This window comes from Rattus rattus, chromosome 2 (assembly GCF_011064425.1).
Source record: "Rattus rattus isolate New Zealand chromosome 2, Rrattus_CSIRO_v1, whole genome shotgun sequence".
In the NCBI taxonomy this organism is placed as follows: Eukaryota; Metazoa; Chordata; class Mammalia; order Rodentia; family Muridae; genus Rattus; species Rattus rattus.
In genome coordinates this window covers 43,253,872-43,368,251 of record NC_046155.1, presented here as the reverse complement: position 1 = coordinate 43,368,251, position 114,380 = coordinate 43,253,872, and the positions used below count along the sequence as shown (strand labels likewise).

The following is a 114,380-nucleotide window of genomic DNA, read 5'->3' as shown; positions in this document are numbered from 1 at the left end:
GCAGAGTCGGGGAAGGGGACGTCTTCCTTAAGTCAACAGTTTGATATCTACTTCACTTTGTTCATTCAGGTGCTGGAAACCCGAACACTGGGATCTACTCTTGACAAACTTTTAGAGGGCAGGGGAGACTTATGATTCGGATAACCGATGAAACTGGGAACCGCCAGGGCAAAGGAGATGGGAAATACTTTAGCTGTATACCCGACCTCTGAAACTATGGAGTCTTCATATTAAAGTCAAGTCTTCAGAATTACCTCCCCTAGTGGAAGAACACAACGGTCCTCCAGAACAATCCAAAAAAGGGCTGTGAGGTTGGCACAAAGGCAGTGAGGCTTCCAAACCACGAAAGCTTAAAGGCTTCCTCCGTCAATAATACAGGACACCAACTAAGACATAAAGCCAAGATGAACCCACACAGACTCCTCTGATAACCCTGAGTCTTGAAACAGCTCCTCTTGAAATGGCCAGGTAAATGAGGAACATAGAGTTCAGGAGTCAAGAACAGCCACGAAGCCCATGCCCAGCGCCATCTTACTCTTTAAGCGAGGACTCTCCCTGAGACTTGAAATCACAAACCAGGTCTTAGACGATTGTGCTCTGAGGCTGCCTTAACTGTCTGGTTTGGACTCTTATTGGAGAATTTAGCCCCAAGAGGTCTAGGTGATGTCCCAGGGAGCTAGCAGAGGCCTCCAACAGTTCTCTTTGGAAGAATTTAACTCCAACCTCAAAGAACAATCTCAGATCAAATTGTAAAGGAAATAAAAAAACTCATAGCAAAACTTGAGACATCAAAGAAATATGACACCACAAATAATACAGAGGGGGAGAAATGGCACCAAGGTTAAGAACACTGCTGCTCTCACAGAGGACTCAAGTTCGGTTCTAGTACCCACAGGTGGCTCACGACTGTCTGTAATTCCAGTTCCAGGGAGATCTAAAGCTCTCTTCTGACTTCTGATGCACATGCTACACATATGCGCATGCAAGTAAAACATTTATACAATAAAATAAATAAATCTTTAAAAATGAAAATAGCTAAATTATTAAAAAATAATTAAACAAAATTAAAAATAATTAATAATTAAAATAAATCAACAAGTAAAACTTAACATTAAAAAGGCAATACGTGAGAAAGAACCCAGATGCTGAAACCATGAGATACAACATTTTAAAAACTGTAATAAACTCAGATGCTACGGAGACACACAGGATACTGACCCTCCACAGAAGCCGGGACACACACAGTGAACCCAAAATCAGATCTTAGTTAATGCTCATTGCTTAAACTGGAGCTGCTCAGGATAACCCTGCATACCCCCCATTTACAAACACAGTATCCCAGGATGTTCATGGCACTGATGTATCAGAGGAGAAACCCAATGCTCGCTCAAAATACGATCTGTTTGCTACTGGGGGGGGGGGGAGGGTGGGGGAGTGGGGAGAGAGAGAGAGAGAGAGAGAGAGAGAGAGAGAGAGAGAGAGAGAGGGGAGCGCCTGCCATGTGCATCAGTGTAGACAGAACTGCAAATGCATTGTTAGCAAAGGTGTAGCCACAGGGAACAAGCTGTGCACGTCCATTTACATCAGCTAAGACAGCATACACGGCCTGGACACACGAAGGTGGTGAACACTAAACTAGGGGAAGAATTAGGAAATTTAGGAATAACAGTTATTTCTGGGAATGGGGGGTGGAGGGGTATAGCAAGAAATCATGATCAAGGCAGGGCAATGAGGATTCTTTTTTGAGGTGTGTATGCAGGTGTTGGTGTGTGTTGAGGCCTTTGGCTCTGTCCATCTTCGGGTTTTGTTGTTGTTGGTTTGATTTTTTTGAGACAGGCTCTCTTCCTGACCTGGGATTTCCCAAGCAGGCTGGCTCTGCTGGCTGGCCGGTTACTGGGCCCCAGGACCTGACGAACTCTGGCTCTCCAGCTCTTGTTCTATTACCCTGTCCAACTATGCTTGTTCTTTAAAAAAAAAAAAAAAAAAAAAAAAAAAAAAAAAAGCAAGGCGGCAGGGGGGGTGGGAGAAGGGAGAAGGGAGGGTTCCAGGGACCAAATCAGGTCCTCATGCTTTCAACGCAAGCACCCTAACAACGGAGCTATCTCCCCAGCTCAGTTGTGGATTTTCTAAGGTACTTAATACTATTTATTTAAATATTTATTCATGATAATCTTTGAAGTGTCTATTTTTACAGGTCTCTGGCTGAGACCAGAGATTGCTGGAACCTTAGAGTTTGAGGCCAACCTGAGCAACGGGAACAAAATATATGTCTTTTCACCTAGAGCACAGTCACAAAAACCAAAGCAAATAATAGAAACTGTTCGTATAGTCCGCCAGCTAGAGCTCTGTGTGGTTCACATTTTCAATGCCGGCTTCCTTGGCCATCAGATAGAAGGAACCTCTGCTGGACAGCAGTTCTTCAGGACTGTCGTACTCGACAATCTTCCCGTTGTCTAGGACCATTATCCTAAAATAAAGAGGAAAGAGACGCTTTAGAAAGTCGCGCGTCAAAGCTCACCGTTTGTAAGAACTACCCGGAAGGACTAAGGTGTAGTCAATAGATCAGTGACAAGGACTGAATCTCGGCAGTGAGCAGGGGCCGACAGCCATGGCTCTGTGTCTGACACTCAACAAGGGGCCAGTGCAGTAGGATACAATGTTGCTACAAAGTACTCCTTACCTAAAGATGCTTGGAATAGACCGGGATCCTCCCTCTCCAAACAGTTGGGCTAAAGTAGGAACGGTTGAAGCTATGGTGGCTGGGAAGGTCCATGTCCCCATCTGTCATCTGTGTAAGACTGACTAGGCTTCCACCTTCCCACAGTCCGTCACTACTGTTTCTTATTTTATCCTTGGCCCCATTAGCTTTTATTAGCCTGATGTACAATTTGGCTAAATGTATTAAAACTGTAAGGCCTCGGGGTTCCAAATGACATCATTCAGCCTCCTGCCGTGAAGAACCTCCCGGCTTCTAGCTGACACTGTGACTGTTGCTCTGGGTTATGTTCTGCCCCCATAATGTCCATGTGGTGCGCACACACGCAGCCTGTGGGGAGTGGTGACGCCACCTGCCCCCCCCCCCCCGCACACTCACTTGTCACTGTCCATGATGGTGTGCAGCCTGTGAGCGATGGTGATGACCGTGCACTGGGAGAACTCCTTTCGGATGGTCGTCTGAATGAGGCTATCCGTCTCGAGATCCACTGCAGCCGTGGCTTCATCCAGGACCAGAATTTTGGATTTTCGAAGCACAGCTCTGCCCAGGCATAGGAGCTGCCTCTGCCCTATGCTGTGGACAACAGAAGAAGCCGCATGTAAGTCCCAAAGACCAGGGGAAATGCTGCGGCTTGGGGTCAGTTTCACGATTTGGTCTCGTCCAGATTTCCAAAACTACTTCAAAATCTCCCCGTGGTCTCCGTTGTAGGCAATGTTTTCCTAACCTCAGTAAGGAGACTTACCATGGATACTTGATAAGAAAAAAAGTTTGTTTCTGGGTCTCTTTTTATACAGATTGGGGAACAGCCTAGAGTTGTACGTTTTTAATAAGCACTCTGGATACTTTCATGTTAAAGCAAGTTTGAAAGGCACTGGCCCAGAAACAGTGCTTTGTTGTTGGCAACAGTGATCGCCACAATTGCCAATAACGCAAGCCTACTGCAGCGGTATCGGCCCTGACACCGCTGACATAGGGTGGCACTTCCTAAGGATGTCCCAGTGCCATTTCTTTGTGGCCTTAGCAAATGCATTCATTATTTTAATGTGCAATTCTAGTCTCGGGCTAATTATTTGTTCAAGGCTTTCTGCCTTGATTAGAGACAAAGCCATCTAATGAGCCTGATGTCTTGGTGTGAGAGGCAATGTGTGTGGAATTCAAATATACTTGTAAAATGCAAATGGCTTTAATTTGGTAAAAGCCCGTAATGAAAGCTGGACCTCTTGCTTACAGAAGGGAGCTTTGGGGCTTTGGGGAATGATGTGAAGGGGAAATCTGGGGATTTGCTGATTCCTCTCCCCTGCTGTGGTCATTAGGGATCGTAATAAACGGGTAGTTAGACTAACGTCCTGTAATTCCTCTGTAGGAACATTTCTGCAGGAGATAGGAAGCCGAGAAAAATGAACCTCCAGTGTTTGCTTGTAGTGTGCCCGGGGTCAACTGTACTTTATAATAGCAGGTTCCACTTCAGCTTTCAACGGCCCTCTCCCGCTCATCGAGCCATCACTTACCATAGATATTTTCATCTGTTTTGTTCCTCCCCAGATATATGCAAGTTCTAATTCCCTAAACCAAGCCTGAAACACAGGTCTGGAGTAAAGGCACTAATAAGAGAGTGAAGTGTCTCTCGGCACGGACAAGGCAAGGATGCCACAATCTCGAGTGTCCCCCATGTCCCCTCATGTCCTCCCCGTCCCCCCTGTCCCCCTGAAGTATTAACAGCCTGGCATTTATCCCACAAGCCTGTCTCTCCCACTATGTTTTATATGCTTGGAAATCAAGAGTTGTATCTGTGTTGTGTGCCTCTGTGTATCAGTGCCTGGCACATAGTAGGTGTTAATACATATCTCCCAACTGTATAGTTGAATGGTCTTTTATAGGAGGCTAAACAGCTACTTAAGCCTTGCAGGCCCCTGTATCTGTTGCAAGGAAAAGCAAGACAAGATGACATTCACTACCAAGCCATGCAAGGGCCCCCTGGGTGAAGTCACCTTCGTCCTGGGTTCAGTTGGCTTTGAGGGACAGCCTGAACACTGGAACTTAAGTTCTCTGGGGGAGTCCCTCAGCCTACTCTAGGGCTTTACACAGGCTTCTCAGGTTGCAGCACGCACACAAGCCACCTGGGAGTCTTGCTAAAGTGTAGGTTGGGATTAGAAGGCACACGTTCTGGGATTCTGAGTTCATCTGAAGCTACTGTGTTGACCCACAGCTTCCAGACCACTGTTTGCCTGGCTGACTTTCCCCTTCCTGTACTCTAATTACCGCTGGCCTGTGCCCTGCCTTCCACTGCCTAGGTACCTGTCTGCAAGCCGCAGGCTCTGTCTAAGGGCTGGGCTTCAGTGAAGGGAAACCCCAAGCTCTCCTAGGGAGAATGCCAGCACCACACATTAATAGATGTACAGTGAAGACCACAAGTGAAGTGTCAGGATATAAAAAAATATATTTTAAGGTTAAAAACTACAAACTCGGGCTGTAGAGATGGCTCAGCGGTTAAGAGCACTGACTGCTCTTCCAGAGGTCCTGAGTTCAATTCCCAGCAACCACATGGTGGCTCACAACCATCTGTAGTGGGATCTGATGCCCTCTTCTGGTGTGTCTGAAGACAGCTACAGTGTACTTACATATAAATAAATAAATCTTTAAAAAAAAAAAACCAAACTACAAACTCAAAGAGTCACTGTTAACAATTTAAGGTGTTTCTGCAATGCCCAAGAGCTTTTCAGTCAGTAAATCTCATCCACATCCCTTTTAGGTTGGTGGTTCTCCAACTGAGATGCCTTTTATAGCCCGAGGGGTTCTTCACACTCCCATGCCCAGACTGTGTTTCATAACAAGTAGATCAGGTTGGCCCAGGAATCTGGCTGTTGCTGCTGAGACTTGAGACTCTGTTTCTGTGATTCTCCACTACAGTGGCATTTGAGGGTTCATGTGACATAATGCCACACGAAGGGCACATTTACTAACAAAGGCTTTCAAGCGTCCCTACGCGTTTTAGCACATTTTATCTTATTTTTTTACACATTAGGGATTTGGTCAATACGGTGTAAAGCCCACAATGCCAGACCGTATCTAATACCAGAACAGTTCCCTCACACCCTCCCCCGGCCATGGAAAAAGTCGCTTACCTCAGGTTGTCACCACCCTCTGTCACTTCGTATAACAACCCAAGCTGTAGGCCAGCCACAAAGGATCTGAGGTGAGCCAACTCCAGGGCCCTCCAAACCTCCTCATCTGAATATTTGTTGAAAGGGTCGAGATTCATCCTCAGACTCCCCGAGAACAAAATGGGGTCCTGCGAGTCAGAGAATGGGGAGCCATTAGGGCTCATGTCAGCAAAGGGCTCAGTCATTCTTTGTGGCCAGGAGAACATGGGTAGGAGTGGTCTGGCGTGAACTCTGGGCAGGAAGCTGGTTCATGATTGAGGTTTTGGAGGCTTCCGAAGGCCTGGAATATCTGCAACAGGAAACTGAGCGGGGTGGGGTGGCCCTTGGTTAGCGCGGCTTCCTTCCGTCCTGGGATCTCTCTGTAGACATGCAGATTTGCTGCCTAATCTCTTTAGAAGATGAGAAGGCCATCCTTTCCTGAAACAAAACCTCCGGACTTAGGACAAGGGAGACCAAAAGAGGTAGAAAAAGATCGTATAGTCATCTGAGAAGCTCTTGCATTTTGAGGAGGTCATAGAAAAGAACATGCTAAGCTGAGAAAATATGGGGACTGTGGAGTCGTTTCATGTACGACCCCGTGAGGCCCTGAATTTGAGTCCCCAGCATCCAGTAGAAAGTCGTGCTCACGCAGGGAGGGAGAGAGAAGCAGAGACTCCAGATTGTCCGCAGTTACTGACCACTGGCCTAGCCAAAACAGAAACAAGAGACCAAAGACAAAATTCCTCCAGAGGTGGCTTGTAGTTCAAAGCACTGACTACTTACTCCTCCAGTATCCAGATCCAGTTCCCATCACCCACACGACAGCCTACTGCTCTCCTTAACCCCTGATCTTAATGCCAGGCCTCTGTGAGAACCAGGTCCAAATGCAGCACATGTAGATACACAGAGGCAAAATACTCATAGCACATGAAATAAAACAACAACAACAACAAAAAAGTCCCCAAAGGGCCAGCTGCAGGTTCCTCGAGAGAACCCGTCGCAATGGAACAGAGGAGAGAGTGACAGAGAGGGCATCACACTGTCCTAAGCAGCATCAAACCCTCCACAGGCACCTGGCCACGGTGCAGAGGGAGCAATGGTTCTACGCCTACTGTGAGAGGAGAGGCCTCTGTGGCAATCCTTGCTTGGTAGGGTCCATAGAGCAAACCAAAGGGAGGTCTTTCTTGCTGATTCGATGCATGTTCCGCTTGCTGGCAAAAACCCGCAGCAAATTCCCTTCTCTGTCTTTTAGCCACATCAAATGAGGAGCATAAGGCTTAATGGCTTCAAGCTTCGGCAGCAAAATTGCTACTGCTAATTACAATGATCTCAGCAAACCCTGATGGGCTTACAGAAACGCCAAGTAATCATCTGCTCTATCCGACTGCTGGCGCGTTGCTGCCACCTACTGGTCACGTCTAGCAGCCGCACGTCACATGCAAAATACAGAACTTTTAGTCAAGACACAGACTCTGCGGGGGGCGGGGGGCGGGGGGGCGGGGGCGGGAATTGGTCTGGAATCCTGGTGTGAAGATGAATCTTGATAGTCAACTTGACAGGACCTAGAACCGTCAAGGAGACAGATCTCTGGGACATTTTGGGAGAGAGTATCTAGACTGGGTACTTGGAGAGTGCAGATGCAATCTGACCAGCCGTCCCACGCGCCTGCCTTCCACCAAGAACTGCGCCCCTTCTCAGCGGACCAAACTAGACCTTCCTCCTTCAAGTGGCTTCTTTTCAGGTTCAAGGACAAGAAAACTAAGCAATTCACCTGCCAGAGTTGTATTTGTAATCGGATACACGTCAGCGTCTCCCCACTGCGTGTGCCCAAGTAGGTCCTTGAGAACTAACCTGGGGAATGATGGTCAGCCTCTCTCGAAGGTCGTGCAATCCAATGGAGGCAACATCTATGCCATCAATGATGATCTGGCCCCCCGCAGACTCTAAGATTCTGAAGAGGCAGTTTGTGAGGGATGATTTCCCAGCCCCAGTCCTGCCCACCACGCCGACCTGTGAATACAGTTCATTTAAATCTACTTCAACGGGCGATTCTTGGAGAAAAAAAAATTATTTAGCCAGCACATTCACAATCCCATGTGATAAAAAGAACCCCATACCAAATACATGAAGTGGCTTTTAGTATTTGTCTCAGTCGATCTTGGCAGTCATAGCTTATCACTTTTTAAAAGCTTTTTTTATTTAAAAAGTTGACAGAAAGGACTTTTGGGGTGACGCGGTAGGTAGCGGCATTTGCTGCTAAGCTAGGTGACCCGAGTTCAACCCCTGGAACCCGCATGGTGGGATCTGCTGTTCTCTGACCTTCACTCGTGCACATGCATACCAACAAAATAAATGAAAATTATAATAATTTAATTTTTATTACTTCTCTTGTCTTCTGAGACTATAATTGTGTTTCTCCCTGTCCTTTCTCCCCTCCAAATCTCCCACATACTCTACCTTACACCCTGTCTTAAATTCATTGCCTCTTTTCCCATTAACTGCTGCTATGTGCATATATGCAATGCCTATATTCATAATGAATACACATCCATACATTCCTAAATGTAAGCTGCGTGCTCTGTGTAATGTCGCTTATATGTGTGTTTTTAGGGACGAGTATCTGCTGTACTCTTCCTTGGGATGACTATCTCTCCATTCTCAGCGTCCCTTGGCTGCCTGTAGTTCTAAACTAAGGAGCACTTCACAGGTTTTCCCGTCCCCTTGCTCAGGGGCAATGCTAATCTTCCTGTGCTGCTCTAATTAGGACTGAGTTGTTTGTTTTGTTTTTTAGTACAGAGAAGGAAAGGCTTGTCACCAAATAAGCCTTGGTCACTCTGGTTGTCAGCCCCCTTGCCTAGGTGAATTGATTGACAGATTTGCTACACTGGACGTGTAAGAGGGTCCTCAACTTTGAAGACCAGGAGAAACACTAGATTATCTCCTGCTTAGGGTCAGCCATTAATACACTGGTCACAACAGTCCTTCACCCAGGTCTGAGGCTTCCTCGTTTCTTCCCTGAATTCTTCCCCACACTTTGAACCAGCACCGGAAACGGAAATGAGCCCCAGGGGGCGACTGGGGGGCGGGATCAAGCCCTCCAAGTTCTCCTTCTGCGCCTGACTATTCTCTGATTACAAGTCCTCACAAGCAGAGTTGACTTTATCACCCACCTTCTCTCCGCTCTTGATGTTACAAGTGATCCCTTTCAGTACCAGATCCAGCTCCGGCCGATACCGCACTTGATAGTTGTTAAACTGGATCTCACCGTGTCTGGGCCAGTCTGCTGGAGGCCTCTTGTCAGTCACCCAGGGCGCCTAGCAAGGGGAAAGGATGATGTTGCTGGCTGTGGTAGCAGCTCAGCCAACAGCTGCCCTGGGACTCGCAGCATTTGACAGAAGGGTAGCAGAGCCCGTTTTACCTGAGGGGACTGGGCTTTTCTGACTTTATTCAATAAAGAAACCCTACAAGGTTGCTCTATGGAGTTCTAGAAGGACACCACCTTTTATGTAGACCGTTTTCCTCATCTTACATTTGAAGAAATTAAGTCCTTTAGGTTAGGGCATGCAAGACTTGAAAATTGTTCTTTAAAGCTGAAGATGGCCTCTCGATAGCATGCCACGGACCTCCTCCCCAGTTCCGATGACTCACCTCATTCTCTACATTTATGTATTCACTTATTCGCTCAACAGCCACAATGTTGGTCTCTGCTTCTGACGTCATCCTCACTAGCCAGTTCAAGGTTTGTGTGATCTACAGAAGAAAAAAAATTATATCAAGCATGCACGCGCGCGCGCGCACACACACACACACACACACACACACACACACACACACACACACACATACACACACACCCTCAGGCTCAGAAACCACCTCAATTAGTTAGCTATACCACAAGGTTAACTGAGAGTTACTTTATATTCAGTACTGGGGTGGCAAAAAAAAAAAAAAGATAATTCTTATTTAATTCTTATTTTCTTAGCATAGAAATAAGACCAGTCCACTGATTGGCTGGGTAGCCATTGAATGCTAAGCTGTGTGGTCCTCACATGAAGGGCAATATGAACTTTGAATAGTTCAGGGGGAAAGCTTGGGTTGAAGAGATTGGTTCTTGGTGAAGTGGTACCAGAGTTCAGGTCTCCTACGGGAAACCTAAAACTATTCGTGGAACCGTAGATGGTTCTCTACGAATGGGGGACAGCATGAGAAAAGACTTGGGGAAGGACCAGACATGGAAAAAAGCTGCCTTCTCTCTCTGATCTCACTTCCTCTTAGCCATCAAGGTTGGGTATCCTATGGACCCTTGTCCTTGACACACACAAACCCTAGATGTCTTCCCTGCCACCCCATGGATGTATTTTATCACTAATAAAAGAATTGTCACGGTGCAGGCCAGACTGCAATACTGGGATTACTTGGATGTGAGCCTTTTCAAGAAGATGAGTTTACACACATCACAGGATGTTTGTGGAGTGAATGACAGGTGAGAGAGAAAGCCACACAACCCCAGGCCAGGACGTGAAGACTAAGTGCGATAACTTTGTGCAGGTTGAACCATGTATAATTACTGATACTTGAATATTTAATTTTGTCTCAATCTAAGGTGTCCTACTCTGCCTTGACTGTCCTGGGGGATAAAGGAAAGTGGCAGAAAGAGACAAGTGACTCTGGACGACGACTCTTTCGCAGTGCCCTCTCATAAGCCTCCTTGAGCTTCATTAGTCTCTTTTTTTTTTTGTTTGCTTTTTGTTTTTGTTTTCTGAGACAGGGTTTCTCTGTGTAGCCCTGGCTGTCCTGAAATTCACTCTGTAGACCAGGCTGGACTCAACCCCACAGAGATCCGCCTCTACCTCCTGAGTGCTGGGATTAAAGGCGTGTGCCATCACTGCCTGCCGAGTCTCACTGATTTCTAATAAAGACCGTGCTATATAAAGCACACGTATGACCATGCAAACCTCTGGGGCAGTAGTTGGAAGAGCTGCGCAGCAAGATGGCCTAATGTCCAAAGTAGCCACCACGGTGCGAGCCACAGCTTCAAATGCTGGGCTGTAAAATGTCAGCATTTATCCCCCGGTTGGGCTGGGGTGCTTTAGTGAGATTTGTTTTATGTTTCTGTCAGAGTCCTTATGATAATTTTGTTTTACTTGCTCTGTGACATAAGAAAAGCAAATTCAGGAGTTGTTTGCCCAAAGGATTTTTCTGATTGCTCCTATATTCTGGAGAGTAAATATATCATCTCCATTGACTGGGACCAATGAAGGAGGCAAAGCGATTAGGAAACTATTAACATATAAACGTGTGGTTTTAAGTCATTAGGGCAGTAAGAGCTGGGCCTGCTTTGGCAGACAGAATCTCTGCCTACATAAACAAGGTAAGCAGTGTGTTCTCGGGTGAGCCAGGGCTTGAACCAGTCTTCCTAGCCCCTCTGGACCAGAAAAGAATTAAAAGCCCTGGGCTCGGGGTTGGGGATTTAGCTCAGTGGTAGAGCGCTTGCCTAGCAAGCGCAAGGCCCTGGGTTCAGTCCCCAGCTCCGGAAAAAAAAAAAAAAAAAAGCCCTGGGCTCCTCAGGACACTTCAGACTTAGTTTCAGATTGATCTACTTAGCCAAACTTTCAGTCTCCAGACTCACATTGAGGGCGTTGGACAGAACAAAGCCCACAACGTCCCCAGTTAAGGTTTTTCTATAAATAACCAGCAGCAGGGCGGAACAGAAAACGACCAAGTTTCCAACCAGCTCCAGCCGGATTGCAAGCCACCTGTACAGTCACAGAAGCAGAAGGAGAGGGGTCGTTAGTCTCTTCCTCTCAAGCCACTGAAGAATTTCCGTTCCCCGGATCTTTCTCTTTCAAAGGCATCCCTAACTGCTTGTCACGGTCCCGAGACCTTCTCATTTCTTGTCATTTGCACCTTTGCTAAACTGCCTAACTCTTCTCCCTGTGGCCTCTGCTTCTTCGTGACTTTCGAGCGCTGTGCCTATGGCGTGTCTTGTCTCCCGTCTCAGGGGACCAAACACAACAAGATGTTTAATTTACCCAGCAGTTGAACGGGACTTGAGTTTCCAAATACTCACAAATGTCATGTGACTTTTACTGTAAGTGTAAGGAAGACATTGATATTTCAGTGGAGAGGGCAAGGCCACTTGGTCAATGCAGGCCTGGGATAGAGAAACCAGTCTCTAACTTCAAAGTCCATACTTTCTTCTTTCTACTTACATAGCATGACCAGGCTGTGTGTGCGTGTGTGGTCAGGATGAACTTTATACCACTGCCTATGCCTGCTCTCCCGTGCCAGATGCCAAACACGCAGGGCCCTGAGACAATCATTTAAGTAAATCCTTAAGGGAGGCCTCACCTGTTGGAGGTAATCCAGGAAAAGACACATTTCTGGTTGGTGTCAATCTGCTTCTCATTCCAAGCTAGAAATCGCTGCTGGTGCTCAAAGGCACGGATAACGGGCAAACCTGTGACAGTCTCACTGAAGTGAGAATAGATCGGAGATTTGGTGACAGAATCCAACCGTCTCAGCTGGCGGGAAGTAGCCACATAAAAAACCTGAACACAAAAAAACCAAGAGTCAGTTAGTGACAGGAAACTATACCCTCCTCCTCTTCTTCTTCTTCCTCTTCTTCCTCCTCCTTCTCCTCCTCCTCCTTTCTTCCTCCTCTTCCTCTTCCTCTCCTCCCCCTCTTCTTCTTCCTTCCTCTCTCCCCTTCCCCCTCCTCCTCTTCTTTCTTTCTCCTCCCTCCTCCTCCCCCTTTCCACTCCTCTCTTTTCCCCCTCTTCCCCCCCTCTTCCCCTTTTCCCCACCTCCTCTTCTTCCCCCTCTTCTGCCTCTTCTTCTTCCTTCCCCCTTCTGAGATATTCGTTTAAGTAAATACTTAAGGGGGTCCTCACCTAATGGAGGTAATCCAGGGAAAAGACATATTTCTGGCTGGTGTCAATCTGCTTCTCATTTGCATGCTTTCCCCCTCCCCCTTTTCCTTCCTCCTCTTCCCCCTCCTCCCCCTCTCCCCTTCCTCTTCTTTCTTCCCCCTCCTCCTTTTCCCTCTCCTTTCTCTCCCCCCATGGCCCCCTCTTTGTTTTTCTGCCTCGATCCAACATTTGTCCCTTGATGGCTGTGGCTCACGTCTGAACAGAAAGAAAGCCTGGAATACGAGGTCCGGCTAGAAGAATAAGGAGGTAGACGGAAGGGAGCAGTAAGAAGACCGCAGCAGAGGGGAGCAGAGGGAGGCAAAACTGAGGAGACTGCTGCAGCCTTGGAGACTCGAGTTTCTAAAGCACAGAGTTTTGTTGTTGGAGCCAAGGTATCCACATGTTATCCAAACGGCAGTTCCTGTACTAGCTAGAGAAACGATTACCAAGAGATTTTGTACAAAAAAAAAAAAAAATGCTAGGCCCCAGGGGGTGTGTAAAGTAGGAAGGAGATGACTCAGTGCTTTTGCAGAGGTCCTGGGTTCTGTTCCCAGCACCTACCTGGTGGCTCACGGCCATCTGTAACTCTCGTGCTGTGGGCAGCAGACATGCACACGGCACCTAGGCATACGCTGCAGGCAAAATGCTCACCCACAGGAAATAAAATCAATGCCACGTCTCTTAAAAATAATTGGGAATGCAGTTTGATTAAAATGAAGATTGGCCAGTGGAGTGACCAGAGCTGCTCCTCCATGGTATGCTGGGAAACATCGTTGGGAAGGTATCTGAGCAGGTAAGCGGAACTGACACTGAGAAAATATAGGCAAACTGTCCACAGACGAAAGGCAGGGTGGAGAGGTTCGAAGTGTTGCTGGAACCTGTCAGGATTTGCTGGAGCACGAACAAAAACTGAGCATTTGAGAATGAAAGTGCAAAGGACGATGGCTCAGAGTCTCCTCGAATAACCCTGCCTGACTTGTAGATTTGCTAGGACTAGTTAAAAGGCTGCTTGGACATGGATGTGTACCCGCAGAATTCCACACGGGCACGAGGTACTACTATCTTACCACAGGATTCGAGGCAATGCAACCATGTTGAGTGCCCTGATAACTGTAAGCAGAAATAAACCCTCTCCCTCCCCAACTTGTTTTGATCATGGCGTTTCATCACAGCAACAGAACCCTAAGACAGGGAGCTTTATGAAGCTGTGAAAATGTACCCCAAATAATCAATCTCCCTCCCTCGACCCCTCCCTCCTCCTTTCACCTTCCCTCCCTCTCATGCTAGGCAAATGCTCTGCCACCAAGCTATACTCCTACTCCTCAAAATAGGAGCGATGGCTCAGTGGTTAAGAGCACTGGCTGCTCTTCCAAAGGACCTAGGTTCAATTCCCAGCTCACAACGGTCTATAATTCCAGGGTATCTGACATCCTCATACAGACACACATGGAGGCAGAATACCAATGTACATCAAAAAGCAAGCAAACAAACACCCCCTGTCATTTAAGAACATCATCAGCAACTACAGAACGTTACATAAAAGAATAAACAGCATCAACAAAATGTTTTGAATCCAAACATGTTTCCTATCTAAGCTCTCTGGGGGAGATGTAGGGTGACACATGCTGTGACCCACACACTAATGCTGACAACTGAGCCTTGGATGAGCCCTGTGCTTTGCTGGGCATATCAGAGACACTGGAGTGGAGCAGCTCACGGTAAACACGGAGGCAGCGCCTCAAGGATTTCAGAAGCGGAGAGGAAGGGAGACCCAGCCTTTCTTTCCCAAACCTACCTGCACCGAGATATAAAGAATGCTGAGAGGAATGATGATGATAGCGAAGACTGGGGTGGCCATGCAGATCATGACAAGAGTGCCAACAATGCCAAAGAAACACATCGTCCAGCTTCGAAAAGTCTGGGGGAGCAAGTCGTCCACAGTAGAAATATCCTAGGGATAGGAATGAGAAGACACAATGATCAGTGAACTTGTAAGATGTTGTCCGTCTTCCCGATTCCAGCCTGGAACGCTCAACTAGTTTTATTTAGTTCCTTAGGACTTTCTCCTTTGTCATTTCATCTCCTCAAGCCGTCTGTCTGTAACAGATCATATTGGTCACCCACAATTGATCAAATTTCTGTGGTTCCCTTACTTTTCCAAATTCTTCCAAAGACACAGGGCGATAATCTTCAGATTTTCCAATAGATTTGGTAGATTTTTCACTCTCTCGTTCATCAACTTCATTGAACCTTACATTGCAAACTCTTAGAGCCTTTCAGGGAAATCCTCAGTTTAAGGGTTCTCATTCTATTAAGTACCCAGTAGAGAGTCTGGTGCACAATAGACATCCAATCGGCACTTAGGGAAAGGAAAGGGGACTGGGTCAATCTCCCGGTGGCTCAGCATCCCGAGCAAGGAACCCGGAAGTGAAAGATGGGGTTAACTGCCACATTGTCTTATGTCATGCCAGATAAATGAGAAAACTAACAGAAGGATAGATAGTTTGGAACAAACTCGGAGAGCCCATTTTATATCTTGGGTTGCCCTTGCCTGGCTCTCCTAGAGGATCCCGCTACTCCTATATATCTGTTTTATATGTGAACAGTAAGACAAGTCCGGATGCTTTCTGGGATTTCCCAAATCCAGCCTGGGACACCAGTTGGCAAGAGAGTTCTGTATTGGGGCACTTCTGAGTCTGTACCTGACCCACGCTATGCCAGCACACACACATGTTAGCCATGTTAAGGGCTGGCAGAAATGACAAATCCTCACCAGCTGTACTTCTTAGAGGATTATTTTAACCCTTACCTATCATAGATTCTCCACCCTTTTTTCTTCTACTCTCTCTTTTCTTAAGGACTCGGTCCTTGCTTCTTGAAGAGCCCATATCAAACGTGCTCATAGCCCAGGACCACCTCTGCAACATAACTTATCATATGATTTTGAGTTTTCTTTTCCAAGTAGGACTGGTCAACAAATCTGATTGTAGTCTAACCAGCTCACAGGAAGTTCCCTGCATCCATTCCCAGAAGATAGGCCATGCATATAAAGGACACTAGAAAGACCGCAGAGGCTGTAGAATTCTTCTGAGAAATATCTGCATCCAAAAGTATGTGCTCTTTACTGACTAACTAGCAGGCAGCCTATTTAAGCGGTCTCCAATGTCAACCTCACTCTTTCTACAGGAAGAGGAGAAATGGGAAGTTACCCGTCTACTATCAAAGCGATTGCTATGTCCTCCGATCCTGACTGTAGGCTATGATCCGCCCACAGTGCAGGGCTATTCATACATCTTATAAAATGCGTTTTCCCTTTCATAAGCACAGAGCTAAGACTTGTGCTGACGATGCTTCACAATCATTCAAAGTTGCCTGGTTTCTACCTCTAATCCTGAAGCTTCCATTTCAGAGGCGCCATTGAACAATTAGGTCTAGTCCATGGAAGGAGGCCGTCTTCACATCTCATAGTACTAGGCTCGTTGGAAATACTCAACTAACGGTAGGAAAGGAATGCCCAAGTGGCCACGGGTCTGTGCACATGGAAGCAGCATTTGAGATCCTCTTACCGCACAGATGTCCCGATCCAAAATTCAGACCTAACTTACTGGTTCTCGAAGCATCAAAAGTTTTAAGAATGGAGACACAAATCAAGGAAAACAGTAATCCTACGATCCCTTCTGTTAGCCATCCTGAGCAGTGAGTGTGATTTTTCTGGAGCGTCCTTCCCCTCCCCCCTGCTCTGTTGCCCACTCCTCACCACTACAATACTCACTGTTTCTCTTGCCTTAATGATTTAATATCAGTTTTTCTGATATTTCCCATCCTTGCCATCTGGTTAGAGCTCTTTTTCTATCATTCCTTTGTGCCCCCAGAACACCTCTGCACGTGCTATTGTTGCTTTTTTTTTTTTAAAGATTTATTCACTTATTGTATATAGGTACACTGTAGCTGTCTTCAGATACACCAAAAGAGGGCATCGGATCTCTTTACAGATGGTTGTGAGCCACCATGTGGTTGCTGGGACTTGAACTCAGGACCTCTGGAAGAGTAGTTGGGTGCTCTTAACCGCAGAGCCATCTCTCCAGCCCACTACTGTTGCTTTTAATCACACCACAAGTCTTCCTGTCTTTCATTTTTCTCCTTCACTAGATAATAAGCTACTGAAAGGCCTGAGGCGTCCATCTCTAGGATTCTTGAGATTTCACAGGTAGTACCCCAGAAATGCATGCACGCTGGGTAGACAAAGAACCCAAGCCGCAGAGTTGGTTTGGGCGAGGGGGCTCTCTCTCTCTCTCTTCGAAATTAGAAAGGTCCTCAGTATCTAAGCACCGCGGTGTGTAAAGATACTTACACCAGAAAATCTGTTCACAATCCGGCCTGTGGGAGTTGTGTCAAAAAACCTCATGGGTGCCCGGAGGATGTTGGTTAACAGCTGCTCGTGCAAAGCTTTTGATGCATTTCTGCAAGCATATATGCTCCGCAGAGTTGAAATAAGCAAACATATACCTAGAAATAGAACCACTATTGTTAATGCCTTGCTGTAGGTTGATGTCATTATACTGAAGCCTGTGATTGGACGAGAAGGAAGGGAGGCGGGAACAGAAGTTTTAGAAGGGCGGGAGAAGGAGCCTGAGTGAGGAGTGGAGCTGGGAGAACATGGCGGCAGATGTTGAGTCTTCTCTGCGCATAGATACAGGTTGTTGTGACTGTTTTTAAGGGATGAGTGTGTACAGGGTTTTGTGCCGTCTAGACCGGCAAGTTATAGCTCATCAATTGGATCAGAGGTTATTGTGTGGTGTGTTCTTTCATGTCGCAACTTAATTGAGTTCAAGAGATGGCGCGGTGGCCTGATGCACCAAGCCCGCCATGGAATTGGGACGTGTTTTTCCTGGCGTGGTAACAACCCGCTGAGGGAACTGTGAATGAAAACAAAGCAAGGCGCCATGCTGGAACGGCTTGTGGACTGCCCCGGTAGCAGAAAGCCGCTGCCGGGAGAGATACTAATTAGAGATAGTTAAATGGTTAGTTCCATTTGGTCCCACGGGTGCTGGAACTAACTCTAGGGAGCAGCATGGCAAGGTGCCACTCTGGAATGGCCCGCAGACCGCCTGGGTCAGAGAGTACTTGGGGGCAGCATGGAGCTGCTGAGACAAATTAGCCCACCAGAGCCGGAACTAGTGAGAGTGCGACTGCCTGGGTACACGCGGGAACCAGTCACTCCTTTTAAATATTTACCTCAACACCTTGCACACAGGCTCCTGAAGATCTCTGCCTGGGACACAATAGCAAATGCTTTTCTGGGTCGTAGGAAATGTACAGGGTCTGGACAAATCCCACAAAGACATCGATCAACGTCATTAGTCATACCTTGTGCTAATCCCAGAGCTCCAAAGACCCCAATTCTCATGTCCCTATGAGAAGACGAATTGTTGGTCCCATTCAAGTTGTCAGAGTCACTGGTCCAAGCACTCAGCCAGAGGTTAGAGCCGATAAAAGCAACATTATTCAATCCGTAGAAAAGGATGATGAAAAGTATGGACCACCACCCTACTGCCTGTAGATACTTCAGGTAGATGGAGAACTTGACCTGCAAAGATTCAACATTATCCCTGAGAGCTTTGGGTAAGGAATTAAAGAAAACTAACTGTTGGGATAGGGTGGGGGTGGGGGTGTTGTGCTGGATAGTTTTGTGTGTGTGTGTGTGTGTGTGTGTGTGTGTGTGTGTGTGTGTGTGTGTGTGTGTTTACCTTCCCGGTTTCCACAAATTCTTTCTTAATTAGTTTTTGTCCTTCCACTTCTTTTTCCTTCTCCTTCAAGACGTTCACATTTTTAATCTTCAAGGAGTTTTTGAGGGACTTCCCACGTCGGCTGCTGGACCTAGAGCTGGTGTAGAGAAGGGAAAACACACTCGAGCGTGTAGACGCTTCGCAGGGGTCTTCGCACAAGCAGGCGTCATAACCTCTCCTGCTGGCCTCAGAGTGCATTCAGAGCTGAGGGCTGGTGAACTGCCACAGCCCTTCCTCCCCACACCCTCCCTTCCCCGCCACCCAGGGAAACAAAGGCAGAGCTGACTCTTCAAGAAATCTATTCTCTCGGGGAAAGTCCACATAGGAAAAGAAAGAGCGAGTAGAATTAAGGAAGCGATAAGAATTGTCAGCTGAATACACCAGCTACCTGCGGCTCAGTGTACGGCGAAGACTATTTTCTCTTCTCATGGCCAAGGAAGCTGCGTCCTCAGGGATTTCCTCCACGGTGGGAATCAGCCCATCATCGTCGTCTTCCGCCTCACTGTCATTATTGACTAAGGAGACAGACGTGTTAAAGTTAGGGAATAGCACAGGACTCATAACACCACGAGAAAGGAGAGAGGAGCCCCTTGTACGCTGTTCACCAAGGGAGTTCTGGTAGATCAACAGTCTAGACTATTTATAATTCAAAGGTCTCTTTTTAACGATGGGATCTTGGTCATTGAACACCTTATAGTCATTTAATGTGCCTCGTTTCCATCTCTCTTTTCTCAGCTAATAATAATAAAATATCATACCGTAAACATCACTGTAGACTTGATACCTAGCGGTCAAACAGCCATAGGGAGAGTTGCCTGAGAACTGGCTTTCATGGTACCGGAAGGTACATGCAAGCTTCCAAGGGAGGGAAGCAACCAATAGTCCTATCCAGCTCGGCACAGCGGCGACAGACATAGCATGACACCCCTGAGGCGAAGCAGTGGCTGGGAAACCTCGGCAGTAACCAGAAGCGCTCTAGTTGGCCTTAACTCTCACCCACTCAGCAAGAAAGAAACTACGGCTGGTGCTAAAGGGTTGGAGGGAGGAAAGGGAGTTGGGAGGGGGAAATGGTGTATGTGAGTACGCATGTGTGCGCACGTGTGTGTGAGTGTGTATGTGTATGTGTGTGTGTGTTTTCTTCTTTAGCCCCTTAAGGATTCTGCTGTCACCTTGATAGTGCCTGTATAGCTTCTAGAAGTACAGACAACAAATTCGTTTTTGTTTAAACTCTCTAGTTTATGTTACTTTGTTATAGCAGCTTATAGGAATTTAATATACATTGTCAATATCAATACAACTTACTTTCCCCTCCCCTCATTCCAATTAAATTCCAAGTCCCAGAACCAACAAAATCACATGCTATATGCTCAGGGCCTTACATAATTGCTCAGAAATGACCTCCCAACAATTTCTGGAATACTTTTCCAAGCCTCCCCCTGTCTCCAAATCCTGACCTCTCATTTGTGACCACTACCTGATGCTGTACCCGGTACAACTGTTGTAAGACCCTTGGAAAGAGTCACAGTAAACAGGCTCAGATGCTAACCATGGCTAATGAGTGAGCCATGGTGATGGTGGAGCACAATGGTGGTAGTGGGAGCACAATGGTGGTGTGGTGGTGGGAGCACAATGGTGGTGGGAGCACAATGGTGGTAGGAATTGTTTCTATGGTTCAAACACACAGTAATATTTAATGTATTAATCAATATTCCTTTGTTAAAGATTTTCAAAATTTTACCATCCTGTTAAGCTGTCCAGGATTTATGAATTGGAAGCAGTTTGGGTAGGGTGTTTAATTTGAGTAAAAGGGAGCTTGTCATCCCTCTAGGTGGATGCCCTATATTATTGCTCCCTCCCTCCCCTCAGCCAATAGGGGCCCACAAATTCAAACATTCCGTTGTACATGCTGAAGGGTTTTTTTTTTTTCTTTTGATTGCATGTCAGAGGCAGCAAAGTAGAAAGTCCCACTCATTTGACCCAGACACAGAGTTTTACTTTCTGTGTTTCTTTTTTTAAAGATATATATATATATATATATATATATATATATATATATATGTATATGGGTATATTATAGCTTCAGACACACCAAAAGAGGGCATCAGATCCTATTACAGATGGGCCACCATGTGGTTGCTGGGGATTGAACTCAGGACCTCTGGAAGAGCAGTCAGTGCTCTTAACCTCTGAGCCATCTCTCCAGCCCTCTATGTTTCTTTATAGAGACCCAGAGCACAGAGGAATGGAGTTTGAATCTCTGGGGCATTTAGTTCCAAATGTAATTCACTGGACACTAAATAACTCTGGATATAGATACTGGTTTACTGCCCCACTAAGACCCCAAGTTCCATCCTGTTCCAACCCTGCTTATATACCTGTGGCCTCTCCTTCAGGCCCTGAATGCTTCATAAATGTCTTCCAGTTCTTAGCAAACACTCCCTTCTTGTCCAACAGGTCACGATAGGATCCTTTCTCTAAGATGGTGCCTTTCCCCAGAACTACAATCTCATCCACTTGGGGAAGGAAGTGAATGCCATGAGTAACAAAGATTCTCGTCTGTAAACACAAAATCAAGTTGCTTTGAGGATTCCAGGCTCACCAATATCCCTGGATTGCTCTAAAAAGAGAGAAAGAGCTTGTCAATCCGTAGTGGGAGCTTTGCTTTAGAACGCGGGCCTCGACCACTTGACCCATTTCACTTTACATTCTGTTCCCAGCATAAAACATTACCCTGTGGGCGAAAGGAGACACCTAGAGTCATGGATCTATGCGTAATTATTTTCCTATAGCGTCATGAGGTTTACTGACGTATGCTTTCTTCCGTGTTCCTGAATAACAACACCGAGCTGAGAGACTCCCTTAGACCAACGCCTATCCTTATAGAAAGATTACTGGTTAATTATTCCTTTTCACTTACTAGACTTTCCCTTACCTAGATAGCTAGTCAACCGTATGGGAAAGAACTGCCCAGACCTTTTAGTAAGTTAGGGATACCATGAGGAAAGAGACGTCATTTTTACCCAGACCTTCCTGGTGTTGGAGAGTTGACACACTTTGTAATCCTATGTTGATTGAGACAGGAACTCAACTCCCAGAAAGACGGGTCAGTCAATGAGGAAGTCGAATGAGAGCATGCAGGGTTGTAATGGGCTTCTGAGAGATTACCTGGGCCCACTGCACTAGCCCTCTGCCTCACCGTGCAACGGCAACTAGAGTCTTCTTAACTGAAATATCTAGAAGATTCTATCCCTCATGTCTCTGTCCCTTCCCCAAGTTCCTTGGTAAAACATGGGGATTCCTCCGAAGTTTCCAATGCTGGTTGTGTAGAGTGTCATTGAGACAGCTTTTGTTTCTTTGTTTTGTTTTTCCAACAAACTTGCCACAGGGTAGATGTCAGTTCATGAGTGAATGAAACCTAGAAAGTCTTAGGGACAGAAGACTGGACTACGACCAGGAAGGGGAGGGAATACCTGCAGACCTACGGAGCTTAACACAGAGGCAGAGAGCCTCGGTAGGACAGCAGGCTGCCCCGTCAGCCCTGTCACCCTCTGCCTAGCAGCATTCAAGAAATCTTGAAGGGAGTAAGCCAAATACGGTTAGACTCTCCCTGCTTATTGCTACGGAAAATGCTACCATCAACAGAGGGGCAAAGATAGATATTTCTTGTTCTAACCACAGGTCTAACTCCCTCCCCACTCCCCCAGTATCAGAACAAGAGAGAAAGCCTGTTAGAATCAGTTTCAGTCTAGGCCATGAATTCATAATGGGAGCCTTCAAGGGACAGACGTTAACTCGGACTAGTCTGACAGGAAGAAGATAGGCAAGAACATCTTCTTCAGAACAATGCTACTCCTCCAGATGTGTCTGACTCACCCCAAGCCCTCCCCTCCTGCCCTCATCACTGAACACCTCCTCACCTTGCCAGCCAACAGGCCATTGGGGCCCACAACGTTGTTGAAAATGTGTTTTCCCACATGAGCATCCACAGCCGACAGGGGGTCGTCCAGAATATAGATGTCCGCATCTTGATAGGCAGCTCTGGCCAGGCTGACTCGCTGCTTCTGACCACCACTGAGATTTATCCCCTGAGGAGGAAAGGGATTGTATTAACCAACGCTCTGAGACCTACTTCACCCGTCTGCTCGGGAGGGGTGAAAAGAAGACATTTGCTCAATAAGGTGTTAAGGCTTGAACGTGTTCTGTTTCTTTATATAAACATGTCACTTCTATTCAAATAACTTTAGCCCAAATAATTAGTCCTGTCCGACTTTTCATGCATGCAGTTTGGTTATTTAATACTCTGACACTTTCCGCCCTGTGGTCAAGTGGCTCTAATGTAAGGCAGGGGACCTGTCACTAAATAATTGTTCAGTCAGCCGAGTCTGGCTGAAAGGAAAAGACAACTCTGGAGCTGTTTCTTCACTCATCTCTACTAGCAAGAGTTTGAGGCTAGCCTAGACTAGCAAGCTCCAGGTCAGTCAAGGCTACATAGTTAGACCACGACTCAAAACACATACAAAAAAAAACCAGTTATTTATATAAAGTATGCAGCCATACAGACATGTTTTGCTTGTTTGTAACTATCGTGATTTATCAACACGTGTTTTCACTACTGTCCTCACTGCCTGTACTGGCTGGTTTCCTGTGTCAACACAAGCTGGAGTTATCACAGAGAAAGGAGCCTCCTTTGAGGAAATGCCTCCATGAGATCCAGCTGTAAGGCATTTTCTCAATTAGTGATCAAGAGGGAAGGGCTCATTGTGGGTGGTGCCATCCCTGGGCTGGTGTCTTGGGTTTTGTAAGAAAGCAGGCTGAGCAAGCCAGGGGGAGCAAGCCAGTAAGCAGCGCCCCTCCATGCCCACTGCACCAGCTCCTGCCTCCAGGTTCCTGCCCTGTGTGAGTTCCTGTCCTGACTTCCTTTGGTGATGAACAGCAATGTGAAGTGTAAGCTGAATAAACTCTTTCCTCCCCAACTTGCTCCTGGATCATGATGTTTTGTGCAGGAATAGAAACCCTGACTAAGACACTGTTTTTCTTCAATGATTTCTGTGCCCTTCAAGGTTCCTTGCCCCAAGTACCTTCTCTCCGATCTCAGCCATGTCTCCTCCAGGCAACATTTCCAAGTCTGGGAGGAGAGCGCATGCTTTGAGAACTTGCTGGTACTTCTTTTCATTGTATTCGGACCCAAACAAGATGTTGTCTTTGATGGTTCCATTCTGAATCCAGGACTGCTGAGGGACATAGGCTGTGGATCCCTAAATGGAAAGGAGCAGACCATCTGACAGTCACTCTTACAGAAATGGACGTTGGACAGTGGCAAGGAACAAGCAACGCTTAGGTTTGAAGGGCTATATTCTAGGCTCCCTAAATATCTGGTGTTTATTAATTTCGCTGACTGGAAAGTAAGACCAACCTCCTACCATTAAACATCCTCTTCCCCGCATGTCCTTTTATACGATCGTTATCTTGCCATGGTTTTGAAAACCAAAAGGCATGTACATGCTGCTAGGAATAAGGGTTTAGTCTAATCCAATGACTTGATTAGAACTAATAGAATGTTAGTTCTTTCAAATGGCATAGATGACACCCTGGGGAGAAAAATCCAAGAGATTGAAATTAACACAGTAAAAGGATAGAGACTGGTAAAGGACTGCTTTTGAGAAATGACTGAATTGAAAGTTAGCGATAAAAGGTCTCCTAAAAGGAGTTAGGAGACAGTTATTCTACACTCCTGTCCGCTACAGCATGCTTTCTAAATGCATATGGCCCCCTGGAGACTGATAAACACTGGCATGATCTCTGCATACTGTGAAAGAAGAAATGTTTGATTTCCCAAGCAGGTTAAGGTGAAGCATCTCGTGCGAGCTTTCTCATAATTAAAAGGTAAGCCCTAGAAGGTGCTAAAAAGATCTCTCGGGTCCAAATAGTGGCTGGTTTAATGATTGAAAATTACTTATGACTTCCTGTAAATCTAACTCTCGAGACGCTCAGAGAGTCCATGAAAATGCCACGACATCACTTCCTTCTGTTTTCAAACAGACACGCGAAACTTAACGTTGTGTCTTAGGACTTCTACTTAAAGATGTCGCTCTTGAAGAAGAAGGTGTGCTGGGCACTGTGCCACAAGCCTGAAGTGAAAGCCACTCAGGAGGCTGAGGGAGGACACCACAGATTCAAGGCTAGCTTGCACTGCAGAGGAAGGCAGGCTCCAACGTGTTTTAAAACAAAATGCAAGAAAAGGGGGCTGGTAGAAATGGTTAGTTCCAAAACCCATGAAAAGCTGGACACAGTAGTATGTGTCAGTGACACCAGTGCTCCTCAGGGGACTTGGGAAGCAGACACAGTAGAACCCGTTCTGGAAGCTTGTGGGTCAGCTAACGTGTACGCAGTAGTGAACAACAACAGAGACATCTGACGTTGTCTTCTGACCTTGACGTGCACACTGAGGTACAAGTATACACACACACACACACACACACACACACACACACACACACACACAGGGGTGGGAGGTATCAAAGCAAGGAGACAGTTGGGATATAGCTCAGAGGGAGAGCATTTGCCTTAGAGGGAGAGCATTTGCCTCGTCTCTACAAGGCTTTGGGTTCAGTTCCCATCACTGGGAGGGTGAGAGACTCAAGATTAACTATGTTGGGTACAAACGCCAGTGTTGACTTTACTGTTGTTGCTGGTTTTATTACTGCTTATTATCGGGACTCTGGTTACAAAGTAAAGCTTTTTGACTTTTTTTTTTTTTTTTTTTTTTTTTTTTTTTTTTTTTATTCTTTTTTTGAGCTGGGACTGAACCCAGGGCCTTGCGCTTGCTAGGCAAGTGCTCTACCACTGAGCCAAATCCCCAACCCCGCTTTTGACGTTTGAAGTCTTATTTTATTTCTAAGTGTTTTAAGTGTTTTTGCCTGTGTGTGCGTTTGTGTATCACACGCATGTCTTGTGTCCGGAGAGGCCAGAACAAAGTATTAGGTCCTCTGAAAGGGGAGTCACCGAAGGTGGTGAGCCACCATGTGGATGCTGGGAACCAAACCCCGTCCTCTGTGAGGGCAGCGAGCGCTCGTAACCGTTGAGCCATCTCTCCTGCCCCACAAAGTTAAGTTTTTAGTAATCTGTTACCACTTTTTCCTAGGCCCTTTTACGTTTATTGCATAGTTTTACAGATGTGAGGTTTTCAAACACACACACACACACACACACACACATTTACAATAGAAATGCTGTTCTGTGAAGGAAGACACGTCTAGTCAACGGTTTAAATAACCCGGTATGCATGTACAATTCACATTGACAGCTCATGAAAACCACAGAGTCTCAGAGTCTTGGGTTCTTTCTCCAGAGTCTGACTGTATAAGGCTGGAGAGAGGCAGAGAATCTACAGTTTAGAATTGCGTCAGATGCCTCTAAGACCCAACTGAGGTAACCACACTAAGGCTTGATTTGGGGTCTGAGGTCTTCTCCATTCCACTTCCACTCACCTGGATGGTGATGTGCCCGTGAACGTTTTCCATTTCTCCCAGCATGGCTGATACCAAAGAGGATTTCCCAGAGCCTACAGTGCCCACCACAGCCACCAGTTGGCCTGGCTTTATGTCCAGGTTCACACTGAAAGAGAGAAATGTTTTTGAAGGACATGGGTGGGTGGGGGCAGTCATACAAGGCGTTTCTCTGACTCTTTGTGAAATCTCATTTTAGATGGCTTTCCCATCAAGACTAGAAACTTTGCCGTGGATGTATGGGATCTCGAAGTCCTTCTTTATTACTGCTAAGTCCTCAGACACTGAAGAATGAGTTCTACTTATCGAACTCACCAAATAAGTTCCCATCAAAGGTGCATTTGCAACAGTAAATGTTCTCCTAGGGGGAGAAAGTTCTCTTAGATCTGACTCCTCTACACTGACTGGGTTAGAATCCTGGGAACTCTTTGTGCCATGACTATTTGAGTTCCTAAAGCACTTGGGACATCAGGAAACTGCCACATCGCCTTTCCCAACCTCCTCTGGGCTGCAGCAGTGAAGCAGGAACGGTGTCTGGTTTTCTCTCTACAAAGGAAAGCTTTGGGCTGGGAAGGTTAGACCAGTGACTGCTGCTCTGACCAATCCTGGTGCTGACCCCAGAGTGCACTTCAAGGCTATAGGGATAGGAGAGAGGGTGGGAAGTCATGGAGTTGGTTCCTTGGGGTGAAAGAACATACAGGTTCTGAACTGGAAGGCATCTATAGCCACAGGACTGAATCTAGGTTCCATCGTCTAGACTGGGGAGAAAAGCTAGATTCTAAAGTTGAGGAAGTGCGTGCCCTTTCTCCAGCCAGTATCTGGAGGAATGACTACTTCATGAAATTTTAACTGCAGACACACGGACTTGCAGCATGAAAGCAGATAGGAAATAGAACCACGGGGAGAGGCTCGGGATATTTAACTCAGCTCACTCCTCCAGGGGATAGCCTAAACTAGTATCCAAATGAATACAACATACAGTCTTTTCTGGTGTCCCACTGAATAGAGTCTTCTGAGAACAGGGTAGGGCAGGAGGACCCTGAGGAAGAGCTGGAAAGCAAGGGGGGGATGAACTCACTCTTGGATTGTGGCTTCCAAGTCCGGGTCCCAAGTAAAAGAGGCCTCTGAAAACTTCACAGCTTTATCTATTGAGAGGAGGGAAAAGGCCCTCTCTTTTAGTTACGTGGAGGTACTCGTGACTGTCCGTCTTTCCTTAGCCCACGTGTTTCTGATTTATCCGTCAGCCCCTGAAATCAGGTGTTGAGCGTATACTAGCAGGGGACAATGAACCAAAACTTGGGGACTCAAATTCCTTGGACCTCTAGATGCCCTGACCACCCCCCACCCCATGCCCAATACGGCCACAGCACCACTCCCACCCTACCCCAGTCCTCTAACACCTAGTCGTCTACGTGAGTTCTATGGTTTTATTTGACCCCTCCCCATATTGGACTCCAGTGGGCGCCTTCTGATTCAGAACCCACCTCAAGCTACCTTCCCAACCCCCGCACTTGGCTTCAGTCTTGAGTTCTGTTTCCTGGGTCCCATGCAGGACTCCCTGCTTATCTCAAAAATAGCTGTTTTGCTTTGAAGTCTGGCTAAGCGCTTTTCTTTAAGTGAGAACACAGTTTGTACTGTTTATTATACAAGACAAGTGCAGTTCAAAGTGGGTTCCCTAGCTCTTTCTTTCCATTCGTTGCTGTGCTTAAGCCCTGCCTACAGTCTGGTGCCAGTACTATGAATAATCTGTGGGAATAACTTCCACATTTGTTTACCAAAGTTGCTGACGTGGCGAATGGCAGATGTGTCTAAATCGTCTCCTCCCAAATACCTCTCCAGCCGGTCCACAGAAACACTGGCCTAGAGAAGGGCACACAAGACGATCAGGAGTGAGAAAACCCAGTAACACAGCCAACACAAGTTGGACTCCATGGGCTTTGTACTTGCTTTGGTTTGATTTGGTTTTTCGTGAAGTTGGGTGGGTAGGGAGATGGGAGAGACTCTGGAAGGAGTTGGGGGAGGGGGAAGAATAAACTCAAGATCTATTATATGAAAAATTCAAAGACTAAATAAAAGCATCATTTAATGATAAAGAGTTGGCCCTATGGAAACAAAGCTAAGGGGTAAGAAAGGACTTTGAGTTTGTTATTAGCCACGACTTTGCTAGAATTGGAACCTCCTGACCACTACCACAGACTCAGCCACACTTCAGCCCTGCAAGCTGTCCCACACTAGACAGAAGTATGTAAAGACAGCATGTCAGCTCTCAGAGACTCGGGTAATTCAACTCTGTCACTCTTTGGATCCAAATTTTGGACTTATTTCCAAAAGCTGTCTACCACCTTCTTCTGTGACAGAACCCTAACTTATACCTACTTCTGGTAACTGGGCCTCAGTCTTACCCCTATTTGATTGAGTCTGTCTTGATGAACCATCCAGTACTGTAGCTGATCTGCTGCAGTATTCTCTATAGCAAGGCTGGCCAAATATTAAACCTTAGCTGGTCTAAGTACTGGCATAACACTCTGAGGTTGCTAGACCATGAAGACTTGGGAGGCTTTCAAGGAGCACCCACACTGCTGGGAGGCTTTCAAGGTGCATTGTCCTTCCTACTTTCTAGTATTGTTTCCCACAGATATCTAGGCTCTGCTGAAGTATGAAACCTTAACTAGTCAGCTGCTTCATGGATCAGCACCTGAGAGGCAGATTGCCCTACTGCCGATATTACCACACCATCTTTTCTTTTGCCTTTCTTTCTCTCTTTCTTCCTTCCTTCCTTTCTCTCTCTCTTTCTTCCTTCCTTCCTTCCTTTCTCTCTCTCTTTCTTCCTTCCTTCCTTCCTTCCTTCCTTCCTTCCTTCCTCCTTCCTTCCTTCCTTCCTTCCTTTCTTCCTTTCAGTTTATTTATTTATACAGTGTAGCTGTCTTCAGACACACTAAGAGGGCATCAGATCCCATTACAGATGTTTGTGAGCCACCATGTGGTTGCTGGGAATTGAACTCAGGACCTTTGGAAGAGCAGTCAGTGCACTTAGCTACTGAGCCATCTCTCCAGCCCTCCAACCAGACCCTTTTCAGTTCAGAGTTACATCGTGTGAAAGAGTGAAGGCGTGAACACCTTTACTGATCTGACTTTTGTTGCATATGCAATAAACTATATCTAGAAAGAGGGTGCTGTTTCCTCACTGGCCAAATGCCCTTGAAGACAGGAAGGCCTTCTCTTCGACCTCAGTCCTTATGGCCAGAGGTGTCTGAATCTGGCTACCTCTCAAATGAATGCAAGTCAACACCAAAGCCCAACATTCCGGTCCTGTCATCAGTCTCCTGTCTGCACTGCAGACTTCCTCTTGAGGTCTAGTCCATGGTACCCATGTACTCAGTGACTGTGGTAAGTTCTCAGAACATACGACGGTGTCTCAGGCTCATGCAAGCTTTACTAAGTCAGCGTGAGGCTCTCAAACTTATTACCACATAGGTTCATGCAAAGTCAAAGTCTTTTCTCTTCTTTGGTGCCATATTTACTTAATGCTGTGTCACTATGCCCTTCGCTTTAGAAAAACAAACCAGAAACTCGTCTAGGAAAGAGGGTCTGAGCGGGTGGCGGGTGGAGTAAGTCGAGTCTCCTTGGCTGTCTCAGTAGTCTCTGTGAAGTGCGTGAGGTCAGTGTAATGACCCACATTTTAGCCAGAGAGACAAACTGGGGCTCAGAGAGTTTAGGATTTTACTGAGATCAAACCATGTTTTCAGAAACCAGACGGACTTTTAATACTTAGCTGCAGATGCTAGGCATGAGATACAGTAAGCTAGCGGTCTCACTGTAGGGCCATTAAGCAGTTCTCAGGGGAGTTCCCGTGTACCTGGAGGATCGATGAGGTCACCATGGGAAGCATGGACAGAGGGAAGCGTAGGATATTGAAGAGGGTGATGGAGGTAAATGCCTTCTCCGCATTCAAAACATTGGCGCTATCCACCAGGACGTAGACAGAAAATGTGACCACAGACACCTGGGAAGAGTTAGGTCATCAGAAACTCACTACCGAAATGGTCCAGACACCTTTGTACAAAATTTCAGGGACACTGTATATCAGAGTTGAAGGAACCTTAGGGGTGATCCCAATGTCTTCCCATTACCCATAAGACGTTTGGCCCCATTAGAGGAAGAAGGATCCCTTCCAAGGTGACAGAGGCAATGACTGGATCGCTAGGATCAGAGCTTGGTCTTCCGTCCTTTCACTACCCCACATACAACTTCCCCTGTAAAGACAAGCCCCAAATCGGCTTGAAATACATATTCCTGATGAATTTCACAACCCCTCACTTGTGGCTGCGGTCACCCACAGGGTAGAACTAGAGAGTTGGAGTCGTGAAAGTGACAAGTTTGGAAGGAGGAGCAAATCCCCTGAAGTTGGGGATCTAATCTACAGACGCTTGGACTCTCCTTGGAACAGACTTTCCTTTCCAGACTACGACCTCGGTCCACACCCTTCCTCTGCTCACCAGGATTGGAGTTATCTGTAAAATGAAGATCAGCAGAGTCTGCAGCTGGCCGAACCGCAGCAAGTTCTTGAGTTCTTTCTTCCGAATGCCCTGGACTTGCTCTTGAAATGAAGGTTCCCAGGCAAAGTATTTCAGGATCTAATGGGTCAGAGAATGGCGAACTCAACATTGTCTCCTGGAAAGGCACGGGTACATACATACGGTCTGCCCTTATTTTAGGATCAGCTACCAAAAATTTGGGGGCTGGAAACCTAGATTATGAACTTTTAATAGGTTAATAGAGAGGTAGCCTGTATTTATTGTCAACCTGCTAAATGTAAAACATTTCGCATATACACTTCACTTAATTTTTTTTTAAATAAACTGTCTTGGTTTTGCCCGTTCAAATAAGGTGCCAAGACATAGAACTCCCTATGTTAAAAGTTGGAAATTTCTGGGCGAATCAAGGTGTATTAGTCACCCCACCTTTGTAGGCAACAGGAAACAGAAGCTCTGGGGAAGGGTTCGCTGACAGAGTAAAGATAAAGGAGGTGACAGATTATCCTTAGGGGTGATCCTAAGATTATCTGAGCTTGAAGAAACTGGAACAATTCCAAGGGGTCTGAGACCCATGGCTTCATGGGCACTTGTACTTCACATGCATGAGCGCGCGCACACACACACAGGGGGAGGGGAGAGGGAGGGGGCAGAAGAGGGGGAGGGGGCAGAGAGAGAGAGAGAGAGAGAGAGAGAGAGGTGTCTGTGGAGGTCAATACCTTGGGGGACCCACTTTGCTGAATGGACTTATCAATCATCTTTCCCTTCACACCCATAGGTGGGTGTGGCCCTCACCTACGTCAGAGAAGCTCCTCTTTGCAGGGGTGGTGGTTAATGCAGACACTCACAACTAATCAAAGTGCTAAGAACAAGTGAGTGCTGAGTGGTGCTCAGCCCTAACTGGTGGTTCTAAATCACCATCCTCCTACCCCCATGGCCCAGTGAGCATCACGGAAGGACGTCACATAATGTAAGGGCCAGTGATGGGGAGGGCACTGCAAAGCACTGGTTTCTATACGTGACACGGACAGTACACTCATGAACGGACAGCCGCTGTCATTATCTACTGATGGATCGTGTCAGCAGTTCCCCAGGGATAGGGAGGGCACATAGGTCTCACCCTAAGCTGAGGAGCTAGTGGTAGTTAATGGCTACTGGGGGATCAGAAGTCATTTTTCCTCAGGTGTGTGGCCAGTGATACATTTCCATAACCATGTAGCTGTGTACAAGCAAATAATCTGAGTTAAACTCAGTGGGTTATATGGTTCTTTTTTTTTTTTTTTTTAATTTTTTTTTTTTTGAGCTGGGGACCGAACCCAGGGCCTTGCGCTTCCTAGGCAAGCACTCTACCACTGAGCAAATCCCCAACCCCTATATGGTTCTTTTTTTAAAGATAGGGAATTAAGGAGGAGCTATCTAGAAGTAAGGGGTCAGAGGGAGCAGAAGGGGATAAGAGAATTGAGAATTGTGTGTGTGTGTGTGTGTGTGTGTGTGTGTGTGTGTGTAGGGTAAATATAATCAAAATTTGTTATTTATAAAATTATAAAATAAACTAATTTTTAAAAAATTTTCTATGGTAAATGTAAAAAAGAATCATTTGGGGCAAATAAATAGAAATCGAGTTTCAAGAGTATCCGGAAGGAACAGAAGAGGAAACTGGAGACCTGTAGGTAAAGGAATCAGGAGTCCTGTGGCACTCAATAGTCTGAAACCGTCACCGGTTTTATTCTTCTTCTTACCTTGATTCCACTGAGAATCTCATTCATGATTTTTAAACGTTTGTCTTTATTCTTCATATTTTGGACCTGCCAAGACACGGAAAGACAAAGCCCAAATGTACTTCTGGGAGAGAGGGCTCAGGTTTGCTGCTGATGGAGGGCCCTGAGGAAACTGGCTGCCATTTAATCTGAACTTGAGGTGTGCAGGGATGGCATTTATTTCTCTTCAACTCTCACTGTTTCCCATTCTGTTCCCTCTCTCCCTACCCTCTCTCTGACCCTTGACTATGCCGAGCTAGTTGCTACCCATACTCCTTTATCCTCTGCTCTCCTCAGCCTGTCCCATGGCTGTTGGCAAGGCTCCTTCCCTCCTGTCATTCAGAGCTTGGCTTTAGATGCCCACCTCACAGAGGACCCCTTCGACCCTCCTCATTGACAATATCTACCCACTCACGACTATGTTACAATTGGTTCTCTGTGTAGTACTCATCGGGAGCTGACTCGTTTCTTTGCTGTCTGTCTCTCCACCCTGGAAGTAGAGTACAATGCCCTCGAGATGTCTGATTTGTTGGGGTGCCCTTGGTAAGACAGTATTTGCTCTTCAATGAATACAAAAACAAGTGAGGGAATAAATCCCCTACACTAGGGAGCCTACATATGAGATTTGTGATTCTGGAAGAGGTACAACGGCGGGGTGATTGTCAAGACATAAACGGGAAGTTGAGACTACCGATGTGACTGCTTATGGGGCAGGGGGGTGGTTTATCTTGTTATTTGATGGAGAGACAGGTTTTTTTTTTAAATCACTTTTAAAGAAGCTCAGCAGAACCAGATGGAACAATTATATACTGAGTGACCAGTTAGAGGCTGAAAGGGAAGATCAAAAAGCTGGGTACTTTTGGGATGATAGAAAGTCTTCCATAACTTTGCCCTTCCCCAGCTCCCTCTGGGAATTAGTAGCAGAAGCCAGAGTTTAGATGTTAAAAAGAGACATGCCAACGGGTGACTATTCCTTTACCTGAATATTCCTGATCTTGGTAGCCAGAACTCCATTAACGGGGATTAGGAGAACCATAACCCCAACACCTGCTAAGATGGATGGTCCCAACTCTCTCCACAGGAAGAAGATGGACAAAGTAATCTGTACAACACTTGACCACACCAAGTGCATGTAGTTGGTCACATCCATTAGCTTCTGGGAATCTACAGACATCAAGTTCACCGTCTCTCCAATGGTGTACTGCTTCCTAGCCAAGTTAGATAGGGTCAATGCCTAAAGAAAAAGATTAGGATTTCAGTCAGCGGATAAGACCAAAGATGCCAGGGAACAGACGAGAACTGAGGAAATGAGACACCACAAGGATGGGTTCCATATACACATAGCTTCTCCATGGGATGATGGCCGCGGAGTCCAAACTCCAATACAGTATGGTATCTCGTTCTTGACCATCGGCTCCTCTTATTTTCCCCTTCATTAAATCCCACCCACCACATATCTCTTTGCCCCCCAAATTCTCATCTATTCTTTGTGTCAACTTAAATGCAACTTTCAAAATGACTTGCCAGTCTCCCAAACTTACAAGAGTTATTTCTTTTGTGTACCAGTACAATGTCCTGTAGTTAACTCTTTATTTACCTTAATTATAATCAACCATTGTTGCTTTGCTTTTCTCTAATTTATCAGTTGTGAGCCGTGAGGATAAGGTCTCCATTTACCCATTTCACTATTGTATCACGGGACGTTCAGTACAGGAGGGAGGAAGAAAATGAGGAAAGCAGGGATGGAAGGACAGAAGGAGGAAGACAGCATTGTAGATCCTTGCCTTGTAGACTTAACATTCGTATTGTGCTTTATTTGTATGTGTATGTGTGTGTGTGTGTGTGTATGTGTGTATATGTGTGTGTCTGTGTGTGTGTATGTGTGTGTGTGTGTGTGTGTATGTGTGTGTCTCTGTGTGTGTGTCTGTGTGTATGTGTGTGTGTGTGTGTGTGTGTGTGTGTCTGTGTGTGTGTGTGTGTGTCTGTGTGTGTGTGTGTGTGTGTGTGTGTGTGTGTGTGTGTGTGTGTGTGTGTGTGTGTGTGTGTGTGTGTGTGTCTGTGTGTGTGTGTGTGTGTGTGTGTGTCTGTGTGTGTCTGTGTGTGTGTGTGTGTGTCTGTGTGTGTGTGTGTGTGTGTGTGTGTGTGTGTGTGTCTGTGCGTGTGTCTGTGTGTATGTATGTGTGTGTATGTGTGTGTCTCTGTATGTGTATGTCTGTGTGTGTGTCTGTGTGTGTGAGTGTATATGTGTGTGTGTCTGTGTGGGTGTGTGTCTCTGTGTGTATATATGTGTGTGTCTGTGTGTGTGTGTATGTCTGTGTGTGTGTGTCTGTGTGTGTGTATGTCTGTGTGTGTGTGTGTATGTGTGTGTGTGTGTGTGTGTGTGTCTGTGTGTGTGTGTCTGTGTGTGTGTGTGTGTCTGTGTGTGTGTGTGTCTGTGTGTGTGTGTGTGTGTGTGTGTGTGTGTGTGTGTGTGTGTGTGTGTGTGTGTGTGTGTGTGTGTATGTCTGTGGTGTGTGTGTGTGTGTGTGTGGTGTGTGTGTGTGGAAGGTCACACGGTCATCAGTTTGGTGGCAGGCATCTTTACCCGCTGAGCCATCTCACCACCTCCTTGTAGGTGGTAAGTTAGTCTTCCTGTGACTGACTTGTTTCCAGCCACAGTCTTACAAGGAGGCTGTAGGCATTATGGAGGAGAACATGAGATTTTAGAATGGAGAGGGAAGCCGTGGCGCTCACACATCTGGAATACTATGCTCCCTCTCCCGCTTGCAGGTAAGTTCACATGCCTGGCTCGAGACATAGCCTTTCAGCTTCCACGTTAGACAGAGCAGGAGACTAATACTCATAGCCCTGCCCCTTACTAGGCCTTACGCACCGTCTACAGTCGGTCACACCTGTAATCGCACTCAGGAGTCTAAGGCAAGAGTACTGCTGCAAGCTTAGAGCCACCCTGGGCTACATAGGAAGCTCCAGGCCAGCCTGGACTACAATGAGATACTGTATATTGTGATTGGTTTTAGCACCAACTTGCCACAAATTAGAATAAAAAAAAAAGTAGATACTGTGTCCTAAAGGTCTGTCCTGTTGCTTTAATTGATCAATATCAGGGCTCACCAGGTAAAAACATTTGCCTCCAGACCCGATAACCTAGGGCTTGATCATCAGAACCAACACAGTGGGAGGAGAGAACCAGCTCTTGCAAGTTGTCTTCTCACCTACACACACACACACACACACACACACACACACACACACGCATATCTACCCACCCCCACATACACACATATACCTAACACGCACACATACTCATATAAACAGTCACAAAAATAAATGAATGAATGAATGATTGAATGAATGAATGAATGAATGTAATTTTAAAAACTATGTATGAGAGGATAGGTGAGCAAGGTCATCTCAAACACATGGAATACCTCTCAAACCTCGGTAATGAGAGACTGAAGTTAAAATAGGTAAACAAGTTAACATGAAGGGAAAGATTTGGTAACTGCTAAAGGTAGAAAAAAAACAACCCAGCATCTTTTTTTCTGACTTTACCTCATTTCCTGAGACTTTTTGATTTTTGTCAGGAGAGGCAAGGAGAACAAGCATCTAAGGCTTCAGGGCCGAACAGCAGACCCCGGGCAGCCTCTCCCTAGGATGCTCAGTATCAAGAACACATTTCGTGTTTTGACTTCAAAGATGCACTCAGGGAAGTCTTATAACTAATAAGAATTAAGTGTCGACGTTAGATTTCACTTCCATCCAATCTTCCTCAACCTTGGAGAAACTGCTCATGCTTATTACACGTCTTACGTTTTTATTTTTGTTTTGGCTATGCCTGACACGATCGCTTACCTTCTTATATATCGAAGACATGACGGTTGTCCGTACGCACATTCCCAACACAAAACAATGTTGAAAGTAAGACTGAAGGCAGAAAGATTGGATGAGAGTCACAGCAAACATTAGGATTGCACAGATATAGCCAAACCACACGTATGAGTTAGAGCTCTTCACGAAACCGATCAGCAACCTGCGGGAACAAAAGCAGATTAATCGATACCCACTCAGGAGGTCCCCAAGGGCTCCTCCTCCTCTGCACAACCAAAGCCTCACTCTTGCACTATCGGTGACAGAACAACCAGAATTGTCCCCGGCACATACTAAAGTCAGCCGAGAAGTGGAAAGCTCAATTAAGAAAATGCCTGCATTAAGATCAGGTTGTAGGAAAGACTGCATGGACCTTTTCTTAATTAGTGATGGATGGGGGAGGACCCGGCTGACTGGGATGGGACTGCGACTCGGCAGTGGTCCTGGGTACTGTTGGACAGCAAGCTGAACAAGCCATGAGGAGCAAGTCAATGGGCAGCACCCACTCATGGTCTCCACATCAGCATCTTCCCCAAGGCCCCTGCCCTGTTTGAGTCCCTGCTTTGACTTCTTTCAATGATGGACTACAATGTGGAAGTGTAAGTCAAGTAAACCCTTTGCTCCCCAACTTGCTTTTGGTCATGGTGTTTCATTGAAGTAATAGTAACCCTAAGACATCTAATCCCAGTATTCAGGTGCCAAGGGAGGAGAACCATGAGTTTAATGTCAGCTAGCACATCACACACACACACACACACACACACACACACACACACACCCCTACCACTGTAATGTTTCAGTTCTGTCATAGGGCGTGGCATTAGTCAAATCATTTTCAGACAGTGCAAGCTCACACCCACGTGAGGTAAAGGGCTCTCCAGTTGCCTGTTCATTTCACACAGGGACGGATTGCAAAACCTTGTCATGAGTACCCTACCCTCTAAGAAAGGGGCTGGCTTAGGAAGAGGTGGAGTTAGCCACTCTCCTGAAGCATGCCACCCACCTCTCAGATGTGGCCGAGGTCACAGGAGTTCGTTTTTAATAGCAAAGAGGCATAAGGAGCACATGGCCTCCTCTTGGGAGAGGGGGCACAGGAAAGAGAGGCTGAATCATTATCTTAGATCAGGGAAGCCGCCCTGTGCTTTTTGTGTGCTCAGAGCTAGAAAGTGGAAGAAAAGTCCACTTTTTTCAAAACGAGGAACTCAAGGAACACTCTTGCCTACGTATACAAAGGGAAGGGAAGGTAACAAAGAAAATCCTGGGAGCACAGCAAGCTCCGGGCACTCACTTCAGCAGCTGAGGATTCAGAAACACCAAAATGTCATGTATTAATTTCAATATAAATGATTTCAGGATCACTACGTGGAAGGTTTTGAAGAGAGACTTGATCAACCACGATTTGGGATAGTCTTTGGCGGTCTTCTCAGACTTCTTTTTCTTCTTTTTAGCCTCTTCCTAAGTACAAAACCGAAAAAAAAAACAAAAACAAAAACAAACAAAAAAAAACAACCGTGTTCACAGAGTTGTGCAGTACAAGGATGGTAAGACTGTGTGCTTGGAATGGCTCCAGGCTTCTTCAGCAGGGCCTACGAGCCGGCTACCCTCTCTGTAGAGTCGTAATCTTCTCCTCATCTCCTGCCCACACTCCCTGCTTCTCTCCCCTGCTTCTAACTCATAATCTCTTTCAGACTGGCGAAGCAGATGCGTAAACTAGAGAGAATGCATCACAAAGACTCATGGACAGACTTCCGGTACTCCGGAGGCTAAGGTGGGTTGTGACTTCAAGGCCAGCCTGAGCTACACGGTGAGTTCAAGGCCAGCCTTGACTACATTTTTAAAAAAAGACTTCCAAAAACCCAAGGTCTGAAGTTGTAGCTCGGCATGTAACATGGCCCCAGACCTTAGCACAACTGACTCCATGATGGCAGTACCACAATATTCAGCACAGAGACAGTACCAGCCACCAAACAGAAACAAAGACCCAATCCGTCAAGACCACCCTTCGGTCTCTTCTCTGCTACATCAATCTGCCTAACTGGCAAAGACCTTCTGCGTATTGCCCTGCCTCCATTTCTCATTTCCTGCAGGGATGCTAGAATTACAGATACTTGTACTATGGTGTCTAGCTTTTATCTAGGTATTCAAACTCAGGTTGCTAGACTCCTCGTGTGATAAGTGCTTTTAGCCACTGAGCCATCCCCCTAGCTCTTCTAATGCTGCTGCTACTATCATCATCATCATCATCATCATCATCATCATCATCATCATCATCATCATCATCATCATCATATCATCACCATCACTAGTATTTTATACTACGAAAAACTTCAAATATATTCAATAGGAGAAACAACAGTATATTATACACGGATGCATCGACCACTCAGGCCTTATTAGAACTGTGCATCCCACTAATGTACACTGCAGTGCAAATATATAGAATGGTATGAAAATGTGAGGAAAGAAAAAAAATTCAGAAACGACTCTGCTTCTTGCTGGAGACATACAGTGCATTCACACGGACACTTGAGTTAAAGTTACCAGGACGAGAACGTCTTGGCTCTGACTCTGCTTCTTGTTCAGTCCGTGTAGTGTGGCCTCAGGTTTCCGCTGGGACTTCTGCAGCCGCCTCTGGAAAGCCTGCCTGGCTTTCTGCAGGTCCTTTGTCATGGCCGCCTCAAACTTGCTGGTGACTGACCTTGTTTTAAACCCTTCATCGGTATCCCAGACATCTTCTAGTGTCAGTGGATGCTTGTAACCTTTCAGAACAGTCCTGGAATGAGAATGGTCCACAGGCTGAGTCTCTCTGGGCTACGTCAGTCTGCTTCTGTCAGAACCTATCCTCCAGATCTGAGGCAGAGGGATGAAGCATTGGACTTCTCTACTGTTCCACTGTCTACATCTCCTGGTCCTTTATTTGACAGAAGCATGGGGGGGGGGTGGAGAGCACAGAGACAAGAGAATATGCTAGAAGACAGGATGGAGAAGAGACGGAGAGAGGCTCTATTGAATCAAAAGTCCTCCTATGGCTCCTTCTCCATCAGGTACCGACCACCTCTCTACACTCTGACAGGTCCTCGAGGGAGCTCCATGATGCCCTTAGGAAATGGAGTGACCCCACCGCTGTCTTCACAGTCTATGTCTAGATCGGGCCTATCCAATTCAGGGCTGGAGAATGTGGATGGAAAACTAGCTTCACCTTTATTTGTAACAATCCATAACTGAGATCCAGCCTTTTCTCCTAATATGAGCATAACATGGTGTCTTTGTTACCAGGAGAAACTGTAGATGTTTCCATGGCCAACTCACAGTAATTGCTGCTTTCAAATTATGATTCTTATCAGATAGATAGTTAGGATATCCTTGTTGTTAGATATTTAAATTTAATGAGTTGATTTTTAAAGTATGTGCATTACTATATCTCAAATTTGCTTTCTTTAGCTTTGAATTATGTATGTATGTGCATGTATGCCTGTGTGCCTGTGTGTGTGTGTGTGTGTGTGTGTGTGTGTGTGTGTGTGTGAGAGAGAGAGAGAGAGAGAGAGAGAGAGAGAGAGAGAGAGAGAGAGAGAGAGAGAATATGCACACATGTGCCGGTGCCTGTGTAGAGTGGAGGCCTGAGATCCCACGGGAGCTGCAGTTACAGGAAGTGAGCCACTTGATGTGTGTGCTGGGCACTGAACTCAGATCCTCTGAAAGAAAAGCAAGAATCCTAGCTGTCGAGCCATCTCCCCAGCCCCACGGACTCGCTCTTTAGATATTCTGACCATGTTTATAGCCTGTGTCTAATATTTCTAAAACATTTATGGGCCTCATCAGAGGGTTCACAAACTACAAAGATATCCGTTGTACCCTCTGATAGGCCAGGCTGCTGTGTCTCCTTTCCCCTCTCCCTGGTCCACACTGCCTGCCTCCATGAACCCCTTTCTTGTCTCCTTCTGTTTCTCCCATGGAACGCTCAGAAACGATTACCTTCTAGTTTCTCCTCCTCATTCTAATGGGTCCAACAAAAGGTCTGGCTTGAACTGACCTACACATTTTAACACTCTTAGACTCTAAATCGAAGAGAAGTGGAGGCCGTGGGAGGCATTTTGTTTTAAAATTGAGTGTTGTTTTCACCTTCAAAGAAGTGAGCGTATCAGGATACAGGAACCCATAATCCGGGCACTGCTTACCTGTCATACCAACTAAATGTAATGCTACTCAGAAAGGAAGCCGTGACTGATGGAGCCTGAAAAATAAAATCATCAAGAAGTGAGTCGGTTGGAAATAAGAACTCTGTGGGACTCTAAAATTAGACACTGACTTCCTAGACCTGGCGTTAGAAGCTCAGCTATTATCCGGGTGCCGGCTGGTCAGTGTGCTTACCCCGAGGCTCTAACACCAGACATTCTGGCATAGATCTGAGAGTTAATCGTCTGTGCTGCACACTTACAGGCGACTATGGAAGTCAGTATTCCTACATGGTCAGCATTCTGTTGGTTTATACATAAAACATTCGAGACTACAGGTGGAGTATCTCTTCTCTGCAATTTGGGACCGAGAATGTTTCTGGTTTTGAAGTTTTTTCCAATTTGCATTTTTAATATTGTACAGTCTTTGTTTTGAAAATTTTCAAATCTGGGGGAAATTTGGATGTTAGAGTTTTGGGTCAGTGATATCCAATCTACCCTTATCATGAGACCTCCATGAAACCCAGACATCTCCAAGGTTCTGCTTGGGCATCCTTCAATGAAATAATATAGGGAATTAGTGTATGGAGAGTCTCACTTGTGTTGAGTCACTTGGTCCTGAAAAGGCTGTAAGAATCAGGAGGACAATCTGGAAACCGTAGGAGACGAAGAACAGGTAGGAGTAGGCCACGTTGGACTTGCTGTCCTGTGGGTGCAAGATAGGCAAACAATCAAACAAAGAAACAAAAAACCAGAGTCTTTTATCATAATCGGGCTTACGGCTGAAGGCCCTCACTAAGCCCTTTGGCATGACTCTATCCCCAAACTAAGACTGCTTGAGGCTGTGCTGTCTGACCTCTATTGGCTACCAGAGGGTCTGGAACAAGAATCGTTGTAGGTAAGGAATCTCCCTTTCCCCCTTACCTTCAGGAGTGCTCGTATCAGAGTCTGAAACTGGAATACGCCACATAAGACCGAGAGAATCCAGAACAGAGACAGGAACCAAGAGTTCTTTTGTACACACCATTGCCTGCTGTGCTGGACTGCCAAAACCAGGAGCTAGAGGAAAACGTAAAACTCTGAAGAGCAGTGTCGCCACCAAGGGCAGAGAAAGACGGCCGCCAGGGAACACCGGGGAAATGGGAGCTGAAGGAGGGGACTGTGGAAGCTAACTTGGCCAGGCAGAGAAGACATGAATGTCCAATTTACGTTTCTTCCCTGATGCTATTAAACCCTCCCTTGATTCATCTCTACACTTGGGTGCAGAGTTAGCAAGAAAGCAGAGAGTTGCTGTTGACTTTAAGTGGGGTTACTTTGAGAGTTATGAAAACCTTTTCAGGACAGAAGGAAATTAGTATCAGGCAGTGGTCGGGCTGGGGAGGAAAATGCTAACAAATAGGTACTGATTAACTATATCTTAATTCTATAATATTGATCTAAAAGACTAACTTTTCAAAACCTCATACCTTGTCTTCTATCATTTCACTGGAAGATGTTGGTTCTCATATCTAGTACTGTGCTAGCAAACCACTACTCTGGAGGGAGAAAATTTGTAGCAGTTGTCAACTGCCCTGGTGTAAACAATGCAGCTATGGTAGGTTTCAATCTCCAACATAATGTCACTGAAAAGAAGAGTTGGGAAAAGACTGGCCTCATCGTCGTCTCTGTGCCAGCCAACTCCAGGACGCCACTGCCAGAGCAGACCAAGGTTCCCGGGGAAGAGTGCCAGCTCACGTTACAGATGAAGGCACAGCAATGGGAGGTCAAGGTTGTGTGACAACAAAAAACATCAAAGGCTCTCATTTTTTGAGAAAGTTTGTAAATCCAAACAGTTCTGTGTCAGCTTCCTTGTTTAATATGATAGCAACTATTTTTTTAGTTTACAAATAGCTTTAAAAAATACTTTATGTTCCTCTACCCAAATAAAGGATGCTTTTAGTAAAAATATAGCTTCGTTTTCTTCCTCTTCCCCTTCCTCTTCCTCCTCTTCCTCCTCTTCCTCCTCTTCCTCCCCCTCTTCCTCCTCCTCTCCCTCTTCCTCCTCCTCTTTTCCTTCTCTCTCTTTTGAGAAGGGCTGAAGTAGAATGTCCCCGTCCCCACCGGGGGTTACAGGTGTGCACGACCACACTTGGTTTAACGCTTTCTGATACCAAACTTATATACAGCTTTAGACCTAGTGATCTGATTAGCCAGATAGTAAAAAATAATATTTATGCCATTTAAAAATTATTTTACATCATGAAACTCAGATCTCATCTGTAGCCCTTAGATGGCAAATAAGAGAAGGTTCGTCCTATAGATTAGAAACAAGAAAAAAATTGTTTCACTCTTTTAGAACTGAGCCACATTTCTCTGTAAATTCTTGTAAAAGACAGGTGAAACTGGACTTAATTCAATACCCAAAGAGTACGCTTCAGCTGTTTATGGATTACGAGAATTAAATACGGTAGAGGTGGTACTGGACCTTACCCATGTGCACAGGTAGAGGATTGGATTCGTATATCTGACAGGAGGAACTGTGGCTTGTCCAGTATCTTCTGTGAGCGCAAGAGACAGGTCTATGGCTGCTAAAATAAGAAGAAACACGACGAACACCTGAGAAGAGACAAGACGACTGTTAGGGGCGTGTCGCTGTTTCTAAGGCTCTTGGAACCTCTTGGAAGGAAGTGATGGATTTGGACGACACAGTGATTCAAACAACACACCTGACAAACATTCCTAGTGTAAAGAGCTGTGCACGGTTCAAGTATGGATAAAGTCCAACCATGATAACCATGATCCCAGCACATGGGCAACGGAGGGAGCAAGATGAGTTCAAAGCTAGGCCGGGCTACAGAGTGAGAACTTGGCTGAAAGTCAGCCGCAATAGGCATTTTTGCTGTGATGATTTTAGAGGCGCGTCGGTGATGTTTCGCTGCTGTCACTCCTTTCTTCATGAACTTCCCGGCACCACTAAAATGACTCGCAACTATAAAGGCAACTCTAGCTGCACTGGATGTGATGCCCCCTTCTGGCCTCTGCAGCTACCTGCAGCTTATGGCGCACACACAGAGACATGTATGCCCATTAAATAAATAAATAAATAAATAAATAAATAAATAAATAAATAAATACATGCCCTGAGAAGAAAAAAAAAAGAAAGTGGTAAAAGTAATCATGTATGGCTCCTGTTACAAGGCCATAGAAAGCCACACTGATGCGTTGTCTCTCAGGCCTCAAGAAGCCTCCTAACCCTGTCATGAGGACATTTGGAGGGCTCTAGGGAAACGTCCACTCGGTTAGGAAATGAGCCAGTAAGAAGCTGAGGACTTCTGCTAAAACGTACGTGGATGAACATCTTAGAAGCAGATCTTCCAGCCAAGGAGCTCATGAGAGAGACCTTAAAGCAGAGTCTAGCCAAGTGGTGCAAAGATTCCTATTCTATAGGAAATATAAGGTAAACGAGTTTCTTCTTGGAGGAACCTGTTCAATAAAGAATATTTTCTAATTTTAAAAAAATAAGAGAAGAGTATTTGTGTTAAAGATAAATGAAGAGGGAGCTGGGGAGAGATAGTTCAGTCGGTGAGGTGCTTGCTACCCCTCGTGTGAACTCGAGTTCTTTACTCACGTGGAAAAGCTAGGCAGAGACAGCCATGATGGCGCAAGTCTTTAATCCCAGCCATGATGGCGCACGTCTTTAATCCCAGCACTAAGGAGGCAGAGGCAGGTGGATCTCTATGAGTTAGAGGCCAGCCTGGTCTACAGAGTGAGTTCCAGGACAGCCAGAACTACATAGAGGCCATGTGTGTGTGTGTGCATGTGGTGTGTGTGTGTGTGTATGCGTGTGCGTGTACACATGCCTAATAGTACATGCCTGTAATCCCAGCTCTGGGAATGCAGAAATAGAAGGTTTCCTGGAGTTTGCCAGGGAGTCAGCTTAGCCTAACGGGCAAGCCCCATGTCCCAGTGAGAGATTCTTTCTGAAAATAAAGCAAGGAGGATGGCTCAAGAATAACCCTAGAGGTTGACCTTTGATCTCCACATGCACACTCATACATGTATGTGCACCATATCAACATGAACATGTATGCACAATGGCACTCATGCACACACACATTCACATCACACACACATCACACATATACATCACACACACTGGCACACACACAACACTCACACACTCATACATCACACACACACTCATACATCACACACTCATACATCACACACACACACACACACACACACACACACACACACACACGCACACACACACTATTCTTTAAGCTGTTAAACTTGGAGGCGACTTCCTGCACAGAAACAGAAAGCTGTACACTAAGTTTCAAAGGAGAACTGAAGCCGGAAAGGAGCCTCTAATCTCAGCACCCAGAAACAGAAGAAGGATGACGGAGTCTCAGGACAGCCTGGGCTACAGAGTGAGCACCAGACCAACTAGGGCTGCATTCCAAGATCCTATTTTCTTTTTTTTTTTTTTTTAAAGAAATCCCTTTCAACTGTTTGATGCCCCTCTCTTTCTTTGGTTATGGGCTCTTGCCTTGACATCATAGAATCTTTGAAGTTGATATTGCAAGCAACTGCAATGATTTTACCTCAGGATGTCCTCGTGCCCTGCCCCCAATTTTTTCCTATGAACCCATAAAACATTATCCACATTGTACTAAAGATCCACCTAGCCAACTACGGGAAAATTATATTTTGGGAAAGTTACACTAGTATCCTCGTCTCCAAACGAGGACCTTTTGTACTACAATCTTCACTTCCACCATCCTTCCTACCTCCCGCGTATATACGAAAAGTTAATTGTGGTCTTATTTTTAATAGTGAAGTGTGTGTGTGTGTGTGTGTGTGTGTGTGTGTGTGTGTGTGTGTTTATACATACACAAGTGCAAAGCACAAATGTAGGAGTGCATTCATCACTTGTAAAAGTAACTTTTGTTTGCCTTTAATTGTGGTCTTGGAGGCTCACTGCCTCTGTCAGCTAAATTTGGCCTAGTCCTGGAAGCTTCTAGCCTCCATACAATCTTCTCTAAGTCTAGAATGTTTTCAGCTTCTGAGGCTTAAGGCTTGTGATGGTTTGAATTTGCTTGGCCCAGGGAGTGACACTACTAGGAGGGGTGGCCTTGTTGGAGTAGGTGTGTCACTGTGGACGTGGGCTTTAAGATCCTCATTCTAGCTGTCTGGAAGCCAGTCTTCTCCTGTTTGCCCTGGGAACAAGATGTAGAGCTCTCAGTACCTTGATGATAATGGACTGAAACTCAGAACCTGAAAGCCAGCCCCAGTTAAATGTTGTCCTTTATAAGAATTGCATTGGTCATGGTGTCTCTTAACAACAATGAAACCCTAACTAAGACAGACAGATAAATAGCAGAGAGACCCAAGCCCAAAATGCACCTTAAAAAGGTGGCATTGAGAGACAGCCAGAGGGCCTCATGGTAAAGGGCGCCGGGTGCAACCATGTGAGCAAGTATGTGATGGAGAGATGGGAGAGAAAGAGAAGCAGAGAAAGCTGTTGGTGCTCCGTAAATAAAAGCAGAACTGGAGATGTGATCGTGTTGAGGAACAGCCTGATGTGAGAGTCCTGTACTGCCACCTGACCCACCCGTGGCTGTCTGAGTCCGTGGCCTTAAGGCAGCAGGGATCTTTGTAGCACATGTTACCACCAAAGGGCATTCAGACAGCAGTCTGAAACCAGATTGATGTCCTAGGGTCACGCTGAGCTGACCCTGCCCCTCACCTGGGTAGCTCTGGAGAGCTGGTGGTTATGAGCATGGGAGAGCTGGCCCTGCCCCTCACCTGGGCAGCAAGGGACAGCTGGCCTTGATAGTGTGGATATGGACGAGCTGGCCCAAGGTGGTGTGGGCACAGGAAAGCTGGTGCGTTGACTACCTCAGCTACCACCCAGACCCAGGGCTTTGAGCTGGCCCACCCCAACATGCAACCTATCTGTGAGCTGCTGGAGCACCTGAAGGGGCGGGACCTGCAGAAAGGGGCGGGTCCTGCGGAAAGGGGCGGGTCCTGCAGAAAGGGGCGGGTCCTGCAGAACCGAAGATTTAGGATCTCCATGACTCAGGGGACAACAGGCTATCTGAGAGGAGTCCTGGTGAGAGTTCAGTATTGATGGTGTAGCAGACGTCACCGGCCTTGAACCAGATCAATGACTCATTGCAATCAACGTTTACAAATAAAGGACTAAAGGGTATCCTGTGTGACACGCTGCAGCTCCCACAGCAAGGATTTTTTTTTCTGCTGTGTATTTTGTTTCTTAATTTATTTTGGGGGCTGGGGAAGTTACGGAGGTAGAGGGCGAAGAGGGAAGGACTGGAAAATGCGCGGAATCGGGGTACATAATGGGAAATTCACACAAAGTCAACAAAAACAATGTTTAAAAATAGCAGCACTGAATCTAAGCGAAACCTCACTGTTGCTATGTGGGTATCTCTTCCTGTCCTACTAGGGCCCCCTTACACCTCATTTCTTGAAGCCTACAGTGTGAGCTCACCTTATGGATGCTAAGCCCTTTGGAAATAAAGCCGTCTCAAATTTTCTTGTTTTACCTCAATCCATTTCCTATTGGAACTCTGGTGGAGTTGCTTACTAAAAGCTACCCTAGTCCTCTCGACAGCACCCCCATATTGTGACATACACTCTACTTATCAGAACCACATACTCCGTGGAACCAGAACTTCATGAGGGAGCCAAAACCCTTCTCCAACTTCGAGAGGTAAGTTAAAACCCGTCATGGTGGTCCTTGATCTTGTGACTGCTTCAGCCATGGGCAACGTGCCTCAGTTCTAAGCCAAAAGTAAGTAGAGATAGTGGTTAGTTAAAGTCCCTATTGCTGGGGTTGGGGATTTAGCTCAGTGGTAGAGCGCTTGCCCTAGCAAGCACAAGGCCCTGGGTTCGGTTCTTAGCTCCAAAAAAAAAAAAAAAAAAAAAAAAAAAAGGACAAAATAACAAAAAGTTCCTATTGCTGAGACAAAATGCAATGAGACCATGACCAAAAGCAACTTGGGGATGAAAGGGTTTATTTGGCTTACACTTCCAAGTCACTGTCCATCACTGAAGGAAGCCAGGACAGGAACTCAAGCAGGACAGAAGCCTCGAGCCAAGAGCTGATACAGAGGCCGTGGAAGGATACTGCCTGCTGGCTTGCTCAGCCTGCTCTCTTATAGAACCCAGGACCACCAGTCCAGTGACGGCACCTCCCCCACTAGGCTGGGCACTCCCCATTCAATCACTAATTAAGAAAATTCCCTAAAGGCTTGCCTACAGCTGAATCTTATGAAGGGATTTTCTTAATAATGGCTTCCTCTTCTCCAGTGACTCTAGCTGTATCAAGTTGACAGAAACCTAGCCAGCACAGGTAGTTTGCTGGGGGATTCTGAGAAAGGTTTTCTTCACTGATCAAAGCGCTGTCTGTAGCCATAGCTCAAAGAACTCTTACAACAAAAGACCCAGCCTCATTTTTAAAGGGTCGGACAGGCATTTCTCCAAAGGAGTTAGGCAGACAGAAGGGAGCGTATGAAAAGATGTGCAGCATCCTTAGTCATTAGGGAAATCCAAATGAACACTACAGAAAGGAGGTTGCCCCAGCAGGTAGCAGCATGCACTATTTGAGCATAAGGACCTGGGTTCAAATTCAAACATAGGTAAAAAGCCAAGCATGGCCCCAGGGCATTGTGGGCCTGCAAGTCCATTGCTGATGGGAGGAGGAGCTTAAGGATTGCTCAGGGCTTCTGGCTGTCAGTCTAGCTCCTGCTACTAGAAGAGACCATTCTCAAGGGAGTGGAGTCACAAGAGACCCAGTCATTCTATTTCTAAGTACGTACCTAAAAAATTGGAAGTCTATGCCCACTAAAAACATAATGTACATGTATGTTCCTAACAGGGTCGTTTAATATAGACAGAGGTGAAAATAATCCAAGTGCTTATCAACTGATGAGTAGATAAGACAAAATGTGGTCTAGCCATATAGTATTTTTCAGTGGTGAATGAATGAAATGTTGATATATAACATGGATAAATTTGCGTTCTATGAAAGAAGCCACATACAAAGGGGCACATAGTGTAAGTCTCATAGATATACAATTACATTTACATATGAAATAGCCAAATCAAGTACATTTAGAGACCGGAAGTAGATGTGTTGTTGCCACGGGCTAGGACAGGAGATAGCAGGAAGAAACTGCTTAAGTTTCTGTGCGGGGTGGTAAAGAGGTTGTACCATACTAGCAACGGATAGTAATCTTGTATTAGCTATAAGAAAACGAAGTTTAATACTAATTCATGCTTCATCATAGATAAACCTAAAACTACTTTGCTAAGTAAACTATTAGATACTAATGTATGAATGTGTATATATATATATATATATATTCATATTTTAAATGTGCTGAGTAGGAAAATTCTGTAGACAGAAAACAGGTTAGTGGTTGTAGGTTGATGTCGTTCTGCAGGTGAAGGCAGACACAAGATAAAACAACGCCTGTCATTGGACGAGAAGGAGAGGGAGAGGCAGGAAAGGGAGAGACAACATGGAGGCAGACGTAAATGATCTCACCATGCATCTCTACGTAGACACAGGTTGTAATGAATATTTTTTTTTCTTTTCTTTTCTTTTTTTCGGAGCTGGGGACCGAACCCAGGGCCTTGTGCTTGCTAGGCAAGCGCTCTACCCCTGAGCTAAATCCCCAACCCTTGACTATTTCTTAAGGGACGGATTTCTGTAGGCCACTTTATCTCATCTCAGTGGGCGGTTTATATCCTTATCCATTGGTTGTGAGTTTATTGTGTGGATGTATCGTGGAATGAGAATTTAACATATAAATCTGATTGTTGAGTCGCAGTTTGTTGAGTCTTGATCTTACCGGGTAGCTGGAACAAGAGAGTTCGCTGCTAGCAGAGAGACGCCGGGAGAGATACTAACCAGAGATAAATTATGGTTGGTTCCGTATGGCCCCACGGGTGCCGTAACTAACTCTAGGGAGCAGTGTGGCAAGGAGCCACTCTGGAACGGCTCGCCGACCGCCTGGGTCCGAGCGTACTTGGGGCAGCGCGGAGCCGCTGAGATAAAGATACCCCGCGGTGCCTTGTGGCCCTACCGTGCCAGCGCTAGAGCAGGTTAAAAGGTTCAGCCATCTTTTAATATTTACCGCAACAAGTAGTTACTGGGGACTTGGGTGAAATGGGACCGGAGAAGAAATGGATGATTATTGCTTGGGTTCAGGGTTGGGTTTAGAGTTGTGAATCGTCCTGGAATTAGACAGTACTGGTGCTCACATAAATTTGAAAGTATTCTAAAAGCCATAGACTTTCACACCTTAACTATTGACTTTTACAGCACGTGAGCTATGGTATCACTAATGTTTTTGTAAACAATGCACAAGAGTGCCTGGCACCTTTGTTTGCCTCTGGATACAGACTTGACGGTTTTCATGGAGCAATTACAGTCATACACTAGCTTAAGTGATGGGCTTGATGTGCTGAGATTACAAGAGGACATATAAAAGCCATCAGCCACCCGTTGGCATTTCGGTGCCTCTTGTCACATATAATAACAAATTGCTTAATGACTACTTCAACAGAAATGATGCGGCGGAAGTCTTAACTGGTACACGCGCACTCTTTGTAGTCAACTCCGATAGTACTTTAGTCAGCGTTTCGGCACCGTGACACAGTATCTAGCACAAGCGTCTTACACTGCGAACGGTTTATCTTGGTTCATGCTTTTAGTTCATACTCATTTATTTTGGCTGTAGCAGCACAGACCAGGCGGTAGAAGCACCTGGTAGGGGGTTGGGGATTTAGCTCAGTGGTAGAGCCCTTGCCTAGCAAGCGAAAGGCCCTGGGTTCGGTCCCCAGGTCCAAAAAAAAAAAGAAAAGAAGAAAAAAAAAAGAAGCAAAGAGGAAAGAGGAAAGGCCAACATGCCTGTGTCTCCCTCAAGAGAGAGATGTTAGCCATTCCTCTAGGCTCACTCCACAGCGATATAGCACCAGCTTGTGTCTCTGCTCGCCAGGGAGCCAAGAGCCAGGCTTATAAGGGTCAGCCTCTCTCTCTCTCTCTCTCTCTCTCTCTCTCTCTCTCTCTCTCTCTCTCTCTCTCTCTCTCCCTTTCTCCTTCTCCCTCCCTCCCTCCTTCCCTCCCTCCCTCCTTCCCTTCATGTTCCCAGCCAGTCTCTGCCTCTTCCTACCTTCATTCCTCTCTCCTATCTCTTTCTGTCCTTCTCTATCCCCCTCCTTTCTCAGCCTCTACCTCTTCTCCAGGTCCCCACCAATCAACCTTGTTCATACCAGGTCTGTCGCATGACTTGACTGTTCAGGGAGACACCTTGGCAGGCCCACCAAGGTGCTCCCTCTCACTGCAGCATACCGCATTTATAAAATACAACAATAGCTGGTTCTGTTATACCACCTGATCCTTCTTTCCTTATGCCTGCTCCATGACTGTGGATTCTACTAAACATATCAACCACTAATGTAAGAGCAGAGCTTTCTAGTGCATGTGAATGCTATCCTGTGCAGGCCTAGAACTGGGTAGTAGCACTAGTGGTAACCAGAGAAAATTCATTCCAATTTCTATGCGTGGGGTAAAGAGATACAGTCTAAGCTGTTTCTCACCTCCGCACCCCCAGGGGAACTGGCGAGGGGACCAGACAGTTGTCCAGGACTCAACCCAATGCCAGGCTTCATGTCAGGGAGAGGTAAACTGTGGAAGTCAACACACAAAAAAGGAGAGGTCTGCTCCAGCTAACTCTGTTAATATATACTTTTACTTACTCAAAGATGCAAATGAATTGCTAGGAAATAGAGAAAAAACGACAGTAAACTAATAAGATGGACAAGATAATTAAATAAAACAATTGATTACAGGATCAAACACATAAAAATCGTAAGTGAAGAGAGTTTTAAAATTAATATTCTCAGACATACCTGAGAAGACATTGTATCTTTTAAACAGTAGGCTTTTAAAGAAAAAAGAGGACACTCAGAAATTAAGAAAAGTTCTTTATAATTTACGAATTATTAAAGTAAAGATTCTTAGGACAAATGAGAGAAATCATTGAGAAAATATACTAGCACATTGAGGAACAGAGAAAAATATTTTAAAAGAAGGGAGAGAATGTGTGTGTGTGTGTGAAAGAGGGGGGGGAGAAGTAGAGAGGGAGGGAGGGAGGGAGAAGAGAGAGAGAGACAGAGACAGAGACAGAGACAGAGAAAGAGAGGAAGAAAGAGAATTTGGGGAGGAAAATCCACTAATGTCACAATCTGTCTGAAAGACACTATGAAGACACACAATTTCAAAGTTAGAAGAAAGGAAATAAAGACCATGGCAATTTCCCATTAGAAAGCTTCAGGCTGAGTGTGGTAAAGACCTATGAAGGCAGGCTCTTGGGAGATGTCAGTATACAAAGAATCAAGAGCACCTGGCAAGGAATAAGTAGGGCAAGACTCTGAGGGAAACTGTAACAAAATTGCCAGCTAAAAAGATCATTGTGGATCGGGAATTCCATAAGCAGCAGGTATTCTGTAGCAGCCAGAGTGAGCAGATCCCGCACGTGGGGAATGATAGAAAATGTTCCTTTTTCAAGTTTTACCTCAACATGAGTGCCTTTAAGATACAAAGATTGAGGAGCTCTAAGGTCATCCTAAAAGGTTCATCTGATGATGTTCTCCTGAAGAGGGAGAACCTAGGAAATCTGACAACATTAGTCCTCTACCACTTTTCCAAAAGAACATCAGGAGATGGAGTTTACAGTTAAGCATGAAAGCAACAAGTAGGGAAAAAAATGTTTTGGAGAAAAACAAAATCCAACCCAGGAAGACTGAAAGTGTGAGAAGAACCGACAGGTCAGAGCTCGAAGGCTTGAGTGAGCCTTTGTGATCGGCCGCAACGGGGCAGCTCTGACTGTCACCTCCTTCTCCCCAGCCGCTGCCACAGACCACAGCCATATCTGTGAGAGAGACACATCATTTATAACTCGACAGATGGAAAATATACATGGAAGCACATCACTGGCAGATATAGATGAAACCATCAAAGTGGCCATCGCGGAGGCCTCTGCAGAATAGGACTTCAGAGTAGAAGGATGAAGAAAAAACATGTTTTCTTGTTTGTCTCTTAAAAGTCGATGGTAAAGTAAGACAGTGTCACTCTGATCCCAGAGTGACATCATTATCAGTAGATTTGGTTTTCTTGCTGTTTCTCTGGAGCCTCCACACTGCCTACAATAACCACATTATATCCTCAGAAAGAAACATGTACACGGTTCAGTGTGCAGCAGAAAAACGCAGCCGTTTAATGGTTCACTAGGTCCTCAGTATTCTCTGCTCCAATTTATGAATTATTAGAAATCAGACGAGGACTTTCCAAAACTCAAGGTTATTAATTTAATTGTGTTTCTCCCTTTGCTTTCCTTACTCCAAACCCTTCTATATTCTCTTCCTCTCTCTCCTTCAAATTTAGGGTCTCGTTTTTTCGTTAATCGCTATGGCACGCCTTTATGTATTTATGTATACATATATAATCCTAAACATAACCTGTTAAGTCCATGTCGTGTTACTTCTGTGTATGTAAAATACAACTTTCCATAAAACAATGCATCTTTTTGGCATTGAAGAGACTACACGTATTTAATTCTTCCCCCTCTGCAAGACCCTTCTTTCTCAGAGCTCTGCGAATGACAGATGCTTCAGCCAGATCTGCCTTATCTCTGAGCCTACTTCCACACTCCCTTGACAGACAGGGGGACAACTTCTTTTAGGTCCAGCATTCTCAGGGGTCACCTTCCTCAGAAGCCTGCATCCTATGACACAGCATTCTTACCGGATCCCCACCCCCAACCCCCACCCCCGTATACTTAGCTAAACCCTTCCACCCTGGAATAAACTCCATTCTCTTATCTCAGTCTTATTAACTCTTCAGGTCACGTTGGACAAAGTTTTATCTTATCCTTCTGCAATTATGCCCATATCTCACTGGTTTGACCTCAAGCTTGTTTTTCTGTACCTCTTGCTCTGACTTTAGCATTTCCACAGCCATCAAATATTTGTTTTTAAATTCAATCTGCTTCATTGCCTCCTGTTTTCTTCCCTGAAGCTGACTCTTTAAACCAACCTAGAAAGTCAGTTGTTACATGTTGCTCAAGCAGATTGACTAAATCCAGATGAGATAATGCGTTACTAAAGGGCAAACCGTAGAGCGAGCCAACTCAGGTGGTGATGAAAGGGGGCGTGGCGGGGGAGTCCAAAGGCAGGGAAAAGAGGCTGAGAAGAAAAATGGCCAGATGGAGATTTTCACAGAAAAATGAACTTAGGATGGATTATGCTTCTACTGTTTGAGAGAAAGAAGCAATCCTTTTGAAGGTTTTAAGAAGTTAAACCTATGCCTACACCTTCAGAAGAGGGGCCAAAAACTTAAAACACACTTTAAGTGGGTCTCAGACAGGAGTAGATTAGAGCTGCCTGGGAGGGAATTAGACATTGATTTTTATTCTCTGTAGAAACTTGTACTTTCAACTTAAACACGTTTAAACAGTGTTAGTTTTCTATATCGTCATAAAGTGGAATAATATTTGGCCATAAAAAGGAAATTAGACACTAAATACATTATGAAGATGTAGCTTAAAAACAGTATGCTAAGAGAAGCCAGGCCTGAAAGATCGCATACCCATGGTTCCCTTCGTGTATCAGAGACAACGAGGAAATTAGTTTTGCTGAGAGTTAAGAGAAACAGAGGGTTTCTTTCTCCTCAAATGACTAGAACTGTTATAAGGTGGACCACGGTGATGACTGTACAAATCTATGGATATTAAAGTCCGCCCTCGACTGTATTTTTTTTAAAGATTTATTTATTCATTTATTATATATAAGTACACTGTAGCTGTCTTCAGATACACCAGAAGAGGGCATCAGATCCCATTACAGATGGTTGTGAGCCACCATGTGGTTGCTGGGAATTGAACTCAGGACCTCTGCTCTTAACCGCTGAGTCATCTCTCCAGCCCCTCGACTGTATTTAAATGGGAAAATTATATGGTATGTGAATCATATTTCAAAAAGTGGCTTTTTGAAACTTACAGACCTTAGTAGGATTGGAGTCTGAATTGCACACTGCCCACTCCCTCCTTGGAAACTCAAGAAAAATGGAGGAAACCTCCTGAATTAACTGACAATAACTAAAAAGGTATAAAAGCATGAAGCCAGATGTTGTCCAACACATGCTTGACTCAGTGCTTTGTCCTGTGCTGGGCACCTAAACCGACAAAGGAGACAGTAACCCAGCCTAAGTTCTCAAAGAACATTCTTTTCCTTTGAAAGTTTGACAAAAACCCACTCCCAGCCACCAGCCCCAGCCAACACCTCCTGCCTCCAGCTCCCTGCCCAGCCCCCAGCTTTCACCCATTAGCTCCCAGCCCCACCTCCATCCCAGGGTTCACGGGACTCCTATTGTCATCACCTCGAAGTCCCAGGGTGACAATAGGCCATGGGTACATAAGCTCACCAAACGAGGGACTCTTAAAAACCTCTTTTAAAACGAGGACAGACAGAAGAAGGGATAAAAAGTAGTGAAGGAAGCAGATGGTAGGTTTTACAAGGGGACTTCACAGTATGGCCAGACCACACTTCATTGGTTACTAGGGCTGGCTGAGATCTACTTTCTTTTTTTTTTTTTTTTTCCCCATCTTTATTAGATCTTGAGTATTTCTTATTTACATTTCGATTGTTATTACGTTTCCCGGTTTCTAGGGCCAACATCCCCCTAACCCCTCCTCCTCCCCTTCTTTATGGGTGTTCCCCTCCCCATCCTTCCCCTATTGCCGCCCTCCCCCCAACAATCACGTTCACTGGGGGTTCAGTCTTAGCCGGACCAAGGGCTTCCCCTTCCCCTGGTGCCCTTACTAGGGGATTCATTGCTACCTATGAGGTTGGAGCCCAGGTCAGTCCATGTATAGTCTTTGGGTAGTGGCTTAGTCCCTGGAAGCTCTGGTTGCTTGGCATTGTTGTTCATATGGGGTCTCGAGCCCCTTCAAGCTCTTCCAGTTCTTTCTCTGATTCCTTCAACGGGGGTCCTGTTCTCAGTTCAGTGGTTTGCTGCTGGCATTCGCCTCTGTATTTGCTGTATTCTGGCTGTGTCTCTCAGGAGAGATCTACATCTGGTTCCTGTCGGCCTGCACTTCTTTGCTTCATCCATCTTATCTAGTTTGGTGGCTGTATATGTATGGGCCACATGTGGGGCAGGCTCTGAATGGGTGTTCCTTCTGCCTCTGTTCTAAACTTTGCCTCCCTATTCCCTGCCAAGGGTATTCTTGTTCCCCTTTTAAAGAAGGAGTGAAGCATCCGAATTTTGGTCATCCTTCTTGGGTTTCATGTGTTCTGTGCATCTAGGGTAATTCGAGCATTTGGACTAATATCCACTTATCAGTGAGTGCATACCATGTGTGTTTTTCTGTGATTGGGTTACCTCACTCAGGATGATATTTTCCAGTTCCATCCATTTGCCTATGAATTTCATAAAGTCATTGTTTTTGATCTACTCCTTTCATTCTCTGGGGGTCTCTGCGGTAGCCCGTGGTCTTCCCATTCCTTCCCTGCTGTGATTGGTCACCGCGCACGCTAAGCCTCCCTTCCACCATGAGTGCTCATCCTGACTGGTAAAAGACTTTGGGAAAATGTAAAACCCCATTTCAGGTCTAAGTTTCGGGAAGTTGTTGGGGATGGTGCAAGAGATAAGCTATATAGTTCATTTGCGTAGGTGCGGACTGAATTGCAACCTCCCTGGCTTAGTAGAGCAGTTCAAAGAGGTTTGTGCCTCAGCTACTTTGGCTAAGGAATCTGGCCGGCGAGACCTAAACAGGACCATGGCATGGCTCTGCTTGAAGCAGGATTGCCTGGCAAACTGATGAGAGACTGGGACAAGGAAGCTAGCCCCGAAGAAAACGCCCCATCTCAACGCCGAGGAATTAGAGTGTGAAAGCAGTGGGGTTACTGTACCTGCTTGGCAAGGTAGAATTTGGTTATAGAAGATCTCTTGGTCCTGGATCTGTACACGCTGTAAAGTTGCCAAGGAGCCAGGAGCCAAAGAAAGCCCAAGGGAATCCACACCAGAACAGTTTGCTCAAAACAAAGAGGCAGGTCAGCCTCTGGACTTTCCAGTAATGAGAGATCCTGGGGGAGCAAAAGGGGAAGGCTGTTGGACGCATAGCTTTAAAAGACACCCCATTCTCCCAACATTCTCCACATGCTTCCAACCAACTTAAAGCCAACTCCTCCCCTACCACAAGCTTTACTTTTTAACCATCTGGTTTTCTCATCATTAATACAACATATTACACGAAAGCATATTCACCATTTAATTGCATTTAGTGGTTTTTCTGGCAATCCCACCTATCTTCATGCGATTTTAAGTGAATTTCTACACTGACTGGTCTGCCTAAAACTTGCTAAAATATTTTCCAAAGACTTTTCCTCTATCCAAAGGGGAAAGTAGTTTTCCCAGGCGTAAGAACACGTGTCGTGGTCTCTAGCGCTGTTTGAACACACCAGTTGATAGTCTAACCTGCAGGTACCAGACAGAAGGGTTAGGCATGCTATGACGCTAGCCTGTTATGGCTGAGAAGGCTTTTAGCAAAACCAAGAGGACCTGGTACATTTCAGTGCTGAGATAACAAGGCACCGTTGGATATGTTTTAAACAAGAGTTTCATGTAAATAGTCCGTGGAGATGGACTTGTGTGGAGGTAGCAGTCTTGGGTCGGTCAGACGAAGTAGGTTTTCCTTTTTCTATAGATACCTTTAAACAGATCTATTCGTACTGATGTTTTAAAGGTAAGGTCAAAGTGCCTGACAGGATGATCTGTAGAATAATTCTAAAAAGAAATTCTCTCTCTGTCTCTGTTTCTCTCTGTCTCTCTCTGTCTCTGTGTCTGTCTCTCTCTGTCTCTCTCTGTCTCTCTCTGTCTGTCTCTCTCTCTCTGTCTCTCTCTCTGTCTCTGTCTCTGTCTGTCTCTCTCTCTCTCTCTCTCTCTCTCTCTCTCTCTCTCTCTCTCTGTCCAGGGTTTCTCTGTGTAACAGCCTTGGCTATCCTAGAATTTGTCTTGTAGACCAAGTTGGTCTTAAACACACAGAGATCTGCCTGCTTCTGTCTCCCAAGTGTTGGGATTAAAGGTGTGTCCCACCATGCCCAGCCTTCAAAGGGGATGCTCAAGAGATGGTTAGCATCTGTCTTCTAATAGTCTTCATGACTTGGCCATGAAGCGTGGGGGCTTCTTCCTAACACATTAAGGACGGTCTAATGTCGTTCCTGATCCTCTCAGCATTATGGAAGGCCATTAATGACATCAGTAAGCCCAGATATATGCCTCTTCTTTTCCTCCTACCCTACAAAGAGTGATTTAACAGTTCCTTTTCTAGGCCTAAAGAAATCGCATTTTTCTTTATTTCTCTGATAAAAGGCTCCTCTGCGTCCAGTCCAAGAGAATCATCTTGCAATACAGTAAGCAAATGCTAAGGGAAAAAAAATTAAAAAATGGAATGCCTTTCCCGGGTGTGTTATAATCATGTGGGTAAATTAAGCATTTTTTTTCCTTAAAAAAACAACGGAACTTTAGACCAACTATACCTCTAAGTTTACTGGTTCACACTGGTGGCCATGCTTGCCTAAGATTGAGAAGAGGAAACCATGAGAATAAATGTAATTTCTCACCCAAAAAGTAGAGTTGCAGAACTTGTCCATAATGCTCTCCTCGCGCTTCTGTTACGAAGACTCTTCTGTGATTGTGCTGTTTCTTCTTTGCCTTTTTCCTCTGGGAAAGCAGATGTTAAAGTGCACCGTGCTCTCTCCATTCTCACGGCCCAGTTAAAGGCCTGCCTCCTGACCTTTCATCCTGACGACTTAATAGTTAACTTCTCTGAATGTTGTACGCTATGTCATCCCAGTGAGCAGACATGTGACTGGGAATCACCAGGTACAGGGCGGCTCATCACATCTCCAAAGCCCCGCCCCTGTAGTGTGACCAAATATGGAAAGAGCCAATCAAAGACGTTAATGCAGTTGGCAGGTCAGGACTCAGTACATGTTCACTACAAAAAGATAGAGTGACCTATGCATCACTTCAGTTTGAACTCGGTTAAGAGTTCACAGAGATGTTAAATACCCGTTCCTCTGATTTTTGTTTTGTTTTGGTTTTTGAGACCACGCTTCTCTGTGTAGCTCACACTGTCCTGGAACTCACTCTGTAGACCAGGCTGGCCCCAGACTCACAGAGATCCACCTGCCTCTGCAAGAGGGATCTCCCAAATTCTGGGATTAAAGGCATGTATCACCATGCCTGGCTCCTCTGAGTTTTTGTCTCAGAACTTATATTAAACATAAAATATGCTTTAAAGTAATATAAACCTTGTTTGAAAAGGTCAAGTTAAACAAAAATGCAAAAGCATTGTGAACCAATGAGCCTAATCTGAGCAGTAAAATGTTAATTTTTTATTGGCTGGATTTGGTAGTTTTTCTTTTATTTTCTAATTGTTGGGGTTTTTTTAATTTTCTCATAATTATCCAGTGTTATTTGTGTAATGGCATTTAAAGGTGCATAACATAAAATTTATCATCTTGACTCATTCCAGTATAGAATTCAGCAGTGCTAAGTGTTAACCAATTTCTAGAACTTTTTACCTTGCAAAACTGAAATTTTATGCCAACTGTGCGTGGTCCCTCTTCCTCCAGCAAAGACATGTTGCTTTGTTGGTAATTTAAACAACTTGTTTTTTTGCTTTTTGTTGTTTTGTTTTGTTTTGGGGACAAGATCTCAGTGTGGAGCTCTGGAATTCATTTTGTGGGTCAGGCGGGGCTGGAACCCACAGAGATCTGCCTGCTTCTATCCTCCGAGCACCACCGCGCCTGGCTTAAATTCTTGCTTAATAGAGAAAGACGTTATGAATGAGTTTTTCTACTCAGCTTCAGAATTAAGTCTGTGTTTGTGTTGATTGCAAAAGCGGTTCTACAGAATCCCCCACTCTATGGTGTTTGCCACGTCAGCAGGCGAGTCTCAGGTTGCTTTAGTTAAAACGAGATCTTTGTATATGGGAAACGTGTCCAAAGCAAAATGTTTAAAATTTTAGAAGATATTCAGCACATCACATTTTCATTTTCTGCTAGCACGATATGACGTAAAAATGGGAAAAACGTTTTCTTTTTCTAAACCGAGGGGTTTGTGACATTTGTCATAGTCCTGAGTCAGAAACGACAGTGGTACCCAACAGAGGCCTTTAAACTCAGCAGATACTGTGATGACTGACAGAGACCCAACCAGCTATCCAGGGGTGGTTCCATTCTAGACGTTAGAACAGTGCTAATTCAGCTAAAAAAAAAAAAAAAAAAAAAAAAAAGTTGATTGTGTCAATAAATTTCTGAAATGGTGATAAATTATGGCCATGAAAATTTCACAACTCTTCCCAGAAAGAAGAACGCAAATTCTTTGAATGACTGAGTTTGCTCTGACGAGGAAAATGAGGCAAAAACGATGCCAGGTAAATTATCAAGCCGCAGCCCAAGAGCTCACATGTCTTTCGCCTTCTTTTCATTTCCTGAAGTTTTATACCGTGACAGGGACCTAACTACCAGAAGATTAGATACCGAGTGGAAAACAGCACGAACAGAGAGAGATTGCGAAATTCATCCCAACTACTCTGGCTGTGGTCCAAGATTGCGACTGACACCTTCCAGACCATCACCCCAGGTGACTTTCCAGGTGGATGCTGACCCAAGGGCAGTTCCAGGAGAACCAGAGCGATCGCCCAAACACCGCGCAGAATTCTGTGGAACAGTCAGATGTTCTAAGCCACTAAGAAATTAAGCTGCTCTTCTGCACTGATACTTTTTTTTTCTTTTCTTTTTTTCTGGAGCTGGGGACCGAACCCAGGGCCTTGCGCTTGCTAGGCAAGCGCTCTACCACTGAGCTAAATCCCCAACCCCTGCACTGATACTTTTAATATCTTAGCATAGTTGGGTTTTTTGTTTTGTTTTGTTTGTTTGTTTGTTTGTTTGTTTGTTTGTTTGTTTTTAGTCTCTAGAATATATATTTAGAGAGGTCATATAAGAGTTTTCTGAAAATAATTATTTGGAAAGAAACAAAATACAACGCGGTTTGGGAGGCACAAAAGAAGCCGCTGGACTCCATCTCCACCAAAGAGGGGTGTTTATTTCGTGGTCCCACAGATTCAGAAGGTAGAGTACTTGGCGAAGGGGCTGAATAATCAGACGCAGGTTGGCTCATCGTGTTTTTCTTTGTTGGTCTGATAAGAAAATGGCGTCAAAGGCTCGTTTTCATGAGGGAGGGGTTCAAACACCCTCAAGTGTACACATTTATCTTGACCAGCATCAACCTTGATGAAGAAGTTGCTGCCAGCCACTACCTGTCTCTTGAAGGACGGGGCTTTAAAGACATCGAACTTCTGATTGGCTTTCTCTTCAAGCCAGACTTCACCTTGTTGGCGATCTCCTGCGTCTCGGCTGTGTCCGGCTTTGTAGCAGATGCTCCGCCACACATCTTCTTGGCAACAGTGGTTGGAGTATCACAGAGAAACTAAGGAGAGAGTCAACCGGGTTTTTTGTTTTCGTTTTTTTGTTTTTTTGTTTTTTGTTTTTTTTTTTTATGTTGGCCATTGACCCTCTAAATCATTTAAATGAGCTATAGCTAGCCGGAAAGTTCCTGCCAAACCAGACATTACTCATTTTAGTTTTAGGACTCGTGGGATTGGTAACAGAGGGTTCTTGCTACCAAGCATGTCAACCTGAATTCAACTCCTGGAACCCATCAGGCAAAGGGAGAGCGTGGGTTGATGTCTAATCGCAGATGAGGGCTGGCACAAGTTAAGCCGAGGCCTGTATTTGGACAGTGAGAAAGTGGGGCGCGCACAGAATTTTGGTAAGGGGAGAGAAAAGAAAAAGAAAGAAAGAACCAAAATGGAGGCAGAGAAGGACGACCCAGATCCGAGTGTCTTAAATGGCCGTAGGTAGTTATGAATATTTTTTAAGGGATGGATTTCTGTAGGTCAGTTTATCTTATCTGGGTGGACGGTTTATATCTTTATCAATTGGTTGTGAGTTTATTGTGTGGATGAATTGTGGGTTGAGAATTTAATATATAAATCTGATTGCTAAATTACAGCATATTGAGTCTTGATTTTAACGGGTTGCTGGGAGTTTATACCATAACTATTAGGGGGCAGACACTGGTAATGTAAACAGAGTCGGGGCAGAGAGCGGCTGTTGGGATGATTTTACTGGGCTGCAGGAATGTGAGCACAGTTCTTGGCAGAGAGCCAGCAGGGAGAGGGCAGCCACAGCATGTGGCCGACCCGGGGCAGAGAGACCTCTGGGGACAGAGAATAGCTGGGGGTAGTGTGGCATGATGCCATAGAGCCGGCCGCCATTGAGATGAAAATACCCCACAGATGCTATGTGGCCCTATGGTGTGGCAATAGCACAGGATAAAAGATTCCATTTTTAAATAATTACCGCAACGGGGAAGAAGCATCTATGGCAAGTATTCCTCTGATCTCCATGCACTCACTCATGCGTATGCACACATCACATAAGTAAATATGGTTTCTTGTTAGCATATGCCATTTGCGCAACCAAAAGGTTTCATCACGAGACGTTTGCAAGGACACACAACGTACCTTGGTCATGTTCAGCCATCCTTCAGGGGTCTGTGTGTCCCTGTCCTTTGATTGCTTCCTTTTTGCCTCAAATAGGACCCTACTTTTGTTTTTGTTTTGTTTTGTTTTGTTTTGTTTTGTTTTGTTTTAGGACTCTATTTTCATGTGTTTAAATTTTAAACCTAGATTACTTATCTGAGAGAAAACATGCGGTATTGTCTTATTTTACCTGACACTTCCCTAAGTGTTCTCCCAGCAGTTTCAAATTTTCCTACTTTCCATTAAAGCCCCCTGACCCATTTTGAATTAATGTTTTATACAGGATGAAACATAATGCTCTGGTTTCTTTCTTCTCCACAGGGACGTCTAATTTTCCCAGAGCCATTTGTTGAGGAGGCTGTCTGTCCTTCAATGTATGGTTTTAGCACCTTTGTCACGACAGCTATAACTTGATGGGTCTATCATTGGTCTAAGAATCTGTTTCTATACTGGTTCTATACTGGTTCTGTCACTGTCGCTCTCTGGTAGAACTTTAAGTCATGTATTAGGGCATTTCCAGCGTTACTCTCTCTGCTCAGGATTGCTTTAGCTGTTTGACACATTTTTGGTGCCTTCTTGTTATTTTTTCCCTTTTCTATGAAGATTTTCATGGCAATTTTGATGAGTTTTGCGCCGAGTCTGTAGATCATTCCTTGGTGACATTACCATTTCACAATATTAAATTGTGCTAATTATGCTAACTCATTATTTTACGTTTTGAAGGCTTTATTGAGTTTTTCGTTTGTTTTGTTTTTACCTGCTTGTTAGACTATTCTTAGGTTTGGAAGGTTCTTTGAGGCTAATATGAATGAAAATGTTTCATTTCTTCCTTAGCATTTTTGTGACTAGCACACAGAGACGCTTCTGGGGGTTTGATTTAGTTTGTGTTAGTGCTAGTTTAAGACAGGGTTTCACTAAATAGCTCTGGCTCACAGAGACCTGCCTGCCTCTGCCTCTCCAGTGAAGGAATTGAAGGGAAGCGACACCACACCCAGCCTGTTCCTGGTTCACTTTGTATGTTGTGTTGTCCTTGTGTTTGTTTGCCGATGATCCTTAGTGTTCCTCAGATCTAAGTTTCTAATGGAATCCTTAGGGCGTGGTTAAGTATAGGATCATGTGATCTGCAAGCAAGAATACTAAGACTTCTTCCTTTCCTATTTATCTCCGTCCTGTTTCTTTCAGTTGCCTTATTGCTCTGGCTAGGAACCCAAGAGTGAACAGCCTCAAACTTGAGAGAAATGCTTTGAAGCATTCCTCCATTTCGTAGAATGTTGGCTCTCAGGTTGGTCTACGCAGCCTTTGCTGTGTTGTGGTACAATCTTATTCCCGAATTTCTCCCCAATTTTTATCATTGTAAAAGTAACGTTTATATTTTATAACCTAATTGTGGTCTCAAAGGCTTACTGCTGAAGAAGCTCATCTATCCTAGCTCTTTCTGAACTCTGGCTGGCTGGTTCAACTCAGCCGTTCCGGCTCAAACACCTCTCCAAGCTGACTGATTCAGTCTAGCTTTTCTCAGCTTCTCACTGAATTGCTGCTCAGCTGTTCTCAGACTAACTTTTGGAATTTGTTCTAATCTCCTGGCTCCTTTTCTTCTGGCTTCAACTGCCTCTGCTGCTCTGCATTGAATGGGATGAACTCAGGAACAAACTCAACTCCACTGAACCCCACTCACTGTACTGACTCCCAACTGACTCTTGTAGGATGATGTCATTATTCAGGAAGGCGGGTCCAGGATAAGGTATAGCCTATCATTGGATGAGAAGGAAGGGTAGGCGGGGAAAAGTCTAGGAAGGAGGGAGGAGGAAGAGGAGTGAGGAAGGAAATCAGGATGGAGACAACAGAGCAGGATGATCCAGATCCAGGGATTGGGTCCATTTTGTCTGGTCTAGGTGGGCAGTTTAAATCTTCATTAATCGGCAGTGAATTTGTTGTGTGGATCTATTGTGCATTGGGAATTTAACATGTAAATCTAATTGCTAAATTATAAGTTTCTGGAACTTTGATTTATGGGCTAAAGAGGACAGTGTGTGAAAGAAATGGCTTAGAGGCAGTTGGAGTGTGCGGTTCTGTTGCCTGCGTGTGAATGTGCAAGGGCCCGCAGAACGAGATGTGATGTGATGTGTGTGTGTGTGTAGGGAGACAGCTGGGAGAAGGCAGCTTGTGGACCGTGTGGCAGAGTAGCAATCGGAGTGAGCAGATCCAGCTCTCGGGAACTGATAGAAAACATTCCTTTTTAATCATGCTGCAATGACTTTCAACTGATTGAACACAACTTGGGGCTGGAGAGATGGCTCAGTGGTTAAGAGCACTGACTGTTCTTCCAAGAGGTCCTGAGTTCAATTCCCAGCAACCACGTGGTGGCTAATAACCATCTGTAATGAGATCTGACGCCCTTTTCTGGTATGTCTGAAGACAGTGACAGTGTACTTATAAATAAATAAATCCTTAAGAAAAAGGCCTGGCCTGATTGAACGCAACTCAACTGAACCCCACTCACTGAACTGCCCTCCAACTCACCTGAACCCCACTCACTGAACTGCCCTCCAATTATATGTTACTTTCAAACATGGCTGCCCCCATCTACAACTCAACCTTACCTACATTGGGATTAAAGGTGTGTACTAAGAGCATGTCTGTATTCCACTTAGAGGGGTTAAAGGTATGCCGTTCCAGAGAGATCATACAGAACTAGGTCTTTGGGTGTGATCCCTTGCCAGAACAGCCATGTTATTGGATTAAAATTCCTCTACATATCATGAAGGGATATTGAATTTTGTCAGGGTCTTTTAAAAAAAAATCTATTAAGATAATCAAACGATTTCTGTCCCTGAGTCTATTCATACCCTCTATTACATTTATTGATTTGTGTATGCTGAGACTTCTTTACATCTTTGAATAAAGCCAGCTTGATTCTGGCATGTGATGTGTTATAGAGTTTGGTTAAGGTGTTTTATTAAGAGATTTGTGTCTACATCATGGAAATTAAACTACAACTTTGTGGCTGTGTCCTTATCTGTTTTTGACATGAAGGAATACTGGCTTTGCATAGGAAATTTCATCAGTCATTTTTCCCCCCTTTCGTTACAGGGACTGAAACAGGGTCTGGCTCGTGCATAGCAAGCGCTTTCTTTACCAGGGTGCCACATCCCATCTAACTACTTTTTAATACAAGAATGAATGGGTACGTGGATAGAATTGGAAGGGTGTGTTATGGTGACCCCCAATCCCCGTAGCTGTAGCCATTTTGTTCCATGCCTGCCAGCCATTTCCTATTGTTGCTGTGGCATGCCTGCCAGTCACTGACACAGAGAAGTGGCTAGGCTCAGAGCAAGGATATGCTGGCCACACACCCTGTTTTGTTCTGGGTGCCCTGAATGTTCTCTATGAGGTTTGCTAATCTTAAGAAATTCCACAAAGCTTTACACAGGACCCATCGAATCCAAGGTCAATATGAACTGTTATGTTTGAAATGGCTTGAGTCAGAGCTGACCCCGGGTGGCACTTCCTTTACCTGTGTATGAACACATTGTGGTTTTTGTGGTTTTATCCTGTATGAGGTGACAGAAAAGATACCTATTGTCATAGTTCAGAAAATTCTGAGCTGTGTTCTTGATCTGACCGGTTTCAGGGTGTATGTTCAATAAACAATTCTTGCCTAACTGAGATCAGTGTCCGTATGGTTTGTGTGGACAGTCCTGAACCCCAGCAGGCACTTTTGTGCTGAAAACTCGTGACATTGGGAGGCTGTGGGAATTAGATCACCTTTGCTAACGGAGGCCCTGTTTATCCACAGGTCGGTGAGGCCTAGAGGAAATTGGGCTTTAATAAAAAGGAAACAGAAGCTCAGCATTTTCTTTTTTCTTTCTTTCTTCCTTCCTTCCTTTCTTTCCTTCTTTCTTTCTTTCCTTTCTTTCTTTCTTTCTTTCTTTCTTTCTTTGTTCTTTCTTTCTTTCGAAGAACATTAGCATAGTTTATTGACAACAACAGCAATGGCACTAAACTTATAAAATCTTACTTCAAAGGCAAATCACATATTTCCTCATGAATCACTGGGGTAAACGTAGGACGTGGACCATTGGGCCCCACGTTCCTTCAGTAAAGTTGTTTCCTTTGTTGGATTGGAGACCTTATATAAAAACAGTCTCATCGTAACTATGAAGGGAGACCAAAGGAACCTTCAGAACTAAGAATTTAGCAGGGCCAGGCCTTATCAATCCCTTAAAATGGCCTTCGTCTCTCAGGTTCAGGGAAAAGACTATCTTTGTCTATCTTTGTGGTAGAAAAGCTCCAATACTGGGCCCAGTCCCAGCTCAAATCCAGCACATGTGTATTGGCATTCCTTTCCGACACTCAAGACTTAGCTTAACAGGGTTGATGTCATTAGGATGAATTAATCAGTTTTCTATAAAAGCAGAGGAGGGTAAACTACAAACTCAGGAGTTATTTTTACCATCCGACATTTCAAAGCTAACAATCTAGTTAAAGACTGTTGTCAGCTCGGACGTTTAAAGCCACACTTCCTAAAGTGTGTCAGGACTAAGTTAATCAGTAAGAGAGTAGAAGCAATTGCGACAGACTAGGAATGTCATGCCAAGGTCTGGGATGGCCCTCGGTAACCCCTCATGCTCTGCAGCATTCCCGAGACATTATCGAATCTTTTTGGCGAGTTCAAACACTTTCTCAAACCGCAAAACGAAGAGTAGAGAAGTGTGAAGCCCTGCGCTCTTAGAGCAGGCAAACTTTGGAAGACCTCGCTCCTCGCTTTAGGATTGGACTTACACGTCCACTAAAGCTAAAGCTAATGTAATAAACCTGTCAGCCGGATGCTCTGGCAATCTTTTAATCTCTGTAAAATTAAAAAACAAAAGTGTGCCTATGCTTTTTATTGAAGAGTTCAAAGTATGTTTTGGTTGAGGTCTTTGAGAAGCTAAGAAGGAATCTGACAGTCTCCAGATGGAAAAGAGAACTGTTAGGCACCATTCTCCCCAGGTTTCTTCTGGAATGAAGGGCTCCCTCCGATTTGGTAGAACAAATCCTTCAGTTTAACGACCGTTACTAAGCAAACGTTAAAGCAAGGGAAGTTATCACAGAGATCCCTAATCTTCTGTGAGTGTTTGACGTCTCAGTAAATAGTGTTTCTCTAGCTGTGCTTCAGCAAAATATGAGGTGATTTTGTAAGATACAGAAGCCAAGAAAACACTAAGATCGCCCATAGTTTGGGTTCTGGAACACCGATCGATATTTTTCCACATTATCTATATAGTAGTCTTCCTCAAGAGAAGACTAACTGTGGTGATAAAAGATAAGGAAAATCCACTGGAGTAGAAGTTTCATCGGGTACCAGTATAAGAAGGTATAAATGAAGTTGGTTTAATACGACACTGACGTTTGGCTTGACTACACTTTAAAAAAAAAAATCACAAGCTACTGCTGTTTATACTATATTAAGAGAAGAAAGCAAGGATTATGTGAAAACAAAAAATCCTCAGAAGTTGGGCTGGAGAGACGGCTCGGCAGTTTAGAGCACTGACTGCTCTTCCAGAGGTCCTGAGTTCAATTCCCAGCAACCACAGGGTGGTTCACAGCCATCTGTGATGGGATCTGACGCCCTCTTCTGGTGTGTCTGAGGACAGCGACAATGTACTCATAAAGAAAATAAATAAATCTTAAAAAAAAAATTCTCAGAAGTCTATCAGGAAAGATACTCCAAAAAAAACCTTAAATAATATAAAACCAAATTATCAAGCCATCAACCAAAAGTTAAATCCAGCAGGCGCTGTTTTGTTAAAATAAAATACTTCAGTGGACTTGGAGCCAAGAATGCTTTTTATAAAATGTGAAGAATATTCGGTGAGAATGCTTGCTTGATTTTCTCTTTTATCCCACAAAGTGCCATAATTTATATTGCCCCTTACCCTGCCCCCCACCAAAAGTTGTCTAATGACAGAAGAGGGCCACTGTGACAGTTTTTTTTTTTAAATCTCTCTCAGAAAGAGAGTGAAAAAAAAGGAAAAATCTACATTCGATGGTGTTCTGGAGAACTCAAATTCACTTCTGCCTAATTTCCAGGCCTTGCGTGGGGCTGGTACAACAGTTCAGAGTCTATAGCAACAGCCAGACACACGACCCTGGACTCTTCTGCTGTTAGCATTTAGCAAGGGCCAAGGAAAGTAGGTCCATGTTATTGTAAATTTATCAAAGTTGACAGACTGCACAGAGCCAAGAAAGAGTGTAAACCATGAGTTTTCTGTATTAATACCATACAATTATAGAGTCATTAGATACAAGAGTTATAATGATGGATATTGAGATGAAGGGAAGCTAAACATTTATGGGAACAGAGTTTATTGAAAATCCCTGCACCTTTAATTCAATTTTGCTGTGAATTAAAATTGCTCTAAAAGAGATTTTTTGAAAGGATGCTCCTTCTAAGGTATTTATTTATTTCATGTATTTGAGTGCTTACTCTCTTCATTTACACATATAGCTGCATGATAGAGGAAGGCTTCAAGCAGAGGAGAGCATCAGATCCCATTACAGATGGTTGTGAACCATTATGTGGTTGCTGGGATTTGAACTCAGGACCTCTGGAAGAGCAGCCAATGCTTTGAATCATTGAACCATATCTCCAGCCCATAAATGGAAATTTTTAAAGAGCAAGTAGAACATATTGTTACTTCTTTCTGATAAAAATTATGCATTTACAGATTCAAACAATTTAAACACGGTTTAAACCAAGATGGTTTGTATTTGTGCGTTGTTTTTATTATTATACTGTATCTGTATTAGTGTTTCTCCTGCATGTATATCTGTGCACTATGTGCATGCACATTGTCCACGAAGGCCGGGAGAAGGCATTGCTATCCCTGGAATACTTGAACCTGGATCCTCTGGAAGAGCTGCCAGTGCTGATGACCTCTGAGCCATCTCTCCAGCCCTGTCTTTTATTTTTAAGATTGGATCTTACATAGCTCAGGCTAGCCTCGAGCTCACCATATACCAAAGCTGGCCTTGAACTCTTCATCTTCCATTTTCTTTCCCAAGTGTCAGCCAATATGTTTGGCTCTTAAATGAATTGTTGATAGTAGCTTTTCCTGGGAATGTGAGAAAACCAGGGCTTCTGAAACTTGCTTTTTATGTTAGGCACTGGAAGCCAGAGAATGAACAGCAAAGCTTTTGCAAGACTAAAATATATTTTATGAGAACTTACACAAGAAATAGCAAAATCATTACCCGGAATCAACTGAGAACAGTAAAAGTATCAGAAGACTGAATGGGCAAATACCTTACAGTATTTTTAATAGGAAAGGATAAAAAGATGGTTAAACACAACAGAACACACACACACACACACACACACACACACACACACACACACACACACACTACACTATTGGAAACAACTAGGATAGTTTGTTAAGTAAAGAATGTTTTGGGAATTAAAAGAGATGATCTCTAACAATAGGAACAAACACTTTAAGAGCAAGCACACAACCTAATCTAGTTTCTTTTTCTGTGTGGTCTTATTTATTAATCGGCAGGCATAGATTGCGAGCTGGGCAAGGCATTTGACAAGATGTGATTTCTGAGTAGCTTAGGATTAGAATATACTATATGGATCTTTAGTTGAATGACGATAACTTGAAAAAATTAACAGAACGGAGTAACAGGTATTCTGGGGAGCTCTGCTAGCACCTCGAATTGCCTTCATGATTTTTAAACGTTATTAATCATTATTATTGTGTGTGAGTGATGTGCGCTGGGTGTATGTGAGATGTGTGGTGTGTGAGTGTGGACGTGTGTACCACAGCACACACATGGTGGAGGTCAGAGGGCAACTTTTAGGAGTCTGCTTTCTCCTTCCACCATGAGTTCTGAGGTCTGAACTCAGGTCACCAGGCTTTGTGTAGCTAACACTTTCACCCTCTGAGCCTCTGACCAGCCACCTTCGCTGATTTCATCAATGGCTTACAGGCATTGAGAGAACTTGCATTTCATGTCTATCTATAACATTACACTGCTCCTCTCCATGATTTTTGGTCAGAGTCTCTCTCTGTGTAGCTGGCACTGGCCTCCTACCTCCTGCCTCAGGCTTCTGAGTACTGAAATACCTTGTATGTGTCATCTCGTCTGGTCATTATAGATTTCCTAGACAAATCATTTTTCCATATCATATCTACTCTGGGAAGAGAGTTCAACTAGAGAATCTGCAAGGTTCTATCACTCAGTGAATACAGAACTTATACAAAAGGCAAGTCGTGTGAGGATCCCCTTTACCTAAAGGCAAACAACAGGATTTTCTTACATTGCTGACTTTCCTAGGACCTTGAAGATGTGGTCTAAGTCCAACATATGCAAAATTTTAGGAATGCTCCTGTTCTATCAAGTTTTTATTTACTTAGTGAACTTCCAGCTTCTAGGAGCTACTGAGCTAATATTCATATTTAAAGGCTGTGCTCTAAAGGACTGTCAGATATAATAAAGGAGTCAGGAAGTTGGCCTTGGAAAGGTGTAGCCTAGGACTTTATTTAGGCTGGGCAAGAGCTCTTTACCCCCAGCTATAACCCTAGCCTCCAAACCTTCCCTTATCTGTCTCCAAAAACATCTTGTAATGTTTTTGTAATATATATATATTGAATATATATATTTCAATCAGTACAATGATGTACACACACATTAGTATTCTCTTGTTCTATTGTCCTCTGACGTTGCATTACTAATTAAAGTTCCTCATGACACATTTTTCATCCTTGTTAAGCGACGCACTCCTATAAATAATTACCCAGATACAATTAAGTGACAGGAGATGTTTAATCATAATGACTCAGGAGAAAAAATGTACTGTATTATTGGTACTTAGCAAGCCAAGTCTGATTAATAAGTCACGAATTGAATAGGCTAGTAAAGGACTTTCTAAACGTTTACAGAAGTTCGGTGACTAAGAGAACTCAAAGAGTTGTACATTGTTGGTTAATGATTAGAGCTATTAAGTTTAAGGAAGGTTTTCTTCTCTTATGTAATACTTAAACCCCTAGAGTAAAGTAGTAACCATAAAAAGACGGTTTTGTCTTCATATTTAAAAATTTAACATAGTAATTCATGCACCTAAATTTGAAAATTAGATTATGAAATAGCAAAGCAATGTCTCCCATCAAAGGCAATACGTATTTTATCGTACTGCTAAAGTGACAACAGTTTTTTTTTGTTGTTGTTTTTTGATTTTGAATATCCAGGAACCAAGGGCAAGAGTGCAGCTCAGTGGTGGAGGACTTACCTATGTGCAAGGTCTTAAGTCCGGCACGTAAACAAACAAACAAATCCATGGATCAAATTAAAATTAACATCATTTTAATATTTTTATGGTGAAATCATTTTCCTTTCAATCGCTGAAACCTAGAACATAGTGAAATGCTTTTGGAAGAATACATTGCAAAGAACATATTTAAATAATTAATGAACTTATTAAAGTATAAATTAGACTTTAAACCCACCAAATAAAAGGGGCCTATTAAAAGGAAGTCATGTGGGTTTCTAAGTTCATACTTTCAAAACTGGTAAAAGTTGGTCCAGCAAGTGGGGTAGAGGTGCTTGCCAAAGTTCTCTGGAGCCCACGGAACAGTGAAAGAAGAAAAGCCACTCCCCAAAGCTGCTCTCTCATGTTTATGCATGTCAAGGACACAAAATTAAAGATAAAGTTATAAAAGCTGTCACTGACACGGAATCATTCCCAGTAGGCTCCTAGGATACCCTTTGTTTAGGGGTGGCAGGGCTTTTGGGGGGAAAGGCTGTTGTCTGTTTGTTTGATATCAGGTCTTACTGTGTAACCCAGGCTAGCTGGAACTTCCGATCTTCAAACTTCAGCCTCCTGTGAGTGCTGAGATTACAGCTTTGAACCTTTGACAAACCAGACAGAGTGGCATGCCCTCTATACAGTGTTCTTTGGACAGTAAGATAGCATCATAGAAGAAGCAATGATTTTTTTTTTTTTTTAAGATCTTTACTTCACACCATCCCATAAAACATAACACAAGGGTAAACGGAATAGCACGAGGAGCCATGCAGTAGAAGGAAAATACTCCTCTGGGTTCTGAAAAAGAAAAACCAGATGATATAGAAATATATAAAAAAATAGATGATATAGAAAACATGATTTATCATTTTTTCAAGAGGGAATTTCTAAAACAAATACTGATATGAAGTAGCCAGATAGAACTTGTATCTGACAAAAATAACATACTGAGAGGTCACCTCCGGCTGTGGTATCATGGAGAAGCGCTTAACTTTATTAGCATTGAGCACATTGCTAGCAAAAATTGTATGATTTTTCTTGAGACAAGATCTCACTATATTGCCTAGGCTGGCCTCAAGCTCTTGCGTTCAAACAACGCTCCTGCCTGTTTTCCACGTGGTTGGGAATACGGGCTTGAGCCACTGACTAGCAAGAAACCACTAGCCACTGCTTCAGGACAATTGAAGGAAGTGAAACAATCTTGCCTGTGAGATTTGAATGGTACAGAGTATTAGTTCCCCAAGATAACATCAGTGTGACCTGGGGAACAAAACCAACTTGTTGAACAGAGGTAAACTGTAGCAAGAACTACTTACTACCTTGACATATGCCTGTGAACTTGCTTCATCCCAAAATTAGTGGTCTCAAGAAAATTTACTAGACAAATATCTTTAAATACTTGCATGTGTTTACATATATTCATACCTATATGTAGAAATCTGCAAACATTTTTTCTTAGCAGTTAGCTTTTTACTTGAAGACACCTTTGAAGGTCTACCGATTAGTGATTTTAAGGAGTTTGAACTAAGAGGCCTATATTTTATTTAAATGACAGCTTAATGTAACGTGTATCTTTTAGAATGTATCTAGTACTGGTAAGTTATTTCTCCTCCGGTGAAATGAGCCAGTTGAAGCCAGATTAAAGCATACATAGGTAGGTCTATTGGCAGGAGCAGGGAGAAGGGGCTGGGGTTAGAGAAAGAGCGCATGGGCAGAGAGGAGCGACCAAAATGTCTGGATTATATATGAAAGAGCCCTGGGCTGGAAAGTTCAGGCTTGGAGGGTTGAGGGTGTGTGTGGGGGTGGGGGTGGGGGTGGGAGGAGGGTATGCTAGGTAGGGACTGAGAGATGCTGGAAGAACCTGGAAGCCGGGTCTGCTTCGGTATATAAAATATGCATCAGAGGCCTGAAGCCAAATATTTGTGCCCATAAAGACATGTGAGGCAGGAACTGATGTAAAAACTTGCTAGCTCTCAAGTAATTTTATTTTCTTAACCATTCACAAATACCTATTTGCAAGCCGGATTCTACAACTAAATCGTTGTAAAATCTTTAGAAATCTCGGTGTCAAACTACTGAGCTGGCCTACCTTTCTCTTGAGCTCCTCCAAACCCCAGAGGGCTCTTTAGCTCTTTCCTGGAATCCTGTTTCAGCCGTGTCCTGCTGGCTGCTTCTCTGTGGTTCCTACAAGCCCAGAGAGAATCCCTTTCTCTTACCTGGAGCTTCTTCCATAAAGCTATTCCAGGCCAAAAGAGAAAGAACCCCCAAAGCCAGAGTCAGCCCAAGAGTCCCAAAGAGCCCTCTCTCGAAGGACCAGTTGCTATAAAGAAGTCTTCCCTACACTCTAGTCAGGCTGAGAGATGTCACCGTCATGGTGGGAGGTTAACCAGCTTTTACAGTGGGGTAGCTCAAGGCCACACAGTTACCTTTGCCTCAGGTGACAAAGCAAAGACCACTGGACTCTCCCAAGCACTTGCCTTAAACTAGGCAGGGGTTTCCACTCTTCAGCGTTCTTATCTAAAGAGGCTTTTAGAGACGCACGCAAGCCTTGTCTCTACAGGACACACCTAACTGCACCGAGAAACCCAGCATCTTCCTAGGCTTTTATGTTCTGTTAACAACTAGGTTTTCTACGAACCGAAATCAAATAGCCTACAACACCTTAAAACCTATAATCTAATTTTAAAATCTTTTACTACGGAGGTTGCATCTGAAGTGCCGAGAGCACAGGGCAGGTATAGAAATTTGGGGCGAACGAAAAAATGCTATTCTTAGAAGCATGGCTTTGACAAGAGAGACAACTGCGTTTTGCCTCAGCATTGCTTAAGAGACTCTCTGTGGCCCCTTAAAGACAAGAAGGACGATCACCTCATATCTTGTGATTAGACCCTTGAGAAATCGATTGCAAAATGGGTAAACATGGTGACCTATGAGGCAGTGTCCTATCTTCACAGAAACAACAGGCGCTGAGCAAGTCCAGTGTAAAGTGCATTCTCCCGGAAGCAGACATCGAGCAGACTCAGCAAGTTCCGGCAAACTTCTGAGGCCTTTGAACTCGGTCGAACCGAGAGCCTTACCTTACTAGTAAGATTGCCACTTCCAGAGATAGGGTTATCTCTTGCAAATTATTGACACATCGAATAGCTTCAGCTTTCTTAGCCCTCAGCTGACTGAATTTTGCACTAGTTTAGGGCCCTTGCAAAGGTTACGACTAAATCAAAGTGGCTCGAATGAAACTATCTCTTGGTTTAAGTAACTAAAAACCCGAGAAACTTCAGTTCACACAACAAATTCCAGTGGCTCTATTTCATCCCCCCGATTTTTGTTTTTGTTTTTCGGGTGTCGGTTTTATTTTTAAATAGGTGTAAGGTTACTTCAGTAGCTTCAGGCAGGACTCGTCTCCAAAGGTAACGTACAATAAGCGAGAAAGGACCATTTTCAGGAGGATTTCCAAAGTAGAAGCAAACTTACGGGCATCTCAAATGATACAAGTTCCTCAGCCAAGTCCTCACCGGGGAGTGAGGACTTAGGTCTTTAATGAGGCGCCTCCCTGAACCGCTGCTGAGGACAAACTTCTCTAAGTCACTGGTGCGTGGTAAGGATTGAGGGTTTTATTCTAGTACAGACTCAGGATAGTATGGGAGCAAACTATTTTTATGTGAGGACTTAAAATGTGTTTTAAAAAAAATACATAAAATAGATAACAAAAATACAAATGACAAAGAAAAGACTTAACAAGGGACAGCCAGTTGTGCAAAACTCACTCCGCATCCATCGACATAAACGCTGCAAATTTGACTCTGCTGTTCTCATCAGTCAAGGAAAGAGGGAAACTGGTAGTCAGTGATCTTATGGGGCAAGGCACTGAGGAGGGAGGATCCTTTATGATAGTTCTAGAAGAGCGTCTTTGGTAGGATTGTATGTGAGCTGTGCCCCTATCTCTGGGCCAATAAATGTAGAGAAACAAATGAGGGATTCTGATTGGCTGGCTTGGGTCGGTCATGTGGTCTCTCTTATAGGCCAAGGGAAATGAAGTTATATGGCTGACCTGTTACCAAGAGAGGGAAAAAAAAAATCATGATACAAGGACAGCTTCAGAGACAAAAAACATTGCAAATGGAATTCTGTATAAGTTACGCGTGTATGGCGTTTACCAGTTGTTATTTAAAAGTTGTTCCTGCCAGACTTGGTGATTGCCAGGCTGGTTTTGTGTGTCAACTTGACACAAGCTGGAGTTATCACAGAGAAAGGAGCCTCCTTTGAGGAAATGCCTCCATGAGACCCAGCTGTAAGGCATTTTCTCAATTAATGATCAGGGAGGGAGAACCCATTGTGGGTGGTGCCATCCCTGGGCTGGTGGTCTTGGCTTCTATGAGAGAGCAAGCCTAGCAAGCCAGAGGAGGCAAGCCAGTAAGTAACATCCCTCCATGGCCTCTGCATCCGCTCCTGCCTCCAAGTTCCTGCCCTGTGCGAGTTCCTGTCCTGACTTCCTTTGGTGGTGAACAGCAATGTGGACCTGTAAGCTGAATAAACCCTTTCCTCCCCTTCTTGGCCATGATGTTTTGTGCAGGAATAGAACCCCTGACTAAGACAGTGACGTAGGCCTGTTATCACTGCTACTCAGGTGGCTTAGGTAGGAGGAGTGTTAGTTCCGAGGCCCATTGAGCAACTTAGTTTTCACATCTTAAATAGTCTTGAAAGGTGTTATGTAGGCTGCTGTGGGTGAATCCTATGAACTAAAATATCAACTTGCCAGGCACAGCTGCCACACCAGTAACTTAATTTTCCTGCTTTGATTTGAGGCCCACTCCACAGGTAGGATTCATACCTGGTCATTGCAAATCCAGTCAAAAAGCCATGGCTGAAGAACTTTTAGGCTTTTACGAGGAAGCTCAACTACAGTTGTTTAGCTAACATGAAATACCCCGAAACTGACGTCTAAATATTTTGTTTATGCACTTAGACCAATGCTTTGCACAGCTTTAATTAGAGAAGCTTTTCTTAGCAATGAACTGAACTAATGCAGACTTGTGGCTGCTCAAGGCGTTAGGTATTAAGTGACGGTTGAAAAGTAAATAGGAAATTTTTATCACCTTTTCTAAGCCTCAAGGAATAGCACAGTAGAGAAAGCAGAAAGAATGTAAGGGCGGGAAGATGGGGAGAAGCCTGTGAACCTATCTTCTGGGCATCACACAGTACAATCGTCTCACGGCAACTGAAGCTGCTTCCACTGGGTCTTCACTGGGCTGGGCCTGCCACTGCTCAGTCACAGATAGAGGAAGTATTCACAGGACCACCCTTCCTGATGAGCAACTGTGTGGGTAATAAAGGCAGACCTTATCATCCGTTACATACCCACAAAGTGAGCCTACCAAGCTCCGACGGATTGCTCGAAACCTATGGTCACACGGACGTTCCTGGTTAGACTTCAAGTAAGTCGCAAGACAAAACAAAGACAAGAATGTAAGATCTATAAATGTGTGAGGTTAACAAGAGTGGGGAGGAGATCAGGAGAGGGAAGTAACCAGATGTGTTGCATACACGTACAAGTTGTCACAGAAGAGAATGTTATACCTGAGAAATGTGGAAAGTTACAAAGCCCACACACAAAGCAGACGAGAATTGTGTAAAGGCAGAGTGGTAGGGCATGTGCACACCTGGCTTGAGACAGCGTCTGGGTTCAACTGTTTGTGATATTAAGCGGGGATAAAACTCAATGATTCCAAGAGACAGGATGGGATGGGTATTTTTTTATGTGTTTTAGCAGAACCACACTGTTGAGAGATACGGATTGGAGGGTGAGAATCAGTCTGTTACTTTCACTGATGTTTTCACACACATTCTCTGTCCCTTTCTGACTTTTCAGGCAGATCCTATTGCTTTTTTGGTATCTTAGATATGAAATGTTCCAGACCAATCCAATTTAAAAAAAAAAAAAAAAAACCCTTCTTCCGCATGTATTTTTAAAAGTCAACTTTACTGAAATGTACAAGTTAACCACTCCATGAGAACATTATTTTTTCAGTTATACAATAACTATCACAATCGATTTCAATCATCTCCTAAAACAAAATCAAATAACCCCCCCCACTCAAAAAAAGGTAAACCTTGTATCTAACTTAGAGCTTCTTCCTTGTTTCCAGAAGCAGCTAACACTGGGAACAAAGCCCCCGTCCTATTATCATGTTTCCTTGTTTGTTAAGGCTTACCCCCACAAATTCCAGGATTGAGGCTGAGCGACAAGGACCAGAAGAAAAGGTCCAGCTCATTTTACTGAGCTGGTAGAGTATCAGCATTTTAGCTTCCAGGATGTGGTGCTTTGAAGGGCTAAAACTGGAAAATCTCTTAAAATGAGATGGCTCTCATCCTATAAGCTAATGCTGTAATTCATTTTTACTTCCTTAGCATGTAAATTTAGTAATGGGATACATAATTCAGTTTTGTTTGGTGTATGGCCACTACTATGTACATTGTTTTAGTAGTGATCCTGGTGTCTAACTCTTCAAGTTCTATCCTTCAGAAGGTCTTCCTCTACAACATTGGGAGTCTGAGGTCCACCACAAAAAAAAAAAAAAAAAGGTCTTCCTTGGTTCAATCTGGGTATTTGTCAATTGTTGCGGTAAACATTAAAAAATGATGAATCTTTTATCCCACGCTAGTGCCGGCACCCATAGGGCCACGTGGCACTGCGGGGTACTTTTATCTCAGCAGCTCCACGATGCCCCCAAGTACTCTCAGACTCAGGCGGTCCGCAAGCCGTTCTAGCATGGCCCCTTGCCACACTGGTCCTTAGAGTTAGTCCCCATACCGGAGGGCCATATGGGACTAACCATAATTTATCTCTGGTTAGTATCTCTCCCAGAGGCTCTCTACTAGCCGCGAACTCTCTGGCTCCAGCTACTCGGTCAAAATCAGGGTTCTAGAAGTCCAGCATGGGGCTGGCCTATCGCGGCCGTGGACTCTGCCCACACTCTCAACAACCGCCCCCTGGGATTTAAGTATAAACTCCCAACTACTCCGTGAAATCAGAACTCAATAAGCTGTAACTTATCAATCAGATTTATATGTTAAATTCTCAATCCACAATACCTCCACACAAAAAACTCACAACCAAATGATAAAGATATAAACCGCTGGCCTAGATACGGTAAACTGATCTATAAAAATCCAGCCCTTAGGAAATATACATAACTACCACCCAGATGTGGGTCCTCCTTCTCTGTCTCCATCTTGATTCTCTTTTCCCCTTCTCTATCACCTTACGAAAACTTTATCCCCGCCTTAACTTTTTACTGTCCAGTCATGGGCCTTGACCTAACCTGTGCCAGGCCTCACCTGCATATAGGCATCAATGCACAGTCAATCTTTTGGAAAAAGTAATTTCTCCTTGGTCTTCCACTATTTGTAACTCACGTTTGATTGATGGGCCATGGTGATTTATAACCAGATGATGAAATATAAGGTCAAGTTCCCATTTTAATAGTAAATTATAAAACAACATTTTAGAACCAGGTAGGAATTTCAGCTCCCGATCAACATTTTACCCAGCGGTTTTAACACTGATTATCCTTAACTCTTATTAGGAGCTGCGAAACTGATTATTCTCTAAAGGATAAATAATATTACCACGAACATCCACGTATCAAGCTTCTGTGTAGGTGCTCACACAGTTCTTTGGGTATGTAATCGCTGAGTCATGCTGCACCTCTGTGTTTGACACTCTGACGAGCTCCCAGACTGTTCTAAGACAGGTGCCCCTCTTTACACCACTGTGGGCATGAAGGTGCCAGCTATCCCACATCTTTCAGCACTTGGAGCACAGTTATCCTTGTGTGTACAAAAGGGGAAGTTACTGTGGTTTTGATCTGTCGTTCCCTAGTGACTAAAGATGGTAACCGTCTGCTACTTTCATTTAGAAACGTCTATTTAGATCATTGGCTATTTTAAAATTAGGTTGCTTTCCATCATTGAGTTTCCAGTGTTCTTTATACATTCTGGCTAGTCTATACTGTCAGACATGATTGTAAAGACTTTTCTCCCGTTGTGTCCAGTTGCCCTCTGCTTTACTGATGTGATCCACTGAAGCTTGAGTCTTTGATTTTGATAAAATCCAGTTTATTCCTTTTTCACACTAGTCTGGGCTCTTTGCCAAATCTGTGGGTAGAGACTTATTTTTTTTCTCCTAAGCAGTTTGTGCTACTGGTGTCATCTTTAGGTTTAGGATTCCTTTGAGTTTTCCACAAGATCTAGCTCCAGTCTTTTACATGCGGATATCCAGCTTTTCCAGCATCGTTTGTTAGGACTATCTGAAACAAAATTTCCCAGTGAATTGTCTTAGAGCCCTACTGCATTAATCACTTTTCTGTTGCTGTGACGAAACACAATGACCAAGGCAAAATGTATTCTAAGACAGGACTAAACTGCAGAAATTAAGGAAAGAATTGCCTTACTTGCACTTGCCTAGCAAGCGCAAGGCCCTGGGTTTGGTCCCCAGCTTCGAAAAAAAGAAAAAACAAAACAAAACAAAACAAAAAACCCTATGCCTCTCAATGCTAAGCTACCATGGGAGAAAAGAATAAACAATGAGAATTTCTTATGTGCCTGGGGCTTTAATATATCACTTATCCAGAATCTATGGTTTAGGGTTTGGTTTTTTTTTTTTTTTTCCTGATTTAGGAATGAGGAAGTTAAGATCCAGAGTTAGCTTTCTTCTGATTACACTGTGAGGTAAGATATGGTCCCTGCTAAGTCTGCTTGCCCAGGAGTACTGTCCTTTGTACAAGATCCACAAACCAAAGCATCTTAAAGAGGACGACTTGGCCTGGAAGGTGAGGAGCCCAATGTTCGGTCTTATAAACAACCCGAATTTGTTATTAAGTCTAGAAGAATTCACATCACCTCCTAGACCCTTGTTAATTTGTTTAGAAAACAGAGATAACAGGACAAGTCTTACTTATGGAGGATTAGACTGTCTAAGCGTGGGAGAGGGTCAGGCCAAAACACTAAATTACACTTCTTTCCAAGTATATATAACACAGAGTCTAGAAACTTATTTTGGCTTACGTGTATTTTGTTTTGTGTACAGGTGTTTTCCCTGCATGCAAGTCTGTGTGCCACATGTCCAGAGGCCGGAGGAAGGCCTTGGATCTCCTGGAAGTTTAGATGGTTGCAAGTCATATGTTGCTGGGAACTGAACCTGGCTCCTTGGGAAGAGCACCCAGTACTCCTGCTGCTGCTGTCACTCCAGCCTGCTATTTCATTTTTTGAGACAAGGTCTTAGTTTGTAGCCTGAGCTATTCTCAAACTCAAGGCAATTCTCCTCAGTCCCCTCAGTGCTGGGATTACTGGCTGCCTCTAGGAACTTTTAAATCCTGCTTTCCGGGTCTGGGGATTTAACAATTTAAAAGTCTTGGAGCCATCCGGTACTCTTAGCAGTCATGCAATTCTACCTGCACAGGCTGTAACCCCAAACCACAAACCTGTAACTGATTTGCAACTGACCCCTCCATCATACCTTATCATTTACCGTGACCACTGCATTGTCTTTAAAGTAATAGAACTTTCTGACCCTGACTGGCTCATCCCTCTTAAGGCAACCTAGTGGTCATCTGATCCCCAGAGGTTACCGTATTGATGTTAAATTAATGTCAACAACTGAATGACATAGTATACTACCCAGAATTCCTGACTCAAGCTATCCTCCTGCCTCAGTTTCTCTAGTGATGTGAATTAGAGGCATATACCATTGCACCTGGCCCCAGTATGACGTTCACTTCTAAATCACCACTGTTGAATGTACTTTCTTTTTGAGTTTCTGTTTTGCCTTTAGCTGTCATCCAGTACCTTGAGTCCCTGCCCCCCCTCCCTTCAGACATATAGATTTTTGGCTATGCTGTTAGCACTGTTTTTCATTACATATTCTGGAAGACCCAGAGAAATCTAGAATTCCACACTAGAAGACACACCATGTCCTTGCCTCAATTTGGATATCAGAATGTAAGAGAAAGAAACACAGTCTAAGTTTGGGAATTTCTATATTATACCAGTTTACTGTAACCTTTCATCCAGCTCAGAGCAACAAATCTAATGAGTACAGGACAGGAAGAAAAACCGCAAGAAATAGAAAAACAAAGCAATCTTCATAATAAGCCACTGACGATATTAAATCAAAGAACATGAGACTAAAACACAACAGAAGGAGAATTTTTATTTTACAAAACAAAAAGGCACAAAAGTGGCACTAAATCAACTCTGAAGCAGACTCTGGTTTCATGCCTTGCAGCTGAACGCTGCCAGTTCATTAGTTAAGCCCACTGAAAGCTAAGCCTGCCCTTGTGGAAGAAGCACAGACTAAATTCACCCATGATGGCAGACAGCAATGACTACCAAAGAAAGTGATCACATTGCTGTCCGATGTCTTTTTCTTCTTAGAAACACCCACGGCCATGTGGAAGGTTGGTGCTGTCATAGAGATTGTCGATCCAACTTCTTCTTTCACACTGTGATACCCATGTCTCTCAGACAAGTTTAACTAAACTGGGACATCCTTTGCAATAGCATTCAAAGTCCTTACTTTTGTCACATCTGTTACCTTTAGAGAATATTCTGAATGAGCAAGTGAAGCTCCCATTGCAACAGAGGAATTTCTGCAACAGGAACAACAGAGAAGGAATAGTTAGTTAATCACATCAGTGGTTAAACACATCCTCCTACTGGCACTTTGCTTTGGAGACTGATACAAGGCCAAGGATGCTGGACTACTATAGCCACAGTTTCCATTAATTAACTGCTGGAAAAGTCCAGTAGCTAAAGCTGCCAGGCAGGAGACTGGATTTTATAACTAAAAGCGTATATACTAAGGGTCTTCCTTTTTTATTTTGTACCCCCTCAAATAGGAAATGAGATGACGATTCAAGTTAAGTCATAGGAATCCTTTATGATATTGAAAAAAAGAACCACACAGTCGATTAAAGTCCTTAATGATGATAAAATTTCAAAACAACTGCAAGGAGGGAGCAAAGGTAAAGGAAGAGTATTTACAGCAGGAGAGATAACAATGCTATCGAGGCTGCCTTACAGCAATGATTAACCTGGTAAGAGGGAAGCACAAGAATGCGCACATGTGGGCCTCTGACTCACTGAACACTTCCCTGCTGAGCTCATCTACTGAGTGCTCAGGCTCTGCAAGGCTTTAACTAGGACATCATTGCCACTGCACTCACAGTCGCTCTCTGAGCAGGCTCAGACTAGACATCACCGTGACAATGGTGAGGGCTGGCAAGACCAAGCCGATCGTGTAAAGGCTTACTCATAGTCTAAAGTTCCTGCTTGTTTCTGGAGGAACAACAGTCATTTTCAGTTGAATATTTTTCGACTGAAAAACAAATCATGATACCCACTCATCACGGTATTCCATTATTTATTAATGGCATCAGCTAAGGCTTTCTTATTTAAGCAAAGATTAATTTCATCCTCTCCTGTATATAAATAAAGAATGTATTTGTACCGAAACTTCATTCCTGAGTCTCTAGAAGATCGGGCAGAACAGTGGAATTCTGTAGCTCCAGAACCCTCAAGGATCCTTTGCAGATTTTTAACTGTTATCCCACCTCCTGTTATAAAGAAAAAATAATACATTAAATGGAATAGAATATCACATAAAATTTATATATAGATAAGTCCTTATTCTACATAAACTCTTCATTCTAATTTTGTTCAGATTCAAGAATTACCATCTCCAAGGTAAAATGGGATCAGAAAACAAGGCCTACCAATGGAAGTTTGAGTCTTTAACTTTTATAGAAAAAAATGTCAAACCACAAAACATAAAATTGTTATTTTCATAGACAATTATCAAACTGCTCTGGGGAGTGGTAGGAGCAACACTTGCTTCCAAAAGGCTGAGCAAACACTGGCAATCGCCGGCATTACTAAATGTACTGATCTGCTTTTCTATTCATATACTTCCTAATCCAGCTGGCCCTGCTCACTGGTCAATCATGTATGCTAGTCTATCAAGATTCTTCACGTGGTCCTGAAAGAGTCTAACAACTGGAGGTGGACTTAACTGCTGTCTATCTTATAGCTATTCAGAATATACCCAGCAGTGCATGCTATTACAAACTTATCTGTATTCTTGGCCTTACTGTATACAGACACAAACTTCAAATTGTGATACATAAAAAACTGTGTGATGAAAGTGTGAAAATTCATGGACATGCTAGACAAAAAAAACAAGAATCAGGACAGTGATGACCAACCAGAAGGAAGGGGTGAATGCAGTGGACAACCGTTAGAGTCTCTGCACACTGAACAGAATAGTATGATTCCAAGGATATTAGTAAGATTTTTGAGACAAAAAAAAATTGTGAGAACCACCGTTCTGTAGCTTTAAAACTATTTTGTAAAGAATGGCAAATTTTGTATATTTGACAGACCCACTGGAGAGTCGGTCGTATAAATCCCATGTCAATGTAGTTTGTTTAAAAATATTAGTTAAAAATGTATACACGGAGAAAAAGGAAGAAGAAAACAAGACCTATAATACAGACGCTGGAGAACTTTTAGGGACACAGAGCTTATGATGAAATCTCTCTTATCCACTGATTTCTGTCGCAATGCTATGTATTACTATATTTGGATTTAAAAAACAAACTATTTGGACAAGGAAGATCATCCAGCACTTCATCATTGCTTCCCCTCACCCTAAGCAAATTCCATGTAGGGGAAGATGAAGATGGGCTTGAGGAAAAGACTGCAAAAGCATCAGCAACTGTGATTGACAGGGAACCTGTGATGTTTGCGCTTGGCTCAGGGTTGAAGAGCGCATTGACTAAACTGGAGATGAAAAGGCAAACTATTTACAGCGTGTTCATCTAAAGATTAACTGTGTTTCATTTCACTGAAGAATCCAATTTTACTTTATTTAAACCATGTAGCCAAGTACTTTAGGATGACATTCATCTTGATAATCTTTACTATATCTGTAACAGTTCTAGTCTTCACTGATACCAACAATTACAAATATGAAATACTTTGATGTAGAAAGTCTACTGAAAGTGTTTAAGACGGTACAGTTATGCACCCTGCACTTTAAGCTGTGTGTGAGGTGCACTCCTCAGACTCTTTAACTTGGCTTTGTGGTGCCACAGTCCCTGCTGAGCCCCAAGAAGTGGAAAAAGCAAGTCAGGCAGGGCGGCGAACGCCTCTAATCTCAGCACCTGAGGCTGGGGCAGAACGATCTCACGTTTAACAAGCCTGGACTAAATAGGACCCTGTCTAAAATAAAACAATAATAAAACAACACAACAGAAAGAACATGGGCAGACAAGTCAGATTCAGATTAGAATTCTGGGCTTTCCTACAGAAACTGTAAAACGCTATGTGATCTTACGGGAATTATTTAAATCTACTGACTCTGAACTGATGTTAGTTGAAATTCCTTGAGCTTTTAAATGTAGGTTTGTCATGTATAGCCTTTTCATGTTGAGCTATGTTCCTCCTAGCCCGACTTTCTTTTCTTATCATGAAGTTGGGTTCTGATATGTGATTTCTATCCTAGTGTGCTGGTACACGTGTATGACTAACAGAACCTTCCATTTATTTAGGCATGTTGCCTACCACTCGGAGGAATCATAGGACAACAGCACTGAACTGGCTTTGCCTCACTGAGATAAACATTCAAATTCATATTCTACATGGAGAGAAAGCACACATGGAGATATTCTTTGAGAAATTCTTTGCTCCGCTTTGAGCCAACCTCTGTTAGAACATTCTTCTTTTAAATCCCAGCAAAGACCTCATCGTCAAATATTTTAATCAACCTCTGTATTTTTATCTCTAAGTGCTGTTTCTAACATTTTTCTCCTTTGGTTTCTTAACTCATTTACTCTTCCAAATTTTGATTTCAGTGTTATATGAGAAAACAGAGATAAATACCTGGCATTACCACAATCCTGCCTTTTGCCTGAAAAGGAGGGGGAAAAGTCAATTTTAGTATCTTTCTCTCAACTGAGATTAATAAATATATTAAAATTTTAAGTTACTACTAATATTTAACTATTTAATAGTTCTTTTCTCTCTGTCTCTCTCAAGAAAGGGTATGAGCAAAAAAGATGTTCAGCATCCTAATTTTTCTCTAGAAAGATTTTTATTGTATTTCTTTAAAAATGTATAATATTAGCCAGGTGATGGTGGCTCACACTTTTAATCCCAGCACTTGGGAGGCAGGGGCAGGTAGATCTCTGAGTTCAAGACCAGCTAGGTCTACAGAGTGAGTTCCAGAACAGCCAGGAATACATAGGAAAACCCTGTCTTAAAAAACCAAACCAAAACAAAAAAGTATACTGTTATAAACACCACCTTAAGAAAATCTTATTTAAAAAAGGTCACAGAAATTTTGAATTTGTGGTGTGTAGTAAAGTGAAAATAGTTGCATCTAAGTAAGATTTTAGCAGAAAGATAATCTAACATAATTGTGTATTTACAATCAATGGAGGAAGTGGGAAGGTGGGATTCTACTCAGTCTTGCCTTACTAACTAAATACCAACAAAATAAAGCCACAAATTCATTAACTGAGAAAGAATTAATCTAATTTCCAATAATTCTGGAAGAAAAGGACAAATAGTAAAATTATCACATTGCCTACCCATTCAATACATAAAGTCTATATTTCATTCCAGAAGATAATTCTTCCCATAGCTGCCCTTCTCCGGCCTCCTCCTTACCTAGTAAGATCATTTGTAAGCCCCTAATTCTAAGTTTCTCTTTGAGTGACATTTCTTTGTTAACACACATGCACAGGCAGGAATATATAGAGTCATATATGCATTCTTCTGTTGGTTTTCATACGCATTGGGAACTAAACATAAAGGGAAGAAAAAAATCTCTCTCTTTGCCATGGTGAACAAGAGTACGTTCCTACTTGCATGGAACTTACATAGTAAAGGAAGACAGATAACATATAAACATATAAATATGTATTTGCTGTTAAATCTGACAATCCTACATGGTGGATAGAGAAACAACCCCTGAACCTGTCCTCTGACCTCCACACACATGCTATGGCAAGCACGTGCACAAACACAAACAGATGTAAAAAGATTATTCTAAAAAAGCAATCTCTGGTCACTCTACCAATCTAGTTCACTGGAGAATCAGGAGAAAACATTACCTTCCATATTGATGAAGAAAAATGTGAAAGAACATAAGTTTTAGGATATATGTTCAGATAACAGCTATAAATTTTACAGGGGTTCCCCTGCATATACATGGGTTGACAGTAAACAGATGTGCTGTAAAACTAGACAATGCTAATGACAGAGGAGAGTAAGATTTGCTGTCTATAACTTGATCTGAAGTGCCTTGGTTATTTAAAACACTCATGCAATAAATAAATAAAAGTAATATAAACCTATCATTGACTTTGCTTTCCTTCCACAATAATGTCAGTACTAGTCATTTTTATAACCTAGCTGGATAATAGAGTATCTAATTAACCGCGACCATCTTAAGCAGTGAAGGGAAGGGGTTGTACCTGGTCTGTGAGCTGCTTTATTAGAGGCAGTCCTTCCAGTGCTGAACTGTCACACCCACTGGTCAGAACGCGTTCAAACCCTAAGGTCAGGAGGGTCTCCAGAGCTGCCATTGGATCTTGAACCATATCAAAGGCTAAAATAAGTAAAACTGATTTGAATTTTGAACAGAAATATCCTCTAATTCAATTGTTTCCAAAATGTACTGTGTATGTGTGTGTGTATATATATATAAACAATTTTATAATATATTACAATAATGGTATGCCAGATTTATTCTGGCTTACAATAGATAATTATGAGATATTTATAATTTTGTAAGTCAGGCTGGCATTTGAAATTAGTCAAGGAAAAGCACTTAGACCAGAGAAACAGAAATACTATAAATCAGAGTTTCTCCTTTCTTTTTGAGACAGGGTCTCATCATGTAGCTATAATTAACTATAATTAGCCTGGAGCTCACTCTGTAGACTAGGCTGGCCTCAAACTAAGAGATCCATCTGCCTCTACCTAATTTAGGGCTCCAGGATTAAGGGCCTGTGTCACCATGCCTGCTTTAAGCGCTTTTTGGGCTGTTTGTTTGTTTGTTTATTCCTAAGGGTTCTTTTTATTTTCTAAGATCAGCGTTGGCCACAGAAAAGTCCACACACCACTGGTAACAGGCATGGTTATTTTATCAGCACATACTTCAATGGTGCATTTACTCAGATGCAGATAAGAAGTAACAGGTTTCAAATTGTCAGTAATCAACGCTTCTCTTTGAAATAAACTTAATTAAAAATTTATCTATTTTAAAGAAGTATTAACTTATACAGACATGCCAATGCTCTATATGTGGTAGGCGAATGGTGACATCTGGAAAAGTACTCTAAGGCTTCAGACAAACTACACTGCATAAAATGAGACATATTCATCTGTCTTAGGAGAAACCTGGCCTCACATCCACATTTACTGAGTAAGTTTGTACTAAATCATTTTTCCTGATATACTCAAGACCCATAGTGTAAGGATGGTTGTTTCCCACAGACTACATGAGGTCTCAATTGCAGTCTACCAAGATATGGAGGCACAAGCTTGTAATTCTAACTCTCAGGAGGACAAGGCAAGATTCCAAGTTCGCAGGAAGGAAGAAAGGAGAGATGAAAGGAAGTAAACAGAGGGGGAGGGATAGGACTTCTCTTCAGAACACTGAGAAAGTGGCCTAGGAAGCGTAAAGAAGAAGAACTACTTCTGCTTTGAGCTGTCAGCCCTGCCACTTAATACTGGAGCTCTCATTTGCAGTGATGAGGTACCTTGGTACCTTGAGTCCTCACCCCCTTTCTCCCCACCCCCTTTATTGCGCAAGGGCGGCTAATGTTTACAGAGGTTTCCCTGTTTTGCTGCCCTTACTTCTCATCAGGGCTGCTCTGCCTTCTCAGCACATGGTGAGAAAGTGGAGCTTCAGACAAACCACACTGCATAAACAGAGGCTTATGCTCACCCGCTAACACTTCTATACAGTGTGAAAATAGTTTTGTTAGCCTTATTGAAGAAAGAGAAAGAACAAGTTTGGAGCCCCCTTTAATTCAAAATTTTAAAAATATACTCTATGCAACTGGTTTAATTTTTACAACTATTAAGCTTGAGCTGGAGAGATGGCTCAGTGGTTAAGAGCACTAGCTGCTGTTTCAGAGGTCCTGAGTTCAATTCCCAGCAACCACATGGTGGCTCACAACCATCTGTAATGGGATCTGATGCCCTCTTCTGGTGTACAGATGTACATGCAGACAATACATGCAGGCAGAGCACTCATATACGTAAACATATAAATCTTAAAAAACTATTAAGCATAACAAAATTTAAACTATTTTTTCAGATAATATTTACTAATTTAAGAATAATTTTCATTTTTGAAAATATGTTTTGTGTGCCTGGCCTCATTCGCGCACAATCTAACGTCTTTTCATTACTGCCATTTTACAAGAAGCATTGCTAACACCAATCAAGACCAGAGTTTCTAGAGGTGTCATACATTTCAAAGGGTGACAAATACTTCATCCTAGTGCCTATAAATGGAGACAGATGTTAGTAATTCACTCTAAGCTTATTTAAAAGAAGAAAAACATTTAACCCTTTATCAAGTATATCAATGTTTTGACTAGAGATTGCTTTCTTTTCATGTGCAACGGTAGAGCTGTCTAAATATGAGTGACACTCGTTCTCCATTTTGCCAAAGTGTAGCAAGATTTAGCTAAAGTACATGGGAACTACAACTGTCAGCATCTATCTCTTCATAAAATGTCTGATTCTTGTTCACATATCTGCTTCTTCTCCCCACGAAAAGTGTCTATTTGATAAAGATGACCTTGCTGCTGGCTCTAGGAGTGGCTCTGTCTGGTGTAAGCCAGGTGGTACACTTCATTTCAGTGGCCATGGAGATCTACTCCATGCAGGGATGTACAGAGCCTAAGACAATCTAATGTAAGCGACTCTCAGGACTGGGTGGATGCATGCACTTACAGGCCATGCTTCCTTCTTCTCAGGTACCTGCTCTGACTGCCATCCTAACAACATTTCATAACGGAGCTTTCAAGTCTCCTAAATCTAAAACTTTTCTTCCCATGAACTAAGACACCAACTAGTATCACTGAGACATTATAGAAGGGTGTTCATCAGAAAGGTCGTGCCATCTGGTAAAATTTGACACTATTTAACAAATCTATAAACAGTAATGACTCACCTCTGTGGAAAGTGACTGGCAGAGGACGGCAGAGAGCTAAAAGAGAAAGTCATCCAACAACGTGAAGAGGTTGATTACTAAATGTACAATTCTCCTTTTTGGCTAAAATTTCTAAACTGTCTTCTGCTAAGATAGTGGACTAAAATAATAACAAAATGGCAGCCGGAGCAGCCTTATAAACTCAAAAGTCCTATCTTTCCACTAGGCCCTGACTTTTATCTAAAATATAGCTATCAACACCTTAGAGGCATCAAACAAAAATTACACAAACCATAAAGACATTTATACTTACTGCTCTGAAGCTCTTTGAGAAAAACTTGGGCCTCGTAATGTAGGTAGTTTACATCTGTCCTATCTACCTCTTCATCACTGACTACGGTAACTTCTCAAGCTTTGGTGCATTGGTTAATGTAATCAATGCACGTTTCTCTTAGACTCTGTAAGAGTAGCATCTGAGCTACAGCACAAAGGGGTGTTGAGATGGCTTTGCCACATATGCGCGCTACCAGAAAAACAACCAAACAAGTTCTTTTTAAGGTTAGGTTAAGTGTCTGAGTATGACTGAAAAATCAATTCCAAGGTTCTTTTTTTTCTGTATCAGGAATATGTGCATGCATGCGTGTGTGTGTGTGTGTGTGTGTGTGTGTGTGTGTTTTACACCTCAGATATAGAGTCTTACCTACAAGAGACAAGCATAGCTCTTGGTCAATGTGTCCATCTTCAGTCAATGCCCCAAATACCAAACCATCAGCACCATAAAGCTTGGCAAGACGAATGTCAGCCTTCATCACCTCAACTTCACGATCTGAATATAGAAAATCACCTCCACGTGGTCGAATCATCACAAAAACTGGGATCTGAACACTCTGCTTTACTACTTGAAGAACACCTTTAAGAATAGAAGCAGACTGAAGTTAACTGTGAGCTCAAAGGTCTGGAGAAGTTATGAAAACATTATTGGTCACATACAGGAATTCTTATATATTGTTTTCAAGGAAGAGGAGTTGACAGAAGAAACTGGAGAATGATGGAATAAAGGGAAGGCGGGCTGTGGGGAACAGGAAGCTTGAGTGAAAGTGTAAAGAGCGAAGGAGGTCCTGAGGGAACTGCACCAGACCCAGGGCAACCGTCAAAGCCTTCCTCTGCGTGAGGTTTGCCATGCCTCTGATCTAAGTTTGAGTATTTACAAATGACTGGCCAGTGTGTGTAAAAACCAGCAACGGCAGCTTCCTCCTCCGGGACGTCTGTAACCTAAGACTGAGACCAGCTACCTCCTCTACCTGTGCTGTACACTCAACACGCCAAAGGCCCCAGGCTGTTGTACTCCATCAGAGTAAGTGTAAGCCATCCCATCCCAGCCTCTCCGTGTCTGAGTGGGGATCTGCCTTTGCTTCATTTTCTCCTTGCCTGAGGAAGCTTCCAGGACCAAGCAGTGCAGGATGCAGTGCAGGCCAATGAGGGAAAAACAGTGTTTATGGAAGACGGTAACGGGAAAGTCAGTGGCTGAGGAAGAACAAGTAAGAAAGACTGAAGATACTGTGACTTAAAAGCCCTTGTCAGTTGATACAACTTACTTTTCAATTTTTTGATGTCAGGACAAAAATATGTTTGATTAAAACTTTTGATGATGTTATTTACAATCACAAGCATTCTAATTGGTATCATACTCATCATATACTTAACATAACACAAGCTCTGTATGAGAAATTTGGTGAAAAAAAAAAAAAAGAGTACTTACCCATGCTGGGTGTGGTTCCTCCCTCCAGTAAACCAGAACATAATTCAATCCGGTCAGCGCCTGTGACAAACACACGTTATAACAATCTGACAAAGTAAGTTGTTTATCTGAACACGGGAGGAGTCTGAGAACCTAAGAGAAAACTACTTTAAATATCAATTGTATCCTACAACCCTCCTTGTGTTACCGATAGCCAAATTAAGAGTTAATCCAAGTTAAGCCAGGTCTCTTAAAATTTGTCTTAAAGAGTTGCCGTACATAGGGAATAAAGGCAGTATGAAGCAGAAAACAGTGGAATGGTAACTCTCAGCCACAAAGAAAGTAACACCAACTTTTCAAAACATTCCTCGTTCTCAGAGCTTTAAAAAGCAAACCAGTTACTTTGGAGTAGCTACCAAAGTAATTCTGAGATGAAGGGAATGTTGGTAGGGAGAGAACTATCAGATGACTGGGGTCCTGTTAAAAGGCTCTCACAAGCCAAAGGCAGGACATTAATAAAAAAAATAACTATGATAGATTAAAACACAGATGTCTAAATCTAGTTTTATAATGGTGAAACAACTCATTGGAGGAGAGCAAACAGATGTGTTATTCTGAAAATCAGTGTCCAGCAAAATTGAAAACATGTAAATATTTGTTCCTTGCCATAAAACATTAGCTGGCCCATGATACAGTCAAAAGAAGACTGACCATCAGTTAAACACGACAGGCGAAGATTGTAAATGGTTACTTTCCATGGCCAGTTTGACTGGATTAGGAATCAACTAGGAGCCACATCTCTGAATGCATCTTTGAGGGAGTTTCCAGAGAAGTTTCACCGAGGAGGAACTATCCACAATGTATGTGGCCAGCACTGTTTCATGGGCTGGAGTTTCAAACCAAAAGCAGAAAAGAAAGGAGAGGAAGCCAACTGAACACCAGCACCCACTCCTGTGTGCTTCCTGACTGTAGACACGTGTAATCAGCTGACTCCAGCCCCGCTGCCACGCCCTCCGTGCCATGATGGGCTGTCTCCCTTCAAACTGTGAGCTGAACTGTACTCCTCCTCCTTCATGCTTTTCTGGTAATCAGTCACAGCAACAAGAAAAGCAACTAAGGCTGAATGGTGAACAGATGGGAAGGCAGGATTTCTACTGCTGCGATGAAACATCGTGACCAAGCAAGTCAGGGGATAAAATTTATAAGTCCATTCCTGAGAAGCCAGGGCAGGAACTGGAGAAGTCATGGAGGACTGCTGTTCTCCTGGCTTGAGCCTGTTTTCTTATAGCATCCAGTACCATCAGCCCAGGGGTGGTACTGCTCAGTGAGTTGAGCTCTTATATGGATTATCAGTCACGGAAATGCACCACGGGCTTACCCAGAGGCCAATCTGGTGGGGATATTTTATTCTGAGGTTCCTTCTTCCCAAATGATACAACTAGTCAGCCAATGGAGGTTCATATGTTATAACTAAATCAGTTATGTTTGAGGATGTTCCTTAATTAAAATAAAATGCTGGGTGTGCAGCTCAGCAGAATGCTTGCCCAACATGCACAGGATCCTGGGTTTTACCCTAGTACTACCAAAAAATAGGTTAAAATTAATTTTCTGATTTTGAGATAGAAATGTTTATGCTTCTCACAAAAACAAACTCAGAATACAAAACAACACCAATGGTAAAAAGATAGTAAGTCTAAAACTATCATCGTTAATTTTCATTCTTGTTCAAGGCTGGGGATTGAACGTAGGACACAGAATATGCTACAAGTGCTTTACCACTGAGCTACATGCTCAGACCCCTAAGGATATCTTTAAACTCTTTCAAAATTTTAAATTTGTGAGGTTTAATAAAATAATCATCTAATGAGTAAACAGGATTATAGACATTTAACTTGAAATGTGACCTGCTTGGGGAAAGAGGAGTTTAGACAGTTATTTTCCAATTAATTTTTGGTTTTGCTTTATTTTCTGAAGCTGGGTCTCTCTATCTAGCTTAGGCTGGTCTCAAACTTTCAACCCTCCTGCCTCAAGCTCCCTCGTGTTGGGGACCACACCAAGGTCCTCAGTAGGTTTTCTACCTAGTTGTTTCTGAAAAGACTATTACTATGCAAGAGATGACAAGGCTTTTTCTTTTTTTTTAAACGGAGACTCAATAGCTCAAATGGACTTCATGGTGACCCTTCTGCTGTAGCCCCCCCCTCCCCGTGCCACCCAGCTTGGCAAGGGCTTTTGAGGTCAGTTCATAGGATTCATTTTCAGACTCTAAAAACGGTTGCCAGCCACCATGCATTGTGTAGTTTCCCTTACCTCCTCTTTCTGCATTCACAGCAGACTCCACCGAATCTACGCACACTTCCATAAGAAATCCATTTCCGGCTCCTAAAATATATGAACAGAAATTCCTGAAGGAACTAGCAATTCATACAAATCTTCCATGAATACTTCATACTTTTGCTGCCTGGATTCACATGCACAATAGAGAAATAAAGAGATGCATAAGGCCCCTCCGTGTGGTAAAATATCATTCATTCAAACTGGCATCTCTAGACTGTGAAATAAAGACATACCCAAAGGAACCCAGACTGGAACCATCTTTAGTACACAATAAATGTGAAACTAATCTTCCCAACACAGGGGTCTCATCTCTGTGCTCATCTACTGCTTTTGATCTCCAATAACTTGAGTTATAAACTTCTCACTAAAACCCCAGTTTCACCTCTTATTTATGAGGTAACTATCTGGTTGTTAATGGTTGACATGAAGTTCCTTAATAAGATCATTATAAAAATTCTTAATATTCACTTTTCAGAAAGCAGAGGGCGAACAAGTCAGTCAAACATACAATAAATCCTGAATTACAAATTCTTATGTTGATACCAAAAAGTGTGGTGCAGCTTTGGGTTTTTCCTGTAGTTAAATGTATAACTCATTTTTAATTAACAGTTTTAAATGTTGGGGCCTAGAAAATGGCTCAGTGGGTAAAGCCATTCACTGTGCAAGTCTAACAATCTGAGCTCATTCCCTGAATGTGTTTAAAGTTGGAAGGAGCCACAGAATTGTCCTCAGACCTCCACACATGTGAACATTGGCACCTGCACTCAGCCTCACACAATAATGACCGACAAACTTTTAGAGGGTTTAATTCATACTTCATGTACTAATCTCTGTATGAACAGTCACCATATTCGAACAGTGGTTACTACTGGGCAGTGAATTTGGGATAATTTTTACCTTTCTATATTGCTTGACATTTCTACCTGATGTTGCTTTTATGATTATAGACTACTTTGAGAAACAAACAAAATCTGTCACCTCCTAATATCAAGTTGCAATAGTCATTTATTTAATAAAAGACTATCAGTTCCATAGATTAGAACTCAAATATTAACCTATGGTCTTAAACAACAATACACTAACTCCACAAATCTGGTAACAGTCCCACCAGTGGGGCTGACGATGCTGACGGGTTATCAGTAGCTTCACACAAGAGTATGGGATTGTCCACAAATGGCTGCGACAGGAGCCCGAGCAAAAGGTTTTTTTGTAGAGATCAAAAAAGACATTTGAGGCAGTAAATGCTCAAAGTAAGATACCACATATGGTTGTGGGGACTCCGAGTCTGTGTCTGTATTTGCCTTTTCTCTCTTAGCCTCTAGGGAGTGGAATTTAATTATTAAACACGCAGATGCAGGTCTGAGAAGCCAACTCTTCCATTAAGGGAGATATTAGAGATTTGCAAAATACAGAGCATTGCATTGCCACTTTCGCTGTCCGTTCAGGGATGAATCTATTCTTCACAAAAGTTATTTGTGTTGACATATAATAGGCACGGTATGGCCATTTTCTAATTTATCAGTCAACACTTTTTTTTTTTTTTTTTTTTGAAGACAAGTCCTGGTTTGGAGAACAAAGAGTTCACCGAAAGAGAAGAAGGAAGAGAAGAAAATGATCGAATTCCTGTCTGCCATGGACAACTCCCGCAGCCAGCAGCATTTGTAACCCAATGGCTGTGGAAACGGATCCCACTCTCCACCCTCTGGTCGCAGCTAGAGTTGTAGAGCTGTCACCACACGTTTATTCTCTACCTCAGAGATAGGGAGGCGAGTGGGTATGGTGCCCTCTTGTGGTCCAAGGGGCTGCGGGACGCTGAGGGAACTTGTGTGACTGGCCGACACCCACGAGGAGCTGACGGAATGCGTGACTGCCCGGGACCCCAGAGCAGAGGAAACTCGACCGCGGGAAAGCATGACAGGCCGGGAGCCACCCCGGGGTCCACCGGCCGACCACCCCCTGCCCCCTTCCGCACCCGCCTTCCCCGACGATATCCACGCTTGTTTCCGCTCGCAAGAAATCCCTTTCTTCATGCTTCCCGCGTTCCTTCCTCGCTCGCCTTCGGTTTCCACTGAGTCCCCGCGGCTGCGCGAGCCACCGAGAAGGCGCGGCCCCGACGCCTGTGCCCCGCAGCCCCCGCGGAGTCATATGCGCAAGCGCAGTGGCCAGCCTCACTAGCAGGCCTGACCCGGAAGTGTTTGTCCTTTTGGTAGAGAAGCGGACCGCAGATCGCTGGTGCGTTCCGCAGAGGCTGTACTGTCAGTATGCAACGGTTGTTCCTCCCGCCCCTCAAGGCCTTGATGGGGAGCCGCAATGTCGGGCTCCTGATCCCTAAGGCGGCATCTAGAGCACAGGTACCCACTACAGCTGGCTTGGGTCACGGAAGCCGGGCTGGGATAAAAAGAAAGGCCAGGAGAAAGTAAAGGGACCGTGCCTGCAAGTCCTGATCTCCTTCACGTTTCACGACACATTTCCTTGTGTCCAGACACCTCCCAGAATGTGAATCCGGAAATATTGCCCACTGTTGTGTATTACTGGCCAATTTATTTAGCGTTTACGTTTCAATTTCCTTTTCCGTAGAATGGGAGAACTACCTATTACACAAGGTGTTTGCGAGGATTAAAATTTTAAATATACGTTAAACCTTTAGCACGTGATAAAAGCTGTTATTTTATTTTATTTTGCACATCTGTGGTTTTGCTAAAAGATGCCGAGCAGTCAGGAACTCGTGTGTAACCCCATTCTACAGAAAAGAGAATTGAGACTTCTTTTAAGTTGCTTGTCTAAGATACCCAGTTAATTAGAAATAGGAAAGTGAACATACATATTCCTATTGTTAGTGTTAGATCAAGAGAGGACATTCTCTGATAATCATTAGTAAAAGGTGAAATATTGTTAGGTTATGATCCTGGGGGGGAATGCCCACATGGTGCCTGCCCTGGAAGAGTCAGTTCCTTCGATTGTTAGTTCATGTGTTAAATATGTATCAGGTCTTGGTATGTAAGGGACCAGTACTACAAAGGAAGCAAGAGGAAGACTGACCAGAACCTGCCACGCAGAGCTCCCAGCTTAGTGGGACGTAGGGACAGAGCATCTGAAACCTGACAGTGTGTTAAGGGTTGTGAAGAGGTACTTTGTGCTGTGACAGTGACCTGTTGTAATATTCAGAAAAGTCTGGAGAGTACCGATGCCAGCCCAGATCCCCAGTGGGTAGTAGTAGTGGGGCATTGACGGAAGTGCGTGGGAGAGGAGTAGCACATTAGAGACTGGGAACCCGGTAGGAAAGGGTTGCGGTAGTGCAGCTGAAAGGCGGACTACACAGAGCAGTAGCTGTGACATGCAGCCTTACGGGGTACTTTACTCCGTAAGTAAATTTAATTTACAGTTAAATTGAGGTGTAAGTGTTGGAGGCAGATTCTTCCGTTACAATTTTCCGTCTTGCTCCTTAGTGTGGCGGCGGCAGCTATGGTGGCAGTCGTCCTCTGAGGCCAGGGCAGTACGGCACCATCACTGAAGTGGCTTTGCAATCTGGAAAAGGCACAGTGTCCCTTCCTTCGCGGGCAGCCGAGCGGGCAGTGGGCCGATGGCTCCTGGTGTGCAGTGGAACAGTGGCTGGAGCAGTTATTCTTGGAGGAGTGACCAGGTGAGCCCTGTACTCTTGGGGAATGCGGAGGGAATAGGGAGTGTTGGGCACCGTCTACTTGAGCTCGCTCGGTTACAGGTGGAGAAGCTGATAGCTTGCTCTGTCTGAGGGCAGCTTGGCGATTTATTTGTAGGAGTTTCATTATCAGGCCCAGGTTCGGTCTAAACTGGTTGCTGGGCATTGTTTCTATGTGTTTTTACCTCTCCTGTGCTCAGATTTCTCTTAACTTTTTCTCCCGCGGTTTGTTTGCTTAAACACATAAGAGCATATATACATCCCAATCACTTCATAGGTCTCTTAGGTTGTCTTTACAGCTGTAAACAGACTTTATGGATTTAGCTTTCCCTTCCCCCAGCATCTTTGATTTTTATGTATTTATTATAGTTTTGTTATTGTTGAACGAGGCCAAGTCATTTGTCCTATGGCTACCCAAAGTAGCCATAGACTGGCTGGTGTGTTTAGCATATCCTTGGTCCTGTATAGGAGTAATTGCTATTGGATTCAGATTGGGAATGAGAGGGCAAAATACCTCATAGGTGATAGAGCATTCGTTCTGGGATCTGTTGGGGACTTCAGCTGTCTTGATCACTATTGCCTGAATCCATTGTTTCATGAGAATTCCAAAATGGTAATGTGTTTATTGTCATTACCCCAGGAGACAGTCTTCACAGGAAAGTCAGAATACTCGACTCACTGTCTTCATTTACTTATTTCCAGAATAATGAATCTATTCCCAAGAGCCTCCAAAGGTTACAGATAAAGGGCTTGGGTTTTCAAGTTCATACATTTAAATGCATTAGATAGATCTTAGCCCACTGTGAGGATTGTCTTGCTAGTTTTCTTAAATTCTCCCAGCTTAACTGGTGGGAATCTCTTGAAATTGGCCGAGCATATTTTGGCGAGGCCCTTTGGTGCCTTTGCTTTCTGGTGTGACAAGGTTTCCCGGGCTTATCTTTTAAACTTAGGTTCAGGGGCTTGTGTCCAGGCAAGCACTTTACTGGATGAGTTGTCCCTCCACCCCCCTTCCTAATTTTAATGAAGTATGTGTGTATCTTCATGTTCATTGCATCCGTTTCAAAATACTATGTGATAACATAGGCTGTTATGGGAAATTGCAACAAGTTTAAATAATATTATCTTGAACCTATGTTTCTGTAATACATTTCTTTTCCTGGTATAGAGAAGGTTACTTTTAGCTGGCATTATATAGAGCTCAATGGTTGAATGAATACTTAGTATATGCAAGACCCTGGTTTCAGTCCCTAGCACCAAAATAATAAGAATGCTGTTTATGCAATTAATACACATTCCTTTACTCTAAGTATTGTTTTTGCCTATAAAGAAATGCTACAGAAAGAATTAAGTGAGATCTATCATGGTGGCACAGGCCTGCAATCTCAGTATCTGGGAAGTGTAAGAGGCAGGCCTAGGCTATCTCAGAGACTCTGTTTTGGGGAAGAAAAAAAAAAAAAAAACAACCAATAGTTGGAAGGAGGCAGTTGAATAAAAGAGTTGAGAGAATAAAATAGAAGTGTAAGGAATTAAGAGCTGGGGACAGGGGACTGGAGAGATGGCTCAGTGGTTAAGGGCACTGACTGCTCTTCCAGAGGTCCTGAGTTCAATTCCCAGCAACCACATGGTGGCTCACAACCATCTATAATGAGATCTGATGCCCTCTTCTGGTGTCTGAAGTACACTCACATATATAAAATAAATAAATCTTTAAAAAAAAAAAAAAAAAGAGCTGGGCACATAGGGCCTGCTTTGTGGAAGAACCTGGATTCCACACCCAGCAATATAAACAGAAAAGGAAGAAGAAAGGAATTCAATACCCATGGATTAAGTCCAGATCTGCTTGTTGCTGTCAAGTATTTATGAATAATCTAGAACATAACACTCAGGAATTTATGTCCTATCCCAAGGTTGACGGAGTCTGGCCTCTCAATGGTAGACTGGCATTTAATAAAGGAGATGAAGCCACCCACAAGCCAGGAAGAATGGGAAGCGGAGTTCCGAAAGTACCAGCAATTTCCAGAATTTAAAATGTAAGTGTTAGGAAAAACGGATGATACTGTTTATGTGTGATAAGGGTGCATGTGTGTCTGTGTGTAGCATGCTTGGAGATACGGTTTCTCAGTGAACCTGGAGCTAGGCTCACGGTGGCAAGTCTCAGTGATCTTCTTGTCCCTCCCCCACAGTGCTAGAGTTACTGGTACACACAGCCATGCTCAGGCTTTTAGATGGGTGCTGGGGATTCGAACTCAAGTCTTCACACCTGTGCACTGAGCCCACTCACACACTGACCCATCTCCAAAGCCCCTCAAGTAAATATCCCATCTTAGTTAGGGTAACTATTGCTGTGATGAAACACCATGACCAAAGGTGACTTAGAGAGGAAAGAGTTGATTTCACTCACAGTTCCATATAACAGTTCAAAAGCAGGGATGACAGGAACTCAAGCAAGTCAGAAACCTGGTGGCAGGAGCTCAGCAGAGGCCATGGAGGGTGCTTACTGCTGTAAAGGTGGTGGGACCTGGGAGAATGGAGCCTAAAGCTAAGGCGGTCTAAAGTTTCTTGCAATAACCAACTCTATCCAGAGCATCAGGCAGTTTATACTCTGAGGGTTAAGAAGAATCACATGAGTAGGGTGTTCCACAGAGGCACATGAGTAACAACTGAAGTAACCCACTGCTGTCAGCTACGCCTGGGAGGAACATGAACACACATACAAGAACAATCCTGTGTTTTGAAGAAACTGAGGTCTCAAGACTTTTGCTTTCTTGGAGTTTTCTCAGAAGCACTCAGAATTCTTACACAACTCCATTCTTGAACTGTGTCCCAACACAGGGGTGCTGCTTACTGGCTTGCTTCCCATGGCTTACTCAGCCTGCTTTCTTACGGAACCCAGGACCACCAGCTCAGGAATAACCATACCCTCAACTGTTGGGCCCTCCTATATCAATTGCTAATTTAAAAAATGTTCCACAAACTTGCCTACAAGTCAATCCTGTGGGTGCATTTTCTCACTTTAGCCTGTGTCAAGTTAGCATAGAACTAGCCAGCATGTGTCCTGTTCAAGTTTTTGCGTTTTTAAATCCTGTACAGTGATTAGATTTATTTCTTGATCTTTGGTTCACTTCAGTGTCGTGAGCTGCCTACTCTAAGCCTTTAAGTCCCGAGTCATGTTAAAGTTACCCAAAGAAGAAGAAGGCAGATCGGTATAACAAGCTGCAAGATCGAGAATGTTTCTGCCTTCCATAAGGAAATAAAAATCAAATGGAGGAGTTGGGGAGATGGTTTAGCAGCCCCATAACCATGATGACCTTAAATTCAACCTCAGAACCCGTATAACAGGCCAACTGCAATGGTAGACATCTATAATCGCAGCAGTACTGGGAGGGAGGTGGGGGCAGGAGAATCAGCCAGAAATTCAGGACCAGCCCAACCCGAAGACCCTAGTGCAATGGTGGATGTAAGAGAGACCCTAATCAGACACAAGGTGGGAGGGGAAAACTGAGTCCCAAAAGTTGTCTCTGACTCCACACACATGCTGCAGCACATACATGTCCATGCACACAAAATAAGTACAGAAATCAAGCGTTCCCTCTGTCTTCATTTTGACTCTCATTTCACCTAGCCTGAATCATGACATGACACTGGCGGAATTCAAGTTTATCTGGTACATGGAATACTCACACCGGATGTGGGGTCGAGCTGTAGGCCTTGCGTACATCCTGCCTGCTGCCTACTTTTGGAGAAAGGGTTGGCTCAACCGTGGCATGAAAGGACGTGTTCTTGCCCTCTGTGGCTTAGTCTGTTTCCAGGTAAGATTTATTTCAAGATTGGGAAACCAGAGTTACTCCAAAGGGTTGGAATTATTTAAGAAAGTCATCCTTGAAGTGCTACAATAGAGTAGGTAAAAATGAGTGTTTTAGTGCCATAGGCTTGACTTCTGTCATATATGATTTCCCTACTGTAGATAGATGTAGAAGTTATGTCTGGTTCTTCCTCCCAGCCCCATGCTCCCAGAAATAAGACTAAGACTCAAAATATATTTACAAATACCTTGGCCATATGGCTAGGCCTTTCTCTTACTAGGTCATAACTTACCTTATCCCATTTACTCTAATCTACAGTCTGCCATGTGTCTGATTACCTATGCTCCACTACCATGTGTCTGTCTAGTCACCTCTTCCCAGCGAATCTCCGACCCCTGCCTCCCCAGATGTCCCACTTTCTATTTCTACCCTTCCCTATAGCCCATAGATTTTTTTAATTGACAGGTGGTACATCCATACAGTACACAAGATATTCTCTCTACATATGGAGATAATGGCGCCACTTGGGAATATAGATGTTAAATCAGATAATATCTACCAAGCACTTAGTTGGGTGTCTAGAATAAGTAGTTTCTCAATACAAACATTATCTTATACTACTAGAAGTAGAGTTTGTGCCTCTGTAATGGCTCTCTTCCTGTTTCTCTTCCGTTTTTCTAACTTGTCTACTGTCTAAGAAAGAGTGGTCCCTATTGGAGATTGGCTGTAGAAAGTCACCCTTCTCCACCCTTTTCAACCCCCAAACACCTGATAGGAAAGAAGAAAAGATAGAAAGGAAAGGGGCCACATTATCGTTAGATTACTTCCTGCTGATTCGGGGCATCCAGTTCCTTGAGGCAAATTTGATCTTAGCCATCAGGGTGTCTAATTTCTTCTTCTTGTTTCTCCTTTGCATATGACTATGTAACAAACCGTGACCAACAGCAACCAGCAATCACCCTGCCTCTCAGGGCTCTAGCATTTATAGACCTCTGAAAAGTCCCCAGAATTCCAAATGCCACACAATCACAGAAACTATCTGCAGCTGGCAAAGTCACACCCCCTTCTATAGCACAAGGCAAATCCTAGGCAGCTGCTGTGGACAATCTGAAGCAGCCCCATGTCCCACACCTGGATATAATAATTAACATATAATATTTCTGTGTTTTTTAAAGAAATCAAAATTCTAAAATTGTCACTGTAGAAAACTCGGAAAGAACAGTTTCTGGGAGAAAGGTTGGATACAGTGTAACTGATGTTCAAGTATACATGGTGTTTAAAAGCATGTAAGCTGGACTTAAGGAAAAGAGCTTTGCAGGATTCCCACAGTTGAAGTTAAGAGCCAAGAAAAGGAATAAGAGAAGCACCTACAAGTACTTGGGTCAAAATGTAAAAATCCTGATGCTGTCACAACATCAAAGAAACATCAACATTTGACCTATAGGAAACTAGGTGGTTAATTTAACTCAGAAGTTAAATTAAGGAGATGAGCTAGTTAAGACGAGATGACAAGCTGGAGAGAGCTATGGTTAAGAGCACTGACTGTTCTTCCAGAGGACCAAGGTTCAACTCCAGGCACCCACGTGGCAGCTCACAACTGTCTGTAACTCCTATTTAAGGAATCTGACACCCTCACATAGATATACATGCAGGCAAAACACCAATGTACATAAAATATAAATAAACAAATTATTTTAAAAAGAAATTAACAAGGCAATAGAAACTGCAGAAGATAATTAAAATTTAATAAAAGTTATCTTAACTTTTATTACTTTTATTATATTTTAGTGACTAGGCAAAGGTAGATGGAATAAAATATAACTTTGATAAAATAAAATGAAGGTAGAAATTTAAGCTGTCATGGTTGTGTGAGGAAGAGGGTTAGGCTAGAGAATTTACATGGTACATGCCTTCATTTTCCCGTGTCCCTGCAGAAGAGAGGTAGTTCTGATAGCCAGGCTAATCTTGAAAGGGGAAGGAAATATCCACAAAGAATTACCTGAAGAAGTAGAAGAAACTCACCCTTTTGACCTGGTCATATGGGGTTGAGTGTGTGCCATGATTGTATAAAATTATCTTACTGTATAAGATTAGAATTGATGTAGTTTCTTATTTGCTAGTTAAAGCAGAGACTCGTGAATCATGTTCTGTGAACTTTGTAAGTAGAATCATGCATTTTGTTGGGGAGGGTGGGATTTTGTTGTTATTTGGTTGGTTGGTTTGGATTGGATTTATGAGACAGTCTCATGTAGTGAAATCTGACCAGCCAGCTATGCGGCCAAGTATGACCTCAAGTGACTGATCTGCTGCCCCTGCTTCCCAAGGGCTGGGACTATAAGCCTGTGCTGCCACATCTGGCTCAAACATGTGCTTGCTTTAACAATCTCCCTCCCTCCTTGTTTCCTAAGAGCTGAAGTCTTTTTTTGACTGTGAGTTTGGAGTTTAACTTTAAATTTCTTCATCTCCACAAATTAGTTCCCAGTTTCATTTTTCTTAGAGAGTAGAAATAGAGAGTAGAATTGCAAAGCAAACTTGCAAAATCTTACACATTCGTATGACCTCCCCCAGATGTTTATCTTATACCCACCTATCTTGACTAATTATTTTTAAACAGTTAAACTTTATTAAAATTTTCTAAATACAGTCTAGTTTTCATAGAATAAACTATTCTGTTTCATCGGTTTACATGTTAAGTTATATCGAGTATTTGCACAGTTTTGGGTGCAGATAAACATCTGTGGTCTTATATACATGAACCTAAGTTTACACAGTGACCATACATTAGTACTGTTAGTACAGAGTTGCCAACAGGTCACGGTTCCTGAACACTAACTGTATGTTAGTGTAGAACACTAACTGTATAGGAGATGTAGAAAACGGATCGGGTAGGGCATTCTTTCTGCTAACGTAGTTTGTCAACCTTGTTTGATTTGCCTCTTTCTACCTGACTTGTAGGGTCTGTTGGGTTGGTATATGGTGAAAAGTGGATTAGAAGAAAAACCAGAGACCTATGACATCCCTCGGGTCAGTCAGTACCGTCTCGCAGCCCACCTGGGGTCAGCACTGGTTCTCTACTGTGGCAGCCTGTGGACCTCCCTGTCACTGCTACTGCCTCAGCACAAGGTAACATCAGTCCACGGGGTCACTACAGCTGCCTGGTGCTACATGGCAGGAAAATGGAAAATCTGGCTCTAATGCAAAGTTAGTGAGTCAAAACCAGATTCCCTTCAATGCCTGTTGCTTTTGCTTTGGTGAAAGTGTATCTGTGAGATTGTGATTTCAGTTCTTTGGGATACACACACACACACACACACACACACATCCAAACACTGGAATAGAACATACACCCACACATACCCAAACCTGTAGTCGAACTGTGGCAGGTTACTGATAACATTTATCAATTTGCCCTTTTTATTTGTTTATACTCTACCTAATTACAGAAAGAATTTGAGATAAATGCTAGTGATATAGGGTCATGTCTTCCATCCAGAAACTGGGGGCTATTTAAATTTTAGTATTTGATATATCTAGGTATGTCCAGCCTCATTGGACTGTTCAGGATCCAACAATGAAACAGATGGATGTTGAAACAATATCTGCTAAGAGTGTTTAGCCTGTTAGAACAGTGTCTGCTGGGAGTACTTATCCTGTGTTGGATCAGTGTCTGCTGGGAGTACTTATCCTGTGTTGGATCAGTGTCTATTGGGGGTACTTGTCCTGTGTTGGATCACTGTCTGCTGGGAGTACTTATCCTGTGTTGGATCAGTGTCTATTGGGAGTACTTATCCTGTGTTGGATCAGTGTCTACTGGGAGTACTTATCCTGTGTTGGATCAGTGTCTATTGGGAGTACTTATCCTGTGTTGGATCAGTGTCTGCTGGGAGTACTTATCCTGTGTTGGATCAGTGTCTATTGGGAGTACTTATCCTGTGTTGGATCAGTGTCTACTGGGAGTACTTATCCTGTGTTGGATCAGTGTCTACTGGGAGTACTTATCCTGTGTGGAATCAGTGTCTATTGGGAGTACTTATCCTGTGTTGGATCACTGTCTACTGGGAGTACTTATCCTGTGTGGAATCAGTGTCTATTGGGGGGTACTTGTCCTGTGTTGGATCAGTGTCTACTGGGAGTACTTATCCTGTGTGGAATCAGTGTCTATTGGGGGGTACTTGTCCTGTGTTGGATCACTGTCTGCTGGGAGTACTTATCCTGTGTTGGATCAGTGTCTGCTGGGAGTACTTATCCTGTGTTGGATCAGTGTCTATTGGGGGTACTTGTCCTGTGTTGGATCACTGTCTGCTGGGAGTACTTATCCTGTGTTGGATCAGTGTCTATTGGGAGTACTTATCCTGTGTTGGATCAGTGTCTACTGGGAGTACTTATCCTGTGTTGGATCAGTGTCTATTGGGAGTACTTATCCTGTGTTGGATCAGTGTCTGCTGGGAGTACTTATCCTGTGTTGGATCAGTGTCTACTGGGAGTACTTATCCTGTGTTGGATCAGTGTCTACTGGGAGTACTTATCCTGTGTTGGATCAGTGTCTACTGGGAGTACTTATCCTGTGTTGGATCAGTGTCTACTGGGAGTACTTATCCTGTGTTGGATCAGTGTCTATTGGGAGTACTTATCCTGTGTTGGATCACTGTCTACTGGGAGTACTTATCCTGTGTGGAATCAGTGTCTATTGGGGGGTACTTGTCCTGTGTTGGATCACTGTCTGCTGGGAGTACTTATCCTGTGTTGGATCAGTGTCTGCTGGGAGTACTTATCCTCGTTAGCAGACAGAACCATTGACCTTAAATTATCCGGGTTTGGATTAGAGATCTTGTGCCGTCACAGTTCCTTCAGAACAGCTGACCTGATTGTCCTCTGCAGATACCGGAAACCCGACAGCTCCTGTGGCTGAGACGCTTTGCTGGTGGAACAGCAGGCCTTGTGTTCCTCACAGCTCTCTCAGGTAGGGCTCGGCCCAGCACCCATAGAGCATCTGCATGCAGTTTGAAGTGGCAGCTCCTGCTGACGCTCTCTTCTTACTGCCTCTTCATCTTTCCTGTCACACTAGGCTCCTTCAAACCCAGTGTCTCTTCTGTTTCCTACTCCTTTGTCCACTCAGTTGACCAAAACCATTGAGCATTTATTAAATCCACAGTGCACAAGTTCAAATCAGTTTCTAGCTCTAACTGGGGACTGCAAACCGTGTATAAAGCAGAGGTGATGACTAGTCATGTGCATACAGTGCTTAGAACAGTGCGTGGCATGTAGCAAACGCTGTGTAGTTGTATTCTGTAAGCATGATTGTTGGACATTACACCAGAATGGGTCAGACCGACGGCCTGTCCTCAGGGATGGTCAAAGATGACAAGTTCATTGGCGCTCAGACCAGTGTAGGCCTTTCCTCCTAAGAGTTTAAAGTTTTTATTTATGTGTACACGTGTGTGTATGTGTGTGAGTGTATGCCACATGTGTGCAGGTGTACACAGAGACCAGAAGAGGATATTGGCTTCCCCTCTAATGGAAGAGCAGCAACCACTGCGCCATTGTTCCAGCCCTAGGCTTCTCTTTTGATGTGTGTGTTCACCACTGCCTTTCTCACTTTGGACGCATTATCTAGTGTAGGACTGAGAAGCTCCACGTGGTTAACTTAGCTTCAGGTTAAATAGCATTGGCTCCATTCAGTCAGACTGGCCACCCTGCGTACTCAGCAGGGGCAGGCGGCGCCTGGCTAATGTTTGCAGGAAGCACATAGAGCACGCATGTCAGTTATCACAGAAACGTCCACTGGAGAGTGCTGCTCCGACATGAAATGACGTTAATTCAAACCAGCCCACCTACCCCGACTTTCTGCTCTTCACTTCTTTTCTACATAATGTGAATTTTGAATTTTGATGTTATAAATCATGTTTAAAACAATGATTCCAATTTCTTTGATTTGTTGATAACAATGGATCTATCATCCATTTACTCAGACCTGACTTCTTTTTGTGTTTGGACAGGGTTTAGTTTGTAAGTTTGTGACTTTTTTATTTTCTTTGCTCCTTCAACAAATATTTATTGAATCCTTGGGAAGAAAGACAGATAATGCACAACAAAGCACATCAGTAACATTTGGGGCTGTGAGGAGGAATGGAGCCGAAGGGAAGGGTCTCGGTTCATAACCCAGCAGAGTGTCTTCTTGAGCTGCTGTGTAAGCAGGGACCGAGGGAGCGAGGGAGTGAAACCTCAGGTTCCTAGAGAGAGCAGCAGCAGTTAGGGACAGGAAGGACACAGAGTCAGCACAAACAAACAGTAAATCTCCAGAGTTCTGGTCTCTAGCAGAGACACTGGAGTCTCAGGGTTGCCGCAGAGGATTTGGGGTGCTGCTGAGATTGTGCCGTATGTCCTCACTGAGAAGCCCCACTTGCCTGTCTCTCTTGTCCTCCGATATGTCATCCTCTGTCGAGCTCTGTAGAGACTTCTCTGTGTTCAGAGCTAATGCTTGGCCTTCATTTAATAACTCCGTGTACCTTGCCATGCAGGGGCTTTTGTGGCAGGGCTGGATGCTGGGCTCGTTTACAACTCCTTCCCCAAAATGGGAGAATCTTGGATCCCAGAGGACCTCCTGACCTTCTCTCCCGTCCTGAAGAATGTTTTTGAGAATCCTACTATGGTTCAGTTTGATCACCGGCTTCTGGTAAGAGTGCTGCTTTGTGCTGCTGGCACAGGTCCCCACACCATGTACTGGGAGTGCCAGCGAGGCACTGATGGCCTCAGGTAGCCGGGCAGTAACTGCTTGTTCTTTTAGAAGCAATTCTAGGACCAGTTGTCTGGTTGGACATTTTGTCATTGTTACACCCAAATTCTAGCTTCCAATCAGATAGGCAAATAGTACTGACCCCCTCCCCATCCTGAATGTGCCTAGGTGCCATCGCAGCAGAGATGTGAGTCTTAGAGAACAGACTACAGAACACACAGCTGTGGAAGAGCTTCCTTAGTACTTTCCCATCTATTTAGGCAGATAGTTCCTAGTTGTGGGAGAGCCATACTAAGACTGCCCTGGCAGCCTGAGTGTGATCGACTGTACCCAGGAGACCCCCATGAAGCAGTAGTGTTGTAAAAGAAGGCAGGGTAGGGTCGCAGGGCACAAGGCATAAGTGGGAGACCTTGATTACTGGTGAATCCAAGAGAAGCTATAACAGAACAAGAAGGTTAACTGTCACCAGTACATGTCAGGAGAGAGCAAAGGAGACCCCAGAGCTTCTCCTGCAGCGTTCTTAACGCATGAGCAGCAGAGTGTAACCTCTAGAGTGAGTGTTAAGCTAGGGCAGGACGCCATCAGAGGAAGGTATGTATGCCCAGTGTGAGAGGGTAGACCAGAAGTAGAGAGGACCATATCCAGGGGCTAGGGCTGACATTCAAGGCCGTCTCAGTCCCCACCCCAACACAGTATTTTAGCATAAATAAACTGTGACTGGGGCTGGGCTGCCCTTATATCTCCTTCTGAAATGTAGAAATATGATAGAAAACATTCTCTCTGGCATAGATGGAGAAAAGAAAGCTTTGTGCCAAACCCAGACCCTTCTTCTGGTATAAACGAACCGAGATTTTCATTGCCTTTACCAGCTGACGGCACTACCACCCTCCACTCGCAGCCCAGGAAGTTAAATCCTCTCTGGGCTAAGGTCAGCCCTGCTTTAAGTGAGTGACTCCCGTTTCAGAGGCTTCGTCACCTCCTGTGGCCTCCTCAGGCACCATAGGCACATGGTACACAGACACACATGTACAAAAAGACCCATGCACAAAAAGATAAAAATAAAACTTTGAAAAATATAAAGTTAGATATAAAATTACAGCTAAGGATACAAGGTCTGATTTTAAAAAAGCAAGACTCTCGCTTAAGGGAAGGGAAGTGTGTACAAAGTAGTAAACACAAACCCCAGTGGCACCCTGGGTGGCAGTGCCACCGCAGTTGGAGCAGGGGGAATGGTGGCAATGCTGAGGAGTGGCTGGGTGGATACCGTTCCTCCTGACTAGGGAAGCTGTGCCTGGCTCCTGAGGTGTGTGAGTTGAAAGGGGTCAATGTGACGGAAACCCTAGCTGCATCACCATCATCTTTTTCTCTTGTAGGGAGTCACGTCTGTCACTGCCATTACAATGCTCTATTTCCTGTCCCGGAGAATCCCCCTTCCTCGAAGAACCAAGATGGCAGCGGTGACTCTGCTAGCTTTGGCATATGCACAGGTACAAAGCCCTTCTTGGTCTGATGGCATCCGCCAAAGAAGCTAATGTTAATAGTCGATTAGTAATGATATAGAAGGTGGCAATCCACTGTTGTCACAGAGGAGTGGCATGGCTGATAAACACCACAGCCTTTGAAGATTCGGGAGGAGCTGTAGTAATGAACACCGTTCTGTGCTCGTCACCCTGGGGAGAGTCAGCTTGGATGTGGGGGAGCAGGCAGGGGCCTGGGGAATTCTTGGTGAGACCATGAGCCTTATCCTCAGAGGGCAGTTAGACAATATAATCATATATAAAATATATAATATGTAAAGCTTCGGTCCCCAAAACACAGTTGTGTCTGCCTCAGAAAAACTAACACTAAGAGCTTTGAGTAAGAAAACTCAGAATTGTGATGGTAAACTGGAAATAAAGTAAAACCACCACCATATGTCTCAGCAGGGATATGGCACAGCAGTTTAAGAATATTTTTGTTTAAGATTTATTTAGGGCTGGAGAGATGGCACTGACTGCTTTTTCAGACGCCCCAAGTTCAAATCCCAGCAACCACATGGTGGCTCACAACCATCTGTAATGGGATCCGATGCCCTCTTCTGGTGTGTCTGAAGACAGCAACAGTGTACTTATATATAATTAATAAATAAATTTTAAAAAAATATTTATTTACTTTATGTATATGAGCACACTGTTGCTGACACTCTAAAAGGGCATCAGATCCCATTACAGATGGCTGTGAGCCACCATGTGGTTGCTGGGATTTGAACTCAGGACCTCTGGAAGAGCAGCCTGTGCTTTTTACTGCTGAGCCATCTCTCCAGCCCAGAACAATGTGTTTTTAACAGTGCAAAACTCTATTTCTACATCCCAGCACTTGAGGGAGAGGCAGCTGAGTTTAGACCAGCCTGGTCCACATCGTGAGTTCTAGGCCAGCCAGGGCTACACGGTGAAACCCTGCCTTAGACAAACAACAAAAACAGAAAACTGTGTCTCTCAGTAGCCACAGACATAAAGAGTGAGGCATGCAGAATGGTAGCAGTGATGGCCGTAGGATGTCATAAGGTGAGGGTGGGTACAGGATAGAACGAGGCTGTCATTGGACGAGAAGGAAGGATGGAGAAAAGTTTGAGGGAAGAGGAGGAGACTGGCACGGAAGGAGACAGGAGAAGAAGCCACGGAGGGAACATGGAGGCTGACGTTAAGATTCCACTGTGTATTTACAGGTTGTTATGAATGTTCTTGAGGGATGGGTGTGTACCGGGCTTTGTATGTCTAGGTGGGCAATTCTATCTTATCAATTGGATCAGAGGTTATTGTGTTGTGTGCTCTTTCTCGTGGCGATTTAAGTGTAAGAGAGTGTGTGGCGGCTGGGACACTAAGCCGCAAGGGGATTGAGATGAATATTTCTGGCCTGGGGATAACCTGCCTTGGGAACTGGATAGGTAGAGAGATGGCTGACGGCTCAGAGAGAGGCCTTCGGCAGTGTGATATGGGATGGAGCAGAGCGGGTGAGAGGCTTTGCTGACTGATAGATACTAAGATAGCTATCAGATATCTTGGGACACTTTGGTGCCGGACCTAGTGGGGATAAAAGACAGCCTGTTTATTATTTATAATTTTACAACAGCAGACGGCCAGTGGGGCCAGGAAGCAGGGGCTCAGTGTGGGAGCTCATGCAGGTGAGCCTAGCCCTCTGGATGTGTGCACCATGACTTTGTAATGGATTTCTTTACGGACGCTTGCTCTGACAGCTGTTGAGAGACAGCATGTGGGTTTGTGCAGTCACTCAGGATCACGACTTTTCTTCTCTCTTCTGCGGCAGGTGGCCTTGGGTATCAGCACTCTGCTTATGTATGTGCCAACTCCGCTGGCTGCCACACACCAGTCAGGCTCCTTGGCTCTGCTCAGTGGCGCCCTTTGGCTCATGAATGAACTCCGAAGAGTTCCAAAATAATTCTCCAAGGATCGTTTCCTAGGACTGGAACTGCCCTGGGAATTCATCACAAGAACAAGACCTTTTCGGGTCTTTTCAGGACGGTGGTATTGACAGGCCACGGTTTCCAAATTGGTCAGGTCATTCAGAACTTTTGAGATGGGCACTGGATCAAGAATGTCACTGAGGTGTTCTTATACCAGAGGTTTCCTTTAAAACAACTCTGTTACATAAACAAGCATCTGTCATTTGCTGCTTAATATGCAGTCTGACGTCTTAGAGCTCGGTTTCTATGTGCTGCAGACTCCTGTCCACTTGTCAGGCTGGTGGTGACAGCGTCAGACTGAAGAACACAAGCCCCAGTGGAGTTACTCGACCAATGGAACGGTGACTGAATGTTGGTTTGTTACCAAGGTCTAGGATTGTCATTGTTTCTGGTTTTTATAAGCAGCTAACTAGCTAGGTTTTTGAAGTGAACATTCTCTTATGTATATGTGTGTTTGTATTAATATATGCCATGTGTATGAAGGAGCCCATGGAGGCCAAGGAAGGTACTGGGTCCCTAGAGCTGGAGTTATAGGTGACTTTGACATGCCTGATGTGGGTGCTAGTAACCAAGCACAGTCCTCTGGAAGAGCAGCAGGCACTTCTAACTGAGCCATCTCTCCAGCCCTGGAGTAAATATGAAAATTACATGTTGACAATTTCAATTTTTAAAAAACATGTCTGACCTGAGGTTGCACATTTGCAATTTCTGAACAAGATAATCAGGTTTTTATGGTTTTTGGGTTTTTTGTTTTTGTTTTTAACTCTAATAATGTATCCTAAAGTCTCAGTGTATCCTAAAGAGTACTGATCTTAGCTAGTTTTAGCAAAAACAATGACATAGGCATTTTACTCTCCGAGTCCCAGGCCCTGTTGGGCTGTGTTATTGCACAAAAGAGGCTCCCTTCACCTCAGAACTCAGGACTCCTCCTAGACCCCACGAAATCACCAGGCCTCATCTAACCTGTTAGCCCTGTCTGTTGGCCGGCAGGGTAGACGCTCCTCTAGACAGAACCCCTTCGAGGAGAGGACCAGGGCAGTTTGCAGACCACCTGCTTCCCATCTCTAAATCCAGTCTTCAGTGAGAAGCAGACAGCAGAGGGCAGGAGGGACCAGCCAAAGATCACATGACGGTTTTATGGCCACCCCAAGCACATGGCGACCCGAGTCGGCTCAAGTCTCAGATGTTTTGCTGCATTTATTTTTGACTACAGTTAAGCACGTTCAGAACAGATCCAGTATTTAGCTGTTTAACTGGATTATGGTTTCTGTATGGTCCTGGTAAAGAGAGATCATCGTAACTATTTTTGTATCTGTATAATTCACTGACACCATTTATATACCAAATACTGAATGAAGAAAGCATGAATTGGTGGAAATATATGATTATTGATTTATGCCCCAAATGTCTATTTCAGAAAAAGCCATTGCACACTTAAAGGATTAAATAATTTCCTTTAATGTTTTCAACAGTCTGTCAACAGTTCTGTCAATTGTTTTTAAATTATAAAGGTAATTAAAATATGTATTTTCAGTCAGCTAACCCAGGATTTTTTTTCCTTTTACCAGCCCCATGGGATTGATTAGGCCATAACTCTGATGACATCATTTAATCTTTTTAAGAATTTACTTATTGTGTGAATGTATATGACAGGGGATATACACTGCACATGCGTGTGCATGCAGAGATCAGGGGACAACTCCTGTGAGTTGGTTCTCTCCTATCTTTGTGTGGAAATTGCTTTTTACCTGCTACACTGTCTCCCTGGCCCAGGTTTGTATCTTTAACCTACACTGAGATCTGCGTCTGCTGCACCAGGGTTATTAGTGGCTGCCCAGAGTGAAGCTGGTTCCCTGATAATCAGGGATTTAGAATAGCAGTTTTACTTGCAGCCCTCCTGGTCTTGGGTAAATGGTGGGTTATATATGGGCATAGGCCACACAGAGCCACAGAAAGATGACTGTCGACACTCTAATACACTGCACATTTTCTAGAACTCCACGTGTATCAGAATATTAAGAATTATTCCACAAAATTTAAGAATTCCACAAAATTCTTTTTTCACCTCCTGGCTGATGAAATTCTTAATGTAATTCATGTTAAGAGAAGCTTCAGCCACCTGAAGCAGGGAGGGGCTGCAGCCTTTGTCCTTAAGGTCGGGGGTCACAGTGGCAGACAGCGTAGCCACCACAGAGACTGTGCTAAAGATAGACACTCTGGAGGAGAGGTGGCGTAAACTTACAGCTTCAACTGAATGGACAGTGTGGAAGGAGAACTTGAAGCAGAAATACAAGCAGTTGGCGTGTTCAGGATTCCCGCTGGCAGAGGCAGACCTGGGAAGCTAATAAAGGGGCAGATCCTTTCCTACCAGAGGAGCCCAACTCAGGGCTGTGCTCCATGGGTGCACAGATTTAATGTCCTCCAGGGGCCCATGTGTTAAAGGCTTGGTCCCCATGGTGACATTATTGGGAATGATGGGCCCCTTGTGGCCACAGCTTCCTAGAAGGTCTTCAAGTCACTGGAGGAGGAGCGAGAATCCCAACTCCATCATTTCTTGCATCCTGGCCATGAGCTAGGCATCCGCTTTGCTACACCACTTGTGCCTGCTACAGTGTACACTTCATTGCAGGCCAAAGCAAAGGGACACTCGACTACGGAGTTAAACATCTACCTGTGACCCAGAGCAACCCTTCTCTTTATAAATGATCTCAGGTGTTTGGTTACAGTACTAGACTAGCTGGCTGGGGGTGAGGGTGGGGGTCTATTAGCTGCTGTCCTGCTGTAAAGAGGGGCTCAGGAATAGAGACATCCTCAAGCTTGTCTGGCATGCAGGCATGGCTAAACATCCCATGACTCAGAACATTTTCAACTCTGATTTTTATGCAGTGGAAGCACTGATCTGGTTCATATTTGAAAAACTGGAAGCCCTTAGAGGATGAGCAATGACTCCGTTTTACAATATAAAAGAGTCTCTTTATTGCTCAGATTTCCCGAGAAGAAAATGGTCAGCTGGTGTGTGAGTCTCCTCTGTCCCTCGAATGATTGTATTAACAAA

The 114,380-nt window shown here is 43.9% G+C and overlaps 3 protein-coding genes and 1 pseudogene across 4 annotated transcripts; 1 reads left to right on the top strand and 3 right to left on the bottom strand.

The window, feature by feature from the left end:
* Nucleotides 1-2,139: 2,139 nt before the first annotated feature.
* Abcc2 (ATP binding cassette subfamily C member 2) lies at nt 2,140-58,330 on the bottom strand. Its single transcript, XM_032892024.1, has 32 exons — nt 58,087-58,330; nt 56,377-56,550; nt 42,856-42,981; nt 41,311-41,445; nt 40,985-41,092; nt 40,390-40,445; nt 38,756-38,987; nt 37,503-37,669; nt 36,200-36,377; nt 33,327-33,581; nt 32,330-32,395; nt 30,555-30,692; nt 29,915-30,061; nt 27,834-27,918; nt 27,137-27,203; nt 26,041-26,167; nt 23,632-23,808; nt 22,471-22,638; nt 20,929-21,109; nt 18,942-19,068; nt 18,515-18,650; nt 18,135-18,354; nt 17,119-17,273; nt 14,563-14,718; nt 12,208-12,407; nt 11,486-11,612; nt 9,505-9,606; nt 9,027-9,170; nt 7,708-7,866; nt 5,839-6,005; nt 3,095-3,289; nt 2,140-2,467 (listed from the first exon to the last, which is right to left on the bottom strand). The coding sequence occupies exons 1-32, from the start codon at nt 58,114-58,116 to the stop codon at nt 2,338-2,340; spliced, it is 4,635 nt and encodes a 1,544-aa protein (XP_032747915.1). The 5' UTR covers nt 58,117-58,330; the 3' UTR covers nt 2,140-2,337.
* Nucleotides 58,331-60,632: 2,302 nt separating this feature from the next.
* LOC116893077 lies at nt 60,633-60,925 on the bottom strand (annotated as a pseudogene).
* Nucleotides 60,926-81,552: 20,627 nt separating this feature from the next.
* On the bottom strand, nt 81,553-95,810 carry Cutc (cutC copper transporter). 2 transcript variants are annotated; one of them, XM_032892023.1, is made up of 9 exons: nt 95,647-95,810; nt 93,648-93,719; nt 91,362-91,421; nt 90,303-90,512; nt 89,624-89,659; nt 86,907-87,022; nt 85,309-85,336; nt 82,877-82,982; nt 81,553-82,016 (listed from the first exon to the last, which is right to left on the bottom strand). In XM_032892023.1, exons 1-9 carry the CDS (start codon nt 95,702-95,704, stop codon nt 81,902-81,904), a joined length of 801 nt encoding a protein of 266 aa, XP_032747914.1. In that variant the 5' UTR covers nt 95,705-95,810; the 3' UTR covers nt 81,553-81,901. The 2 variants fall into 2 exon arrangements, with proteins under 2 accessions (XP_032747914.1, XP_032747913.1); XM_032892022.1 differs by having other exon boundaries at nt 86,907-87,040; nt 95,647-95,809.
* A 36-nt stretch (nt 95,811-95,846) lies between these two features.
* LOC116891197 (cytochrome c oxidase assembly protein COX15 homolog) lies at nt 95,847-112,867 on the top strand. Its single transcript, XM_032892021.1, has 9 exons — nt 95,847-96,025; nt 97,121-97,314; nt 99,237-99,359; nt 100,952-101,138; nt 104,088-104,255; nt 106,011-106,092; nt 107,651-107,805; nt 109,239-109,352; nt 111,169-112,867. The coding sequence occupies exons 1-9, from the start codon at nt 95,936-95,938 to the stop codon at nt 111,298-111,300; spliced, it is 1,245 nt and encodes a 414-aa protein (XP_032747912.1). The 5' UTR covers nt 95,847-95,935; the 3' UTR covers nt 111,301-112,867.
* The last annotated feature ends 1,513 nt before the right edge of the window (nt 112,868-114,380 follow it).

Coding starts and splice junctions, on each gene's coding strand:
- Abcc2 (XM_032892024.1), bottom strand. CDS start 58,116: ATGGACAAGTTCTGCAACTCTACTTTTTGG. Junction 14,719..17,118: donor TTGTGAACAGATTTTCTGGT/GTAAGTATCTTT, acceptor TCCTATCCCTAG/GATATTTCTACTGTGGACGA. Junction 11,613..12,207: donor TCCTGGATTACCTCCAACAG/GTGAGGCCTCCC, acceptor GTGACTGTACAG/GTGGCTTGCAATCCGGCTGG.
- Cutc (XM_032892022.1), bottom strand. CDS start 95,704: ATGAAGAAAGGGATTTCTTGCGAGCGGAAACAAGCGTGGATATCGTCG. Junction 89,660..90,302: donor GCTATGCTTGTCTCTTGTAG/GTAAGACTCTAT, acceptor TTTCTCTTTTAG/CTCTCTGCCGTCCTCTGCCA. Junction 85,337..86,906: donor TAAAGCAGCTCACAGACCAG/GTACAACCCCTT, acceptor CCTCCTTTTCAG/GCAAAAGGCAGGATTGTGGT.
- LOC116891197 (XM_032892021.1), top strand. CDS start 95,936: ATGCAACGGTTGTTCCTCCCGCCCCTCAAGGCCTTGATGGGGAGCCGC. Junction 106,093..107,650: donor GTTCCTCACAGCTCTCTCAG/GTAGGGCTCGGC, acceptor CTTGCCATGCAG/GGGCTTTTGTGGCAGGGCTG. Junction 107,806..109,238: donor AGTTTGATCACCGGCTTCTG/GTAAGAGTGCTG, acceptor TTTCTCTTGTAG/GGAGTCACGTCTGTCACTGC.